Source organism: Melanostigma gelatinosum (genome assembly GCF_949748355.1).
Source record: "Melanostigma gelatinosum genome assembly, chromosome: 11".
Classification (NCBI taxonomy): Eukaryota; Metazoa; Chordata; class Actinopteri; order Perciformes; family Zoarcidae; genus Melanostigma; species Melanostigma gelatinosum.
The window spans coordinates 18,953,787-19,054,737 of record NC_136644.1 but is presented as its reverse complement, the minus strand read 5'-3'; the positions used below and the strand labels follow the sequence as shown (position 1 = coordinate 19,054,737).

Genomic DNA, 100,951 nt, shown 5'->3' with positions numbered 1-100,951 from the left:
AGTCAGTGTAACTATGAACCTTGGCATCCCTGGTAAAGGCCTTTCGCTGATTTAAATCTGTTGACTATCAATACATTTCATGCTGAGTGTTGTAATGAAAGAGCTATGAATAAAATTCTCAGTCATCAGTTTTTAAGATCATGAATTTGCTGCTTACAGCTGAGAAAATGCTGTTCAACTGTGGTGAGCAGCAGGGATAAAAGTCCCAGCAGTTGATTTACAAACTGCTGTGTCATGAAAACGAATTGAACAGTGATGTCACGTAATCTTACTCGCCACCTTGTTTATCCCAGCTGAACCTAGATACTCCCTTATTTCTTCAGCACCCTGGATTGTCATCTTTTAACAAAGAGGACACACTTCACCGTCTAAACTGTTTCTTCATACTAAAGGGAACTGTAATGCCAATAATGAAATATTGTGACATATTTCTGAAGATCTGTGAACAATGATCACATCCAACATGTAAAACCAGCTTTTCTGTGCCACAGGTGACAGGTTTATCTTTTACCTTGCATTTCAATCAGTTCCCTTGAAAGATATCCTGTCGACCTCTTGATTAGGAAACGTGTTGTTATGATACTGTATTATTTATGGCTTTTCACATCCAGCCACACTCTACGTTTAAAGGGGCTCAAGGTTCATCTCTGCTGTCAGATTTCAGATAAGTTTTGTGATAAGCTGGTGAATTGCTAGACGAGGCGCAGTTTGTTGAATCTTCCTCCGCTGTGAGGAAAATGGATGTGGAGAAGGGTAGTCGTCGGTCCAGGGGTACCAGCACCCTGGAAAAGTGTCTGATATTTCTCTTTGTGGCCATGACCGGCACCTGCATCGGCCTTGTGGTCGTCTACTTCACTGAGAAAGCGGAGACTTCCACTCATGTAGAAGGTGAGTGTGTTTACATGCATTGCATTGTATTCTGCATCAAAGGCTGACTCCTTAAAAGAGTGAGAGAAAACTGTGATCATTTGATGTGATGTAAAAGATGTGGGTTAGGATTCTTCCTGGCTGTTGTGAAAAAAAGCAAAACATTTTCTTATTCAACAGAATTGATATACAGAACAGAGAAGAGGGGAAACGAAAAACAGGCAGAATTGTATTATTACTACCGGTACTATTTTTACGCCTGATCCTTGTACTGTCACGCTAACGTCATCAGTAGAGTTTAATGTAATAGTACAAAAAGTAGTAGGCCACCTGATCCACTTCTCATTCTTCTCTTTTATTTTTTTATTTAGGAAATGACAGGACTAAAGTGGTGAAATGAATATCAACTGAACCAATTTGCTTGGTTCAGTTGGTTCAAAAGTCATTAGAGTCATTTGGTTTGTATTTATTCATCCACTATTTCAGTAGATCTTTATGAAATGCATTAAAAGGATCATTGCCCTCAAAACTAAACCGCTTGTTATGTTCTGTCTAAATGAGAAAATATATGACAGCTGTTTTTGTTTTGTTTTACATAAACACTGCTGAGCTCCAGACAGAAGCAGCTCACAAGGAGGAGGATACTGCTTCTGTGGATGATGATGTTCTCTATAATCAATGCTGTTACCAAGGCATCTCAATTGATTTTAATTTTTCACTGTAGATACCGTAAGGTGTTTTTTCTTAGTGATTAGAATGGTAAACACTTGCTGTGTCATTCTTTGTAAAATAACAAATCTAAATGATGTTTATAGCCATGCAAAACTTCATTTGTTCAATACTCTTTCAATAGGTGTACCAGGAAATCTGATCAGCCTCAGCCTTGCTTCGTCTTTAGCCCTAATAAGCAACTGTTAGCATGCTAACGAGTTAAACTAAGACAGTGAACAAACATTACACTTGCTAAACATCAGCAACTTAGCATTTGTCATGTTAGCATGCTGACGTTAGCATTTAGCTCAAAGTATTACTGTACTCTACATCCCCGCAGAGATGCTGGCATTGCTGTCTTGTTTTTTTCAGTTAAGAAAACAATTTCTTAAACATAAGATAAGATGATAAAAAAATGTTTAAACTGAAATTGAAGAAGCCTGCATCTGAGCTGATGGTACTAAGCACATTGATAGAACACTTTTGAGTTTCTTACGCATTTTTCCTGGGAGTCCATGCAGAGTAGAAGCTGTTTTTACTGTAAAATAGACTTTAAGTTGCTATATTTTACAAATACATATCAGTAACAAGTGTCCTCCTCTGTCGTACGTTTCCAGGGCCGGACTCAGGGTGTGGTGGTCCTCAGGAGCTGACTGGAGAGGCGGGCACCTTCACCAGCTTTAACTACCCCAATAGCTACGACAATGGAAAGAGCTGCTCCTGGCACATCACTGTGGACCCTGACAAGGTGATATGGATCAGCATCACTGCTCTTCCAAACCTGAATGATTGAATGTTTTAGCATTACAGTCCCCATGAAACTTTCCTACACCCTTCATGTAAGCTCAAAAAGTATGTAAAATGAACTAATTAGTTATGAATTACATTTAAATGTTCATCACGAAGAAGAAGGGGACTATTCTGTAATGGCCCAAAAAGAATTGTTGCAACACATTCATCTTATTTCTTCTTTACAAGACAATCAAAACAATTCAGTCATGCCTCTATATCAGACAGGTTCTTTTATAGTGTTTGTGTCTGGTGTCTAGTTTGATTCTGTTGGTGAAACGGTCTTATGTGAGGCCAACTAGTGGAGGACAGCTGCGTTGAATTCAGTGTCAGTGTCACGGACAGATGGCTGCCTTGTCTCCTTCATTCTCCTCAGCTCTCCTCCGCACACCCACAGGAGAAAACTAAATCCTTGATTCTTCTTTCTGTTTGCATGGCTGCCTCACTCCCTGCCAGCCGGATGCAGAGGCTGCTTTCCTCTTTGCCTCTATCTCCCTTTTGCTAATACATACACATAGAGGTACACACTTGCATGTGCACATATTCTCACAGACAGAGCTGGCACATACTCTCATATATGTGCAGATGCATAAACTTATATTTCACAGAGCCTTTCCTCGCCTTCCCTGTCAGCAGACCGTCTCTCTTATATCGACTTCTCAGGTTAAAAAAAAAAGACGGATGAAACAACTCTTCATCTTTCTGTTGCAGGTGATCCAACTGTGGTTTGAGGAGTTTGCTTTGGAGGACAACCAGCTCTGCACATCAGACTTCATCACGCTGAGAGACTCTCTGGGAACCATCGGTACAAATCTCTCATTACAAGTCCAACTTAAGTGGGTAAAGAAAGAAAGAAAGAAAGAAGGAAGGATGGATGGATGGATGGATGGGCGGATGAACATTAACACACCAGCTCTTTCAGCCTGCAGTGGCAGCTTTGATGTCATGCCCAAATCAGCCCATCCATCCATGTGCAGACTCAGCTAGTCAGCCACACAGTCCTGCTTGGCCCACTGCACACAGCTCCACTTGCAATAACACACCACTGGTTCTCCAACCAAACTGCAGAGTTTAAAGCAGTGCAAGCAGTGGATCACAAACATCTTTAATTCCTGCTCATATTCCTGCTCATTGAAGACGTATACCCCATTTTGTTTTCTCAAGATTTGTTCAAATAAGGGGGGCATATTTGTAAAATTAGTAAAAAAAACGGGAGTGGCCAATCAGATTCCTGGTCGCACTGAAATTAAGAGCCTCATGATCTTTCTGTAATATTGTATTTTGAAAATAAACCCTTCTTTTCATTGCAGATGAATAAGCTGTGCATGTCTCTCACAACATCATTTGTGTGGTATTTGTAGGTAAATACTGCGGCTACACCAAACCGAAGCCGCTGGTGTCACTTACAAACGACTTGAATGTGTACTTTGACACCAATGACAGAAAAACAGACCAAGGTTTCAAGGCTCATTATAAAGCTGTGGCTCCAACGCTCGCACCAGGTAAGAAGAAATCCATTTCAGCAAGAAAATTGCCTTGGCTCTGACATAATGTTGGATGTCTGTCTTATAGTGGCCTAGAAAGTCAATGTTTTAGAAGTGGGTGCTGGATGAAGAGAGGGGTAGGAGAAGGGAAATGATAGAAGGCATAGGTAGGTGGGGGTGGAGAGGTGTATTGCGGGTATCCTTGAGGTGTCTGTGGAGCTGAAGTGCCCTTCATCCCTGCTGCCAGAAATAGCCGGAGCTGGTGGCTTTCTCCAAGGTGACCAGGGGGATCTAATGACCCCGAGCTTCCCAGAGCAGAACTACCCGAGTGGAGCACTATACCAGGTACACACAGCAAGGAGACACAAAAGAAAGCAAATGTGACAGCTATGGTGACAGTTACTTTTCTAAGGAAACACTGCTGACCTTTATCTGAGGATGTGAGGTTGTAGTACGTCATACTGCACCGTGTGGTCTGTGCGACAGAAATACATATTTAAATCTGAATATAAATGACAAGGAATCATTTTTACATTACATTGTTGATCACATGACTACATGTATGTGAAATGGGCTGATTGTAGTGACAAACCCATAACAATCCCCCGTCTCTGCAACTCCCTTCAGCTTTTCGGAGCGTTTGAGCGTCTTTCTGCTCATTGTTTTTTTTTTAAGTATCGGAAATCTTACTGTTTATTTCCTACTCTGCCAACATTGCATGAATTGTAGAGGTGCTGGTAGCCGGATTTTAAAATGTTGGATAGACCCAGGTATGGATCCCTGATTCCGGTCCGTATGCTAAGCTAAGCTAATTGCCTCCTGGCTTTTGCTTGAATACTTTATATACAGACATGAGCTAATAGAAAGTAACTGACTGAGAAAATATGTTATTCAGGACTGTATAGCTTCTTATGAATGTCATTGATTTCAGCAATGTGTAAAATATTATATATCAGCTCATCGGGTGATCAGGTATGTGAAAACAATACATACTTGATTTAACTGTTACATAGCTTGAAAGATAAATCAATCAATTTGAGAGTGGTTGCAGGTTGTTTTTAATTTAATTTAAGGCTACCTCTTTATTAACATTGGAGTTGTGGCTTTATTAAAGTACACTGACCAGATTAATTCATGTTTCAGCTGCTGTCACTTGTAAATATCTGGAAATTATTTCGTGAAATCTATCGATGAAGTAAATGATTGGAGTTTGTCTGTTTGTACTTTATCTTTACGTTGGATCAGTGGATAATCACGGTGCCTGAAGGCGAGAGGGTTCGACTCACATTTACTTCCTTTGACCTGGTGCCTGAGGTCTGTGGAGACTTTGTTCAGGTCTACGACGGCCACAAGGCCGGCTCCTCGTCATTCAGTAAGCATGATATTAAAGATGATTCCAGTATCAGTGAGGATTATTAATTATTAACTATTAACAGGAAAAGCTTCTGAGAAAAAAAAATGTGCTGTGCATGTATGAGATAGGGGTTTTAAAATACACCACAATATTTTTACACATTAGCACAGATACTGACAAAGCTGGATGGGCAATTATAAGGCAAGGGGTTAGAATTTCAGAATAGACTGTGGCCTTTGTTCAACATTAGCAATGTCAACTATGCAGGCCCGTGAATAAAATATGAACTCAATTAACAGCTTGAGAAGTTGTTAAATGATTCTGGAGTCTATTTTAAACATAATGAATGTAAGTCTGTCTGCATAGACTTCATTGTTAAAGCAGAAGTGATTGATCGTCAATCTTCGAGATGGAAATGTGTTACTGTTCTTGCTTTTTGACACATATGCATATAATCCATCAAAGGTAAATTCTGTGGGGGGACGATGCCAAAGCCGGTGGAGTCCAGTAGCAACACAATGGTGGTCCGCTTCAAATCGGACAACAGTTTGACTTCTAAAGGATTCAGAGCAACTTACACCAAGTCCAGCCTTCCACCTGCCACCACAGCCAAACCCGCCACCACCACACCCAGACCCGCCACCACACAAACACCTCCACCTCCCACATCTTCGGGTAAGAATTCGCTCCAAACTTGTCTGTTTGATTTTCCCTCCATGTACACTTAAAATAAACCATCCAGACCGACTAAGAAGGACAAAGTTCGATTACATTTTTGTCAGCCAACCTACCCTGCATGTCTCTATTTTAATTGTATTTGAAACAAACAACATCAGATATATTTGATTGCCCCACTACCAAATAACAGCATCAATATCCATGTTGCTGAACCAGCTTTGCTTAAAAATAGTTTATCACAACCCTTATTTATTTAGTTGACTTCAGAGCTACTTTATCAGAGTACCAAATCAGTTATCTTTTGAGAGTTCATACCGATGTACAATAAACGACAATATAACTTTACAGTATGTGCACAAGGAGGTTCCTGGCCAATTGGAACTTGTTGATAAGCCTTACCTTACATAACCTTTATGCCTCCCCGTGCCATTTTCCCTGCAGCTCTAATCAAGTGACAACTCCCAAAAAAAAGAATGAATGCAAGTAGTGATGTGCGTAGGAGTGGGAGATCCCCCTTGAGTTTTATCTGTTCATCACTGTACTAAAGCTATTGGCAGACAGACCGGTTCTCTCCAGTGTCTAATTAATGTATCCGTTTTGTATCAAAGCAATCTGGGCCTCATCAATCGGAAAGAAGAAAGAGAATAAACTCTATTAAATGGAGCTTGGATGCACAGAAAACACAGCGTTTGTTCTCTGTTATTGATGCAGGAGTTGGTGGTCCAGATATCCTTCATGGGCGTAAAGGAGTGATCCAGTCCTTGGGTTTCCCAAATCCCTATCCTGCTCATCTAAACAGCTCCTGGAGGATATCTGTGCCCAAAGGATTCCTGGTGAAACTGCAGATCACTGAAATGGCCATCACAGGAGAGACTGGACAATGCAAGGAGGACAAACTGGTCATCTCAGATAATTACAGCACATTAGGTGAGCATAACATAATGTTTTACTCTTTTACATTAATTACACTAATGTATGTGTTTGTTATTTTTAAAATAATTAATGTTTTACACCATATCTTTGTGCCTTATAGTGTTTTGACTCCCAAATGCATCTCAGATCACCTTAACTATGTAACTTATAAAAGAAGAACTCACAAAATATTCCTTTTGCAAGTGAAATCAACACACTAGAGGCAAATATACAGCATCTTGTATTTTAGTATAGAAACATTACCAGTTTGTGCTATCTAGGGCTGCTCCCTTTTAGATGACTATCTAAGATTTCTTCAGTCAATAGTAGATTTTATGCTTTTTGATGCATGACTTATTTTGAAGAAATGTGTTCGTGTTTCAGCATTCCCATCAATCAACCGCTAACCACACCCACAGCACACAGCCTCACACTTACTTACACCCAATAATACTTGCAGTATTATCCATCTTTGAACCATCCACCCCATTCCTGACTCTACTCTCTCAATTTACCTCCATCTTTTACCTCCGTCCTTCCTCTCCCTCTCCCTTAGGCACACACTGTGGCTACATCCTTCCCCCAGTGGTGGTCAGTGCCAGTGACACAATATCTGTCACTTTCCAGTCCGACAGTCGTCTCACAGACCGAGGATTCTCTGCCAGGTGGGAAGCTGTGTATGCTGAGGATATCGCAGGTACCGAGGACTGACACACCACGTACGCACACACACACACACACACACACACACACACACACACACACGGGAGAACACTCACACCTGAGGCGCAACTTGCTGAAGCAGCTCAACACCTCATAACTAACCATAAAACATCTCAATCATCTCTCACATGTCCCTAAAAGAGCAAAGTGATTGCAGTGTGAACTCAGTGAAAGCAGGTCAGAGTACAGTTTGAAGTATAAATAGTAAGATAAAAACTCCTTTATCTTTGTCTTTATCAGGATTATCAGGCATGAAAATGACTTGAGACCCCACGTGCAGAGGTGAAAGAAGTACTTTAGGTTACTTAGTAAATATAAAGACTCATAATGTATCAATACAGCAATACTGCATACAAGAAAAGGCTACTTTTTACTTCAATAAAAATGCAGAATGATCATCAGCAAAATGCATTTGTGTAAAAGCATGTTACGTGCATTATCATGTAGCGGCCCTTGATGGTCAAATTGAATTGATCAGTCATCATATCATATTTTATTAAGTATTTTCTGTAAAATCGTTATCGTAGAAAAAATGAAGTTGAGTTTAATATTTGCCTCCAAATTGAAATAAAGAAAACCTAGAAATTACCATAAACACAATTAAAGTACAAATACCTGAAAACTATTCTATCTGCAAAAGGAGCGGCTCCTCTTCGCAGAGTTTGCCAACATGTTTCTACAGTAGCCCAGAACGGACATACCAAACACTGGATCTAAATACGGCCATCCAGGTTTTTGTGTCAGCCACGTAGTTCTTGTCACACGGGGGAAGTTTAAGTTGGTTGCAATCTGCAGCCTCACGGGAACTCCTACACACTGGACCTTAAAGTACAAGAGTATATAGGAGTAAATGTAATTCGTTACTTTCCACCACTGCCCATGTTAATCTCCGGAAATCCAACTTTTTTATACTCTCCAAAACTGAGTATATACTGTATATCAGCGACAACTAAATTAATGAAATGAAAATGAACAGATGGTTACTCTAACAGGGAGCAGTTCTACTTTTATGAACGTCTGTTTGCATTTTGTTATGACAAGATTTTCTCCTCAGGATTCTCTCTTTTCACAGGCAGATACTGTCGCTCGTCTACACTTACCCAGTTACGATCACACATCAATCCCTCCTTCTTCCTCTTTCAGAAATCCAGGGCTGTGGCATTGATTCCAAAGAGGAAACAGGAGTTATTAAGTCCCAGAACTGGCCTATGAACTACAAAGCTAACGCTGAGTGCATGTGGAACATTGCTTTGCCTTTCGGGAAACAAATCACACTGACGTTCACCCACTTTGACCTCGAAGCCAAAGATTTCCTGACGTCCAAATGCTATGACAACATAGTGGTGTACGAGATCAATATTGTGACTCATGCGTTGCTTCGAACGCACGGTAAGTTTGTTTGTGGAATTACATGATCCCGAAAGCATTCATATCTATCATAATAATCAATCACATTGAAAAAGCAAGACCCAGCCATGAATCACATGAATTTAAATAAAACTGTGTATCCTTCTACTCTGTTAACGATCACTTTACCAGTAAGTTGTATAGTCTCTGTGTCTTTTTTTCATTGTGGATGAATTATTCTTTGAATACATTTTAGGTCCATTTTGTGGGACTAAGCTGCCTGGTACCATCCAGGCAAAAGGCAGGCGGCTGGTGATTCGTTTCCATACAGACCTGCTTACTGAGTCCAAAGGCTTCAGGGCCTACTGGACAACAAACCCCAGTTTGCCTGCTCCCACTGAGCCACCTGCTCAGCCCAACCCCTGGGACAACATCCCCATAGGTGGAGTATGCCACATCTGCATTACACGTCAATGTTAAAAGTATGTTTAAAGTTCATAGTGATGAATCTACAGACATTTAACACCCAATTCTGCATAGCTCAGCTCTACGGAGCCCTTGCTACTCTCATCAACCTCATTTCTAAACACAGCAGGCAGCTGTTTTCAGCCCAAAAACTTTGATAAACTGACGCTATCTGTTCGGCACCAAACAGCAGACAGAAATAGTTTATTGTTTAAATAGCTGATAAACATAGTGGAGACATCAGCTGCTTGAATAGAATGAATATTGGACTTAGTTTTGTCACATAAACAGACTTTAAAAGGCAGTTGTATAAAAGAGACAAAATGTTTAATGCAGCTTTAATATAAAGTGCTGAAGCAATTATTTAAGCATTTTAATAATTAATTCAATACAGTTATTAGATGACAATGCAACCTAACAAATGCTAGTTCCAGCTTCTAAAATATGAGGATTTATGTCGGACTTTATATGTTATATAATCACTGTAAACTTAATCCCGTTGAGTTTGAGCCTGATGTTTGGACACACCAGGTCATTTGGGCATTTCTTCTGAATTCATTTATTCATTGAAAACTAGGCAACAGGCTCAAATATATTGACAATAAAAGTAAGTTGCAGCCAAAAATATTACCAGATTTCACATCGATGCAGTATACTGTAGTGTGGCCAAGTATTTTCTACAAATGCACATTTGATTCATGCCTCCTTCCATCTTCACCTTTTCTTCATACCCCCCTCCTCTCATCTCCCCCTTGCTGCGTCCAGATGTGCAGTAAAACAAGGTGACACTGTGTGCAGAGAACACAATGTCAAGCGGCCTATAGCGCTTAACTTTCCTTCTTAGCTTGCTGACACCCGACCCTCATTCTTCACCCAGCGATGAGCCCCAGGTGGCCCAGGCGTCTGCCAAACCAATTGCTGAAATACAGTTTTATCGATGGACTATGCTGGCCTGCCTCTGGGGGTTTCTTTTCACCCAGCCTCCGACTAGCGGTACACTTTGTGCTGGGCAGAGGAAGACAAATAGAGAGTGAGAGTTGAAGGGAACAAAGTGGGATAAGAGTGACTGGGACAGTTTAATGTCAACTCCTTGGATGACCAAAATAAATGTATTTCTTTATGAGTACTGATGTTGTAATCTGGCCTGGAAATGGTGATTTCAGTTTACTTGTTTGTTTGCAACAGGAGATTGGTGTTATGTTTGCATGAAATTACACTGAAAAAATACATAATTGCTGACTAGTAAGCCAAAACAATTTGTGAGGGACAGCAGTGTCAACCTGGCGCGATTGGAAAATGATTTAAAAAATACAAATGAGAGCGAAAGTGCCAGTGATTGAAAGCCACTTCCCTGCAACACAAGGGCTTATCTGTTAGCTGCAGACATGTACTGTATATTCAGGCTTTGTTTGAACAAAACCACAAACAAATGAATACATGCACAGGCAACCAGACACAGGATACATGGCAATGTTTTTTTTTTTCTTCTTATTTCCAAGACTGGTCCGATACATGTGGTAAACCAGCCATTCCTCCTGTTGTTGTGTCACGCATTGTGAATGGAGAGAAAGCCAGGCCTCACTCCTGGCCCTGGCAGGTGTCCATGCAGGTGAGAGACTACCGCTAATAAATGTAGAGAATTCACATGAAGCTTAATTACATCAGAAGTTACTGCGTACAATATCAGTGATTACAAAAGGGCAAATTCCGGTACAGCAGGTATTGTTTATACATAATGTGATATCAAAGAGTAATTTGTACTATCCTCCTCTGTCCTCTCTATGTCTCACGTTTATAATTGACTGATTGCATTGATATGTATGCTTTCACATACTGGTATCAGTTAATTAGGTCTTCAATGACGTCTTCTCTGCTTGTGGATGGGTGTTTGTTTCAGGTCTGGCCGGCTAGTCGTCCAGAGCCCACATTCTTCCATACCTGTGGTGGTACTCTTATTCATAAGAACTGGGTACTTACAGCAGCCCACTGCTTCATAAAGTAAGTGTTCTGTCTCATCTTTCTAACACACAATACATGTACATTTTCTGATAGAAATGTTAAAGTTGAAGCTGCTAAAGTCATTCGTTTTAAAATTAAGAGCTGAGTAGGTTTTTACAGCCGTCTAACGATATTTTTTTCTGCAGAGTTTTCTTAAACCTCCTGGAAACCCGTTTTTGAAATCTCAGAGGGCAGATGTGCTTTTACCTCAGGCTTGTTATAGTTCTAAAGCAATGCCTTGTTAGGGATGCCTCAACGCCTTCGCTAATGGCCTAGACTCTAGAGTAGAGAGAGATGCTTGTGCACTAAGGTTTTATATATAGTTATCTGCTGTGAGCAAGGATGTGCAAGGTTATGAGCCACAGAGAACTCCGAATATTCTGTGTATGTTTTTGTAAAACTCAGCGTATAATGGTGCAGTGACAGCGATATGTATCTCGAGGTGGCCTGTGGTTACTGTGAACTGGGAGGTATTATAATTTATTCATCTGCTGATTTCCTACCCAGCTACGCTGATGAGCTGCAGCGTTGGCGCATGTGCCTTGGCAAACACAACCTGACCTACACAGAGCCGAGTGAACGCTGCTTCAATGTGTCTGGTATCTATCGCCATGAGGGCTTCAGGTATCCCACGGTGCCCACGGTGGAGTTTGACATTGCCCTGGTCAGGTTGGACGGGGAGGTGACGCCCAATCATGAGATCTCATACGCCTGCCTTCCGTCAGCGGAGGAAGTCCTACCTGGGGGCAAGAAGTGCTACGCCACCGGCTGGGGAGATGAGACTGGTGCTGTTTCTGCTTCATGTTTCAACTATATATTTTATTCACTGAAGTAATACTGCAATACACCACCTCAAGAGACACTCACCCCTCATAAGTTAAACGTTAATTGTTGCTTAGTTTGCATGCCTTCTGTTGGACATGATGTGCAAATACCTATTCAGAGTGTCAAGTTGATGTTTTTTTTATTACAATCTAAATTCTTTTCTGTGATTATCAGGCGATTCAATGAATGCCAAAGTTGCAGAGGCCCTTAACCAGGTTGCCCTGCCTGTTGTGCCATATGACACCTGCAAGAGGATGGATTACTGGTGGTTCCAGGTCAAGACCTCCATGATCTGCTGTGGTTATACCCTACCTGATGAGCTCAAGTCTGTCTGTCAGGTAAAACAATTCCTTTAAGACGGCAGAACCTTTTTTTTTTTACACCATTCTGATCCTCAATAATGATGAAAGTTTTTGCACACATGTAACTTTACACAGAAAATGCTGATGGCGTTTTAGATGTTGATTTGTGACTTTGACAGGGAGATTCAGGCGGTCCTCTGGTGTGTCAGGATAGCCCCGGTGGTTCTTGGGAAGTGCATGGTATAACAAGCTTTGGTCCTATTGGATGTGTTATGAATAAGAAGCCCTCTGTGTTCACCCGCTCCTCCGCCTACCTCCCCTGGATCAACAATGTCATCCGCAGAGACGTCTACGATGAGCACAGTATGAATACAGCTGGTCTACTCTAACCCACTTTGCTCACAAACTAAATATGATATCGAGACAGAAGTTATTGCTGTTTTTTACCTTCTGTCCTCGCTTTATAGCATCTGGCTGTGGAGGGCCAAAGGACCTGTCCGGCACAGAAGGCACCGTGTCCTCTACGGGTTACCATGGCAGCTACAACAATAAAGCCCGCTGCCAGTGGAACATCCTGGTGCCACGCGGCAAACTGGTCCACCTCCATTTCCACAATTTCTCCCTGGAGCAGAGTCAGTTGTGCCTTAATGATAAAGTCAGCCTCAGAGACAGAATAGGAAGTCTAGGTGAATATCTGCCTCCTTTTTACTCCACAGCTGAAAATAAATGTGCTGAGTCATTTATTGGCGTGATTACTTTGCTTTATGATGCACCACCGTTTATTAGTACATGTCATCAATTAAATGTAACAGTTATTTTATTTTACTCTGAACAACTAATTTCAACCTCACGGTGGTACTAGAGGGGGGAGTCAGAGACCCACCAAAGTTAGAAGCATTCATCCTCTGGGGACCATGAATGTCCTTACAAAATTGAGTGGTAATCGATCTGACAGAGATATTTCACTCTGGACCAAGGTGGCGGACCGACCCACGTTGCCATCCATGGAGCCATGCATTAATTACCTAAAAAGTTGAAATAACTAATTGCATCAGCATTATGAGTGCACGGCTTTCCCATTCTCTTTTTTTTTTTTTCGCCTGCAACTCTCTAAAACAGTGGTTCCAGAGTCGTTTCCTGTCTAAGCCTTAAATGTATATATGCGTATATGCCGTGCATGTATGATATGAAATAAAGATGTCATACACAAGCTCTTAGGACAGAGGTTCCTTAGAGAAGTCAGTCTGACAGTTCTTCATGTTCATTTATCTCCAGGTACACACTGCAGTCATGTACCCCCTAAAGACCTGGTGAGTGATGGAGACAGACTTCACATCAGCTTCTCCTCCAACGACAAGGTGGTGGACACGGGTTTCTCTGCCAGCTGGAAGGCAGTGGACCCTCCAGAGGGTAAGACAGGAGAATGGTGTACCTGACAAGACACTGAGGGAATAGCCTCTAGAACTAATCTCCTCTTCTTTCTCCATTTCGCTCTCTCACACACACACAGGTCCTTGTGGAGGGAGCTTCAACAGCACTCAGGGTGAAATCACCTCTCCTAACTGGCCCAATGACTACCAAGCCCAGTCTGTGTGCACGTGGCGTATCAGCATTCCTTCAGCAAAGACTGTCAATGTAGCCTTCACACACTTTGAGCTGCAAGCTGCAAACATATTAGGAAACTGTTTGGACTACGTTGAGATCTTCAATGGCATGACATCACTAGGTTGGTGATTGTACTACAGGTTCAACAGGTTTAAAAAAAATAAAAAAAAGTATTTCCTGTACAGGTTAGAGTAAATCTCTTGTCTCTCCTGCAGGTCGATTCTGCGGCTTTGCTCCTCCACCAATTATCAGCATCCCTAGCAACACAGTCGTCATTCGCTTCCTTAGTAACGGTGCCGATCAACAGAAAGGTTTTCGTGGTTACTGGACCACTGATGCCGGTGTTATCCCAACTTTACCTCCTCCGCCTCCTAACCTATGGGACAACATCAGTATCAGTGAGTGGCGGCCTATTCAAACTCACAGAAGACCTGTCTCTGACGAGTGTGTGGGGATCTCATTTCAAAATGGAGCTTGGAGAAAAATTCAATAAAAATGTATTTGCTCCCTTCGAAAAAAAACTGGATCACCGGATTTCAAAGTTTTAATTGCGTCTGCCATTGACTATACCTGTATAAATACAAGCTGAATGAATTGTAACAAATGAAAGCTTTTTCACAGATAATTTAAGTATTTATTTCCTCTTCCCAGACTGGCCAGCAGATTGTGGAAACCCAGCAGTGACACCCAATACAACCACCCCGAGGGTGGTTAATGGGGAGCAGGCGATCCCCCACTCCTGGCCCTGGCAAGTCTCCATGCAGGTAATGTCAAATGTCTGTGTGCGTCATTAACAGTCGTAGAGGAGAGCTTTTAATCGGTACTAATGTGCATTTCTCTTTCCCAGGCTTCACTATTTTTTCCCATACCTTACATGCACGGTTGTGGAGGTTCTTTGATTCATGAAGATTGGATCCTAACTGCTGCTCACTGTTTCATGTTGTAAGATGCCACTACAGAGACACTGTACATACCATTTCAAAAGCCCCACAGTGAAATAAAGCAGCAATATGTTGTCATGGCAATGACAATGTGAAAGCAATGCGACAATGCAGACATATTTGTTTTATTTCTATCTTAGCTAACAGCTTGCAAAATAGTCAAGTGAAAATTAAAGTTCTAATTTTCCCCTTCTTTCTTCACCTGCTTTCCAGCCCTCTGAATAATCCCTTCTACTGGCGCATGTGTTTGGGGAAGCACCACATGAACTCCTCCATGGACGTTCCCTCAGCAGAGCAATGCTATAAGGTGGACGGTATCATCCGCCACAAGGGGTTCGTCTACGAGCAAGATCGCACTGACATCACCAATGACATAGCCCTGGTGCATTTGGCCCGGCCTGTCAACATGACGAGGGAGATCAGCCCCATCTGTCTGCCCACACCTGGGGCTGTGATGCCTGCTGGGACGCCCTGCTTTGTCACCGGCTGGGGAGACGAGAAAGGTAGAAGTGATCATGCATTTCAGTTTCCTGTAGTTTTAATGCTACTCGGAACTAGAGATCACTGCAGTTGTAGAAGTGAATTCATCTTTTGTTTGGTGCTTTCACTGTTTTTTTTATTTTAATTGGAAATGTGCATTATTTTTCATGTGCTGGGTGTTCTCCATGATGAGTATTGTGACCAGCAGCAGCATGCTCTAATTTTTTCTGAGGCCTTGGCATGATTGCTAAAGATAAAAACAGTCTATATTGATGTGAAATGTGTTCATCTCTTTTACTTTTCATTTATGTCTCAGGTAACCTGTTCCCCAAAGTGTCTGAGAAGCTAAACCAGGCAGCCCTTCCTATTGTTGACTTCCAGACCTGCAGTAAGCCTGCTTACTGGTGGGACACCCTCAGACCCTCCATGATCTGTGCTGGTTATGAGTCCCCAGATGAGCTCAAATCAGCCTGCCAGGTGAGAGGACACATTCAGAATAACTGTTTTAATGGATACACTGAGATCTTTTTATGCGAGGATGGTACTTGGTCGTTGACATTCTCGTCAAGTATTTCTCAAACATTGTGTAAGTGTCCTGGCTGCTGGTGATTGGGCCGTCTGTTATGTAACACCCTGTAAACTGTTTTGTTTGTGATCAGTCAGCCTTGATGGCGAATGGCTGCCCGGTTTTCCGGCGTAATTGGACAAAAGATCAAAACATTATTTGTTTGCCATAATGAGCGAATGTGCAAGCAGGAACAAGGGAAATTTACAAAAAAACACTTCAGAACAGTGCTGAAGGATTTTAAAGTTCAATAGAGTTTTACAAAACACAACCCTGACATTTGCCTCCCTGAAGAAAACTCTGTCACAGGTTTGTAAATGATTGATCTTTACAGATCCCAGGGCACAGAGATGATATATAGTGAGCTGCCAAAATCAAATGTTCACCAATGCATCTTCTAACCAGCGCAGTGCATCTTTGGTGACTTACTCCTGCTCTCCCATAGGGTGACTCTGGGGGTCCCTTTGCCTGTGCGGTGACTGGAACGAACACAACCTGGGAGGTGCATGGTGTCGTCAGCTTCGGAGCTCAGGGCTGCATCAAAGACAAGAAACCCTCAGTGTTCACCCGCGTCTCTGCCTTCAGTGATTGGATCAGCGACAACATTAAGAAGTTTATATATGAAAGTGGCAAAACCAACTGAAGCTCATGTCTTGAAATAAAGATGAAGATCTGTTCAAAGTCATTGTCGCTTTTTATTTAGGGTTCACCATTAAGTAGTGCTGTCTGCTGAAGTGAAAATACTGCATCAGAACAACTATATTTAATATTATTAATACTATTAATATACTTTTTTTACAGTATAAAGTTTTAAAAAACATTGCCCCAAACATTTTAAGGAAATAAAGACAAACAATTCTACTATTTTTCTCTAAACTCAGAGGGCTGCTTTGTCAAATGAAGCAATAAGTTGTACTAATAACTGATTGAAACTATAAACTTCACATTGAATTTGTATGATTTTATAGGGCTTCAAACAACAAAAAGAGTAAAATTACAAATAATTACAATGTTAAATTCGTTATTATTATTATTATTAATATTATAATGTTTGGTATTGTGAAAATGACATGTTATACAATGTTATACTGTGCTATACAAAGTTATATAAACATTGCAGCCATGTTTTATTCTTTAAAATGGAATTTAAAAAACTATTATATATAATTATATTATAATTACTTTGTTTCTCTTCTCGGTACTTACAGGCTCCCTCCTCTTTTCCTCCCTCATTTGCAGACATACGAGTCCTGCAGGCACAGATTTAAAGTTTTGGGTTTTAACCCCTTAATCACATGATCAGACCTGTCGGCCAATAGGAGAGCTCGTTTCAGATTTCAGCCCAAGAGGAGAGAGGGGAATAAAGAGGGAGGAAGAGAAAGAGACACGCGCTGATCTGTGCTCGTGGGTCAGTCCACCGGTATTGACAGCACTTCTTTACACTCTCTCCTGCCGTGGATTACTTGTGTTGTGTTTTTTTGGGAGTGTAACGATGGCACATTTGAGAGCAAAAGGGATTCTCACTGGGAAAACTCCCAGAGTGTGTCCTGGAACAGAGTGAGAAGAGGAGGAGGGGAGAGAGCAGAAGTTTTTCCCCTTCATCTTTGCCTCTGCAGGCGTTTCTTCTGTGGGAGAATGGGGGCAGGAGCTCTGACCATCTGTGTGAGTAGAAACTACAAAGCATGCGTCACCTCAAAGACTTCAACCTGTGGTTCAGGGCTAAAGAACGCATAACGGGACGCTGTTGTGACGCTATAGAATGGTCTAGTAGAAACAAATGGCTTTTTAAAAAAGTCAAGTAGGGACACATTTTTCTTCCCCTCCCTAAATAAAACGTTGCTCTCTAAATACAAGACTGCTGCCATCAAGATAAACACTTTCGCTTGCGGTCCCCACGAAGAACGCAGATTCCTTGTCAGCACTACTTTAAGTCGGCCATCCTTGTAACAGTGCAAGAGAAGAAATACACACTGTAGCTTCTTGTTTCCTGGAGGTAATTTCTTCCTGGCAATGAGGTCACTTTCCACAAAGTTTCCTTTCATGGAAGTAGTGTTTTTACATGAACTAAACCTCTGTGACGGACAACTTGTTGTGTCATAAAACGGCACGTCTGCAGTTCTTTGAGTTGAGCAGCTGTTGCTCCCAGTGACCACCCACATAGGGAGAGAGAGAGAGAGGGGGGAGGGTGGAGGTTTTAGGGAAGGAGGGCACATGCTTGGGCTTGCTATCCTCTTCATGAACAAGTTTAAAGACACAGGGGATTGCCTTGCCTTGTTTTTCTGTGTGTTTCACATTTTCAAAAAACTATACAAAGTATAATCTGTACAAAATGTTTCAAAGAAGTATTTTTGATCCGACACTTAGACATGTTTGAAAACACTTCTCAAGGGTAGAGAGCAAACTTTCAACAGCTTCCAGAGTCTCTTTATAGTTCCTTGACAATAGGTTTGTTTTCTCACTGTTAGAAGTTGTAGTGTGAAAATATGTAAGGGTGGGAGGAGGGGGAAGAGGATGAGGATTATTAGGCTAATCACAGCAGACCGTCCTGGTACACAATAGAGGCAAATGGGTACCAACAGGAAGTGCTTTTTCTTTCATTCCTGACTGTTTTATTTCTCTCTGGCTCTGTAGCTGCTTTTTGTTGTATTGCCAGGGACACTTTAACAAAAACCTTAAAAGTAGCTGCAAACACTGAAGTTCTGATTATCAACTACAGCGCTTAACAAGACAGCACTGAGGGAGGAGTGTGCGGTTTTGATATGCTCAATTCATGAGTACTTTCACACTGAAGTACTGACAAAAGCACAAGTATGTATTTGTTCACAACCCGGGGTTTTTACATGGTTTTTACATGGTTTTTACATGGTCCAACACCTCAGCTCAGGTTTTATTACAAATACTGCCTGCAAATTGATTTAAATAAGTGTTTTCTCAATTGAAATTGAAATACTTGCAGAATGTAAGCAATATCGCTGAATAAATAAAGAAAAAGCTCCATGTTAAATCACTTCCAGAAATCATTTATATACATGTGGTTTTGTTGGATCCTTGTGGTTTGTTTTATCTCAAGAGTCATTTCTATTTTCGTACTTTTGCAAGTTTTTTCTGATATTGTGTTGTGGATGTCCACTTTATTAGTGATCCTTTTATTGCTATTCTGGTTCATTGCTGGTTCAGTCCACAGTCAGACCTAGCTCAGACTGGCTTAATCCCTGCATGAGTAGTAGTAGTAATAGTAGTAGTAGTAGTAGTAGTATAGTAGTAGTAGTAGTAGTAGTAGTAGTAGTAGTAGTAGTAGTAGTAGTAGTAGTAGGACAGTAGTAGTACTATTTGAGCCAGTTTGCAGACCTGAAAGGCTCAACTCAACCATTGCTCCTTAATCTGTGCTGTGGTCAATTAACATTGAAGAATCAGACAGTTTGTATACCTACCCAAACTTCTTATTTATACAGACTTTTAACATTCTCCAACACCTGAAGACCTAGCCAGTCTATTGTTATTGTTAAAATACAGTATGTCAGTGCAGTTTAGCACGTAAGTACAAATCCAAGCATTCAGAATTAAAATTCAAGTGTGCTTAATAACTATTTCACATTCATCAGGAAGATACAATTGGCATATTTGCATGCACCTGTCACAAAGGAGTGGATGACTGAGCACCAATAACACATTTTCTGCACAAGCTTGTCAGACACATGTAGTATTAATGCTGCCAGAGCATCTGCCATGGAAAAGATCTTGAGTGTGGCACACGCTCAGATCCATGTTTAAACAATCGGCCACATGGGACATAAATTCAGTGGTGCTTCCTCTTCACCAACCAACTCTACCTTCCCTACATGGGCAAATTACTGTGTCACTGTGGACCTCCTTGTGACGAAATCATAGCCAGGGCCTCTCATGTCATCGTGCGGGTCAGTTCACCCGTTTGAAGCTGTGATCTCGGGAACAAATATGTCACATGGTGTAGTCGTAGCTATGGGTACGAGAGTTAAACTGTGTTGTTTTGATGTGCAGGAGGTCTTTTCCTCTTCGCCCAGTGTCTGAAGTCTGCGTCTGGTTTGTGTGTCTTAACTCTCTTGGTTCCTATACTAATTAAAAGGCAGAAATGCATTATGCTGCAGTTAAAAGTGCTTAACAAATGAGTGACTCTTACCCTGCTCTTTCTAATGTTGGCTTGTTAAAGGGAGACTGTGTGTGCACTCAGTGTTTACACTCAGCACGTGCCCAGCTGTGACGAGTTATAAGATAAGAAATACTTAACAGCTGGTGAATTAACACAATAAATACATGCTTTGACTCTGGTTTACAAGGTTTGTCTACTTTGGGGAATGGGTTAAAATGGGCCATTAGAGCACAGCAGTGGTGGAAAGTAACAAAGCACATTTACTCAACTACTGTACTTAAGTACAATTTTGAGATACCTTTAATTTATTTAAGTATTTACATTTTTTTCACGACATTTTAGGGGGAAACAAATAATTTTTACTGCAATGCATTTAACCTGACAGCTATGTTTAATAGTTACTTTAAAATATATATATATATTATTTTTTCATAAAATGTCATGTATGATCGATATTAAACTACTCATCAGTACATAAAGTGATAAAATCAGCTCCTCAACCAGCTACTACATTATTACAGATTTTCACAATAATATCGTAATAATAACAATCCAATGAAGTAATAATAATAATATAATTAAATATTATATAACATACAGGTTATATTTTCTGCATGCTAGTAGCAGGAGTCAGTTTTACTGTGAGTATAATATGCTGTCAATACTTCCATACTTTTACCTCAGTGAAGAATCTGAAAACTTCTTCCACCACTGGACACACAGTCACGCACACATTTCACCAGATTAAAATACCTTTCTGTTCAAAAAGCCGACCCTTGAATGCTTCCCTCTCAGTTAATATATAAGCTTCAGGCACACAATGTTTAATGTTTTCTCAGTGTGAATTGGACTAATCATCCTTCCACATTAAAATGATTGCCATGGATAATGCAGCTGGCCATCCCCTCACCTTTACAGGTGTGCACATACAGTACGTCTATTTGTGCAGGTGTTTGTGCCACTCTGACAATGCCTTTGACCAAAGGTGTTGTGTGGTAACCTGATATTTGTCGTAGCAACACATGCACGGCCAGCCCTCCCCACCCCAGCTCTAAGAACACTCTGTCCTCTAAGTGCATGACAGTATGACAGTGCATGTATGGACTCCACGGGGACACTATCACCATCCACACACACACACACACACACACACACACACCTTTTAGTTTGCGGAGCAGAGAGAGCCTCCCTCCACCAGGACAGGTGTCTCTGTGGTATCTGAGCTGATGCACTCTATGCGCATAGCGTCGGTGGCTGAGTGCTGCTCTCTGCTCTTCTCTCTGCAGCACAACAAGACAGCGGTGCAGGTTAAAGAAGACATGAAGAAGATGGTCCAGATACCCACACTGCGACCCATGACAGTGACAGCTAAGTACACCAAGCTGTTTGGAGCATCCCTGTCTGAGCTGCAGGAGAAGGGTCTGGTGGAGGATGGTGTGCCTCTGGTGTTGAGGAGGATGGTTGAGCATCTCCGTAAGCACGGTGAGGAAAAAAACGACGGAATAGAATAGAGCAAATAGAGCACTGTAATGCTTGATCATCTTATTTAAGATACAATCTAAATTGGCTTTTTTCGTTTTTGATGAGTGGGCACATTAAGAGACCCGTTCAGAATTTCACAGATATAATAAATGATAGAAATGTATGAAGAAATATTATCAGTTTGAGAAGTAGTGATTTCCGCCAAATAAGGCAATGTGTTAGGAATCTAACATGTTTAAACCGTGATCAGATCTTACAAGGGTTACTAAAGCCTGATATAAATACAGAGCATTTACCATTTTCAGTTTCAGTGATGCAATAATCAGAGATATCATATCACCCATCCCACCAAAAAACAAGAGAGAGAAAAAGGACAAGTCAACCCAAATACAAAGTGGTTCTCTTAGACAGGTGAGAAAATTTTTAGAGAAAGGGAAAAAACACGCGATGCAATACTAAATAAAAACGACATAATGACAATCTAAAGAAAAAACACAGACAATACTTCAAAGAACAATATTACCAATCCCACCTAGATAATCAATGTCATCAATGTGCTCTCAGCCCAGATGATAACAATAAAGGTAAAAAAAGATGCAGACATGATGACTGGTTAGGTGTCAAAAAGATCTGTACAAAAATGTAAGGTATACATCATTTGTACTGAAAAAGCTAAAACTTGAAAACACACTGGATTGGTACTTGGTGTTGACCTACTTTATCATATTCCGTAGTTCTTCTGTTTGACCGCTAGATGTCAGTACAAGGAAGTGGGAGCTTCTTCCTTATGGCTGCTGAAACTACAGGCCTCTTGTTGTATGACATTTGACTTGATCTGTCATACCTCAGCCATGGATGAAGACTATAATAACTCTATAATGACGCTAGATTAGGGTTAATTAGTTAGGCCCTAAAGTTTCTGCCTCAGGAACTATGTTTTTGGGTAGAAAGTAGTTCCAGATAACTGTAATTACAATTCTTAATTCATTTTTAAAAGGAGCAAATATAAACACAATTAAAAAATGATGACTGGATATCACCAGAGTTTAAAAAATAAAAAATATTTCTAAACTATTAAATTATGCTTTCTCTGCAAATGTCAAGATAATCAAATATCAAGTTTATGTTACGATATATTCATTGTGTAACTTGAAGTAGAAACTTTGACCTGATGATTGTGCTCCGTGAAAGATCAAGGGGTCAGATCAATTTCTCCAAATCATCCGCTGGGAAAAAAAACAAAACATATATATATATATATATATAGGATATAATGGCAATTTGCCATTTAGTTGCTTTGATAGTTGTTAAGATTGCTTGGACCATTGCTGGCCAAAATCCTAAAACCTATAGCTAAATCAGCTAAAGACTGAAACATTATTTTAGCCTTTTGTGGAAAACATGATAATAAAACCAACATTTGGGTGACAGCTTATTTAATCCCCCCCCCCCCCCCCCCCCCCTAGTTATCACTCTTTTTGAATAGTTGACAGATAGGCTGTCTCTTAATGGCATGAGTTAACTGTATGTTTCTCTAACTTTCCTCCAGCCTTGCATCAGGAGGGTCTGTTCAGAGTGAATGGGAATGTGCGTGCCGTGGAAACCCTGAAACAGCGGCTGGAGAGTGGAGAGGATGTAGACCTTCTCTCTGAATCTGATTCATGTACGGTGGCCAGCTTGCTCAAACGGTACCTAAGGGACCTGCCAAGGGGTCTGGTAGACCCAACAGTCCAACAGGTGCTGATACAGCATTACCAAGGTAACAGAAAGTAGTTGCTGCTGTTCCAATTCTGTCTCATGTGCCTCTTTGTCTTCTAGAATGATCCTACCAGCTCAAGCTGATTAGTTTTTACATGTTTAAACCATCATGTGATACCTTTTCTGAACAACTCCCCAAATCCACGTTGTGACATTTATACCCTCACAAGTGGAGTGAGTATCTGGGTCTTGACTCTGATTGGATGATGAGCAAAGTTATCTTTAGCTGCTGTACTGCACTATTAGTACTGCAGTCATCTGCAACAGGCAGGGGATAGAAAGGCACTGCAGAGTTAAGTGTGTGTGTGTGAGATATTTGGCAGGTGAAGTGTCTGCTCACTCTCTCCTCCATCACTGGGTTCAATCAGTTTAATGTGAGGAAAGCACACATTTTAGCTGCAGTATTTCTATTCCCTCCACAGACCCCATCAATATCAGCCTATTTTTCAGGGACTTTGGCCAAATGCTGCATTATATAACATCTCTTTGATGCAAGACTTGGCCATAACTAGTGACTAAAATGATTATACTGTACTTTGTAAAATCAGTTGGACCTCCTTGCCAGTATTTGGCAAACTTTAAAATAAAGTGATTGGATTACGGCAGATGAAGTTGCAGATTGAATAGCAGGATGATAAAATATATATACACATCGATCGACCAATACATTTCCTCAATTAAGTTGCACATGTCGATAAGGACGGTAAGACTTAAGACTTAAGTACCATTATTCCGTTACTATTTTGACAATTCATTAAACATTTTTGAGTAATTTATCCAGTTAAAAGTGCAAACATTTTCTGGTTGCAGCGTGTCGAATGTGAGGATTTTTACATTCCTCAATTCAAAATGTTTCAATTGAATACCTGTGAGGGTTAAAATTAGCCAGTTATAGATGTCACATTGAGCTCTGGGAATCGTGATGGATATTTGTCATTATTTAGGGGAATATCCGAAATGATTTACCAGTTAATTTAGAAAAACCATTGACGGATTAACTGATAATGAAAATAATGATTTCGTCACAGCTCGAAATGGTTTCTAGTCTTGATTTTGGCTTCTAAGAAAACTGTATTCATTAACAGCTTTCTAGATTGTAAAAAAACACGTAACCACATAACAATATCCCCAATGTGTGGTTTTTGCGTTTGCATAGTTGTAACAGATTACGGTTACCCGTAGCCAGTATTTTAGTATCAGTATTAGACATAGTTTATTTTCCATATATTAGGAATGCTACATGCACACCTTTGCAGCTAAATGTGTATCTTATGTATCAGTAACACACTGATCAGTTTGTCTCAGGCGCGCCACTAAATGTGTAGATTTATTAGATCAATAAAAGTAAAAATAAAGTATGCCAAAATAATACATAAATACATACACAGTGTACACACATATATGAATGAACCAAGCATGCTCAGTGTACCGCTTTAGTAGGCGATAGCTGATTACGACAAATTAATTTAACACAGTACAGCGTTTTCATCTTTTTTTGGACAAACAATATCATAATAATGTAAAATGGCATAGGTCTTGCCTTTTCCTGTTTCCTGTTCTATTATTTGCCTTTACCCAATTAGTCAGTATATCCACATTACTGAGGATTATCCATCAAAGATCTCATTGTGTCAGTATTTTGTAAAAGCCCCAATAGTCAATACAATATCGTCACAATGTTGATGTCATTCATTTTAAAGCAGTTACAATTTTTCTGTCCACCATTTTTCTCTGCATTTTGCCCCAAATTACAAAATCATGGTTGATGCATAACAATGTCATGTTTTGGTTTGTTTTTAATTGAAGGAAAAATAGATAACACTCGTGCTGCCTTTTATTTTACATGTGAAAAATTCAAACAAAAATGTGCAGTTTCTCACCTTAAATTGGAAGAATTCTGCTGGTCCCTATGTCCATCACATTGTATGTATTCTCTGCAGTGATTTGGTCCTCTGATTGTCTGGCTATATGGTGGTCTATCTGTTGATGTGCGTTCTCTTTGTTCAAGGGGCCTCTACATATGTGTAATTGCTTTGATTTGTAAGTGGGTTTTTTTCCATCGCTCAATGTGTGTTTGTTTAATGTACTAACCTGCAAAAAAAAAAACGACCAAGTACTTTTCAGACTTGTGCACACACATCAGAACGTCACTCAGCAAGAGTACCGTACTTGTGATCGCTCTAAGCATTATTCCCCCCATCACGCTCTATTTACTCAGACAGACGGGCACACATTCTTGCTTTCATATACGTGCACACTAACACACGTAGGCGCACGCTCTTTTGCGTCACTCATTCATTCGGGATCAGAAGCCATATCCGTTTATCCAACTCTGACCTAATTATGTGTCCGGAGTAATAGCATCAACATACTTTCAGGCTTTTTTGCTCTAATGCTCACGTATTTACCACAACTCAAGATTAGATATTACAGAAATCAGGTGGACGGAGCTGTCACCCTATTTACTAAACTGAGAATGTGAACGTGTTTCACTAAAAGCATCGATGTTTTATGCTTTCCTGCCCTAAAGTAAATCAAGTCGGTTGTGTCACTCATCATTTCATTCTAGGTAATTTCATTGTGGCCAAAAATACTTCATGTACTGGAGCATTTATCAACCTTCGTGCTAAAACGTTGAAGCCAGAAGTGGAATGAAAATTGAGCAGGATCCCAACCTTTGACCTTTTCTGATATCTGATTGTGTGTCTACAGAGTGCGGTGATGATGTGTCTCGGTCAGATATGAGAGACCTGCTCCAGCAGCTTCCAGACGTCCACCACAGCCTCCTCCGCTACCTCTGCCACTTCCTCACCCTTGTGGAGTGCAACCACAAAGAAAACCGTATGACCGCCCTCAACCTCGCCACTGTGTTTGGACCCAGTGTCTTCCAGTGAGTTGAACCTGTTTTTTAGGTAGATGCAGGCAAGGTGTGGTCCAATCTCACCATCACGCCAGTATTCTCTTTTTGCCTTGTATAATATGCGTATATAACGTATAACCAGACAATGTTCAGAGAACATTGAAGTATTTACTTCTATTGACAACAGTTTTATTGAAACTTTAATATCTTTCCACCTGCATCAATTGATGTTTTAGCCTCTTGGGGCTCCTCAGCAAGCAGTAAACAAAGCACATTGACAGATTATATATCATATGATATGTTGATACTATATAAAAATATCATATGATTGATAATGTTCGAATGAACATGTTAGAAAATACTTGCCTATAAACTCATTCAGCAGATACAAGGCAACATCATAGCATTCATTTAGAGTCGTTTCTTCGCTGACCTGATTAACTCAAGTCCAATATTCACTCTTGTTTTGGTCTCCACCAGCCTGTGAGGGAAATATTTGGCTCTTTAGCTGCTAAATGTTGTACTTTGTTCACCAGCTCATTGCTAACTTTGTCTGTCTACCATTTGGGGGTGAGCATGTGGCGTACAGTCAGTTTATCATAGAAAACATATTGAATATCTTATCTTGTCAGATAACTGCTGCTTGTTGCTGCTGGAAATGAGGTTGATGAGAGTTATGCAAAGCAATCAGCTTAAATACATACGGATATAGAAATGTTACAGTAAAAACTGAAAGAAATCTAACTTATTCCATTGTCATATAAAAATGTTGAATTAGTTCCAGTCAGTAAAATCACTTTATACTTGCATCATTATCATACTCGCAATCAAATTTCCAACTGGGTTGGAGTTAAATGAATGCCTCAGTCTGACATTAGTTTTAATGTGTCACATTCAAGGGCATAGGAGGCAACTTGACATAACACAACTAAACATCACAGCATTTGCAGTCATGTTCGCTAAGAACATAACTGGCATTCCTGAAGGTTTTGGCAAGGTTGTTGTTTTTACTGTGACCTTCACAAAACTTTTGTTGTTGCAGTCTGTAAATAACAGAGTGAGACAACTTGGCTTAGTCCAGGAAAAAACAGGCAGTCCTGGTGGCTAAAGCGGAGGGATTCAATCCCCTTTCCCCTATTTCTGTTTAGTGAGTCAGATATTAAACATTGGTTTCATATGTCAGAGCGGCAGGATGGGTCGAATGATGAAAACCTCAAAACATGCAGTACATATCGAGTGAGACAATGAACCAGTCAAGTCTTACCCACAGACATTGCAGCTGTCTTTTTCGATACGTGAAGACAAAAAAAGAAAAAGTACTTTTTACTTCTACTTTTACGTTTTAAAAGTAATTTTTATTTCAGAATGGAAGAAAAACTCAGACTTCACAGTGCAGGCAATATTGGGGGAACACCTATGTAGGTTAATCACGAAAAAACTGGCAAATGTATACTTGAAAAACACAAATGAGTCTAAATGAACATAAAAGTTAGAATACATATGGAGAACATGGGTTTGGCCAGCAGGTGGTGCTGTAGCTTATTTAAGATAAAATCATGACTGTAAAAGTTTGCTAGTGAGGATTACTTGACATTAAGTGGCAATACATTTTCCTTGAATCCATTTATATACACTTCTTAACATTTTGCCAGACACCTGTATTTAAACTACTGCATCAGATATTCGTCATGTATGTAAGAAATTGTTCCATGGTGTCATCATGTTTTCAACTGTTACTATGATGTTCATAAATAAATGATGCATCAGTCGCTTCATATGCCTCCATGCAGCTGCTGGATAAAGTAACTCTGTTCTCACTGGTCTATTTATGATGAGCTTACCGGGCAGCGAGTTTCAAGTCATACTCGTACATTTTGACCGACAAGCTACTGTTTCCCAAACTAGTGACTGGTGGGCAACTTCCAGGAATAAACTGGGGTGTTCAGGCCAGAGAACCCAGCATGATATCAGATGGGACCTTACTGGAAGGAATAGAGAAGAAGAAACTGTAGCGGATACTTCATTCTGTACAAGCTGTTCTCTTAATCAGAGGCTGTATGTGCGTGTGTGTGTACATGTGTGTGTGTTGAAGTGATATAATTAGGCCGGCAGCCCAGTGTACATCTTAAACAGCTGTTCGGTAGCATCACACATCATATTTACTCGGACAGCTGAATTATTCTCCGTTAATCAAGAACACTAACTGAAGACTTAACTTTTCATTTTCGTTTCAAAATCACTGTTGAGTTTGTTCAATGCTGCAAAGTAATTATTTCACTGCTACTGCCATGTTTATTCAAAAAACGTGATAAAATCCCATCTGTTTGCATTCATTTTTGTTCTTCGTTTCTTCTCCCTCTTTTCCAGCGTGGCGCCGGGTTTCGAAGCAATGAAGGACCAACATATCTGTAACAAGATAATGGTCAAGTTCATCCAGAACTACAGCAATATATTCGAGCTCGCCAGAGACGGAGAAGGCTGCACAGAAGAACTGTCAACTCTTATCATTGTCAAGGTGCCGTGAACTCACAGGGACACCAGATGCTGATGTTTATATGAAATAGATATGTGATGGTGGTCAGTACAATGTAGTGCAGCTGAACAAATAACCATGAGTCACCTGTTGTGCCAATGCACTTTAAACAGTATGAGTTCCTCTCTGGACCGTGATCTCCCTCTCTGCCCATCCACCCTGATGAGTGATAGTTCATGAATACAGTACAAGGGAACATGATGAAGTTAAAATTGATCTTATATCACAGCCTCGCAGGATCGACTCCTCCACAGGTGGCTGGTTTGAGTCTCTGGCTGTTGATTTATATTTGCTGCTTCGATGGCTGATGTCTTCATTGATTAGCTCGTTGATCTGGTCTGCTGGGTTTCCTGGCTGCATCTTGCTGCTGCATCTGGAACTATCTGAGGAAAATGTGCCCGCAAGAAACAAACCAAGCAGAGCGCAGCAGCAAACCATCCATTTATTGTGACTTAAGTCAAGCCATCTCAGATTCTGGTTTTATTTCCGTTTCACAGAATAACTTCATTCGTCCCTAAACTTGGAGATGCATGGTTTGTCCTGGGAAGTGACTCTTCATACAAAATACAGTTCTAGTGATGAATGAATGAATCTTTTCTAAAGTAGTCACAATGGAATGTATTTGGAAGAAATACAAGCTGAGCCTATAAGATATCCACCAATATAGAATTAATGTTCCTAGACGCCCCACATCCCTTGAAAAATGATCAACATGACGTCAGCATCTTTGGAGGAATTTACCGCCCTGTAAACATATCAAACTTTCACCCTGAGTGACCTCATGGGAACATACAGAAAACCAGCAAAGTCGACACAGAAAGGGCAGAGAATTGAAGTCGTGTGCTTAATACCCTGGCAATGCAAACAGAGACACACTGACCAAATCAGCTAGTGTGGAATTTTTGATATCTTCGCAATAAACTCCGTTTGTTCCAATCCACTAAAGAAGGCGAGATTAGAGGAATATTTACTGCTCCGACAGATGCAGTATGAATACAGTTTCAAATATCACATCACAATTGTAACTGCAAAACGTTGGCACTTTTGGAAAAGACATCCTTCACAGTCTATGGCAAACGTCTCGATCGTTGATTAGCGACTGTTGGCCACCTGATGCCAGTCGGATTTAGCTCTTGAGACCCTGCTGGCAGAAACCCTTTCAGCCAGAATGAGATTGTCTTACACACAAACATGCACACATAAACACTAACGCATATGCACAGGCACACACGGCCTCCTAAGGCCCCTTCGCCTGCTGACCTTCCTTCGCAGCGCACATGATCGCCGGTGTTGCCTTTACCTTCAGTCACAAAATACTGACGAGCAGGAGGTGTGCATGCAAGTGTTCATGTGAGTGTATGTGTTTGAGGATGCAGATCGTCCAACCGGGAAAATCTATTCTGAACCCTGTTGTTGAGGCTCACAGAAGAAAAGTAAAAGCAGAACAACAACATAACCAGGAGTTGTATTAAAAACGTTTTTCATAGCTACTGTACAGATGAAGAACACATTTCCTCTGTTTAGCATGATCTGTTGCTAATGTTTGTATTGTACAGTATGATGTGCATTATACCTGTGACCCTCTTTTTTTTTTTTTTTACCTCTTTCTGGTCCCAGGAGGTGCACATGACGGATGCAGACGCAAAGAAGTCACCAAGTCACCTCAAAGCAAACCCACCGACACCGCTTCCCAGGACGAAGGTGTGTGATCAGCTTCACAGCAGCACGCCTGCACGTGTGCGTCTTTGTTTACACATGAACGCCCCTCAGTGCACCTGATATGGAAGTCTTTGTCCGTCTGCTGTGAAATGCAGTTTTGTTGTTTATGCGTGACGTTCCCAGATCAAACTTGCATGACCCCTTCAAAGTCCCTTACATGGTCTCTTTTAACACCAACCATGTGATCTGTGCGACGTGATTAACGGAGCAGCGACATGTTTTGGAAAAGCGTTTTTTGCAGCACGGAGGCAATTTCTGTGTGCGTCTGTTTAGGTTTCTGTAAGCTTTGAAGATGTTATCAGTGTCAGCTGACTCGTGCATACTGCCTGCTGTGGTAATCAGGTCAGTCAGTGTGTATTTAAAAATACGCAACTGAGATATGTTATCATTTTCTTCTTAGGATTGGAGTCTTTAGACGTCACCTTCCAGTATTTGTATTCTTTTTGTGGAGCATCTACTGTAGCATGTCAGTTTTAATCAAAAATAATGACGCAAAGAAAAAATGTAGCAAAGTAATTGCTTTAGGTTCTGTTAATTAATGATTATCATTACATTACATCCAACAAATTAATTAGTATTATCTTGCATCATTTGTCTGGGATTTTTTAAAATGCTATCAGCTGTCTTAGTAAATGCATTCTTGCACATTTAACTGTTTATGTACTGCACTTTAAATGTTAATGTCTTTATTTTGCATTTTCTCTCAATACATGTTACAAGGGAGGACAAAAAAAACCACCAGAAAATGCAGAACTTCTGAACAAATCCTCCACTAACGCTAAGGCGAGGCAGAGGAAAAAGAAGGTACAGTTTGTTACTGTTATTAAGTTCTGTGATTAATTGTTGTTTTTTTAAGAGATTTGCCTTTATGGATTACTACACTCAATATGTCATCATTGCCAATAAATACTTCCTGCTTTCTTATCTGCTGCATTGCCTTGGTGCTGATTAGCCTCGGGTCATCTCTCAGACAGCCTCTGATGCATGTGGCCTCGCTGCTCGGTCACATGATGGGATTTGATAAAGGCAGTCAGCTGCAGGAAACAACCACACACTCATTTGCAGTGAGAGACACACAGGCGGCTATGCCATTCCAACTGTGTTGTCGTATTGTTACAAATAAACCCTGCCACAAAAGCTGCATTTGGTCATGAATTTGATTAAAATGAAGTCTTAAGAAGTGACCCGTTTGTGTACATGTAGTAGAGCTCTGGCTTCATTTATTTTATCAAGGTCAATATGGGAGCATTTGGCAAAATGATTTCAAATTTCTGTTCTGAAGTCAGCTACTTTGATTAGCCGTGTACATGTTCATATTTCTATATGTGATCAAATGAGAGGTTGGCTTCAGTTTAACAACAAAGAACGAATACGCTGTGGTTTCTGTTTTGAATTCAGCTTGAAACAGAGATCTGATGCCACATGTGCTACAGAGATAAAGACCAGTGTCACTGTAGAGATAAAAGTAATGGCAGCAATATAAGCTCAGGGAGGTAAAAACATCTGCTGATGAAGGACGTTTACTTTCCCCAGCAGTTAATGAAAATACTTCTACTTTTAGCGGAGCTGCATGCAATTTCAGCTTAAGAATGTTTTCAGATGCCTGAAGTTATTCGACCTTACCTAAGAAGGTGTACAGTAACAAGGAAACTGGAGAGACAAAAATGAATATTTAACAGTCAGCCCAACAGTAATTCAATCCAATAGTTACTTAAAGTAATAATCTTGAATATTTTGAATTTAAATAAATGTCTTTTAATTCTCTATCTATTGCTGAATTAGGTAACACAATGGAGCGTGAGACCCACTGATCGATGCCCTTACATTTGCAACTAGCTGGGTGTTTGTGGCAACATTGGCAGGAAAAATCCACAGCTGGTGACGCATTTTCCACCACTCAGCAGTGGTTGGTGCGCTAACGCAACAGACTGAGAGTTTAAGCTGATACCAACAGACTCTTCCTATGAAAATGAAAATAGTATTTCCTGAAAAAGGCTTGTGCTCCAGACTCAACACAGATTTGGCCGTGGTGCTTACTACTAAAGATGTAGTTAAAAGTCTTGACATGTTCACCGCTCACACATCACTACCAAAGCTACGCCATGTTTGATACTGTGGCACTGCAAGACAAAAGTGAAATAAGTCAGTATCTATCAGCCTCAGGCCAACAAACACACACACACTTCAATTCGAGAGCCCTGAGCATGCCTGTTCTGTTTGATTTACGATGGGAATTTGTGTTTTATTGTTCACATGGAGACGTTTATGTTCATCGATGAGCTTTGGACTGCAAAATGGGCACAGTTATCACTAGGAGAGTATCACTAATTCCTTGCTGTTGAATAAATACTGCATTGCAAGAAAGCATTCTGTTGCTTTGGTATGGCCAAAAAACCCATTTGAATACTTTTTTGAAATGTCAGCTTTTCTCGCTTTGAGCAAAACGGCTTATACAAACAACCGCCACCTTGAAACATCTAGTAAAAAGTAGTTGTGGTTGTAGTGCAAGCAATAACAGGTATGTGTTATATTGCAAACGCATTTTGAAAAACTAGACATCTGAGATGAGCTGTCACCAGTTTCAGTTAACAGCTGTAAATGTTGTTTTAAGCTCAGCTACAACTGCATTTCATTGTAGCAGATGATGGAAGAGAAAGTACAGTTTTAATCTTTAAATATTGTATCTGGCTTTCTTTGCAGTCTTTTGAGATTTTGGGCACAAACCTTCAAGTTATTAGTTCATCCACGATTCAGAAACCAGGTCATATCCTCATTTTGGTCCATCAGGCTTCTTTGCCATCTGGCCTAGTTAGCTCCCACTTGTTGTGCGGTTTGAGCTCTTTTTTATGCATAGCCAGAAAGTGAGAACCAGGAATGGAGGCAGCATGACTAGTCAGTGGTTAACACTAGAAACTGACCTGCAGTTCGATTTTTAGCTTTGTCTGTTTGGAGTTTCCGTGTCCGAAATCATTCACTGTTTAGTATATAGTCAGTTTATACACTAAGCCCCTTTTTAGTGTGTCTAATGAGAAATATTATACCTTTTTATAATGGCCTCAGATGATCTACTTTCTAACTCGACACCTGAACAACATAGACCAACCGAGATGACAGCACCATCTCACGAACACTGTTGAGGTTCATTATCACAACCTGGATTTTAGGATGGGGACTTTTCCATGTTGTCTCCATGATGTCTTTCCTCAAAAAAAAACAAGCTAATGTTCACATTTGTTTGCGCTGTACTCCAGTGGTACGACACTAGCAGCAGCAGCAGCTTTTTCTTTCTCTGCGGTTTGCTGTGAATGACAAATTAAGCTAAATCAATTACAAAGCCCTGACGGGCAAAATCCATACCTGGTCTATAGCTAAAGAAGCTTGTGGAGCTAATTATGTTCCCAAAGATTCACCCATTAAATGCACCAATGACTAAATGGAGGCAGCGTCCATAGATTTTAGAACAACCCATTAGGTTCAACCCCAAATGGAAAGGTTCTGCTGATAATTGGTGTAAAGAGAACAAAAAGCAGGCCTCCTAATTCAACCGACAGACGTTTATCAATAGAGCCAAGCCCCTTTTAGCAGTGGGTGTTTTTTGACCATTATCAATACTTAAGCTGCTGGCGTCAGACCCAATTCATACTCCTTTTATCCGTTTATACCCACTCGGGGTCAGCACGGTAAGACAAACATCTGTCCAACCATTCAAATGAACCCATTTTTTTAACCTTTTAACCTCTTACCCCTTTGTTGTTTTGTTATTGCTCTCTGCTTCACCTCAGAAAATCCTCAAATGTATGTTTTATAGTAACCTGAGCACAGGTTGAAAGCTCCAGTGTGTTTCTGTGTGTGTGTGTGTGTGTGTGCGGTTGTCAGAGCTTGATTGTGCAGAGACGTTCAGAGTGATACGAGTACACGTATCATTTACCTCTTGTGCTGTCTCATATTTCTTGTCACAAGACTCACCTGTTATTGGCATCTCTCTTTCTCTCTCTCTTTCTCTCGCTCTCTCTGTAAAACAGGTGAGTGACCGCATGACTCTAGTTATCCCTGACCCAAGCCGCTCTGCGGGGTCGCCACATGCAAGGTCCTTCTCCATACCAATACTTTTGCCACTGACCTCAGAGCTAAGACACCCCAGTCCAGAGCCAATGGAGACAGCTCGCCCAGAGTCCTCAGACACTTCCTCGCCACTCAGCCATCTCGATGTCAGCCCCTCTGGCAGCATGGAGGCCATCAGCAGGTCAGTGAGTCCGGTCAAAGAGCATGCACCTGTGTCTGAGAAGATGTCAAATTCACGATATTGCTTGCAAGTTGCAGAATATTGAGATAATAATATTATATTCATGGATCCGTAACGTGACCTCCGTGCAATGTACGTATCATTTGTGAGGCAAAAACAGAATTCACTTAGTCTGTGAAATCCACTCAGTTTCTCTTGCAGTTTTAGTATTTCACTCGGATCACAGTCTTATCTGGAAGCGTGATCCTTTATGACAGCTGTAAAATAAAGCGTACGGTCATACAACACAAAATGAAACTTCACTGCAACTTCACTGCAACATAAAACGATTAAACAACTTCTGTTTTTGTCTTGTAATGTCCAATTCCAATGTGGAAAACGAGGGGGCGATTCCAGCAGTGGGAAAAATGTTATGACTACTGTGTGCATAGGTGATGTACTATCAGTCGAGGGCGAGGGTGAAGAATCTTGACAGCGATCGGGGATCTAAAGCCCCATCCCCGTCGCAATGTGCGTTTGGCATGCAAACACGCCTATTATAAGAAACTGAAACTGGAACCACTTGGTGTTGAGTGTCCTCAGCACTGGAATAGCAAGGCTACAGTTGTGTCCTGTTGTTGGGGCTCTTGACCAGGGGTTCTAAACTAGTATTAACCTTGGCTGTGATAGAGCACCTGCACTGTTTGGCTGAAAATCGACTGTTTAAAGCCTCTTCTCACACACACTCCAAATTCTGTTTATCCACAGTGTATGTTTTCAGTTGAGCGACTTTGCTTCCTTAATTTGAAATATCGACATTGGTGACATTGAGAGGCACCGCTTTTACTGGTGATACAGCGTACATCAAATGTGTCTCAGTGGGAAAACTACAAAATACAATGTACAGCAAAGCAAGAGTGTGATGTTGAAGCACTGAGATGAGAAATGATGACGCTGTTTTTGGCTTCTTCTACGGCTTGGCAGAAACACCACTGACCTTTTAGTGTGACATTAATCAGAGTTTAACACCGTGTCAGCACCAGATCCATTAACACGTTACATAACAGTACACCGCGCCCTGCTTTACAAAAATAGTCATAATTTAATTTATAATAATATAAAATAATAACATTTTTAAATATATTTGTTAAAATATCATTGGCATAACACAGTTTGAGGAATGTATTTTCTTTTTCTCTTAGAATATGAAGTACCTTTTTTATTTTATTAGCAGTATTCAGTATTTTTATCATCCTGACCAATTCAAGTAGTGTTCTACAGGTTAACACAGGTCAAATATCTAATATCAAGTCAACCTCATTAAGTGTTTCTTTGCTCTCTATCCTCAAGATAATTAACCTAATATGTGTCAAATCAATAAGGCCAACCATCCCCTCTTAATGGAACAGATGTTGCTGTCTACTTGAAGTGGCAAATACAATACTTCTAAAGTGGCAGCAGCTTTCTGCACCATGTCAGGATACCAGTAAATCTCCCAGTGGATCTCCCCCCCCCCCCCCCCCAGACTCTGTAATCATTCTCGTCATGTCGCATTGGGTGACTGATGTACAGACAGCATGACAACTCTGAACTCTGAACTCTCTGGCCTTTAAATAAAAAAAAACCTCATTGACTCCTGCAACTTGCAGAAAGACTAAAATGAATTTACCATCTTTCATGCCAAACTACTTTTGATATTCACAGATCGTGTTTGACAAACCTGAGACTCTGGAGCTTTCAAACATTTACAGATAAAGCAGTTATAAGGAGAAAATTAGATGAAGTTATGAGTTTTTATTAAAAAAAAAAGTTTGAATTGTAGGTAGCTGCGATTTTGACACATAAAGCCAGAGCAAATATATGATCATTTTTTCATAAGTGGATTCATCTGTGTTTTGATATCTGTAGCTGCTCTCATGTCTACTTGTCAGCTTGCTCTCACTTTCCATAGGTATGTGTCAGACAAATCTGTGTCAGCATAGTGCAGCACAAACAGCCGCACATTCACCTGGGCCGCAACTAAATTAAACATAGCCAGAATGAGAAAAAACAACGTTTGTTTAATATTATATAAATATAAATATATATATATATATATATATATATATAAATGTTGTGGTTATATACATTTTTACTTTTAATTCATGGTTTTTAAAGGATGTAATATATGAAATCAAGAATTTAGGAACTACTCCGGTCCTGAGTCCCTCAACTCACTCAGGTCACATTCAGCACACACTGGAAATCAAGTCAACATTCAGTGAGATTAATATTAGTAGCTCCGCTATTAGACTCGTGTATCCACAGAGCATGAGTCTTACCACGTTCAACATGTGACACTTTGCCTCCTCGGTGTCAAATACATGAATCCAGTAATTGTGTATGCCACAATGCTCTCATCTGCACCTGAAATATGACACCAGCCTCATTCACCACACAGGTCACATGAGCCAACATAGCAGCGCCATGTGAACTGACGCTGTTCTCAGCAGTGCGTAGTTGCTCGTAGGGGATGCATACTGGCTTTTGTGTGGAGTTGCCATGGCTCACTAAATCTTGTGATGTAACCATTAGGTTTCTTAGAAGCCCGTTGGAAATAGGTGGGCGTGAGGAACGTTGCAGTGTGGTGTGACTGCAGGTTCCCTGTGGGTATAACAGCATTGTTGGCCTCCGTTCAGGAAGTCTCATCCATCAGCCTGAAACCCTGCTCACATATTTACAGCAGGTATAGCTGTTGGCTGGATCTAACTGGTTTTCATAGCACTTTTTGATGTTAACGCTTTTTTTTTTTTTAAATCTCATACACAACATTGACCCCTAATCATACCAAGATTTTAGGTCTATAAAGAGTCTCAGCCAACCAGGTCGCAGGAAATCTAGAATTACTAATCCAAAGGCAACCAGATTTTCTGTTTTACCCCTGAAGATATTCACAGGTCACCCAAGAGGCTTCTTCGGTCCGCTCATGCCCGACACTACCTGATCACTAACCTGACACCGTTCAGTAGAGTTCAGCCTCTTTGATAAGTGGCAAAATGTCTCAGAGGCGACGTTCTAGATGCTAAGTTTGATGTTCAAGTTCAGTGACAGACCTGACAGGAAGTCACATACCTGGTCTGATAGTGAGAGGAAAGCATGACAGCAGGTGCTCCAAACTCAGCACTCAAAATCATCCATGTATTATAGCTAGTGCTGAAAAGACTGTTTATTACTCCTTTAGTTGACCAAGGGACATTTTTTCTAATATTGATAATAATTCATCATTTTGAGAATGGTTTAACTGACGTTTCACGCCTAAATGCCAACAATTCACTGGTTCTAACTTTTCAAATGTAAAAAAGACATTCTCAGGTATTCCTGGGAATCAAACGTGGTGTTTTTCTCTGTGCCATTTTGCTTTTAATGTCAATAAGGTGCAGCAAAGTTAATGCTCATGATATAGAGACTTGACACAAAACGAGATGCATGTGAGAGCTGATCATATTTCATCTCTAAATTGTTTAAAACCTGAAGCATGGTGGCTCGGTGTGACTTTGACGCCTTTTTTCTCCAATACAATGAGCATATACCGAGCATAGCTTAGCCAGGCTTATCCAACAAATACTTTAGGTCTTGACCACCACACAGTTTGTGCTCTCTGGTATTCGAAGAATGTCCAGCACCCGTCTAAAAGCTGATGGTTTGGAGGTCCTGAATGGACCAGAGACTGAACAGAGGAGCTGAAACACAAAGGGACTCTAGCTGTACAGGTCCCAGATCCTCAATGGCTCTTTGTTATTCAATACAGTAAATTGCAAAAACTACTTTCCACTTTTTGTTTTGCACCACCAGCTCAAATAACAACTTCCCCAAACCTTTTTTGTTTTTAGCAAAAATTGTGTAAAAATTGATGATCCAACAACTAATCACAACTGTAATTGGCAGCATCAAGTCAAAGATGTCGTGAAGGCAGCGTCAAAATTGTGTTGAGAAAAATGTTGTTCACATATGAGATTAAATAAGAACTTTAATTAGACTTCAGCAGATGCTGTTGTTGCATGTTGTTGGGAAAGGTAAGGCAGGGCTAAGGAGAGGGACTCTGCCAAAAAGTGCTGGAGGATTACTCAAGTGACCAGCATCCGCTAAACTAGACTACCTTTGTCTACATTGTTTTTTTTTTATATTGTTGAGAGCGACCAACTTGTCATTGGTAGTTTTCCATTTACCCAAGAGGGATCAGGCCTTTTCCGATCGCCCCTGCAAAGCTTTTCGTTATCCCCTCAGTAAGGTAGTGGGTAAGCAGGATTTCCGCTTTTGCAATTCACGGCGGCAGTGACGGCACATATTATTTTAATACGCTTGCCAGACTGTGTAACACCAGTTAAGAACGTGGGTGTGGGGAGAAAAAACATTCACCTCTGAGTCTCTGAAATAATGTGGAGGTGTTTGCGGTGAGCCACGCCTGCACCTAAAACCAGGCTGGAGGAACACATGTACATTACCTGCACATCGTGTCATTTGAGAAGACTTTTGAAGTTCAATGAACTTTATTTTGATTCCTGTCTGACTTGAAACCTAAATCCTTTGTTTTGAACTTGTTGAGGTGCTCCCCGAATGGTTTCCCCCCCCCCCCCCCCCCTCGGCACACCTGCCCCCCTTACGTAAGCCACATGACGGCACGTCATGTGCCAAAACACACCCAATAACCAAACATTCACCGAATGGTCCCCTCAATAACGACTCTTTCTTCTGTTATTTAGAACTTCTTAGACTTGTTTTCAAACTATTGTTTACTGGCACTGTAGGCGAAGTTATCTCATATTTGAAATTGTTTTAGTTTGATCTTGCCTATTTTCTGTCCCTCTTTAAGACTAAATCAGCGGTTTATGAGCATTTTTATTCACAATTAATCTGCAGATCAATTCATCTTTTTTAGTTTGTTCTTTAAAATGTCTGAAAGATGCGACAAATGCTCATCACAATCTTCTACAACAACATGGTGCCACCAGTTTACAATTCTATTGTCACAATGAGAAGGTGGAACAGCTGTTATTTTGGCATTTTTTATTAAAATAGTACTATACTTATTTGCAACTATTATTATATAATACTTGATCATATGTCAAAATAGGTGCAGATTATTTTTCTGGCAATGGACTTAATTCATTGATGTTTCAGACACTTTGACAGTCACTGCCGGTCTGTTGAATACTCAGGTGACCAGTTGAACCTGTTACTATTTGTGTTGCATGTTTGTCAATCAAGAACATTGTTGGTTTTCATGTTGTCTCGACACATGTTTGCTTGTCATGTGAACATCCAAATGAAGTCCAAATAGGGGTATAAAGTAACATTCTTGTGTCTTTTACAGAAATAATAGGCCTTTTTCACATCAGACATTTTGACTTCAAGTGTCCCAGTAAGCCCTTACAGCCATCATGAAAAACTGTGCTTTTCCCTCTGTGGCATGTCAAAAAATCTCCATTAACTGTGGAGACTCATGTCTAATTAGCTTGAAAGCTTACAACAACACACATGTGGTTGATTTGCAGTTTTAAAATACATTTAGTATAAAGTGTCATTGTTGCAAAACATCTATGAACGGGAAATAAATGAATCATAAGGAATTCAATAAAGAAGACAACTGTGGTTAACAGTTGTTTTTTTTGTTACAAAGTCTTCAGTTCAGGTTGGGTTGCAGTGCTTTTCTTCCTGCTTTGACTTTGCAGAAGATAATAGTGTATTCAGCTCTGCTTAGGCAAACAAGACGAGGTGATTGTGAAATGTGCAGCCTGTAAGTGCCAGGATATGAAAATGTTAAGCAACCTCAACATTCAGTGCCAACGCTGAGTTGCTCTTTTTGTTGCATAATAATGTGTCGCTGGCATTCATCCAGTGGCACCAACCAGCCTATATTTTAGAGCAGCAGCCATTTCTCTTTTGGTTCATAATAATTACCAGAGACAAGCTCCACAAAGGCACTGATCTGTTGCACTGCATGGCTATTATTCTGCAGACAAAAGACAGTCTTATGCTCCTATTTCCAGCCCCAGGGACATGAAGGATGGGGGACTTAATATTCTTATGTCATAGCACTTTATAGCCACCCTGCAAGCTAATTAACTATGTGTTTTTGTTTTCATATTTCAGCTCCCAGGAAGAAGATGGGCCAATATCTCCTTTCTACATGAGGTAGGCCTTCTTTCTTTGCGTAAGAAAGCTGAAAGAATTGGATGAGTGTATGTTGTTTTGGGGGAAGCGGCAGTGTGCTGTCTTAGTGCATTATCATGGGAAACAATGGAAGTACCAGTTGGAGGCAAAGCAGGGTGCCCTGCACATGCAACAGTTTGCTCACCGCTGTTTCGGTTATTGTAACAGAGGCAAACGCAGCACATGTTCCAGAGACACCACCCAATCAGAAAACACCTCTGGGTGCAGACACAGAATGATCTGATGGTTTAAGATCATTGAACATTGTAGGATGAATAATAAATTAAGCTTAAGCTATTTGTCGGCAACGACAGATAATCCTTTCGATCATTTTTCAAATATAGACAGTGAAAGAATGCCAAATATTGTGTAGTTCCAGGCTCTCAAATGAGAGGATTTTATGTTTTTCTTTGGATCATTGTGAACAGATTATATTGGGTGGACCAACGGTCCAGTGTTTTTTTTTACCATTTTGTAGACTAATAACTAATCAAATTTTTTTTAGAATTAATTGATTATGAAAATAATTGTTAGTTGCAGCCTCAATTTCTGACAACATCAAAGCAATATTCATAATATTTTAACATATTTAATATAATTTCTTGTCTTGACATTTTTCATTAGTGCCAAAGTTAAAAATGAACCTATTACAAGTGCATGCAATGTCCATACATGTATACAACATTCAGTAAACCACATGTTTTTGCATGTGCAGTGGATAAGGTTTCAGTACACCCTGGCCACACCTGCGTAGTAATCACCTGTTAATCATCAACTGTCATCGTTTCCCATTCAGCCTTCAGTTTATGTTGACATAAAGCCGTAAACTCAGCAGCTTGTCCAGCAAGTGTTACCGGCTGGTTCCTCAGTTAATCATTTGGAGTTGGCACATTTTGACTGGAGTGTTGTTTGCTGATATGACTTTAGAGCTGATAATGCTCCAGACCAGGGCGGCTGTTTGTGTGATCAAGCAAAAAAAAATAAAAAATAGAAAAAGCTTCACAGGACAATAGTCAGAGTAACCAGAATAATGCACTCAGAGCTGACAAAAAAAAGAATGCAATATGACTTGAACTACACTTTATGATTCATATTTTATATGAAATGGAAGACCAAGGAGCAACATGTACTTTAATCTTTTTAAAACATAATACTTTTGTAGCTTTTGCAAAATTGTCTTCTACTGTTCAGCAGCCGTAAACCTGGATGTAACAAAAACAAACTGAATAAGAACTTTGACTGGATCGTCTTGTCTCTTGGTTACAATGTAATAAAACACATCCACATCCTTTTCATCCATGTTAAAAGGTCAAAGGTCTCAATTAGTGCACTAATCCAAGTCCTCGGCATGAAGTCAGCTATGTACAGTCTGTGTAGTAAATATTACATGACAATAACCTGTTTAACTGTGGTATGGGATCTATAATCTCTTTGTCTGCATTACATAATCTCTGTGCTCAGCATACTTTCTCAGTAAACTACACAAGACTACGGTACTCACATTTTGCAAGTCACATGTCAGACCATTTTAAACATTTGAACAGGTCTCTATTATTCATTACATGACATGTGCAGACAGACATGTATGCATAAATGTATATTTGGTGTAAATGCATATCATACCACAAATAGAAAGGTTTTACGTTGTGCATGTCATAAACCAAACAAATTCAAATGTTGACCTGATGGCAGTGCTAGATGACAAGTCAGGGGATCCCCAAATGATTACAATTAATCCTCAGGGGTCATGAATGTCTTTAAAAGTTCATGATCCATCCAGTAGTTGTTGTGATATTTCACAAAAAACTAAAATGTCAACCACATGGTCTCACTAGAGCAAAAGCCAGGGGATCTCCAAAGTCTATTGGATTTATCCTCTGGGGACTATGAACGTCTGTACAAAATCCAATAATTGTTGGAATATTCGAGACTGTGACCAAGGTGGTGAACTGACCGACAGGCAGTGCCGTTCATAGAGCCGTGCTGATAGCACGGCTAAAAAAAAAATACGTTTTTTTTTCAGCCTCTCAAATGTGATACATTTCTCTGTTTTATGGAATTGTAAACGTAATATCTGTGAGTTTTGGACTGTTTGTTGGGTAAAATAAGCTCTTTGATTATGCTGTCTTGGGCTCTTATACTGTAAACTAAAAGGGCAATCAATGAACAACTTGGAAACATAATTGTGCAGATCAATTGCTAACAAACTAATTTGTCGCAGCAGTAGTCTGTGTCATCTCTGAGTGACTAAGAGTAATGTTTGTAATACTTCCCTCTCCCTTTACCTCCCTCTGTCTCTTGCTCACGTTCATCAATGACTAACGCCATGGCCTGCTCCTACTTTGTCACACACTCAAACTGTCTCTCTCTGCTGAAGACTCTCAGGCTGCCACATGGGAGCTCAGCCCAATCAAAATGGATCATATGTCAGCATCATTTTCTTATGTGTGTTGACCAAAGACTCTAAAGGGCCTGGCTAGTGTCTGACTGTGGTGTAGTACTTGATTACCTGAATTACCTGAATGGCTGCTCCTGGGTACACAATGTGGGGGATTTAACAGATATAAGCTTCTGCTTTAGATGCTTCGGAGTTGTTTCCTCCTTGCGTTTTATGCCTTAAAGAACACTTGACTTTAAAAACCCTAACACAGACCACAACTACGGAAACACATTATTTAGCTCTTACTGTTATTTACGTCGCAATTTTCTTCGTGAGAAGGTCCTGAATGAAGCAATTATAGGAAGCAAACTTTAAGCTCTCGTAAAACAAAGACTTGCATTGCTGGCTTTTTAAAATCACACACTGCAAAACAAAGATAACACAGTTAAACTGCCAGACCTATACTTTAATTACAGACCTGTCTTAACAGCTCAGTGAACCTTACTGACACAATAAAACTAAAAAACTGCTGCTGACTGGTAAAATGTCACGAATTCAACAATCGTATTTTGAATCTGTCAAAGAAAATGAACTCATCCATGATATGTCTGAAAGGAATAGATCAACGTTTTGGGAAATATTGGTTTATTCTTCTATTATGTGCTTTCCTGCCAAACGTTCGATCAAAAGACTGATACCACTCTCGCCTGTTAAATATAAATGTGCTGCCAGGAGAAGCGTCACTTATCTTAACATAAAGGCTGGAGAACGGGGGAGCCTGGCTGTGTCCAAAGGACTAAACTATTTGGGGTTATAGCCAAATGCAGTTGACTTCCTGAAATCTCTGATGGTTCTTTGGAAAAACCTCATGATGACGACAAGACTGGCGAGTTTGCGTGTGAGTTAGTTCATCAGAATTCCACTCAACAAGCTTTTAGTGGAAAGCTTTTTCGAAATGACACCATAACTTTCCCGAGACTCGCCGAAATGAAACCACTGGATTCCCCTGTTTTCTTGATCTTGTAGGTATTTATTTGCTAATGTATATGGCATTGATGGTATTGCCCCAAGAAGTAATACCACGCTGGTAAATATTAGTAAAAGAGAAATCCTCCTCCTGCTGCCTTGATGTCTTCCCAACAGGTTGAAAAACGTTTTTAACCACATGGCATCACATTCTGCAAATAGTCAACACTTATCTAGTTCTCTTCTCTCCGGCTGTTTCCCACAGGCCCTGAAAACTGCAGTTATTAAGCCGCTCTTAATAAAGAATAATCTAGAGTCTAGACAACTCACTAATGAACAATTGCAGACCTTATTTTTAAGGTATATAACAGAAAAGGCTGTTTTTCAACAGCTTAACACCTTCTTGAGCCTAAACAATTGTTTAGATGTTTTGTTAAGGTCTTGAAGGACATCTACATGAACACAGAGAGTGGAAAAGTATCAGATTTGTTATAATTAGATCTCGGTGCTGCATTTGGCAACATATTACCTGAATGACTGGAAAACTGGGTAGGACTTATGGTTTGAATCTTGTTTGAAGAACACTTGTGTGGATCAGAAATCACACATCTGAGGGGCAAATCACAAATAGGATTTCACAATTTTTTTGTTTCAAGAAATTTAAACTTAAAGATTCTGCAAATGGTAAAAGAGCTTGAAGCTCCTGTGTGACTTGCAGATGTTTAAATGAGGTGGTATGTAAACATTTAGTGTTTCTGCACCTCGTCTCGAGGCAAAAATGGCAAATTGCACTCAGCTGCAAAACTTTATGGGCGTATTTGCGCTGTAATATCATTAGCACAACATACATGTTATTCTTGCATACAACTTATTTTTTGTCATCCCAATAACTTAAACACACATTAATAAGTTTGTTTAAAGGTCAAACACTCACGTTATAGTGAAACAATGACGACAGTAAGGTAGGGAGTTACTCTAGACTAGAGGTATTGACATGTGTAACCATGTGAACAACTCAGAGAAAGATGAAGCCAGAGATCAGCATGAAGAGTATTGACTTAGAGGGGTAGTCATAGAAGCCAGCCACTTAACTCTCAGAGGACCTACTTATGCTCCGAACACAGCTGAAGTTAACACTCACTCACGCACAGTTCTGCACGAGAATGAAGATGCACAGTAGATGCCTCGATCACCAGAACCAGAGCCTGGGAGGATTTTCAGCGTTGCTCAGTGACCTGTTATGACCACCTGTTTCTGTAGCTCTTACTCTTCTTCCCCTCTTGTTTTTCTTTCAGTAACCACCTCTCTCCTGTCCACTTCAGACCAGATGTTGGAAAGTAAGTTCACTTTATTACTGTTGCCATTTTATTTATTTAAAGATCATTTCTTAAGTTTTACTTATCAGGAAACTGTTATTAAAGTCCATGATTTTTTTCTTCAGTTTTCTGGACAGGACGATTCGTTCAGCGGTGGAGCAGCACCTCTTCGATGGAAACCCTTTAGGGGATCAAAGTTCAAAGGACTGTGAGTTAACCCCACATCCACCATCTCCAAGGCCGACGCCATCTGCCCGACAGAGACGTCGACACCAGAGAGAGCAACAGGAGGAGGCGCTGAGACACAAAGAAAGCAGCAGGTACAAGGAGTCTGTTGTTGTCGTGACGTTGGTCGTTGAGGGTACCAGCATGAGATTGGTGGCGGTTTGTCTTTAGTTGCAACACCAAAGTGCACTGCAAAAGTCTTGTTCTCATCGCTCCATCTTTGTTTTCATTAAAGTCTTATTTTCTTATAATAAAAGGGAAGAAATCTGCTAATACAGTGAGAGTAATCCTACCTTTATGTTATGTATATCAAAAGTCATTTTTTCTTCATTCTAGTGCAGAATTATGTTTCTTATTTCAAGATACAAACGCTAGAATTTTTTTTATTTTCGAAAATTCTTATATTGGAAGCACATAATGAAAAACTATTTTCCTTCATATTTGCTTTTTATTACCCATCCAATGAAAACCCCATTCAACCCACCCGTCACCCACTGAACCATTATATTAAACCACATTACGACAAAACTAAATAATAACAAATAAATTGGAAATAAATAGACAGACAGAAACGACTCAGATTCATTTTTTTTAATAATACTGTGCCGGTAAAGATGCCATTCGTCACTAAAGCCTGACCTCAGGTTCTCACTGCAGTGTCACTACTTCCAGTCGGTGTTTTTGGTGACAGTAAACACTCGTAAGGTTTCATTCTGTGCGGTAAGCTTGTCCACTGAGACACAGCACAGTCATAACAACTGGAGTCATCGCAGTCAGAAACTAATCCTTGTTGTGTCTGAGATTGAGACGTGGATTAGAGAAGTGCATCAGTCCAAAGACCAAGACCGTGGACAGTAAATAGAATTAGCACAAAAGCTAAACAGCACATGTAAATGATATCAGGGTGACATTTAGTTTCCTGAAGCATTTCACCCAATGTCAAGCTGATAAAGACGGACCAAAGTGTACAACAGAGAGAGTAAGATGGACAGCAGATCACTCGTTTCCTCACCGTCCTCTTTTCCGTCTGAGAGCAGAGCTTCGTCCGTCCGAGCTGACACCAACAAGGAGAACATCCCATTGAGCGGTGGGAGCGGCTCGGGCAGCGTGGGGGACGGCTCTGGCAGCGGCAGCGGCAGCGGCGTGGACTCACAGGGAGGCCAGAGTGGTCACGCCGAGCGAACCCCCAAAACCAAGAAGTGGAAACACAGCCCGACACTGGTGCAGCTCACAGATAACCAGGACGCCCACACAGTGAGTCATCTCGCCTTTTCTCCTCGTCTCTTCCTATCTGTGTGATTTATCAGCATCTTTTGGTAGCATCTCTCCCACTCATGTTTTTTGACAGCTTTCTGTCGCTGCTTTTTTTAATCTTTTCTCCCACTGTGACAGGTCAGTCGGTGTAGTTCAGCTCATAACCTCAACAACGCATGTTTCTTTCAGTTGTTCCTCCCAATATCATGGCTACTTTAGATTGTAGTGAATCCTAAAATTGCCGCCGCCGATCTTCTCCCCTAATGCACCTGTGATGCAGAGTGGTTGCTAAATCAATCAGCTCAACCTCCCCAGCATCCTTATTTCTGACTCACTGCAAATAATTGGCAGTTGCAGCTAAGAAGAATCCCTGAATGCGGACAGCGGCGAGTTGGAAGATGACAGGAAGCAAGATGCAGCTGCCTAATGGTTCCCTGCCATTCTCATTGTACAGCGGCTTGTAATATGCAGCATGCCACACTACTTGTAAACCACTTTTTCCAGAAGCAGTGCAAGTGTAAGGGCCACTTTCGAGTGTGCAATTAGCTGCCGCTTTTATCCTCTGAAGACGATGATGCACCAGAGAGCACTCGACACCACAATGTTGAGTGCTCAGTATTTGTATCATGTAAAAGGGAAATGATTGAAATACAGTTAAACACTTTGTTAGTGAATGTTACTTTGATATTTTACTTGTTTTCTGAAGCCTCTGAACGTTTCATTGTCTTCAGTTTCCATAGTTAAGTACGAGAAATGTATCAACAGGTAGAGCTGCTGCTCTCAAGGTTTGGAAAATAACAGACCATACCTTCTGGTTATTTTGTCTACACACAAAAATTGAATTACCACAAGTGTGTCATACATACTATGATTTGGTTTGTGGTTGCGACTGAACTTAATGTGTCAGTACACAGAATACCGGAAGCTGTGCAGCATCGAAAGCTGACATGAGATTTGACTCTTATTTACTTTTTCTTTGATTGTAAAGTTTAAGATTTACGGTAAATCAAGATGTTGTCCATTTACACTGTATATTATTTAGGCATACCGGTAGTTGTTGTATTACTTTTTAGACAATACCAACCCATTTTACGTTTGGCTTCTTTTGTCGAGATAAAAAAGGGAATTTGTAAGAAAACATGTTTATAAAACTTAGATATCTGGTCTTTACACGACTATTAGTTCAATTGATCAATTAGTCAATCTGCAAACGATTGATTGGCAACAACTTTGATCATTGTTTAATTGTAAAAGTCAGTTCATAAGAAAAAACACATAAAATATTCTTTGGTTCCAGCTTCTCAAATGTGAAGATTTGATTATGTCATTTTAAATGAAATATCTTTGGGGTTTAGATTGTTGATCTGACAAAACAAGTTCTAATATTTTACGATTAAAACTATTTTGTAGAATAGAATCATCAGCAGACGATACACACTGGCACCTACATCGTCCAGGTTAAGAGTGGCAGTATGATCAGATAATAAAATACTTGGTCAGCTACCTCTCGCCTGCCTACCAAGATGCAGTGAGTCGTACCCGACAGTTGTATCGTAGTTGTACACGAGGAGTGTGCGAAAGCAGGAGGAGGACATGGTGTGAACCATGTTGCTTCAGTAACATGACTCCACAGACTCTTCTTACACTGAAGCTGCATGAAAGCAAGACCCATTATGATTCACACTTGGCTCACGCTTAATTTAAAGTTCAGCGCTCTCACTTACACTCAACTGAAGCCTCAGGCCAACGCTTTATGTAACAGGGCAGACGAGTGTCGACGCTCTGGCACACTTATGTTCCACAGGTGATAGCTGGCACAATCCTGATTGGCCAGACGACCGTGGTGCTGGCTGACAGCAGAGGTTTGATGTTAGCGAGTGTCTGTGTCTCTGTCACGTGAGCTTGTTATGTCAAGAGCCCCTGAGAGTAATTAGGAGCTCTGAAAGCGTCTTGGGTGTTATTTCTGCTGCTGTTTATTGTACAGCAACATAGCATGATGGAATATATACAGCATTGGTTTTATGTGCTGTTTTTGATGAAGTCAATTAAAGTTAAATTGCACCATTCCACACTAGTCTCCAGCCTCTGTGTCTTTGGCTTTAGCATCTCTGTGGATGTCAGTGTCGGTCGGTTTGGTCCAGCACTTTAGTCCAGACTGAAATATCTTAACTACAGGATGGAGCGCCATGACATTTGGGGAAGACATTTATGGTTTCCAGACGATTCACCGCTATGAATTGCGTTTTCCTCGAACTTTTTAGGTTCATATTTGTGGTTTTGAGTGAAACTCCTCAACAACTGTTGGATGTATTGCAATGAAATCTGAAGCGAAGTGAAATTAAGTTAAGAATTGTATTTCAGCCTTCATGGTTCAGCATCCAAAAAGATTCATAAAAGCAGTCACGGTTCCTCGTTTATTATTTCATGTCATATGAGCAGGAATTCAAAGCGATCTTTACACATCAGTAGACCAGCTTGTTCAGTACTTTGTAAGCCTCTGTTTTGAAAAGTGCTTAAAGCATACTGTTAAAAACGTCATTGGATATGCTGATGCAACATAACATTGTCACATTTTTATGGGAAAACTGGACATAAAATCAGCTATGTACGTATAAAACCCATGTTTAATTAATGTTTGAATTGTGTCTTTTTCCAGTTCAAGGAATGTGTTGGTGAGAGTCCCGGAGCGAACCACATGGAGACATTTGAGTAAGCTCTTTAAAACCTGATCCCTTTGAGAAATTGTATTAAAGTCATTAAAGTGAATCATTTTTTTCTCATCACTTTCTGCACCCGTTACCTGAATGTTTGTTTTACATCGGTAAGCTACTGGCTGCCACTATCTTACGGGATCTGTCTGGCATACTGTGGTGTTTATAGCGTACACTTTATCCGATGAAGACAGGCAGCAAAGATATACTGTACATATGTGTATGCATGAGATTCCTGACTGGAAGATAAACTATCTTGGCTTGCAGTGATCAGTGATTCTTTTGCTAAAGTGGTTTCTCGGTTGGATTTTTCAGGAATGACATTTCAAGAAAAGATGGCATTCCTTCTCCTCAACGGGTAAGTTGAAGTTCAAGATTCCTTTCCTATGAGCCTCCATTTGTCTGTCGGGTTATATAGTTTTTCAGTTTATTTTTATTTTTGGGGAGACGTGTGTGAAAGAAAGGGAAAGGCTGGATATTGAATCTCAATACTTTTTTAGCACTGACTGAAATGTATCAGCAGCACCAAGTTTCAAAAACGTCCATGTTGAAATCGTATTAAAAGCTTGCTCAGACTTAGAGACATGAGGGAACTATGGAACCGAATGAAATAATAAAATGAATAGTACGTGCATACATTGGCAGCTCCAAATCAGTCATTTCAAAACTTTACCACAGAATTACAACGGGCAGAGGAACTACCACAACATATATCAAGGAGAGATGGGAGAAAGAACTAGAAGATAAAATACACAGTCAGCAATGGGAGAATATGTGTGAAACCGCGTTCACTACTTCCTGTTCTATGTATTGGCGTGAATTTAGCTGGAAGAACCTTGTTCGTTTCTTTATTACCCCTAAAATGAAAACATAATTAGCCACAATAAACCATACATGCTGGAGAAATTGTGGGGAGGGTTGTGCAAACCACCACCATATCGTCTGGTGCTGCCCCAAGATTCACATGCAAGTCACTTTATTTGGGTGATCTACCGGAAGGAATGACAGGAAAGGACCGATACCTCCTGAAAATATTCACGGTAGCAGCAAAAAAAGCAATTGCTCGAAAGTGGCTACAAACTGACCCACCTTCAGTCGAAAATTGGATTGAAATCATTAAAGAAATTCACGATATGGAAAGACTGACTTTCCTTCTGAGATTAAGAAAAGACACATAAAGATGGACAAAATGGACCAAATATTTGTCAGAACAAGAACGTGGCTAGTGACTTGCCCTCCATAACCCTAAACAGGTACTCTCTTCAAACAGGATGCTACTTCATCTGTGCAAATCTAGATCCGAACATGAATAATGCTGTGTATAGAACCCTTCCAATATATATTTTTGATATCTGATCCTGAAATTATGGTTGACACGAGTGACGGACAATGTTGTTGGCATGTTGCATGGTTATTTATCGATTTGTTTAATTTTATTTCTTCCTGGTCTTTCTTTGCCAGGTGCATGAATTGCTAGTATTATTCCTTTACTTGTTTGGGATTTGTTTCTTTGCTCCAAAAAAAAAACCATAATAAAATATTTCAGCATAAAAGCTTGCTCAGACTTGTACACTTGTAAAAGTTCCCAATTCAAATTATAATTGTGCAAGTTTCAGGCTGTGCTATTTGGCCAAAGTTCTTCTTTTGTTAACACAACATTAAGCATTTGAAAAGTTTGACTTCTTTTATAGAGAAAAATGTTAATGCTCCTTCAAATAAAGTATAGCACAGGTATTGTTTTGGTCTTTGCACTGAAATGCAGGTATGATATCAGCACTTATATGTATATAAAGAAATGAAATGATACCATGTAAGACATGGAAGAGTAGGATATAAACGAAAATCATGGGAAAACCAAGGCAGTGGATTTAAAAAAATAAAAGAAATAGAAAAATAAAATAAGATAAATTTAAATCAAACAGTAGAATTAAAAGAAATGTAGCACGAGATGAATAAATACCCCCAGACTTAACAAAAAGCAGTTGCAAACAGAAAGGTTGGAAAAGCTCTAACCACTGATGTTTGTTTTGACCAGTGTGATACGAACATTCACATAACCATGTCGCTCTCGTACTAGTCTGTGTTTTGTGACACTTCCACAACTGATTTGTTGAACAGAAACTGATCTGCAGTTTCACAGAACATGTAATTCAATTTTTGACAAAGGGAAATTGAAGAGTTCTTGCAAAAAGGGATTTTCCCACCGTTATTCTAGCACAAACACACAGTCGTTCCTCAGCCAAAAACACCGTGGAACGTCTGTACTGCTGGACGTTTTGTGTAGCTGTCTGTGAGAGCACAAAGAAACGAGTCACCTTCTCCATCTGCTCGTCTCCAGTTTTAATCTGGACCAGCACCAGTGAACAGAATCATGCAGCCGATACAAATATGGTGAATCCCTTTCCAAGCATCCCAGATGGATTTTAGTAGCAGCTCAGGCTTGCAGCTCTGCCACCACCACCACACTTTGCCACTGAGCGGCCATCTGGAGCCGGCATGACGCCGGTCCAACAGCCTCTCGGCTGGTCTGGGGTTATCACACAGACATGGGTGTTACCATCAGGCCATCTTTGCCTTCCTCTGAGCTGCAGTTAGTAAGAATAATTAATAGACTGCTTCTGTGTGCAGCATGGTGACCTCTTCACCTGCGGCTCATTGAAAGAAATGTTTTCAATGACATACCCTTAGTGTACATACTGTTCATTTGACTTATACAAACAGGATTTGCTCTGTTATTTACTGTTTAACCAATTAGTGGATTGACAGAATGTTATTTTACGACTGTTTTGATATTAATTTAAGTCATTTTTCAAGCAAAAAAAAAAAAATGCAAAACATTGTTTGTTTGCATCTTCTCAAATGTGAGACTTTTCGTGCAAATTCCATTTATAATTGAATATAATTGTGTTTTGAACTGTTAACTTCTAGTTAACTACCGTTAACTGCTAGTCAGCTTCAACTCATTGGACAATTTTTTTTCCTCCAATTTTTTTGGAAATTTGATGAACTGAACAATAAATCAATACTTGCAAAAAATCATCAAAAAGATGGATAGATAATAAATGATGTCTTCTGAGTTGTCAAAAAATATTTCAGGACAAACACGGATTTTGTTTTGCAGCTGACATCGTCTTTTACTTGATGAGTTACTTTTTTGCGTTGCAAAATTAGTCACCTCAGAAAGTGCACGTGTTTGAGTGCACGTGCTTTTAAAATGAGTGTGTGGAGAGTGCTCCACCACACGTAGATGTTGTGGAAGAGCAAAAAGAAAGCAAAGCTATCAGACAGGAAGCTTACGTCAGGCCAAATCATCCACATTGTGTCTGTGGGTCCAAGGTTAGATGCTGTCTCAGTAAAATGCCTTTAAATTCCTCTCTGTTTGTTTGTACACTGTGTGTAAGCCCTTCAAACACAGCTTAATCATTGTCATTGCCCGCCCATACACACACACAGACACTATCTCGCCCCTCCTTTGAACCAGCTGGACCTCTCGTGATGATGTAATCGTGGCTCCAGTGTGTGTCAGCGAACACTGTGGTTGATGTTCCTGGGGAACGTGCATGTGAATGTTATTTGAACACAGCGGGACCATGCCGACCTGTAACATCTGTGCTGCTGTTAATCCACAGTGTTACTCCTCAGAACATCTTGAAGGGGGGTTTACATTGTACTCGACACTGATGCCAGTGATTCAGAGATTGATTAATCAGTTAAAACAAGCTGGACCAATTAATCATCAACTCAAGTCATCAAGTCTTTTATCAAGCTACCTTTAAAGTGTAAATGCACCCCCTAAATGCACTCACTGCATAATTTGCTCTGATTATAATACTACAGATCGGTTACAGGGCTGAAGAAACTTTTTCGGCCCCTTTTGAAGTCTCAAAAGCAGACGATATAACTGTGACGATATAATCTCTTACCTCTGACGCTCACAACACAACATTCACCCGGTGGTCTCCTCTGTTTCAGAGCCGAATGAGTCCGCACTTTAAATGCGTGACGGTAGCGCTTAACAAGAAGCCACATGAAGTACATTCGTTAACGAGTTTAGAACTAAGCAGACGCAAATGGCTAATTAACAACAAAGTTCTTTAAGATTTTATTTGTACAGGGACAGTTCACATTAATCGACAGCACACATTAATAAAAACATGACTGTAAATGTGACAGTGTTAGCTAAAAAAGCTAATTTTCAACCGTTGCTTCTTTGAGCAAAAAACGTTGTGATTGATACAAGTCACTTGAGAACAGACTGCTGTTATGTTAATAAACCAGGAGTATGTGCTTATTCATGGCGGCGCTGAGGGACGGTGACAGTGAGAGCTGCTTAGGGGACATGTGTGCTATTGTTGATCACAGTCTGCATGTTCTCCAAACACGAATGCCGCTAACCATTCTCATTGCATCAACGTTATTGCTCCTGTTACAGACGAGGAGATGTGAGAACTCACTTCAGCGCGAGAGCACACACACACACACACACCTGAGACTAATTCTGCTGCTGACCACTAATCTTACATGGAGCTGCCAACAACAACAACAACTACTACTTAGTTTCATGAACAAAAAAAACAAAACAAAAACAAGGGCTGACCAGATTCAAGTGCACCCCTTCCAGTAAGCCGCTTGTCTGTGGCATTTCGTGAGGTCTGGCAGCAGTGTGCCTTGATCTGTTCTTCCTAAAAATAGCTTGATCCCAAGCCCAGAGGAAATGGGACCCCACAGAGCTTAATGCTGAAGTGACACCTTCTTAAATTCATGACCTGCTGAGTGGCTTGTATTTTACCGTTATACGCTAGTAGGATTTGATCACACTGCTTTGACGTTAAGCAACGTGGAGATTGAGAAAGTTTGAGAGGGAAGGAAAGAGAGGAGAAGACGCTGGTGGATGATGATGGGTGAGCAGTTGGAGGAAATAGAGGAAGTAATGAGGTGCTGGAGGAGGAAGCGTAGTTTGTTTGTCTGCAGAGAGAGACAGATGGGGAGAGAGAGAGAGAGAGAGAGAGAGAGAGAGAGAGAGAGAGAGAGAGAATCACCCTGTCAGGCTACGTGTGCTGGCTCACGAGCTGTTTGCTGCTGTTTTTTTTTTCTTGTCCTTCCTTCGCCTCCCTTCCCTTTCACCCCTCCCCTCTGCTCTTGCTGCTGTGAAACAAACAAGTCCAGAGCAGTGTGGGGAATACATGCACATGTCAGGGAGGAGAGAAAGCATGGAGGACAACTGTAGAGGGAATAAGGGAGGGAGGGGGGGAGAGAGAGAGGGAGGGGGGAAGGATTCCAATGGGTGGAAGACGAGGCCTAGCCAAACCGTCCCTCCTCTCTCTCACACACACGCGCGCACACGTACACACGTACACACGCGCGCACGCAGTCAAAGACAGATGGGCGGATGTTTTCGCCACAGTAGCAGCCAATCGGGAGCAGGGACCAGCCCCCCTGTCTCAGGGCTGGGCCGGTCCGTGGGAGTGTGTGTGTGTTTCACAGTGTTGTTTCACAGGGCTGGTCAGCCGTCGTTGAGCGCTCTTTTTTTTTTTATTTCCAACCTTTTTTCTCTCATGGTTGTGCAGACGTTCAGGATGAAGATCCAGGAGTCGCCCGTCACTTGTGACACGGGGAGGGCCGGCGGAGAGGTGCGAGGCTCGGACCCGGACCGCGAGAGCTGCGAGGACGTGCCTCGGCTGGACCTGACAGCGCTCACCGAGGAAAACAGCTGGGGAGGTAATTGCTTTAGGGCCGTCCAGCTGTCGTTTACACGCTTAGATTGCTTCTCTCGCATGTGATACTTTACTTCTAAATAGGCTCAGTGCTGTTTGCAAGAGACACCTTTTCACACAAACATGCTCGGACGACCCCAGCTCTGCACATGGGTGTCTGGGTAGCAGCTGCACACCTTCTGCTGCCTCTCCTCCTCCTCCTGATGCCTCTCCTGCTTGATTTAATTGTAAAATATCCTCTTAAGTCCTCGAGCCAGCTATATCTGGCGGAGAACCACACTGGAGACGTGCTTGTTTGCCTGGCTGGGAAGATAAGGCAGTGCTGCAGGCAGTGTGTTGCTGTTGAATTAGACCACATGGGAATCTTGAATTCATCTTGCAAGAGAAAATATGAAGGTGTAGCTACGTTTAGGGCTCGTCTTGTGTTTTTATTGAAAGAGCAAACTGTGTTTTTGTTTTTTTATTTTTACCAGGATGTGTCAGTTGGGAATTTCTTTCACTGAGATGTTTCCAGACTCTGCTGCTGCTGTAATTCCCAGTCAGAAATCAATCATTAAATGGGAGGTTGATTGGTGATAACAGTGTACCAGATGACCGTCTGTGGAAACTTGGCTTGCATTCGGAGAGTTTGCTTGTCCAAGTTTAATTTTTTTCACTTTAAATTTGACATAGTGCATGTTTGCTCTGTCACTCCAGGAATTGTGATGGTGATTTGGCATTCAACAGCAGCTTTTGTATGTATGTTATTACCGTGAGAGGTGTTGGCGTTTGTGCAGAAAGGAGATCGTGCGCGATTGCAGTGCACTGAGAATAATGATTGTTTTGCTCGGACGTTGCGACACAGCGGAGGAATGATGGCCAACAGGTCGGTTTCTTACAGTGGCATACAGTTAAAGGGCGTGTTGGCACATGTTTTAACATCTCTCCGCTGCAAACGTTGGTCTTTACTCCCACTCACCTCCACTGTTTCCTGTATGATGTGGCAGTCAGAGGGGAAAAAAAGAATAAATCTCTCAACTTTAACAGCCTCGTGGTTGGAGCTTGCATGTTTCGTGGAGCTCTCTAGTGGCCAAATGTGATACGTGAAAAACAACAGAGGTGTGTGAGAGCTTGTTGTTGTCGCTGCTGCTGCTGCTGTGCGTAGCACGAGCATGTCAAGTCATTACACATTGTGCCTGAGCCAACTTGGATCGGTACCGTACAAAAGTGTGGCGTTAGTTGGTTAAGCTCTCTTGAGTCTGTGCACGGTGTCCCTCATTGTGCTTGCTTGGAATTAAAAATGAAATTCGCTTGAAGGAGGACGGAGCAGAGGGCATCTTTGCGCCGTTTCTTCAGGGCATTTATCATCCAGATGGCTGTATTTTGCGCTGATATTATGAAGACATTATGAGATCACTTGCCTGTTGTTTTTTTTAGTTTTGTCTTTTTGCCTCTTGTTGAATCTCCTTCCTGTACATTCTGTCCTGAATACATAGCTGAGTTTGTGGCAGCGAGTGCGCCTGCATGATTGGCTGTGACAGGCTGTTCATACATAGGCCTACAGCAGGGGTCTCAAAGTCCCGGACCGCGGGCCGAATCCGGCCCGCCACGTCATTTTGTGTGGCCCGCGAATCCGCCAGCACAAAAAAATAATAATAATAATAATCTTTTTTTTTATTTATTTTTAATTTTTTTGAAGTTAGACTTGATAATAAAAATATCCCCATAGTCGAAATTATGAGATAGAAAGTCATAATTCCGAGATAGAAAGTCAAAACTATGATAGAAAGTCATAATGATGAGATACTTAAACACAGAAGCAGCTCTTTGGCTGGTTACTCTACATTTGAAATGGAAATGTATTGTGAGTACATTGAAGACTACTTCAAACGTGGCTTTAAAAACACATGAAATACTTCATGTCGGATTGTGCAAACGCACCCTTGAAAGGATTTTAAGCATTGAACAAAGTTATTGTAATAACTTGTTTGATATTTGTCTTTGCTATTTTCTTGAATAGTTTGATCTTTGATAGAGTAATGTGGGTTTCTTAACCCTAAATTAAAAGGATTTATGTTATAATATTATATTTAAGTTATAATAACAGAAATGTGCTTAAATATATGTTTACATTTATATAACTACATGTGCAATATTTTTACACTTGAATAAACAATAATCAAATGCAGACAGTTATTTAACAATATGTTAGAAGTAGTTACATTTACAACCGGCCCTTTGAGGCCGACCGTGATGCTGATGTGGCCCGGAGTGAAAATGAGTTTGAGACCCCTGGTCTACAGCTTCTCCTTTAGGTGCATGAGCTGGCAAACGGATCAGCTCCTGTGAAGCATGAGGGCGAGGAGGGCTTGCTATATTTGCACCAACTGCAATTGTGTAAAATGTATTGTGCAAAGTTGAACCTTTTTTTTTTTTTCTGTGTTGCTGCCATGTTTATTCTTCACGAAGGAGAACCAAAGAGGGATTTATGTTGTGGCAAAACGAGCCAGCTTGAATACACGGTTAATAAAGCTGTATGATGGTTCTGTTAGGGGATGTGTGTACTCACTGTACAGAACAATGCAATACAGTACAAATGGGCTTGCGGGTGGGTGAGTCCATTAGGCAATGGTGTGAGGCCTTTGTCCCAGTACACTTTGTGCCAGCGCCTGTCATGGTGACCTGATATTTACCGCTGCTCTGTCCTTGTCTGTCTGCCAGCGATGGTGGAAAGACGTTAACGGGCATTTCAACAGGAAAAGACAAGACTCTGTGTGTCTCGTTAATTAAGGTTTAGGGAGAGGCTTGTTATTTTGATTTGCCATATTTGCTGCAGCAAGAAGGGTGCATGCTGGTCCTTTCTTTGCTTTCATTTCTTCATCTTGTCCTTTTACTTCTTCCCTTTTTTCTTACTCTAGATTCTCCGTTCTTCAACACCCCTTTCCTTGATTTCAAAACCATTTTTCATCCAAGTTGTTGTGATGGTAAGTGTTATGTTACATCACCTCCAGAGAGAAAGAAAGAAACACAAAGCTGTCTGAATGACCTTTTCCATGGCATGGCAATATGCTTGAATGATCTGGAACATTGTGGCGAGCGTCACACACACACACACACACACACACAGCAACCTTTAGTGAAATGGCAAACTGGCATGTTTTTTGTTTCATTCGTCTAGTTAATCCTGAACCATCAGCGAGCGGTTGATTTAAAGGATTCATTTCAAATGCCATGGAGCCTCAGTGGCCAGCTACACCGCTCTGCACTCTGAGCCAGATAATAGACCTCAAACGAAGACATTCTGTGTGATTTAGAGTTTCGCCCGCCGCTGTGAGCGAGCGCTAACATGCCAGAGAGTTGCTACTTTGTAAACGGCACGTACCTAAAAGTACAGGAGGACCCGCGGGAGCAGAGCTGGAATTTGAGCCAAGTTGCTTCTCGCACGGCCCAACTCACCCAAGCTAAGACAAATAAATGATGTGCAGTTTTAGACTGTCCATACATATTTTCTCGTGTGTTTTCTGACACTTTGAATGTTTACACCGATGATTGGTGTCCCTCAGAGCTTGTTTTCTCTGCCTCCGTCTCTCCTCCCCGTGCAGCAACTCCTCTGTATATTTCTAGAGTCTCTTGACACCTGATGTTACAGGTCCCACCTTTTCCACGAAATCGACATTATTGTTCCTGCTGAGTTTCATGTTTTGATATAGTTTCCACAGAGTTTTCCCCCTTCTTATTATAACAGAGAGCTGTGATATTTCCCAGTCTAGTCTTTTTCTCATGAAAGCTCGTACAGACGCTGACGAGGTTTATCTCTCACCATGCAGAGTGGAAACTAAAACACAAACTCATCACTGTACCTCTCAACAGCGGTCGCGTCCTGACATTATCCCACCGAGAGCCGGGCATTATTAATAGCCCGGGGATAGTCAGGGGGTATCCGCGTGGCTATTTTCACCAGACACAATTATTACCAGAGTGAAGACTGTGACCAGGGGATGAACGGAGAGAGGGAGGGTGGGCGTGTCTCACCCGCAGTTTCAAAACAACATCTGCGACCGTCGAGGCCCAGAGGAAGTTTTTTTGTCCCACCACGGTTTCAGAGAGGGAGCAGCATCATCATGTCCAGTGACTTTCACGTCGCCAGATAGGGTCCAAAAAGATGTTAGCAGGGAAAGAAATGAGCTTATAGTGTATTGGAAGAGAATAAGTGCTGATCTTTGGAAAATGAACATGTTGTTGGACCTTCTCAGAACATTTTGAGCCATCTTGTATGTTACTTCGTCTTAAAACAAGGTTATAGCAGGAAGGAAAATGCCCTCCTTTCCTTTATCAAACACATTCTTCACTGTTGGCAAAGAGCAATCTAGATTAGAGCTGCAACAATTATTTGATTCCTTAATTTGCAAAAAAAAGAATGTGACAGTCATATTTCAAGCAAGAAAATAAGACATTTACTAATTTCAGCTTCTCAACTGTGCAGATTTTTCTGCTTGTCTTTGTCTCATGTGAAAAAGAATTCATAGCTTTGTGTTTGAGACTCTTGGTCGGACAAATCAAGCCATTTGTGGACATAATCAGGTATTTCAAAACAGCAGATGCATTATCTATTTGGCAGTTTTTCTTGCTGTAGCTCAACCTTCTGAGTTTTAGTTCTTACATTTAATTTGTAACGAGTTATAACGGATTTAAAATGACTCTGATTCAATAAGCAGATGTGATACTTGACTTAAGAGTTCTTAAAATGCTTTTGAGACCATGTTTCATTCTGTTATTTCTGTAGCTACAGAGCGTTTGGGCATAATATGTTAAATCTGCTTTCCAAAATCAGTATGTTGTGTTTGCATCATCTCTTTGACAGCAGAGCAATCAAAGTGGCACATTTTAACACAAAGCCTGTTTGTTTTTGTGTTCGTCAGAGCCGATCCCAGCGCACTCGCAAATGCAGAGGGAGAGCATGGACCGCGAGGAAGCCCGACTGTCCCCTCACGCCGGGGGGCGCCTGATCCGCCAGCTCCTGGAAGAGGACAGCGACCCGATGCTGTCACCTCGCTTCTATGCCCACGGACAGTGCCAGCAGTACCTGGACGACACTGAAGTGCCTCCCTCGCCGCCCAACGCACACTCGTTTGCCAGGTAAAACACTGAGCGCATGTTCTTTCGTGTGGAGGCAAGTAGGACGGAGCTGTCGGTGAAATTAACATCATTGCATCCCTGCAGTCGCAGACGGAGTTCGTCTCTTGGCTCCTGCGACGATGAGAAAGAGGAGTTGACGTCCGCTCAGCTCACAAAGAGGATCCATGTGCTGAGGAAGAAGATCCACAGGTTTGAGGAGAGGTTTGAAGAGGAGCGTAAATACAGGGTAGGTCCAAGGGTTTCATTTATCACACAGAAAATAAGAAAATCTCATTTTTACAAACCTTTAACAAGGGCTTTGACTATCCGAGGAGACTCCTATGACTCGTTGAAATTGATTATAAATAGAGAATTACGGTCTGTGACTGTTTTTTTTTAAGGCTAATTGCCTCATAAAAAGGCTAATAATCCCACACAGAGCTCTACTTGAGATTTATGGTCAATATAGTGATGTCACCTGAGCAGTAATTCGAGCTACTGCTGCTTCATTGTGAAAGAGAATCTGTTCTTATCAGTTCTTTTGCGTTCTTTTGCTTTTTTCCATCCAGCCCTCCCACAGTGATAAAGCTGGAAACCCAGAGGCAATGAGATGGGTCAATGAACTGTCTAAGCTTCGTAAGGAGCTAAAAGGTAAGACAAAGAAACAAAAAGCCCTACACTGCAGTGGGATGAAACTCAAAGCGAAGCTCATTAATATTCTCCTGTCGCTCATCCTCAACAGAAAGCAAGCTGATGAAGTCGGAGGAAGACCTGCCGCCTCTGACCCGCCAGCGCAGCAACACGCTGCCCAAAAGCTTCGGCTCTCAGCTGGAGAAGAAACCCCAGCAGGAGAAAGTGCCGAAGCCTCCGGTGGAAAGCAGCTTGGAGACGATTCTCAAGAAGCTGCAGGAGAAGAGAGAGGAAGTGAACCGTCCAGAGGACATCAAGGTAAGACCGCGACCGCGATACCCTCTCGCAAGGACAGCAAAATAAACAAATACAGATATATTCGGCACATTTGAAAGCAGGCATACACAGAGTGAACCCAGATCAGGTTCTGATGTTTCACTTCATGTCCCCGGCTGACAGGATATGACACGGGAGCAGATCGGAGCGGAGAAAGTCGCCCTCCAGAAAGCTCTTCTCTACTACGAGAGCATACACGGTCGACCAGTAAGTCCTCCTTCGAATGCACCGACGCAGACGCACAGACACAAACCAAACTGAATATCAAATCTCCTGCCAGCCATGAGAAAAGCTTGTTTACCACTTCATCGTGACCCAGATTGCAAGTCAAGGGTGAATAATGTCTCAAGCCGGAGCGCGTCCGTCATGATTAGCTTTCACAGTGTGTGTCTGTTCTCTACAAATGAGGGATGGATATTATTCTTATTGTTCCTTTTGTATCTTTATTGGTCACAACCTGTGTTGTTAGTCACAGGAGCTTCAACCACATTTACGGGACAACTGAAGCTGTAAAGACTGAACTGTAAAGGAGCTGACGCACTCTTTTTTTCCTTCTTTTTTTTTGATGTCAGACCCAAATCCAATTGGAATAATTGTGGCGTCGAATCCCTGCTAGTTTTTGTTGTATATCAGGCCTTTCTGCCACCTCCTCACGCCGTGTTGTTCCTCGTGGTTTGTGGTTAACGACCTTCGCGCTCTGGAGAACGGGCTGAAGAGTTGTTCGCCGTCTGTGTTAGCTGTCATTTTATGTTCTGTTTAATGCTGTAGCTAATTATTCAGAGTAGGACAGAGAGAAGCGAATGCTGGGCTAACAAGGTGTCCCTCTCCTTTGCTGCTTCAGGTCACCAAGAGCGAGAGGCAAATCATGAAGCCCCTGTACGACAGATATCGTCTGGTGAAGCAGATCCTGTGCAGAGTCTCGACCATCCCCGTCATTGTAAGTATCACATCTTAACCTCCCTTCCTTTTCTTTTTTTTGGTCTCCACAGTAGCCCATTTGTCCTGCGGCTCTTTGACGAGCGAGCGGCAAAGATCACCCCGTCGTCAGAGCATCTGCAGACACTTAATACCGGCTCATGTTGGCTTCCGTGCCGGCTGTGGGAACTGGTGGCAGCCGTGCTGCAGACGTGTTATCCACCTTTCTAAGTCCAGCTTTGGCAGCTCAGTGAATCCCTCGGTTCGTAAAGCAGCTCATAGGTGGCGGATTGAGTCCACAGGAAATGACATCATGAACAGCTGAGTGCAGGAGAGGGTCAGACTCAAACATTCAACTTTACTAGATATGAGGACTTGTTTGCTCTAAGAAACTACACTTAGTGTTGTTCATGCTACTCTGTTGCATTAATAGCTGCATAAAATATAGAGGAGTGTTGTTTGTTTCCTCAACTATTTAATAACCAGTTCTATTATATAAGATATGATTATCATTATATATATATATATATATCTGTTATGTAATGCACTACCTTTAATCCCCATCCTGCAAATTGGGATCACTGACAGCATTTTTATGATACTGGAACAATTTTCCATCTTTTAACCCCACAAGCTCCTCTTTTTTTTCCTAAAATAAATACCATAGAAAAGAAAGGTAACTCTCAAAAGGTCAATCTACTCAGCCAAATTTACAGAGGCACAAACATGGTAAAAATATGTTTTTTTCTGCCTGTTGGAAAAAAAAATAGTTTCATGTTCATTTTATTTTACTTTCACACAATAAATAAGCAGCTGTTGAGCTATTTGGATCTTGAAGTGGTTCACACAGAGAGAATTGTGGTGTTTGAAGTGGTTGTGACCCTAAATAAGTTCACTGACTGGGACATATTCAAGGCGCTGTTTGTGAAGAATAATTTGAATTATTGTCATTTGGACTATGGAAAATAAAGTGGTGATTTAGACATAGAATTTGGTAAAAAAAAACATGAAGGAAGGGTTGCGTTTTCTCACGGCCTTGCTGCAAACACCAGCGCGAGCATCTCAGCGTGGTTAACGCCTCCTTCTTAACCGTCACCACAGGGCTCTCCTTCCAGCAAGCGCAGAGGTCCCCTCCTTCAGCCCATTATCGAGGGCGAAACCGCACTCTTCTTCGATGATATCAAGGTGAAGAGCTGCTGCTGCTTGAACAATCAGTCGCCAGCTCCAATGCCTGGCCCCGCCTCCCTCCACCTACCCCTCATATAACTCAACCATTCACCCCTCTAATGAACCTGATTGCTGCCTGTTGATTGGGCGGTTGCCTGTTTCCTGTCACCAGCTCCTGTAGAGACGTTGAATCAGTAGCTGCCTGGAACTGTTGTTTGAACCGCCCTGTGATTTTTGAGCAGTTCATGTTGTGATTTAAAAGATTATTCTGGTTTATTACAACCTGGGGTCTTATTTTTGCAGTTTTTGGCCATCATTTCTACGAGTAATAATATCGGTGTTCTTGGCAAGTTAACTGCTGAGCTCTAGTTACACACGATAGTTTAAAAGAAGTCTGATGGGGCAAGATACATGAGCAGTCAGACAGACTTGAAACAAACCTCCAGGTCAGTCAAACGTAATTTGAAGAAGAAAACTAAAATGTATGAGCCAGGATATCTGTTTACCAAAACATTCGTCACAGAGAACTGTTGTGCTCTACAATGAGGGCTCATTAACCAATATTATTCACCCAAAAAGGTCGTTCAGACCACTGATTCCCAACCACGAGGATTTGTTCCCCGGAGGGTACTTCTGCCGTTTTCGGTGGTTGCATGGGAATATTGTTTGACTAATTTGGAAGAATTATGATTTGATACAAAAATATATACACATATTTGTGTTTGTACGGAACACAAACGGCAACAAGTCGGATTGCAAAGTGGTTCAGTGTATTTATTGTCCCAATAACCAGTGCAGCTGAGATACCGCCTGCACAGAACACACCTGCAGTTGAAACACCTGAACACCTACGTGTCACCAACATAATCTACAGACGAAAACATTGTAAAATGATTCCATCTTATATTACTAACACTGTTAAGTAAGATCCAATGAGTTAAAACGATGGAAACTACTCGTTGAGATATTCCAGATGAATTTTTGACCTTGTTTACAACTGGTCATCTGCCAGTGAGAGTGTCATCTTCCCTGATCTCAGTAATGACTTTGTTGTTATGATAACCATAAGAAATGATGGTAAAAGCTACAATAGTAAGACCCACGTTGTAATAAAGCACAATGATTCTTTTAGATGTGTTTTTAAGAGAAAACGGTAATCAAGAACTAAATCTGTGTGCTCTGCGTATTTTGCTGGCTGTAGTTGTTTCAGGACTTTAGGTTGGTTCTCGGTGGACTGTGTGCCTTCTAGTTGACTGCCTTCATTAACTCCATCCACACATACTAATGGGTATCGACATGGATCACAATCGAGGACCATGGAAGTGCATTGTGCTGCTGTACCGTGATGATTTATAAGCACTGGTGACTAACCCTGCACGACCCTCATGCACTGTGGTGTTTGAGTCTGGAAGCCGGCCAACAGCATCGTTTTCTTAGATGCCACAGCACGACTTGGCTTTTATGTCCCCGGCCACCGAATGACCTCTTTATGCTTCTGCAGGAAGAGGAGGACGGCTCAGAGGACGAGGGAGACTCAAAGATGCAGTTCACCGTGACCGTCCGACCGGACCTTAGCGTGCTCGGCTTCCTGGACCACATGGAGGAGGAAGGGGACGGTTTCATTTCACCTGTGGACGAACTATCAGCCTCTAAGAACATGACGGACATGAGGCTGTCCAACCTGCACTCCGCCACCACGTAAGTCACTGGAAAAAAAAAGAAAAGACAACCAAGACTGTTCCCGCATAACAACAGTGATGGCACATTTACACAAGGAATGTATTTAAAGTACAATTTTGAGGCATTTTGCTTCATTATTTCCATTTAATGCTACTTTAACATTTCAGAGGCAAATATTGTACCTTCTATCCCACTACAGTTATTTGACAGCTGTCGATACCGGTTACTTTTAAGGGTACAAAATCACTGTAAAAAAAAAAATTAAAAAAAAATGTATTTAATGAAACACCTTGTAGAAGCAAACTGAATAATTTCACACAGAAAAAGCAAAGACTAGAGAAAAAAAATCCAAAAATGACTACAGAGTTTTGTATCAGAACTTTGTTATTTCGTCTTCTCTACCATATCAATCATCTCACGACCTAATTGTATAACTAGCTCCTCCTCCAGTTGCTCCCAGAGTAAAACACTGCTTACACATTGATGCATCAGTATTGACAATCTATTATTGTCTTAAATAATAATATATCACTTGCAGGATGGGTTCTTTTACTTTTGATAATTTAAGTATATTTAGCAAAATAAATGTTCTGTCCCTTTTAAGTAGTCCTTTGCTTTTTTCTTTTTTTTTAACCAGTAATCAAGTATTTCCACATTCGCAAAGGATTTGAGAGCTTCTTCCACCACTGCTTTATAAACCCTTCAACAAATTGAAATATTCTTGTCCGAGATATTTCAATATTTCTACTCTTTTTCTTACAGGCAGGAACTCGTGGAGCAACTCCAAGAGACCCGAGAGGAGAAGAAGAGACTCCGCAAGGACCTGAAAGAGTTTGAGGACCAGTTCTTCAGACAAAACGGAAGGTAAAAGATGACATAAGAGAAATGGAGAGGGCATGATTAAAAGACATTCACATCATTTACTTTTCACTGTTGAACCGTTCCCATTTCTGAATGTTTGTTGTCTTGTTCCCATAGAAATGTGCAGAAGGAGGACCGCTCCCCTTTGGCAGTCGAGTACAACGAATACAAGCATGTTAAAGCCAAACTGCGGCTGCTGGAAGTCCTCATCAGCAAAAGAGACTCGACTAAGTTAATCTGAGACAACAACAAAAAAAGACTCTGAAAGGACTTCAGAGAGACAATCAAACACATCTCAACCTGTTGGAGAAAACATCTGATTTTCCTTCCCGCTGCCATCTGTGCAGCTGTTGTTTCTGGCTCAGGGGAAACTGTTCGCCTGTTAATCCGTTCTGTGGAACTCAGCTGGGTTTTCCCTCCGGACCAGTCTCCCTCCGGAGAGTCGCCGACTCGTGACGGATTCAAAGCGTCACAAAGTCACCTGCTTCACCTGCGAAGTTCCCTTCCAACAAACGCCTCACCTTGATAAGACGACGTTTCTCGAGACGCACGCAAATATAGCGAATCACACTCTTACTGCTAATAATTTATTTCTATCCATTTGAATGTTTTTAGTGGAATGGAAAACTGTTATTTTTCTGACGCTTTGCTGTAGAAGTCTTAAAGAAAAACCTTGTAAGTAAAATAATAGATATGAAATTATTGGTATTTTGAAAGAAGGATTTTTGCGATCAAGATGTATGTGTATTTTTGTAAGGGAGACTTTAGTAGTTGTATAACTTCAATCAGCTTAACAGTATTCAGTAAATTAAGAGCTTTCTCTTATTTCCGTTCTGACTATCATATAATATCTGAAATTATTTTAAATCGAGTATTTGCTCACTAAAAGAAGTGTTTTTTAATTTCAATACAACCCAAAGAGTGACTCAGAGTACAAACTACAAACCAAAATAGTTATAATACTCAATAAAACACCTACTTTTACTTATAAATTATTTTTGTGATCACTTGTACCTACTTAGGCATTTGACTGTATATTTCATATATTGACATGTTTTTCCCCCCCATTTACTTCCTGTCAAATAAGCTATTTCTTGTCTTGAAATCACTGTTATGTTTTTGCTCACATTGATAGACATAGACAAACGTTTGTGAGGTGACTCTGGAGGACGGCTAAAAGCTCTGTTTTTTACAGCGGTGTGTGTTTCCTTCTCGCCCTCTTCAGAGCGTGTCTGGTTCTTTTGTAAAGATGGATCACTTGTGTATGTTTACATTTCTGTGAGCGAGTACATTTTTCCTTTCTTTCTCCAAAATGGATGATTTATCAGTGTGAATTTCGTTTTTACTGAATGTAAACACTGGAAAGGCTTAAATGAATTTTGAGTGTGTACATTTTAGTACATACATTGTATTTGTATATATAATGTGAATGAAATCATATTTTTAAAGGTTTTGGGCGGTGTGGATTTCTTTCGAGTATCTCCGTTGATGTGGAGATGTTTAGGTGAAAAAAATGAATGTGTGCAGTAAATAACCATTTAAGTGCTGCAAATAACGATTACTTTCATTTATTCATCTGCCAATTATTTTCTTGATTAACCAACCTTTAGTTTGGTTTATCAAATGTAAGGAAATGGCAAAGAGCCTAAAGTATTTAGTTTACAATTATATAAGACAGAGAAAAGCAGGAACTCATTGGAGAGGTTTACATTTTGTTTGAAAAATGATTTAAACAATCAATTATTTAAAAAAAGGTTAATTTATTGATGAAGCCGATTTAAAAGAGAACACAGAAAGTAAGTCGACACAATGAGCTCCTAAGCTAATGTTGAACATATTTCTGTTGATGAATGTATAATGACATATACGCAAAAAAACAAAAGTAAAAATCACATTTTCTGTCGCACATTAAAAGGTGCAAAAAAGTAAAGGGCCGCATAAACCTTTGCATAGGACTAAACTCTGCAGGGGAAACTAGCTTTAATTCGACAAGTACTGACTAAACATGTGTGCACATGCAGTGTAGAGCAAAGCAAGAAGATTAAGTGTCCTAAGAAAACATCTCAGAAGAGTCTAAGTGTCTAAGACCTTCAGGAGGGTCACCCAGAGAGCTTTCCCAACATCACTGGGCTGTTTCACGTTATTGCTAAACAGATGCATCAGTGTCTGAAGTTATTTTCACAACACGGTATGAAATATATAAAAAAAAATATGCATATGCAAGACCATTTCACAAACTTCACACCAATGCAACCTAATTAAACATCAGTTTGGAATAAGAGGTTTGACTGTAGGAATAAATACAGTATCAGGGCAAGTTTTGGAACAAGTGATGTGATAGATACAGCTCCTCAACGGACGAGCTCTGAAGTCTTTAACAGGTTATCTGCTCACACTTTTAAATATTGTGTCGTCCTGCACAAATATCACAATTTAATTATCTGCAACAAACTAATCACAATTTATATATTTGAATGATTATGTATGTAGTATTAAGAGACCTTTTCAGATATATATTTATTCTCTTTCTGATTGAGCGTTAACGTTAGCTTAGCGACGTTAGCCAAATATGAAGCTTCAGCTAGCAGCCAGTTAGCTTAATCTCGGAAAAAGACCGGAAATTGGGGAAACAGCCAGTCTGGTATTTTCCAACGGTTACAAAATCTGACAACTAGCATGTCTAAAGCTCAACAACGAACTTGTTATATCTAATTTGTTCAAACCAAAGTGTAAAAACAACAAGTTGTCGTTTTAAGTGGCGTTATGTGCCAGATTATTTCCTGGCTCTGATCAGTTGGGGACTCCAGAAAAGTGTATGGTGTAACACTGTTATTGGCGACCTGAATATGAAATATGAGGGCATGCAATAAATTCTAATAAAGGTTTGCAGTAACAACACAGACCTAAAATGTCTCTCCTAATTAGGTCACAGAAGCTCATGGGTCACAGGACACCATGCCACACTGGTCACTGCCAATAAATACTTGGATAAACAACTACATGTAAAACTGCAAAAATCTTGTTTTTACACATTTTAACTTTTAAAAACACACAATCAGATAGTTAGTGAGCTTTAGTGGTGCTGGTGGGCGGGTTTTGCTACAGTTGGACAGAGTCAGGCTAGCCGTTTCCCCCCAGTCTCCAGTCTTTGTGCTAAGCTAACCCACCCAGCTGCTAATTGACACCTTATACAACAGACAGATTGGGAAAATGGTACCAATCTTCTCGTCTGACTCTGGCAGAAAGATAATACGCGTATTTCCCCAAAGTGTCACATTTTTAAAATGACAATCGGGTTTTTGCTTTCACTCAAGAACATGCACACAGACAACCACTAAAAAATAAATAACTTTAGAAGTCAGCTTTTCATGTTTTGCTGTAGAAGGCAACACTGTTGAATGCAGGTTAAAGACCAAGTCAGCTGCTCGGTGATCCACAGCTCAAAAGAAAAGAGGGATTGCAAATAATATTCACCACGTTTCATCCGGCACCCTTCTGCTCGCTGAATACTCCCATTAACAAGATCAGTGGGACAAACATTTCAAAAGGTAGAGATTATATTCAAAGTTCTATTTACATACGTATATACACATTTTATAATTTGTCAAAAAAATAGCCACTCTATTTATTAAATTAAAAGTAACAAAAAGCAGATATATTGTTTCAAGGTAATGACATAATTCATTAAAAGGTAAAAAATAGAATTTAAGGAGTTGAATATAAAATACACCGCTGAGGAAAAAAGGACAAAAATAAAACAACACCCAAAGACTGAGTTTCTCAACCTCTTTTGGACTTCGATGTTTGATCACAAAAGTTGTATGATTCTAGGTGGTGATGTTGATATAAGTATGCAATGTTTATATGGAGTTGGATCAGACTAAATAACAATGAAGGCACTCAGAAATGTATTTTGTGAAGATTATTATTCTTTTTTAAAATAAATATATATATCAATATATATATCAATATATATATATATATATATATATATATATATATATATATATATATATATATATATATATATATATATATATATATATGCGCTAGCAACCGTTGGCTTAGCTGTCATATTACTAATATATCAAACTAATACAGGCTGGTCAGGTTCTCTGACAAAATAGTAAATTGTAACATCAAAATTGCAAGCCAAGGCATTGATACACTTATTTATTGATAACAATTTTTGTTCACATTTAAAAAAGAAAAAAAAAAACTATATAAAAATACAGTTGTCAATCGTGTGTGCATTCATTAATATTGAGACTTATTTGACTCCATATTTGTATTTCAGGGCTGTGATGCATTTAAAATAAATATCAATACATCAGCATTAAAAAGGATCTTTCAAACGGCCCCAGAAGGTTGAGAAACTTTGTCCAAAGCAAAAAACAACAACAACAATAATAATACTCTGCATGTACATAGATAGACCTTTCAGATTTAAGATGTTTAACAATCTTGTGAGGGCATATAAAGAGAGTGACCTTTCCCGTGTCCTGAAGTCCCCCATTACACTCTTTTGACGCCGACATGGGGGCTGTATTGCTGTTAAAGTGCATTGAAACGGTTGCGCGTCTCCTCCTGCTCAGACCAGGCTGAAGCCCTCGTACTGCTCCACAGCCCGAGTGAGACGGCGGTGCAGGGTCTCTTTGGTCTGGTAGCGGGGCATGTCCAGCAGGTTGTAGCAGGTGTGGGCCACCGGTAGGTAGTGCTCCTCCGCTGTGGTGGACTGGATGGAGATACGCAGGCTCTCCATGCCGTGAATGGGGATGCGGTCACTGCCGGTCAGGAACACTGGAGGCAGGCGACACGGAGGAAAGAGTTAGAATCAACTATAGAGCCGGTTAAAACGGTTCTAGTTGCCACATAAATGAGACATGGCTGCATTTATATGGCACCGTTATAAAAAGCTTTACAATTTGCCGCTCATTTACACACTCACTCACTTATCTACATGTTCAGGCTTTAGTTAAAGCAAAGTGTGTGCAGACAGTGTATTGTCAAGCATGAACAAACTGCACATTATTACAGTATTTATGAGATGTTTGAGTGTGATAATTAAACGGTCATGCACATTGAGCAATTAAATACTTGCATAAGAACTGCTTCTTCTTTTCCGGAGGGAACTCGTGGAAAACCTCCCAGAACAATCGGACTGTTGGATGCGTGGCTGTATATTCCCCTTTGTAAACAGCATTCTGCAAAGAGGAAAGATGTGTTGATGAAAAGCTTTCCCTGCGTTATCATCACTTACACATTTCCTCTCCTGGATCAACTCCTACACAACATCAACCAGTAAAACTAATTCCTCAGCAACGTGCATGCATTTCCACATAAAGTTACTAAATATTTCAAGCAAATATATCATTTTTGCCTTGATTTATCTTACACAACGATACCTCTTAGGTTTTCACACCGATGTTATGTTGTAATCTGAACACGGACCAGAGTTATCACAAGTAAAAAAATATGTAAAACCAAATTCCATTTGGTTGAATATATTGTTTCACGTTGCCTTTTTAACATCTGTGTGTGGGTAACGAGGCAAGCTGCGAATCATCTTCAATCAACTCTGCTTTAAAGACTTCAACTCCACCATGCTGTCAGATTGTAGACTCAGCCACTGAGTTAGTCTCATTCCAGCCTGTAGATTCTCTTGTTTGTCAAAGCACAGACTTTTTTTTTCCTCTTGTGTCTACAGCTGTCTTGACTCGACTACTGTTTTCTACCGGATCACACTCTGGACCAAAGACTCTCCCCTCACTCTGTCTGGCTTCCCTGCCTAGAGATGCTCTATCCTCCGGCTCACGTCTCTGACCAAGAGACTCTCCGCCCTCCTTTCACATTTAAGCATCGTTAAGTTTCAGTATTCTGTAGTTCTTCATTTGGGTTCATCCCAATTACTTCCATATCACTGACGGACAACCCGGCCATGGCTGTCGCCGGCCCTGAGGCATAAAATGTCCTCAAAACCTGCTGAACAAATCTTCCCTGTGAAAGTTAGCATGTCATGAGTTACTGCTCAACACTGCGTTAGTGGAAAATACTCCCTGCTTTGTCAGTTACACTGAGCATTGTGACTCACTTGCCAGATGTTGATGATGTAAAAGTCAAATTTCCAGCTCTGTCCTACGTGACAATCGTCACATCTACGACTGTCAGTTTAAAAACACTTGCGTAACAGCGCACTAAGGTTTTCTTCTTGCAGTCATCCCAATCCAGCTATGAGTTTTACACGTGTTCACTAACCAGGAATAGGAAATGGTTTGAAATTTCTGCTGGAGGACAGAAACTCAGAATTGTTGGATTTGTTACGACTACAAACATCCAGATTTTTAAACCACACACTGACCTTCTCCATCTCCTCCCAGTTGTAGTTGTTGTTGCCAACCACCATGGCCATCAGCTCAGACGGCTGGAACAGCGGCAGGATCTCCCCGCCGCAAACCTTCAGGAAGCCAGAGGAGAAGGCCGAGTACTGCTCGCTCACAGAGTCTGAGAACACGTAGCGCAGGTAGGCCTCCACAAACTCCTTTCTGAAACACACACACACACACACACACACACTCTCGTTAAGTAAACATTCAAGATTCATTCATTTGTTCTGCACTACAGCTGCATCCTCACAGCACAGTTTATAAGGAAATCATTTATCCAGACTTCAAGGTGTGACTGTAAACATTCCTCCATTGTGTGTGTGTGTGTGTGTGTGTGACGATTAACTTGATTATAATTTCAGATGTTGCTTTTTTCAGGCTCACTGGAGTTCAACAACAAACTCATCATCCAGCCTGAGTGTTTACATCTCAGTGAGGTCTCACTGCAGAGGTTGCTCAGACGTCAAATTGATCATCTCTTCCATCAGTACAAATACACACGGTGCAGCTCAACATTATTTAAGACAGAATGCGCGGAAAAGCAGTCAAAAATAATCAAGCAAGATGTTTCAAAAATTGTTTTAATGAGTTTAAAGAGTCCTCTATGGACTAGCTGGCACAACTCCTGGCTTTCCTTTGAGAGTACTGGGGTTCATTTCCTACTGCAGGAAAAGATGGCTTTGTTTGGGGCTGCACGGTGGTGTAGTCTGAATCAACACGTCTCCTTCAGTGTCTATGTCTTAGATGTTTTACACCACGATGACGGTTTTCTCCATTAATTCTGTTATTACAGTTCTATATCTGAGAGTGTCGAGGAGATTTTGCAGGAACAACTTGGGTCAGCGCCGCTATTGCCATCTGTTTAGCACCAGCAGCCAGACATGTTGACACCGCCAACCCCACAACTCTCTGCAGACTCCTCCGCATAACACTGTAATCAATGCCACTGGCACAAGGACGAGCTGCAGGAACAGGGCGGCGATGGTGTGAAAAAAAAACACACCGACTGACTATTAAAATACAGAATTCTACGTTTTCAACACAGAACATGACCTCGAGTTGGAACAATGGGACACGAGCTGCCAGCTGTGTGAGCGACATGATAATCGCAGTGCTGGAAAAAAACAATACATTTAAAAACCTCAGTGTCATCCGTTTGTCTTTTAGAAAGACCAGAGCATAGAGTATTAAAAATGTTCATGAAAAAAGGTCGTTTAAAATGGGACATCAGGTAAAGGATAAAGCTGCCTCACCTGTTGTTTTTGTCCACACCGATGCCTTCTCCTCCAGGAACGAGCTCCTTGACTTCGGTCATCCCGTAGTTCTCCCTGGTGATCTGAGGTGCGGACACAACAAATAAGTCTGAGATTGGAGTGCAGAAAAATATTTTCTGCACTGTCAAAAAAATCCCATAAAAAGACCAAAACCAATGATTCATTGTTTACTAACAACAAGTATTGTCTGTGTCGCCAAAGCCTGATATATCCCATCTCTCTGACAGCCACAGGCGGAGTCAGGAAGTCAGAAAGTATTAAGAGACACGTTGGGAATTAGAAAATTCTTAACCTTAAAGTCATGAAGGTTGAAACAGGTGAAAAGTTAGGCTTACGGCAAAGTTGAGAAGAAACATCTCCTCCACATCACCGCCGTCATAGTCTAGAAGCTGTTGTAGACTCCTGCAGACGAATAAACCGAAGAAGTTAATGTCTGGAAGTAACAACACCATTATGACACATCGTCTCGTCAGTGGAGGAAAAACACAAGCAAATTATCTTATTGGTAGAACAACGAAACAAATGAAAAGGTGAAGGCCAGAATCACCATCATTAACATGTTCACCACGCCATGAAGTAAGAAACTCATTCGTACATGAAAAATAGCTCCTTCATGCACATCACCATCATGCAAAGCTAAAGACATTGTTGACAGCTGTAATAATCTTCATTTCATAAATCAGTTTGTTCTACCTTATCAGTTTATTACTTTAAGTTTTGTCCCCGTTTGACCAGAGATCAGCTGTTCCTGTCCTACAGCTGCGTGGATCAACTAGAAATTTTTTGATGAAAAGTGAAGTGGCGACATATTGGCCAATAACACCACAGGAAATGACTCAGAGGGAGCGTTGCGTTAGTTCTCCTGCAAACAACACGCTGGATATTTACCACCACAACACAGGAAACATGGAAAGAGGAAGTGTCGCTGGCAAAAGGAAATGAAAATCATTGAAAGAGGATCGCACATTTAAGACAGACAAATAACAGTAGCATAAAAAATAAAAAAAGTTGAGATCATGTCTTTTAAGGGAGTGTTGTCTCTAAAAGCGTCACTTGTGTTTTGTAGCTTTCAGAGGTTTTATCTCAACATCAACTGGACACAATGCTGACTCTTCCTGCTCAGTTCAATGAAGAAGCATTTCCCAGTAGCAGTCAATTTTACTGCTTCTTAAAAAAAAAAAAAAAAACACAGGTTATGTAAGTGAGTGAACAATGACCAAAACCTTAACAACTTACTAGTTTTAGGCCATTTGGCCTGCCTCAACATGTGGACCCAAGCGAGATAAATTGTGCGCAGCAGGTGCAACGTCTAAGAAAACACAAAGTCTAAATGTCCTGCACTGCATCCTCTCATGTTTAAAGTTCAGACGACGGGCTACCTGGCCTCGGTGGGTGACAGCTCCTTGAAGTCGTCCAGGGTTGGCGACACATTGAGCAGCTTCTTGTAGAGAACCAGGGGGAAGTGGAGGTCCACCACTGTGGAGTTGTAGATGGCCAGACCGCAGATGATCCCGATCAGGTGGAACCAGTTCTGCTCAACAAAACACTGGAGACACACAAAAGGAAATCATTTTAGGATTGCCTGTCTGTACCGCTCTAAGATCTAACAAAAGAAGTGTCTCGGTGTACATTGACATGACTGATGACTTCTCACAAGTTTTAAAAACTTTAGAGATGAAGATATACCAGCAAGATAAATTCACAACTTTTATTGTCCCAAAATAAACTAGGATGACTGATAATACCTGGTTAGTGGTATTTATCGGACATGCTTTTCAAATGATCACAGCTTGACAATAATATTATTTAAAAAAGGTCTGTTCTTCAACAAAAACATTTTAATAAAACATTTGATCCAAAACTCCCTGAAAATAAAATGGGTAATTAAATCCATTTAACATGCTCAAGTTAAGATTCCTTTGAGTTCCAGTGTTAGTACGCATAAATACATATATTAAATGTCTGTGTGTACATATCACTGTCCTCCGCAAACACTGTTCAGTAAAAATAATACATGAGGTTATTAAAAAAAAAAAAAAGAAGCAGTTTGAAGTGGCCCAGACAGACAAACAGGAAATAGAAAAGTGGCAGTGATGATTGTGGTTTATTCATGGCTCACTTTCATTTGACTTAAGTAACCCGTGGTTCTTAAAGTTCAGGGACATGTTCCCTTATAGAGGGGAGTGTTTTGTCAGCCTGAATGTTCCCACTGACATATCACCACCAACGACAGGAGCAGAAGCTCTTCCTGGAAAGCACAGGTCAAATAACAGCCAGAATACATATTCATTAGAAGAGAACCGTTATCACATGTTGGAAAAAATAAAAGCGTGATCAAAAAAAAGCTCTCAACCAAACAAAAGGGAAACTGTCTCAAAACTAAAAACTGCATTTTGCGCTTTTGATTAATGTTCCATGCGCATCATCTCTGACAAACTGATGACCTGTCACTGCCTCTCGTCTACAGAGAGTGAAGGAGGAATTGAACGGACAAACTTACCTCGGTTTTTCTGATGGTGTACAACAGACAGCGTAACAAGAACATACATCTACTTTACCAGCAAGGAAATGTCTGCTTGTCTCTACATAATGTTTCAAGTTGTAGTTCACTCAACTCAAAGCTCCAGAAGAATGCAGTAAGGAGGTTAAGATGTTTGTTTAACTACTGTGTCACTCCCTACGTTTCAAATCTTTGCAGTTATTCATTTTTATGAACTTACAATATGAGTGTTTTTTCACATCATTAACATGTGAATACAGTGTAAACTTACTTTGTCTGAGAACCACAGAAGGTTGGACTCTTTGTAACACGTGAACATCCCATACACAGGATCCATCAGCTCCTTCAGCAGCAGCAGGAAGAACTCTTTAGTTACTCCACCTGCATCCACGGCCTCCTCTCCGTCAAAGATCACCTGGATGGAGGGAGGCGGCGGAGAGGAGTAGATCACAAAAAAAGTACAGCAGTTTGTTTTTTTATTTGTCAAAACCACAGAACTACAGTGATCTTCAAAAGCTTAGACGTAGCTCTCACCTTGAGCGGTTTCTTGAGGTCCACATCAGAGTACACGGTGAGCTCTCGCAGTGTGTCGCTTACTAAATGGTTCCGGCGCACATGCAGCACCAAGTAAGTGTTCCGAGCAAGATGGGGTTCCAGCGTGAGCAGCATGAAGACGTTGTGTAGGTTTGCCTCGCTTACTGCCATCTGGGCAACGTTCACGGGTTGAGGTGGGGATAAGGCGAAGAGAGAAGAGAGTCAAACTCAAAGAGATAATTATGGGACATTTACTGACAACAATCAAACGACAGTGATGAACGCTGCGAAACCACAAGATGACTTGTGATCATTAGCAGCAGGTACCTGCATTTGCAGTTCAGCGTCGGTTTGCAACATGGTCGTCTTGGCTTGAGCGTTCAGTATGAACGGGTAGGCACAGAGGTTCACTGAGGGAAAGTCACCCTGCAAGGAAAATTAGGAAATATACTTACTGCTATATATACACACACATACACACTCTCATAATGTTAAAAAAAAAAGTATATAATACACAATTCTAAATCAGGTACCTGTGAAGGGGAGGATGATTGTTTCTGGGGAAAATAATTAGACAAAGCAAATTCATTTGACATGACTTGAAGTGAAAAAAGTTCAAGAGCAGCAGCTTTTATATTATGAAACTAAATCCATCCATTGTCAAAGGAGTTAAAGGGGCTCGTCTGAACTGACAAACAGCGATAGGATACAATGCCTCACTGTCTCTGCAAACACTGAGACTGACATGAGTTAAGAGTCTGTGTGTGTGTGTGTGTGTGTGTGTGTCTTCTTCAGCAGATGTCAAGTCACGAGAAAGTGAAATATTATCAGGGAATGTCAGTACTCACAATGTCCGCTTTACTCAGAAACCATTTGAGGTAGTCTTCCTGGATGTCCACCAGGCTGGTGATGTCAGGGATATAAAAGCAGTTGTAATCCACATGGTGGGCCTTTAAGTTTACCTGGTAACATGGAATAAAAACACCTGCCTCAACACAGTAACGGTTTCTCTCAATAGCTACCAAACGGGGGAAACACATTTCCTCCTCAGACTGCGCTGAGGGAGAATCGGTGGCTTGCTTACAGGCGCAGCAGGTGAGCTGTGTGGATACCTTGTGGAGTTTCTCCAGCAGCCTTAGAGTGGCGACAAAATAGTTCTCGTGGAAAACCGGTACGAGCAGCGCCTTGCCTCCCGTTAGCATGAACACAATGATGCTCTTGTACATGTCGACCATTCTGGTGAACACGCCGCCGTCCAAAAAACACCACCAGTTTTCTGCAGGGACGGAGAAAAAAAAAAGGTGGAATTAAATTACAGTTTCTAGTTTGGTAGAGTACTAAACGTCGTGATAACGGATGTGGATGAGGACGCAGACGTAATGTAGACGAGGAGTGTGGTGTGATAGTGACACAGGTTGTTGACATGACCATTTCAAATCACTTGGAGCGATATTAAAAAAAAAAAAGAATTGTTGTAATTGTTGCGAGTACATGCAAGTATGGTACCCAATACTTTGCTGGGGTTGGCGTCAAGCCGGAGGATGGCCATTGCCAGGGGGATAGTGAGGCGGATGTAGTTCTTGGAGTCAAACAGGGCCGGGTACTCAGACAAGATGAGGTAGATCCTCATGGCCTCAACGTCAGGAGGGGAGCGCGGCAGCTGAGGGATCAACAGACTCTCAAAACTCTTGGTGACCTAAACGGAGTCGGACACAGAACAAGGGAGGGAGGCAGACACACACACACACACACACACGCGAGAACATTATGGGATATGCTTGAATCAAAAATATCCCGTCGCTCAATTTTGGGAGAGGCTTTTAGTGGTTTGGAATGTGGCCTCTGTGTCATGTTGGGTTGAGGAGCATCATGATCCCCAAACCTATGATTACTGAGCTACGGTTAGAGGTTATGACTCAATCCATGAGAATACAGCAGAACTTGATGTACTTTCAAAACAAGCCCAATATTCACATATGAATATGTTCTTGCTACCACAAGCTAGTAATCCAGTGCTGTGTAACAACCCCAGATTTCCTACCTGAACTGCTCTATTATGGTGACAGAAACCCAAACAGGACGCTCGTTTGAGTATTTACTCAATAACACACTTGAGTCATGTCAAGAAGAGCAGAAAAGAGAAACATGTCATTACCTTTTTTACATTCTTGAATACACTTTTAGTCAATACCTGTTCCAGGAGTCCAGAGAAAGCCGGTTTGCTGAGCGTCTCAAATAGCTTTCTGACAGAGTTGAGATCGATGCCTGGGATCTTTGGGTTGGTTTTGAAGTGGGTATCGTCACTAAGAAGGCAAACAAACACATGATTATGTCAACTATCTATGATGTCTATAGGGCAGAGCTCAGAGTCAGGGACTTTGAGGCGAAGCCTTGACGTTAAAGGCTCACGTTACTTTGGATTAAACGCCAACGGTTCGGTGAACACACACCCTAAAAGGTATTCAAGTCAATCCCTAAGCAGATCTCCTCTTCGGCCTGAGAGACCAGAGTACTGACCGATGCACAAAACCCCCCCAGCATGAACGACAGCGATTATTTACAGCGTAAGCCTTCATATTCCTGACGCACAGGATTTATTTAGTCATAACACAAATACATCAGATCTGATCTTGTGGAGACTGTTTGCCAAACAAAGAAACACTGATGCAGATCGTACATCAAGTATGATCACTGACCCACGTTATTCTGAGAACTCCGTGAGCTTAGAAAAAACCAGAGAAGCAAATCTGGGGCCCAAACGTAACACAAGTACAATGAAAATGACGACACTTCAAACAAGAAACCAGTTTTCGGTCCCGAACTACAGTTTAGGCACACATTATTTGCTGACCATATTTGAATGCATGTTATACAGTCTTATTCATGCATTCATGACGTGTTTTTATTCCTACAGTTCCAGTCAAACATTGTTTCCATGTGGTATCAAAATCAATCAACTTTGGCTAAAATGAACACAAACCAGCTCAAGGGTTAGCTGCAATGTAAAGTGTATCTGCTTTGCAGTAAAATATACAAAAGCAACTTGTAACTAAAGCTTTAAAATGTGCTGTAGTGGAGTAAAACATAATGTTGTGCCTCTGAAATGTAGTTGAGAAGAAGTATAAAGTAGCAGAAAATAGAAAAAAACTCAAAATGTGTTACTTTGGACCATCTTACTGGTTTAATGTGAAACCTGGTTGATAGTTTCAGTGACTACTGATGACTTTCAGCAGACAGTAGAGTCTGAAGTACTTTAGGTCGTCTCCAGACGTCTGTTTTCCACCCCGATGGCCTCCACTGTTCATTCCCTGGACGTGATAAATATCTGCTGACGAGTCTGTACTAAAAAGCCAACATACCTTCACACACAGTGACGGTCAGAGAAATCAGTCAGCGACCAAACAGATAGCATCTGTCCCAACCCTGACGATCAGCACGTTTTGGTGGATAAGACGACATGCCATGAAGGGGACCCTGTGAGGTCCCTGCTGAGTCAGTTCGCAGGAGTCTAGCGTTCATACGAGTCTAAAAGATCCTCTGAATATTTTTGGCAAAAACACACGGTGAATGTACAGACCAGGTAAAGGGAGACCCCTCAGAGAACCTTTTTATGTATGCTATACTTGTTATATTTCAGTTTGATAATACATTCTTCAACCACTCAACACAGCAAAACAGATATTCTGAGACCATTTTGCTGTGAGAAAAGCGAAATGTCTGCCTGTAGCCTGTACGAAGGCCTTCGCTTTCCATTCAAGACAGCAGATATGCGTTTCCTCTGCAGTCCTGAACTTAAGCCCACCAGCATGAGGCTGTTAAGCAATATATCAACTCTATATTTGTTCAATTTGTCCTTACTGGCCATCTTTTGTGCTTTATACTTTTACCATTTGATGCTATAAACATCTGTTTCCTCAGTCATCTCGGGGTACTTTTACTTTCTTTTTGTCATTTCAAACCTTCCAATGGTGGAAGAAGTAGTGTTCGGATGTATTACCCATGTAAACATACAGAAGTATTATTAGCAAAATGTATCGAAAGTATCAAAAGTAAAACACTCATTCTGCAGAAAAATGGCCCCTGACTGGCATATTAATTATATATTTTATAATATATTGATCAATCGAGGTAGAGCGACAACTTTACATGCAGTGAAGAAGTTAAGTCAAGTGGTTTCCAACCTAGGAGTGGGTTCCCCCCAAAGGGTCACCACATAAATCTTAGCAGTAGTGAGATAAAAATGGGAGAGGACTGAAGAAGTTCTGCTCCAAAACTCAGTGGTACATTTACTCTAACTTTGATTTGTATTGTACTTTACAAGATTACCATGTGTTTTTTGTCAAATCTAAACCTGAAAAGTAAATTCTAAAGTGGCAGAAAATGAAACATCTTCATCTAAAATGGAAAATACAAATACCTCTAAAGTTGATTCAATACAGCACTTGAGTCGAGTACTGAATTACTTTTGTAAACATGCCGTTTACGTACCGTTGGTCCAAAAAGCTGGCGTTCCAACAAGCCGTAGAGGAGAGTTGAATTAGAATGTCACTGAGCACAAAAACATAAAAACAGTCTCACTGTGAGAAATGTTTGACCAACGAGAACAGAGACCATTCAAATAGAATTGATTTAACACAATCAAGTAAAACCACTACGAACACTAAACATCTACAAGAGAACGTACAGGTTGTATGTGCAGTAGTTCAATTCAATGCATTCAAAAATAATAACCTTAATTATTTAACTTACTTTGTGACACTGGAATCTGTGCTGTACATCAGCTTTAACCTCCATGAGTTTAATCTTTCATGATTGATTGGAGAGATTGATTTACTGGCATGAATCACTCTGAAGTCTTCTGAGGGGACAGAACTCTGCAGAGAGGACAAGCAGAGACCAGATAACAGCACAAACATTTGGCAGATTGTTTGCATTTGGGGCTTTCGGCAGTTGCGTCTCTTTCCTGCTTGAAGATAAAACAAATAGGCCACACCCTCAGTCTAAATATTTTGCAGTGGAGGCTGAATGTGTGTTATGTCTTTATCAGAGCACAGTCCTGGAAATTTGCTGGATATTTGTGGCAGACAATTGCTCCGTATACAGTAAGGCTCATTATTAATAAAGAACTGGTCAAAGATGACACATTCATGCCACCCTGTGGTGAAACACAGAAACTGATTTAATGGAAATCCTAAACTTTTGGTGGTATTTTTGTAATATTAAGCTGCATTTATTTAAATCGTTTGTCTTATAATTATGATGAGATTAAGGTTTGTGTTGAGGGTTTAGTGCCGGCGGTAATGTATCGAGTGGACTGGAGATTTCTCTTATCCTCATTCGTTTAATTTCATGAGACACTTGATGTTCTTGATGTTTGCGTGACACGTTTCATCGTGTTTTCTAACTTTAAGTGAGACAGTATGTGTGCAGTTGAATTGCAATTGTTGGGGTCTGGCGCCACCTCCTGGCTGGCTGAGCTCCTCACCTGTTCCTTCCTCCTCACCAAAAGTCAGGGCAACATCTGCCCAGATGACCACACCTCCCAGCTCCTGCCAAACCTAACACTGACCCCTCCATTGGCCAAGAAAATGCCTCCCGCTTTGCGTGAGACCAGGTTTATAAGCTCGAACACTGCTAAAATCGCCCTCTTCAGCACGGACTTGTCCAGGCAACAGAAGATTCAGCTTTCCCCTCCAGCGCAACGCTGGCCACGCAGGCCCACGAGGAAGCCGCGGCCTACAACCCTCATCAAACCCTGTCAGGTCACAAGCCATTTCGCTGGTCGAAACAGCCGTGTTCGATCCCGAGTAAGGCCCCCTCATCCCGCGAGAGCGGCTCACTTCCGCGATCCGTTTCTCCGCTTTTCTTTTTGTGCACACAAGCCGGCAGGAAGACATCAACACGTGCTCACACACACGCGATTACATACAGCTGATAGTGGCCACTAATTATGAGACTTAGTTTTATCGTTTGGTTATTGGTCCCTGTGTGCAGGGTGGTGCCCCGTTGTTATTAACAATCATTAATAATTGTTACATACATCAATAATTCTATTGATGTCAAGAATTCAGTTTCTTAAATGCTGATAACCCAAACACGCTCCTTTAGTTCCCAACACAATGCTGCAAAAAATAATGATATTTTGATAATTAGGCTGTGAATTCTGTCATGACAGCAATCAACAGGACTAAAAGTCGAACTTTTTAAGACGGATTTGAAGTCAACTAATGCAAATACAATAATAATAATAATAATAATTCAGGTAACAAACTTGAGAGTGAGAGAAGGTTACTGAAATCTTAATTACGTCACCTACCTGGTCATTAGAGTACAATAGGAAGCTATGGTCTCCTCCACAGATGATTTTAGTCACTGTATATTGTTTTGATGATAAAAAGAAAGGAAAGAGAAACAGTTAACATTTTACAAGAGTTAATCAAATAGTTAGAGAGTAGTTGTATTTCTTGCTTATTTTATGATACAGTAGAACATTTTCCACTGCATTCGTATGAAGTTATTCTTTACAAATGAACACGACCATACTGCTGACACATAGTTATGAATTATAAAAGATAATATACCGTGAATGCAATGATCAACATTGAATCTTCTTAAAATAGTTTTCATAGTCATCTTCCAGCCTGAAAAATGTTCTCCTGTGACAGACACTAGATTATATTATCAACAAACACATCAACACTACAAGCTGAACACTGATCATTCAAACAACACAAACTACCGTGCATTTTAGAAGTACCGTTTCATTATTTGTCACAGCTGACTTTTATTGCAGCTTACATCAGCATTGCCACACCCAAGTGATTTGAAAAAAAGCCATTTCTTCCACATTTCATCCACACTCCTGCATACAGTTAAGTGAGCACAGAGTCTTCTGCTCACCTGTCCGATAGGAATGTCCAGTCAGGAAACTGGCCTTCACAGGAAGTGGGCTACTGGCGTCCCCCAGTAGTCCTGTGCCCAGCTGGCCATGGCCGTTACAACCAAATGCGTACACCACATCAGAGGAAGGCACAAACGCCAACGTGTGGTGCCTGACAAAAGAGGAAAAAGAGCAAGCTTTAGGATTCAGAGGGACAGAACCAGCCTCTAATACACAGAGTTCATCAGATACACTGTGATTCAAGACAATCTAATCCCCCGCAACTTCATTTGTGATCTTCTGATCTTTCGTTTTTGTCGATACTGTTTCACAAAAGTGTTTAACTTTGAAATACTCTTAAAGTTAAAGCAGAAGAACAACAAATATAATGACCAGTAACTACATCCTAAAAACAAATAACCATAAAGCTTAATCAACACCTTTTCTGAAACAGTTTAAGCTTCAACAAAGATTTCTAATTGTAGTGAGATGCATGAGCTTGTACAGGTGTACCAAGTAAACCAGTGAGCAGCTTTACCTGCCACAGGTGATCTGGGACACTTCAGTGCCCATGAGCTCCAGCACGCGTCTGGGTAGAAGTTCATTATTGGTGGAGCCATGACCCAGCTGACCCCACGAGCCTTCGCCAAACGTAAACAAGCCGCCATCCTGCCAGAGACACAACACAGAATGAATTTGCCGTCGTTGGAGACGGAGATTCTTGGCATAGTAATGCAGTTATTCAAAGTTAAACATTGGTTTTCTCCAGGGCCGTGTGTCGAGGTGCTGGAGTAAGATTCGTTACGAGTTGGGCCGTCCGGCTGGAATAAGATTTAGATTAGTCTTTGCAATAGCGGTCACGTGCAACACGTAGTGGATTACTATAAAGCAAGAATACTAACTGATAACCCAAGTATAAGACAGCTGACCAAACAGCAGCTAACAACACTGGCCTATGTAGCATTTGGTGGCAAAATACTGCCATATTATGCGGGTTGTTGATCTGTATTCGTACCTTTGTGAGAGCTGCTGTATGTTCATTTCCACAGCTGATATAACAAACTTTTTGAGATCTCAAAAATTTGATGTGGCACGGGACAGCTCGATCTGAGGAGTGGAGCAGAAACAAGCAAAGGTCACACTGTATTAAACCGTTTGAAGTATTTACAAATGAGTTCAAATGCAACTTCTGCATTTGACTCCAGTATTGTCACCTGGGACTCCACCGTCCTCCTGGCTCCGTTCTATCCAGCTCATTATTACCTTGTTTATCATTGAGACCGAGTTGTCCAGCTCTGTTTTTGCCCCAACCAAACACAGCTCCGGACAAAGAGAGAGCAAAGCTGTGGTCTCCCCCGGCAGTTATCTGTGTCAAAGGAATACCCGACAGAGACTTCAGGGGATGAGGGAACAGCTTGCTGGACTCTCCTTTCCCGAGACCGAGCTGGCCGCTGGTGTTCTGGCCCCACGTGAACAGCTGGCCATCTGAGAGGGAAAAGGACAGAGAAGCAAAAGTAGGTTACTGTTCATCTACACCAATTACTGCCAGTACAGGCAAATATACAGGCGTTTGGTAATGTGGGACTATCTGGTTGCTAAAATGCACAACATGAATGTGCAACATCCCTCAGGTACCCCACTGTTTCTCTCCAATCTGTCTCACTGTCACCGTGAAATAAAGGCAAGATGCCAAAAAATGGCCATAAGAAAATTACAAATGGGTAAAAACAAAGTCGATGGCTGTGTCCAAAATATAATGTACTATGTAATGTCCTACATTTGCTCTCTGCCATTTTTATTCAGTGTCAGGATTCTGAGAAAATAAAATATTAAAAAGGAAAGAATAAGCTTCTCAACAGCAGATGTATTTTCTTTCAATTTGCCTGCCTGTCGTGATTTCCAAATGAATTTGATTATGAACAAATTACAGCACGCAGAGTATTTTTTTGGGGGCATGTTTGCTCAACCGACAGCCTATCACAATAACCCTACCACAACCATGTGCTAAGAAGAGATTGTGTCTGGCATACCTCTAGAAAGTGCAATGCAATGCTGATTCCCACACATTACTTGAGAGATCCGCTGTTCACACAGCCTTTTGATCAACCTGAGGGGGGGAAAAAACATTTGTTAATCAAACTATAAAACAAGTCTAGAAAATTATAAACAGTCAAACTTGAGTTCTCTTTTTATCAGTTGTAAGGGACATAACTTAGAAGTCAGTTTTTAATTTCAGGAAAATTTGCAATTCATAACAGACGAGTCTCTGAGCTAAACTGTCACAGTCTAAAGGTTTCACCATCCTATAATCCTAAAGCATGCATCTGAATAGTTATTTCATAAGAACAGAAGAATTCATGGCATTGCTATTTTGGATTATCAGCGGTAATGCTTATATTCAAACCTCCAATTTCCTTTAACATGATTTTCTTGGTTTTTTTTGTTTTTTTTCCTCTTCTCAGGCTAAAAGCTTGAATTCCTCCATGATGGTCTACTCGCTCACCTTGGGATTCGAACAGCCGCCTCTGCAGTCCCCAGGCCGAGTTGGCCCCCTTCACCAGCTCCCCACGCAAACACTTGACCCTGCTCATTCACCGCCATTGAATGGGACCGACCACTCGACACCATTGTTATCGTCTGAGTATCCAGAGCTCCTACAAGCTCTGTGGAGAGGAGGAGGAACAGTGTCAGATGTAGATCTTAGTATGAAGAGAGAGGGTGTAAATGCACTGATTTTTCAAGCTACGATCTCATTTGGTACGCAAATGAAAATGGCATTAAATATAAATTTCAGACTGTGGACTTCTCTCCATGAAATACTATGTGTCACACCATAGAAAATAGAGAAATGCAGCCAGAAGCACATGTGAGGAGGACATAGTGCAGTGCAGATTGGTGTGTGGTTTCCTGCTATAAAACTGTTTTATCATAGAAGATCAACTGGGTTAGAAGCTACAATTGCCGAGAAGATTTTCAAATACCTAATAACTCTGGTAATGTTTCAATTGAGCTTATTCTACAATAATATTTGAAAACATTTAAAATCAGTAATCTACATATTGTAGGTGTGTTAAAAAGATATATTCTAGTAAATAAACATGCCTGATGAAGGCCCAAAACGTATGATGACGTATCAAGTTTCTTCAAGAACTTTTTATTGAATAGGTCTCTATATATTTGCTCAAGTTCCAATGATTCCTGCCTTTATTCAGTGTTGTTAAAGCTTCACCCACATGCCGAGACAAAGTAACACAAACTTCCTCCCACATGACACCAACACAGTCCCACCACTGTCTGCAATCGCTTCACAATGAGAGTGTTTCACATCTCCTAGAATTGGTATTGAACCCTCTCAGAAATGGAAGCACTTGTGCGTAAACACGTTTGCTTTGCATTTAGATTCAATGTATAACACACGACTACATGAAGTCCATTAGTTGAGGAATGAAGCTTATGATATTGCAACACGTTTGCGCATGCTTTTGTAGGAGTCATCCAGATCTTGTGATATCTAGCAGCTTTAAAAACAAGACAAACTTGCTATGACCTGCACGATATGTCACTGCAGTTTCAGAAACCTTCATCAGTTTTACACACAAATGGTGTTTATCAAGAAAATCATAATGTTGGAACCACGACATCAAGAGATATTCTCACACTAAGGATGTAACTACCACAGAAAGTCCAGCTGCACCTGTAATATATCTTTGGTTAATACGTTTTTACAATTCATATGTTCAAGTCCCTTATGTACGTATGTGAGATTTGAATAAAAAAGGTATCGAAGTTAAGCCCAAATCTGTCATTTCTAATTTTAATGTTCGCAGTGCAGAAACGAGAAACTACAGTCACTTAGGTACAGTGTCTTAGGTACAGCACCACCCTACTGAAAGAGTGCAGCAGGGTGGTGCAACAGTATGTAATGATTAATCAAAAGGGTCAGGGAATATACCGTTTATGACGAAAGCTTACCTGGGGAGGTCCCCGGTTTGCTGTGGCCCAGCTGTCCACAGCTGTTAGAACCACAGGTGTACACACTACCGTCATGCAGCAGGAACATGGAGTGTTGACCCCCACAAGCTACTTCTTTCAGTCCCCTACCACTGAACACATGACAGTTCCTCGGCTCAAACATGGGGTTTCTCTCAATACCAATACCCAGCTGTCCGTCTTTTGCATTACCCCAACAAAGCATGTTGGCAAAGGGAAGAGGGGATGAGCGCCAATCTGAATAGGCAGAGAGCGCGATGGCCAGATGGAGGAAGACAATAAAATGTTCAGACTTTAGAGCAGCCCCGCTTTCTCCTCTTCATGTAAAGTCCAACCCTGGAAGAAACAAAACATGTTTTATTTCTGTCATCTTTTAAGAAGAAACTATTGGTTTAGAGGTGTGGCTGTGTGTGAGAACGATGTAAGCTGTATGACAGAAGAACAGGGCAGTGTGCTTAAATAAACTCCCAGTGTAATCCCTGCTTAAGCAGCTCCATGCAGTCTTGCCTTACCGTCAGCCCACATGCAATGCAATACATGCATGTTACTGACCGAGTTAGCCATGAGAAATGAACAAATGGGAATGCAACACAATAAGAAAAAACAAATGTGCCATAAATTAGGAGACAAAAACAATATAGTCAGGTGAACGCAGCATGAACATGAAGTCAAGGATCTGTCACCTTATCAAATTCATTAGAAGCTATAAAACTAGGATAGCCAAATAAATGTATAAGGACAAACACAGCTACACTTCAGACTTTGATCACTTTTATGTCCGTGTTTGAAACTTGTTTGCAGTTTGTTTCCACTGATTTGTACGAACGGAAATATCCATTATTTCTAATATTTACTGGATTTCTTAGTCCTACGTAAATTGAATATCTTTTTGTTTTAGACTGTTGGTCAGACTGAACAATCAGTTTGAAGATGTCAGCTTGAGCTCTAAGACGTTGTGATGGGCATGTTCCTACATTTTATAGACATAAAGATACATTGAGAAAATAACTGTCAGATAACAACAACAACCACAATAAATGTTTATTGTCAGCCCCAGTTGTGATGTTTAGTTTTTGTTCAAACGAAATATTTTAAACACCTCTCAGTATTTGGTGCTTTGTTAGTAATTTTCTTGCTATTTTATTAACATGTTCACACGATTGTTCTTACTATTTTATGTTTGTAAAGCACATAGCAACTAATGATGATGTTTTCCAGTCAGGCTTTCGACAGCACCACAGTACTGAAACTGCTCTTGTTAAGGTTTTCAACGACATCCACTTAAACATAGACAATGGCAGAAGTTCAGTCTTAGTGTTACTGGATCTCAGTGCTGCATTCGACACAGTCGACCATGCCATACTCCTAGAAAGACTAAAAATCTGGGTGGGACTCTCTGGCACAGCACTTAACTGGTTTGAATCCTACTTGAAGGACCGAGAATACTTTGTGTCTGTAGCTGATTACACATCAGAGCTGACTAAAATGACATGTGGTGTTCCCCAAGGTTCAATACTGGGGCCTCTTCTGTTCAACATCTACATGCTTCCACTACCTCAGATTATGGAAAACAACAAAGTGTGTTATCATAATTATGCAGATGACACAAATCTAACTATGTCACCAGGGGACTACAATCCCATACAAGGGCTGGGTAACTGCATTGAACAAATCAACAACTGGATGTGCCAGAATTTTCTTCAATTAAACAAAGATAGAAACAAATCCTGTTGAGACAAATCCTGTCTCAACAGGATTTGGAAAAACTTGTCCACGCATTTATCTTCAGCAGACTGGACTACTGTAACGGTGTGTTTACAGGTCTCTGTAAAAAGTTCGTCAGAAAGCTGCAGCTGATTCAGAACGCTGCAGCTCGAGTCCTCACTCAGACCAGGAGGGTGGATCACATCACCCCAGTTCTAATGTCTTTGCACTAGCTTCGTGTCCAACAAAGAATTGACTTTAAAATCCTGCTGTTGGTTTACAAAGCACTGAATGGTTTAGGGCCAAAATACATCTCTGATCTGCTGCTACCTTATGAACCATCCCGACCCCTCAGGTCGTCTGGGACCGGTCTACTTTCTGTTCCCAGAGTCAGAACTAAACATGGAGAAGCAGCGTTCAGTTTTTGTGCTCCACATATCTGGAACAAAGTCCCAGAAAGCTGCAGGTCTGCTGAGACCCTCAGCTCATTTAAATCAAGATTGAAGACTTTTCTGTTTGCTGCTGCCTTTAAATGAACCACATTCAATTAATATATTAATCAATTTCCTGCATTTCTGCATTTTACTACTGTATTTTATTTCTTACACTGTTTTTTAATGTTTTAATGAATGTTCTTAAATCTCCTTTTCTTTTGCCTTATGTTTTGATGCTTTTAATGGTTTTATGTGAAGCACTTTGAATTACCTTGTTGTTCAAATGTGCTATACAAATAAACTTGCCTTGCCTAAACAAAATCATTAGTAGTATTATTACCTAATCCAATAAAACAACATTCTGCAGCATCTAAAATTGCCATGAAGTTGAATTAACTGTCAAAGCTTCTCTACAGTTTTAATTAAAAACTGAACATTACAACCTTCATGAGGGAAGGTGGGCTGTTGTATTATTGGACTGAATTTTTACATTACAATAAAACCACAATTAGTAAACACTAGGATACTGCTTGAATGCATGTTTATTGTCTGTGGGTTTCCGTTATTATTATTAGTATGCAACTTAGATGGTCCACAGGTCAGGATCTGTACCGACGTGTATTTAAGGTTACGTTAGCTTGCTGTTGGGAGAAAGTAAAGAGGAGTGGCCTGCGTTGTGTAGACATAATCACAGTACGCAGGCGTAGCTAAATGCCTCTAAATATCTAACTGACGTAATCTTGATTAAACAGTAAATTAACGGAACCAAATCAGATGGTTTGATGACCCACACGAGCTGTTAATAGTTCAGCGTTAGCCAGTTAACCTTAGCAAGCTAACGTACAGCAACGCTGGCTGTCAGAGTAATGGCTAAATACACAGGTTCACCGATGTCTCAATTGTGAGTAAAACAGTGTTGCAACACTGCAGGGTGATAACCAAAATCAAAAGAGGTGTTTACCTGGACAGATGCATTCTGAATTTGGGAGTCCGGTTTCGGTTCTGCTCAGAAAACAAACGAGGAAGTACGAAGTGCCACCGCTGCTACGTCACCGGGAGTTTATTGAGGAAAGCAGCAATTGGCCTGCCAATCAGGAAGTGCTGGTTACAACCAGAGCTGTTTAATGAGAGTCACGTCATCTCCGATCACTCTGATGGACCATTTTTTTCACAGCAATAACGGCTCATAGAGCCTCACTGCGGTTTGGGTGGCAGACACTCGGATCTCCGTGGTTAAATCAGCAGAAATTGTAGTGCACCAATGTACTGAAATACAAACGCATTCGAGCGAGCGAGGGACCTCGTGAAGTTAGCGGAATGATCAACGTGTGACAACATCCGGTTTTCAGAATAAGATGTCAACAAAGTGTATATACAAATTGTATATATGGAAATAAGATTAAATGAATTACATTCACATTAAGTAAAACATATGTTACCTGCTTCTCAGGAGTTAAAGAGAAAATACAACTAAATTGTGCGTGAAGTGTCTTTATTCTTTGATTTGAGGGTTGCTGGAAAGATAATTAAATGAATAATATCTGATTGACTGATATGTGTTCCACATTGAAGGCATTGTAACCTACTTAATCAGTGTGAGAGTGTGAATGGGACCTTCAATTTCTGGAAGAACTTCGTCATTTCAAATGTTGATTTTGAAAAGAAATGTTATATTTTTGTACTAAAATAAAATGAGTACTAAAGTCCAATACAAAAAGGTGTTTGGAGTCACTGGGTCACATTACAGAGCCCCGATAAAGGGGTAGTGAGGTAGAAACATTCAGGTCTCAAATTACTTATATAATATAAATACAATGCTTCTCTGGTTCACTGCAGGATGCCAAAGTTACCGATTACTGAAGTGAAGGGGTGCTACATCAACATGACAAACTTCCCTTACAGCTGGTTGGTCCTCTCAGCTTGAGAGTATTGATTACTGTGGTATGGACGTTGTGCTGCTATAAGAGGGCTGTAGATCACTTATTTATTTAAATGTGCTGTCCAGTGTTTGGAAATGAAAGTGAGATAATTAATTCCGACACATTAAATTACTTTGTTAGTCACCATCACCAGTGTCACCTTAAACCTACTTCCCACTTCATCCAGTAGAGGGAGACAGTGACATTAACACAGTTTCATTCACAGTCCCAACACTTCTCACAGTATTCAGGATATCACAGCTGTTTCTTGTGTTCAGTCTTCATTTACCAAGTGAGAAAACGGTGGATGGTGAGCTGACAATGCGGTTTGTTGATTTTTTTGTACAGCACGTCAATATGCAATAGAAGTTTGTACAGTGCATCATTATGCAAAAATAATTGGGTTTTTCAGGAGTCTGGCATGCTCTGTATGTTGTGAAGTGTCCAGAGGTAATGGATGTTAATGGGCATGTGTGTGTTTTTTTTGACAATGACAGTACTTTGTGTCTGGCTTCATATCCACTGCAACCAGTCTTCAGGACTAACTGTTATAAGCTGATGGCTTCGAAAGTGACTGGATATACAGCATCTGTGTGTGGTAATAAAGTTCTCATTTTCCAAAATCGTGGCGTTAAAAAGAGTTGCAGTGTCTGTGTCACCCAAACATCCAGCCCAGTGTATGGAGCCGTTATCGTGACTATGCGTTTGGATCCCAGAAGATGCACAGGAGTAGCTGGCTTAAAAAGACATGGAGTAAATGATTTAATAGCAAATCTGAGGCAGCAAAGCAACCAGAGAGCTGCGGCATCCCACGGGAAATGGTCTAAACCTTTGTTACAACTCATGTCCTCAGTCAGACATGACCTTTTTTATTGTCTTCTCCCTTTTAACATGTTTTTTTCCTCCCACTGAGTTCATCCAAAGTTCAATATTTCAAAATATAATATATCCAAATGCATAAATGCTTTAAGTAGGTTTCATCATGATAAGGTTATACATTCTATGATAATTACTCTGTACCACATAGAAGCAAGCAAATCACATCTATACGGTCCTGACAAGGCTCTCTTTAATATTGTTGATTCAAATGTTGGTTTAACAACAACAAGAAAAAACAAGTAAGAGAAGGCTCTGTCATCTTGAACGTCACTATGTGAAAAACATGAATGCAAGAAGCTTGAGAGACAGCGAGATCCTTCTTGTGGCACTGGCACCTCTGCGTCACTCAGCGTCAGTCTGTGGCACGCAGCGTCACACAGCGTCCCTCTCTGTCTCTCAGCGTCCCTCTCTGTCACTCAGCGTCCCTCTCTGTCACTCAGCGTCCCTCTCTGTCAGTTCAGCGGAAAGATTCAGCTGTGGCACGCGAGCATAGTTCGGCAATTGTCAAGAAGCTGCGGAGCTGAGGGGGCGGAGCCACATTTCCTGAGACATTTCCTGAGAACGAAAGTTACGGACGTAACTACGGTTCTATGAATCCTGGATGACCGCCAGAGGCAGTGCTTAACACTGAATGTATTCCGTCGCGCGCATGCGCAGGTCGAATATTTATATCAACAAAGTCACGTGTGACCTCGGATGACCACCGTCATCTATAAGTTCCGGTGTCATCCTGAGCTCAGTCCTATGGAATCTTCTCGCGAGTTCACGGGATTCCGAGTGACCAAGAACTCTGGCGGTCATCCAGGATTCATAGAACCGTAGTTACGTCCGTAACTTTCGTTCTATTTCATCCTTACTGACCGCCAGAGGCAGTGCTTAACACTGGATGACTTATACCAAAAGAGTCACGAGGAAGCACAGTAACTACCCCTTATAGCTCCGGCAGAGAAAATTGGCCAAGAACCCTCCCCAGTGGGTGAGGGCCGGCAACGTTAACTCTGTAGTGTTTGGTGAATGTGCTCGGCGATGCCCATGAGGCCGCCGCACATGTATCCCCCACAGGCACACCACTCAGGCTTGCCCTCGGTGTGGAGACACTCTTGGTAGTGACCCTTCACCCCGGATGGCCGAGCGCAGCCGCTCGCCTTGTATGTATCGGCAATGGCCTCCACTATCCAGTGGGACAGGTGCCGTTTTTCCTTTTTTTCCTTAAAAAGGAGCACAGCCCTTCTTAGGCTCACCATAACTGACTATGCAGGCGGTGGCTGCCATATAAGCTCTGAGGGCCCACACTGGGCACAGCAGCCTTGACCTCTCCTCTCCCGATGGGGGAGGGGGGGGGGGTCAACTTTGCCAGCTGGATAGGCCGGTTTATATGTGAACGTATCCACCCCCTTGGGAGAAACACTGCCTTAGGCCAGAAAGTGACACCCAAGCCATCTGAGTTCCACCTCAGACATGATTCTTCCACTGATAGGGCATGCAGCTCGCCCCCACATTGAGCTGAATTGACAGCAAGGAGAAAACCGTCTTGCTGATAGCCATCTAGGCTCCGCCTGTGCCAGGGGTTCAAAAGGACAAGCATAAGCTGTCCAGTACCAAGGGTAGGTCCCATGCAGGGGAGACCGGCCCTTATCCAGGAGAGACTGTAGAAACTCAGTACAGCAGGCACGGGGCGCTGTACTGGGACCTTGTTCCGAGCCGCACACTAGTCGGAGAACAGCTTCCACCTGTTTCTTGTACTGCAGGCAGGTAGACCGCCCTCTAGTTGCGACAGGAGATCCCTCCTGTCGGGGAAGAACTCTGACAAGCTTATAGCAAAAGCAGAGGGACTGGTGGAAAGGCATAAAGAAGATCCTCTGGCCACGTGTGAGCCAGGGCATCTTGACCCAGAGGGCTGGTCCTCTCCGTCAGGGAGACCCAGTGGGGGCAGTGGGTCGACACGTCTGGATGCAGCCGCCACTCTCCTGGTGGAGGCTTGTAACAGAACAGGAAAACCACAACCTTGTTCCATTCCCCTGGTGGGTACATTGCCCACAGGCTGGTCAGGCGAGGGGCCTCCCAAGTCAGAAGGCCACGGTGATCCCCGTAGCAACTTCTGCAGATCTGGTGCCCCATCGATAGTTCATGGGAAATCACAGCAGAGGTGCTGTCCACCGGACAAGCACATGCTTTCCCTTCAACATGGAAGGAAGTGCTCGAGCGCTAGCTCTAGAACCTGGACCTGCGGTCTTTCAGCAGACAACTGCCCCCAGGCTGTCCCGTTCTGTCACCCTGCACCCGCCTTGAGAGGCAGGTACCTGTTGTGACAATCTCCTGGTGGAATGGAACCGAGCCCCTGGGGCTCGGTTCCTGGGACACTGTTCGCCAGATATGCACTCCCTCCATGGGGATAGTGAATAGATGAATAGACACTGTTTCGATAATATTATTGCCCTGTATCTGTGCCACTTGGCATCCAAGTGAAGGCTGTTCAGCCATCCGCACTGGGGCGACAGACAGGCCCTCATAGGGCCACCCTAATGAAGGTTATGCTCTGAGAAGGGCTCAGGTAGCTCCTCTCCATGTTCACCTTGAGGCCTACCGGGCCACGTGAGAGAAGGCAAGCAGTGTCCTGTGGCGCCTGAAGCCGGGACGGCACCTAGGTCAGCCAGTCGTCTAAGTACGGCAGTATGTTCACGCCCTGCGATTGCAGGGGGAAAGGACAGCAGTAACACACTGTGGACACCCATGGGGAGATGGGAGAGTCCGAATGGAAGCACCCAGGACTGAAAGTTGTGGTGACGCACCATGGGAACAGGCGTCGATAGACGTGAAGCACTCTCCCTTGGAAATCCGCTGATGGGAGAAAGAACCCTGACAGCCGGCCTGGAGACATCTCCTGGCACCCCTGCCGGGGGGGACGGGGACGTAAGTAGGGTTGTATAGGTAGCGGTCCGGCCTCTCAGCAGGACGCCGAGGCCTGTTGCGCTACTAGGGTAAGCTGGAGGCTGAGAAACGGCCTTGTGGGCCAAAAATGGGACCCCTAGGTCTGGGGGTGCAGGCATGTCCCTGCAAAGACCAGAGAACTGCTGCCAGGTCTGGCTAGCTCTAACAGTCCGCTGAAGCGCCTGTACAGCAGCTGACTCGAACAGCTCACCAGGCTCCACTGGGACAGTATGGAGGGTCCTCCTACATGTCTCAGATAGGGGTGACTGCGCCAGCCAACCCTGGCGGCGAGTCTGAACCAGGGTGGACATCATACATCCACGTTCCCTCGATATGAGCGCAAACGCCTGCAATGAAGCATCACTGAGCAGAAGCGTCGAAGTAGCCCGCTGCAGAGAATCTGCGAGGGAAAGCATGAGGTGGGAGAGGGAGTTGTCGATACGGTGCACAGCGCTGCTGTGTCCTAAGCCCTGGATAGCAGGTCATCTTTGACCCGACATTGGGTCGAGGGCACCTGGCATCGGGCCTCAGAGTCTCCTCAGGGGAAACTGATGGACGCCATAGTCGTCTAACTGGCTGGCATACGTGCAAGGCCAGATTTGCCACCTCCTGCATGGTCTGATGTAAGGCGGGAGAGAGCCCTGGTGTCTCCACCATGCACGCAACTCCCTCAGATATTCCTCGGAGGGAGGAAGAAAAGGTGGTGAGGGCGGGAAGGTGCCTGAAGAAGGCACTCACAGGTGGATGTTCCAGCTGCTGTGTATGCCCGGCGTGCAAGCGCCATACAAATGACCAGGGTAGGTTGGTCTGGATTCAGCTGCCCTGACAGGGGGAGGTAGCCCTCCCGCATCAGGTGTTCCACTTCGGCCAGCCTAGCAGACCTTACTGCTCAAGGCGTGATGCCGCAGGTCCTGCCTGGGTTCTCCCTGCCAGGGCAAGAGGTCAGGGCCGTCCTCCGGCTGAAGAGGAGCTATACAGGTCCTACAGCCGGGAGAGTTTAACATGGCCGCGATTCTGGTGGAACCCTTGTCCCACTAGTTTATGCGGAATTCCAAATCAGTCCGAGCGGGAGCGCTCTGCTGAATGTTAAGAGAACAGGCAGGGGGCAGTCAGTGGCGAGTGATCCTTCGGACACTCTTCCCTTAGCCAGCCGCTGCGGATATTGGTGACCCACCAGTTAGCCTGAGCGAGAGCACTCTGCAACTGTGGAAACAGGTCAGGCAAAGTCCTTATAGTGAGAGGGGCGAGGGCACTCTCTAAGCCCACTCTCTTCACTAAGATAGTTGCTGCAGATATTAGTGTCCCCCCAGTTAGCTTGAGCGAGAGCACTCTGTTACCGTAAAAAACGGACAAAACAGAACACAGTCCGTACAGTGAGAGGGGAGCGAGGCCACTCTTCACTAAGATAGTTGCTGCCGATATTGGTGTCCCACCAGTTAGCTTGAGCGAGAGCACTCTGCCACTGTGGAAACAGGTCAGGCAAAGTCCTTATAGTGAGAGGGGCGAGGACACTCTTCACTAAACTAATTGCTGCAGATATTGGTGTCCCACCAGTTAGCTTGAGCGAGAGCACTCTGCCACTGTGGAAACAGGCCAGGCAAGTCCTTATAGTGAGAGGGGAGCGAGGACAATCTTCACTAAGCTAGTTGCTGCAGATATTGGTGTCCCACCAGTTAGCTTGAGCGAGAGCACTCTGCTACTGTGAAAAACTGACAAAAAGAACACAGTCCTTACAGTGAGAGGGGAGCGAGGACACTCTTCACTAAGACAGCTGCTGCAGATATTGGTGTCCCACCAGTTAGCTTGAGCGTGAGCACTCTGCCACTGTGGAACAGGTCAGGAAAACAGTCCTCATAGTGAGAGGGGAGCGAGGACACTCTTCACTCGGATAGTTGCTGCAGATATTGGTGCCCCACCAGTTAGCTTGAGCGAGAGCACTCTGCTACTGTGAAAACGGACAAAAAAAACCACAGTCCTTACAGTGCGAGGACACTCTCCACTTGGACAGGTGCTGTAACTCTTGGTGTGCTACCAGTTAGCCTGAGCGAGGGCACTCTGCTAACTGATATCCGCTACCGATATGTCCATAATGTTTACAACAATCAATGGACCCACCGAGTATTAGCTTAGTCTAGTTAGCCGGAGCGAACTCGACAGCCGTAATGCGTAAAAACCATCAATGGGCACAACCTCAATGTTGATTTAGTCTAACTAGCATTCACCGAGTTAGCCTGAGCGAGCACATTCCGCTAACTGTGATCGTTGTAATGCTACAAAGTTGATGGCCAATACAAAGTTGATGGACGCAGTCCCAGCATCAGCTTTTGTTTAGCTAGTTTCCCACTGAGTTAACCTGAGCGAGGACGCTCTGTTAACTGTGACAGCCGTAAGGATACAAAGTTGATGGACGCAGTCCCAGTATCAGCTTTTGTTTAGCTAGTTTCCCACTGAGTTAACCTGAGCGAGGACGCTCTGTTAACTGTGACAGCTGTAAGGATACAAAGTTGATGGCTACAGCCCCAGTATCAGCTTTGTTTAGCTAGTTTCCACTGAGTTCACCTGAGCGAGGACGCTCTGTTAACTGTGACAGCCGTAAGGATACAAAGTTGATGGACGCAGTCCCAGTATCAGCTTTGTTTAGCTAGTTTCCCACTGAGTTAACCTGAGCGAGGACGCTCTGTTAACTGTGACAGCTCTGTTAACTGTGACAGCCGTAAGGATACAAAGTTGATGGACGCAGTCCCAGTATCAGCTTTGTTTAGCTAGTTTTCCACTGAGTTAACCTGAGCGAGGACGCTCTGTTAACTGTGACAGCCGTAAGGTTTACAAAGTTGATGGACGCAGTCCCAGCTAGCATCCAAGTTAGCCTGAGTGAAGACACTGCTAACTGCGAATTACGTCAGATGTAAAGATTAAATCTCCATGTACACAACGCCAATGCGGACTAGTGTCTCACAAAGTTTGCCTGAGCAGGAACACTCTGCTAACTGTGATAGCCGTAACACTGTGAAGGGCGGGCCGACAGCGTAATTCTACGCTCTCGTTAGCGCGCCACTCGATTACTAGAGCGGAAGCGCTCTGCCAACCGTGGAACAAACAACTGTTATAGAAAACAATGTTAATCGATCTTACCGATTGCTGTCATCACGACTTAGCTGCCCTTATCAGACTGGTGACGACCGATGATAGGGGCGTCCACCAGTCCGGGGCTTGATGTCCGCACGGCGAACACACCGTTCCCTCCGAAGAGGGACAGCTCGTCGCAGCCTTTGGAGGGCGAGAGAACCGCAACTCCGACCGGTAGTCACAAGGCTACAGCGACGAGCTCTAATATGTCTTGATCGTAGACACATCCTTGTTTAAGCTACCATGGTAGCTAACCTGCGACGCGAGAAGAAAAAAGGGACTGAGCTCAGGATGACACCGGAACTTATAGATGACGGTGGTCATCCGAGGTCACACGTGACTTTGTTGATATAAATATTCGACCTGCGCATGCGCGCGACGGAATACATTCAGTGTTAAGCACTGCCTCTGGCGGTCAGTAAGGATGAAATAGAACACCCGTTGTTGTTACGACAGATCAACTTCCATAAATCAGTTTTATGATTTTAGTTGAGTCACAGGAGCCCCCTGTTCTCTGTATGCATCCTTAGAGTAAGTACGTTGTACTTTTTTGTTTCTCATTCATTTTATTTCAGTATGATTTTGCTGCTTATGCAACAAAATGGAACATAATACACTTTCCAAATTATTACTTTTATAGTCACTTACAACAATCGGCTAAAATAATGAAAATAAATCATCCGTTTTAGAATCATTTAAAAGTATATATTAAAATTAAGACATAAAATGTCCAATCCAAAAATACATGTTTGAAAATATCTTCACTCTTCCTCTGCTTATATGTATATGTATGTCAGTAGGACCAATGGATCAATAAAACACGTATTGCTTTTCATCTACGAGCGGCGTCGGTGTGAGATATGTGCAAAAGACAAGAAACACGCGTCAACTAAAGGTTTACTTACAGCTAAAGATTTGGACGCTACATGTGTTAAATGCCATTTCCTACTTGTGTTAAATAAACGTAGTTGAACTGTTATGGAAGTCATCACAATATATAGCACAACATATAAAAAGCAGATAAACACCGACGCCGCTCGTATGTCAGTAGGACCAATGGATCAATAAAACACGTATTGCTTTTCATCTACGAGCGGCGTCGGTGTGAGATATGTGCAAAAGACAAGAAACACGCGTCAACTAAAGGTTTACTTACAGCTAAAGATTTGGACGCTACATGTGTTAAATGCCATTTCCTACTTGTGTTAAATAAACGTAGTTGAACTGTTATGGAAGTCATCACAATATATAGCACAACATATAAAAAGCAGATAAACACCGACGCCGCTCGTATGTCAGTAGGACCAATGGATCAATAAAACACGTATTGCTTTTCATCTACGAGCGGCGTCGGTGTGAGATATGTGCAAAAGACAAGAAACACGCGTCAACTAAAGGTTTACTTACAGCTAAAGATTTGGACGCTACATGTGTTAAATGCCATTTCCTACTTGTGTTAAATAAACGTAGTTGAACTGTTATGGAAGTCATCACAATATATAGCACAACATATAAAAAGCAGATAAACACCGACGCCGCTCGTATGTCAGTAGGACCAATGGATCAATAAAACACGTATTGCTTTTCATCTACGAGCGGCGTCTGCCCTTTGCCGACCTCGTGAGGCCGAACGCATCTCCGATCAACCTAGACCTGCGTGTAGAGGGCGATGAGACCTACAATTCAGTGTCACGGGCGAGGCTGTGCGTGCTTGTTTCGCGGAGCTAGCGCGTGTGGGAATACCAGATCCACAAAAACAAAAAAAAAGAATAAAAAGTCAGTGTCGCCACGGAGGGGGAATCGGGGGAATGGGCGAAGCGCTGACGGGTTCAGCGCTTCGCCACTCCCCCGATCTTGGTAATTTTCATAGGTGGTCAAAATCGGGGGAATGGGCGAAGCGCTGACGGGTTCAGCGCTTCGCCCCTCCCCCGATTTTGGCAATTTTGGGTCAAAATCGGGGGAATGGGCGAAGCGCTGACGGGTTCAGCGCTTCGCCCCTCCCCCGATTTTGGCCATTTTCATAGATTGTCACCAAGCCACCTTGCGCACGATTACAGAAACTCAGTTTTCAGAAAAGAGCTAACCAGCGAAAATTTTCGAGAGGTTGAGCCGAAAACTGGTAGAACTGGTGCGGACCAGGGGAATCCGACTGTTTAATTAAAAACACCAATGGCGCGCAGGCCGGTCGGGTGATTGAGCAGTCGGCTGGATCGTAC

General features: G+C 41.6%; 2 protein-coding genes across 6 annotated transcripts; one reads left to right on the top strand and one right to left on the bottom strand.

Annotated features, from left to right (window-relative positions):
- The first annotated feature begins 17,516 nt into the window (after window positions 1-17,516).
- Window positions 17,517-67,636, top strand: fam13a (family with sequence similarity 13 member A). 4 transcript variants are annotated; one of them, XM_079278161.1, is made up of 26 exons: window positions 17,517-17,708; window positions 21,459-21,654; window positions 23,204-23,413; window positions 26,125-26,302; window positions 28,640-28,787; window positions 30,423-30,506; window positions 31,245-31,328; window positions 34,547-34,767; window positions 40,876-40,917; window positions 45,577-45,618; window positions 45,723-45,917; window positions 46,860-47,076; window positions 49,739-49,785; window positions 50,103-50,145; window positions 55,355-55,505; window positions 58,399-58,464; window positions 60,400-60,616; window positions 60,701-60,842; window positions 61,165-61,246; window positions 61,338-61,543; window positions 61,685-61,768; window positions 62,403-62,498; window positions 63,578-63,661; window positions 65,145-65,341; window positions 66,086-66,187; window positions 66,302-67,636. In XM_079278161.1, exons 1-26 carry the CDS (start codon window positions 17,682-17,684, stop codon window positions 66,423-66,425), a joined length of 3,285 nt encoding a protein of 1,094 aa, XP_079134287.1. In that variant the 5' UTR covers window positions 17,517-17,681; the 3' UTR covers window positions 66,426-67,636. The 4 variants fall into 4 exon arrangements, with proteins under 4 accessions (XP_079134287.1, XP_079134286.1, XP_079134288.1 ...); XM_079278160.1 differs by having other exon boundaries at window positions 49,733-49,785; XM_079278162.1 differs by lacking the exon at window positions 58,399-58,464 and having other exon boundaries at window positions 49,733-49,785.
- A 2,563-nt stretch (window positions 67,637-70,199) lies between these two features.
- On the bottom strand, window positions 70,200-90,932 carry herc3 (HECT and RLD domain containing E3 ubiquitin protein ligase 3). Of its 2 annotated transcripts, XM_079279229.1 has the most exons (25): window positions 90,845-90,932; window positions 87,728-88,081; window positions 86,259-86,418; window positions 85,786-85,862; window positions 85,019-85,240; window positions 84,771-84,862; window positions 84,294-84,424; window positions 83,776-83,927; window positions 83,192-83,247; window positions 81,625-81,749; window positions 81,364-81,423; window positions 79,067-79,178; window positions 78,382-78,571; window positions 77,988-78,151; window positions 77,724-77,837; window positions 77,409-77,432; window positions 77,203-77,301; window positions 76,876-77,046; window positions 76,613-76,756; window positions 75,221-75,387; window positions 74,177-74,243; window positions 73,821-73,903; window positions 72,543-72,726; window positions 71,286-71,388; window positions 70,200-70,984 (listed from the first exon to the last, which is right to left on the bottom strand). In XM_079279229.1, the coding sequence occupies exons 2-25, from the start codon at window positions 87,948-87,950 to the stop codon at window positions 70,776-70,778; spliced, it is 3,129 nt and encodes a 1,042-aa protein (XP_079135355.1). In that variant the 5' UTR covers window positions 87,951-88,081; window positions 90,845-90,932; the 3' UTR covers window positions 70,200-70,775. The 2 variants fall into 2 exon arrangements, with proteins under 2 accessions (XP_079135355.1, XP_079135354.1); XM_079279228.1 differs by having other exon boundaries at window positions 77,724-78,151.
- Window positions 90,933-100,951: the final 10,019 nt, after the last annotated feature.

Excerpts from the sequence above, each read along its gene's own strand:
- fam13a (XM_079278160.1), top strand. The coding sequence starts at position 17,682 with ATGGGGGCAGGAGCTCTGACCATCTGT. Across the intron at positions 45,619-45,722 it reads TTCAGACCAGATGTTGGAAA|TTTTCTGGACAGGACGATTC; the intron begins GTAAGTTCACTT and ends TTTTTTCTTCAG. Across the intron at positions 63,662-65,144 it reads TCTTCTTCGATGATATCAAG|GAAGAGGAGGACGGCTCAGA; the intron begins GTGAAGAGCTGC and ends ATGCTTCTGCAG.
- herc3 (XM_079279228.1), bottom strand. The coding sequence starts at position 87,950 with ATGCTTTGTTGGGGTAATGCAAAAGACGGACAGCTGGGTATTGGTATT. Across the intron at positions 83,928-84,293 it reads TCCCAGATCACCTGTGGCAG|GCACCACACGTTGGCGTTTG; the intron begins GTAAAGCTGCTC and ends CTCTTTTGTCAG. Across the intron at positions 81,424-81,624 it reads ACAGATTCCAGTGTCACAAA|TGACATTCTAATTCAACTCT; the intron begins GTAAGTTAAATA and ends TTTTGTGCTCAG.